General features: G+C 41.8%; 2 protein-coding genes across 10 annotated transcripts; one reads left to right on the top strand and one right to left on the bottom strand.

The window, feature by feature from the left end:
- Nucleotides 1–53,844: 53,844 nt before the first annotated feature.
- On the top strand, nt 53,845–55,104 carry GPR151 (G protein-coupled receptor 151). Its single transcript, XM_066344585.1, has one exon. The coding sequence runs from the start codon at nt 53,845–53,847 to the stop codon at nt 55,102–55,104; it is 1,260 nt and encodes a 419-aa protein (XP_066200682.1).
- A 3,291-nt stretch (nt 55,105–58,395) lies between these two features.
- TCERG1 (transcription elongation regulator 1) lies at nt 58,396–118,946 on the bottom strand. Of its 9 annotated transcripts, XR_010752010.1 has the most exons (24): nt 118,848–118,946; nt 112,959–113,184; nt 109,463–109,615; nt 107,635–108,130; nt 102,899–103,141; nt 98,396–98,458; nt 97,064–97,264; nt 96,226–96,338; nt 95,182–95,270; nt 90,774–90,934; nt 90,013–90,084; nt 88,718–88,774; nt 88,498–88,564; nt 85,926–86,061; nt 85,023–85,112; nt 76,513–76,631; nt 71,640–71,790; nt 66,901–67,065; nt 66,077–66,259; nt 63,217–63,396; nt 62,125–62,208; nt 60,577–60,677; nt 59,701–59,794; nt 59,301–59,434 (listed from the first exon to the last, which is right to left on the bottom strand). XR_010752010.1 is itself a non-coding variant. In XM_066388171.1 (23 exons), exons 1-23 carry the CDS (start codon nt 118,904–118,906, stop codon nt 59,233–59,235), a joined length of 3,411 nt encoding a protein of 1,136 aa, XP_066244268.1. In that variant the 5' UTR covers nt 118,907–118,946; the 3' UTR covers nt 58,396–59,232. The 9 variants fall into 9 exon arrangements, 8 of the variants coding, with proteins under 8 accessions (XP_066244268.1, XP_066244276.1, XP_066244272.1 ...); XM_066388171.1 differs by lacking the exon at nt 59,701–59,794 and having other exon boundaries at nt 58,396–59,434; XM_066388179.1 differs by lacking the exons at nt 59,701–59,794; nt 90,013–90,084 and adding an exon at nt 87,061–87,162 and having other exon boundaries at nt 58,396–59,434.
- Between the last annotated feature and the right edge of the window lie 17,195 nt (nt 118,947–136,141).

Below are 136,141 nucleotides of genomic sequence, written 5' to 3'. Positions count from 1 at the left end.
CAACAGCCCAGGACAGTGTGTTTGTCATGACGATGATGAATCATCAGAAAAATATCAGGTTAATTCTGTATTCACTGCTGCACAAGGCAAGGAAGCCAGAAATGCATCACAGAATAGAGAAAATGACAGAGGTCACCACAGCTATAGCAGAGAGAGAGCCAGTGCCCCACCTAAGAGTTGGGTGTCAGGGACATTCTCTTCTTTCAGAATTTTTCCTCATTCTCCCAACCTCAATAATCTTTTTTTCCAATCATCCCCCGAGAGAAGAGCCACTAACTAGTGTCCAGCTTCAAGTGGGAAATAAGCCTTACATCAGGAAACTTCGGGGATGGGGAAATCACCTTCCCGGATATTCTGGTATATTACTGAAATATTTCCATCGAATATTTCCATTTATCTTATCAAACAGGAAAATGCACTCAACAGGGCATTCTTCATGCAGCCAACACCTGTTTCCACTACTCAGAATCCCACCCTCTTTGTTACAATAAAATCTCTACACATTGGTAGCCCACTCTCTCCCAACACCTGACCACATGCCCTGAGTGAAACTGACCTCAAGCTTAGCTCCATCCGTGGGACCTGGGCCAAGCTAGGGAGCCCTGGACACGATTGATAGATGATCTAACTCAGGCAAATCAGGGTGTAAAGCCAGTAGCCGCAGCCACCATCACAGCAGTCTGGCCCATGCAAGTTCGCATTAGATTTGGACAGACGGTAATGAAACAACGGAGTCAAAAACTGGTGGGCCATTACCTTTAATCCTAGCTTGCACCTGGCGGGCAAGTAAAAACACACACTTGGCTCCAAAACCCACTCATTCAGTGCTCACAAAGCTACTGACTTATCCGAGTTTCCTAGAATCAAAGGTTTCTAACCTCACCAGTCTCATTCACCTCTGTTTCCCATCTCCTTCTCTCTGCACAAACTGGCTTCTCCCTCAGCACTCCACCATCTTGGCTGCCTCTCTCCTCTCCTCCATGTGGCCTTTCTCTGCTCTCTGCTCTAATGCTAATCTCAGGAACAGAGAGAGAGCAAGCTCCCAGTTTGCCTCACTTTATAGTGTAGAAACCAAAAACCTTTAATCCAATATACAAACAAGGAAGTCTCTGATACAAAGTCACTTATTTGAGGCATAATGGGATTCCTCATGACAGTGCACCACCCCACATCAAAAAGGGTGAAAAAGGCTTAGTCCCAAAACCAAGCCCCAGGATCCTGCCTGCCCACAGCCCACTCCCAACACACATTAATATAATCACGCCCATCCCAAGCAAGAAGGGCAACCAATACCATCACCTGGGCGATGGGCTTCCACGTGGGCAGCACCATCTTTAACAAAGTGAACATAAAATATTATATCTGCCCAACACAGGGCCAGGAAGACTCTGTTTTAGGGCTTTGTTTGGATAGGAGGGAATTGGATATGCTCCCTCTTGATGAATATGAACAAAAAGAATTAGATGGAGGAGCAGAGAGAGCCATCTTGCCACCCTCTGAAGCCTGAGAATGATAGACTCCAATAGAGCAGAGTCGTTCAGAGCCCAAGTTAGTCAACACTTTCTATCAAGAGCCAGATGGTGAATATTTCAGACTTTGGAGACAATACAGTCTGTTATAACAGCTCGCCTCTGTCGCTGTAGTGCAAAAACATCTATGGATGCTGCACAGATAAATGAAATTGTGTTCCAATAAAACCATATTTAGGAAACTTCTGTATTTGCCCATGTATAAGACGCACCTTAAGGTCCTGGCCGGTTGGCTCAGCGGTAGAGCGTCGGCTTGGCGTGCGGGGGACCTGGGTTCGATTCCCGGCCAGGGCACATGGGAGAGGCGCCCATTTGCTTCTCCACACCCCCCTCCTTCCTCTCTGTCTCTCTCTTCCCCTTCCGCAGCCAAGGCTCCATTGGAGCAAAGATGGCCTGGGCGCTGGGGATGGCTCCTTGGCCTCTGCCCCAGGCGCTAGAGTGGCTCTGGTCGCGGCAGAGCGACGCCCCAGAGGGGCAGAGCGTCGCCCCTGGAGGGCGTGCCGGGTGGATCCTGGTTGGGCGCATGCGGGAGTCTGTCTGACTGTCTCTCCCCGTTTCCAGCTTCAGAAAAAAGAAAAAAAAAAAGACACACCTTAATTTTGGGGCCCAAAATTTTGGGGGAAAATGTATTACATAGAGTTATTGAACTCAAGTTATATTCATCATAAAATTCATACAACTCCTCATCCGCATGAAAAAGCGGGAAATGCGAGTAAAAAAAATCTACTACCACTATATAAGACACACCCAGTTTTTAGGCCCCAAACTTTTCTTTAAAAGATGCATCGTATACATGGGGAAATAGGGTAGGTGGGGGCAGAAACTGGCCCCTAGGCCACAGTGTGCCAGCCCCACGTTTAGAGCTTGGACTCTAGAAAGATCACATAGGCTCTATTATTTGTACAGTCCTGAACATGTTACTTAACCTCTATGCCTCACTGTCCTCATCTACAAATGAAAATAATAACACCACCTACCTCATAGACTCCTTATGTGGATTAGCAAATGTTAAGTGCTTAAAACAGTGCCTGGCACACTGAAGTGCTGAGTGTGTTAATTGCTTTATCATCACCACCACCACCAACAGTGCCGAGAAAAAAACTTGGTCTTGATAGCCTTTGAGCCCAAGATCAAAATAGGCCAAAAGCCCTTACCCCAGGCTGTTCAGTTACATAAACTACTAACTTTCCCATTTTGCTTAAAACAGTTTGAGCTGGTTTTCTTTTACAAATTGAAGTTATTTCATCTGACAAAATAAATGAAATCCAGATAGGAATGACACTTACCCACCACACCATTTCTGCACCCGTCACAGACATCATCTATAGAGCACAGGCATTTCTCGCACTGAGCCCAGACATTGCTATGGATTATGTCCCCTGCCCCAAATTGATATATTGAAGCCCTACGCCCCTCAGCGTGATGGCATTTGGAGGTGGAGCCTTTGCAAGGTAATTAGGGTTACTGAGATCATTAGTGAGGCGGGGGGGGCCTCATGATGAGGTTAGAGTCTTTCTAAGAAAAGGCACTGAAGAGCTCCTTCCTCTCTCTCTCCACCTGCACACACCAGAAGAGGCCGTGTAAGGACACAGTGCGAAGGTGGCCATCTGCAAACCAAGGAGAGAGCTCTCACCAGACACTACTCTGCTGTCACCTTGATCTTGGACTTTCAGTCTCCATAACCGTGAGAGATGAATTCTTGTTATTTAAATCATCTTAGTCCATCGTATTCCGATACTGCAATCCAGGCTGATTCAGACAGACACGTTTCTCCACCACACACACACACAAAACAGGACCCAAGCAGTCTCTATCAATCCATCCTAGTCGCCACGTGAAATAAAACCTCTTTATCCCTACTTTAGGTCATAAACTCCAGGAGCTGACCCCTAGTACTATTGACAAGCTCTGTAGACGTTCTCTTAAGTGTATGCTCATGACAGAGAAAGAAATTTGCCAAAGGACCTGCACATTTTTAAATGGGTGGCCTCCATTGCTGACTTCTCACGGATGAGTCTTCATTCGTTTCAAACCCACAGACTTTAAACTGCTGGAAAAAAAAAATTGAAAGCCTCCCACATTGCTTTTATTCTGTACCCAGTACCTTTTCTCTGAGAAGGGTCCAATAAACACGGTTTGCATGATTGAAGTCAGCCAAGGCTGCTAAAGAGCAAGGTCCTCCTCTAACCCAGAAAGTGATAAAATTAATAGACTTTAAAATGTACAGTGTCACTGATGGATGTAAGGTCCTTAATCTACACTGGAGTAAACAATGGCATAATTAACTTGATTTGTTTTACATTCATAGAAAGAGAGCCTTTTGAATCCAGAATGCAAATGAGCCAAGAACATGGATACTTTCTTTTTTTTTTTTTTTTTTTTATTTAATTACCCTATTGCTAGCAATGGTTCATACTTTCTAAATTCTTAACCCGTGGTGGGGATATTATTACTACCTCCTTGGAAAGTTACTCTGATGTATTCCTTCTTCTCAAATAAATGGAGTAACCGTCTGTTTGTTAAGAAAGAATTCCCTCGTAATTCTGCAGCTGTCTGTGAACTGAATAGAGCAGCGGTTTTTCAAATTCAATGGCGCCTCAGAATCACCTGGAGAGCTCATTAAAGCAGAAAGCTGGGCCCATCCCCAGAGGTTCTGATTCAGTTGGTCTGGGTGCCATGCTTTCACTCTCTGCTGCCCCCTAGTGGCCATAGCTGCACAGACCAGCGTCTAGTGCAGTGATGGGCAATCTTTTGAGCCTGGTGTGTCAAAATTCGCCAAAAAACCAAGCATAACTCGGGTGGTGTGTCACTTCAAGAAAAAAACCCCATAATTTTGCAATATTTATATTTAGTTTAAAAAACAAAAATGTATAATTGTAATAAACCAAAAACTAATTATTTAACTTACCTGCTTAGTGACTTCTTTGTTCACCTGTCAGTCGGTTCTTTTTGTTGGTCTTGATATTATTTAACCTGTGTGGGGTGCCGTGAACTAAGATAAGTGAGGGGGAGGAGGAATTCTTTAACTAACCTGCCTATTAGTGACTTTTATTTATTTATTTTTTTTGTATTTTTCTGAAGCTGGAAATGGGGAGAGACAGTCAGACACTCCTGCATGCGCCTGACCAGGATCCACCCGGCTCGCCCACCAGGGGCGACGCTCTGCCCACCATGGGGCGATGCTCTGCCCCTCCGGGGCGTCGCTCTGCCGCAACCAGAGCCACTCTAGTGCCTGGGGCAGAGGCCAAGGAGCCATCCCCAGCGCCCGGGCCATCTTTGCTCCAATGGAGCCTTGGCTGCGGGAGGGGAAGAGAGAGACAGAGAGGAAGGAGGGGGAGAGGTGGAGAAGCAAATGGGCGCTTCTCCTATGTGCCCTAGCCGGGAATCGAACCCGGGTCCCCCACACGCCAGGCTGACGCTCTACCGCTGAGCCAACCGGCCAGGGCCTAGTGACTTTTTTTGTTGCTGAATTTCATTGGCTAAATCTTCAATTGAAGGTAGGTATTTTGTACACTTCAAGCCCAAGTAAGCGCTACTAACTTCATCTGTCAATCTGTTTCTTTTGGTGGTTTTGATATTATTTAATGCTGAGAATAAGGTCTCACAAAAGTATGTAGAGGGAAAAATTGTGAGTAAAGCCATTGCTATATTTTTCAGGGTGCTAAAAGTGTCTGGTAATCGGTTCCAGGCACTCCAAACTTCCTGTTCATAGTGGCACTCCTCTTGATTCTCCAAGTGGCACCTTTCCAGATTCTCAAGCTTTGACCTCAAGCTGACAAACACCTGAGCCCAGATGCTGTCTTGAAATTCTGCAAGTTGCATCTTATGTAAATTAAGATGGCTACCACTATTTCTAATGGCGGGACACGGCACCCATAGCACAGGCCCTCGCCTCTCGCAGCCTCCTCCTCACTTTTCTCAGTAATGCTGGTCAATTAGAAATCCATGACACCCCAGCACAGTAGATTGGATGATGGTTGCTGTGGTTATGTGGTTGCTGGTAATGGTGATCACAGGGTCCCCAGAAATGCATCCCCCACAGCATTCTGCTGCTCCCTGCTCTGCCGGCCGGAAGTGAGGTGAGATCCTCTAATGGCCTAACTGGAAGTCCCAGAACTAGATGCTCTGTGCCAGAGTTCTGTTGTTTTGGCCTTTAGACACAGAGTGTCTACACTGCAGCAAATGTTTTATCCTCAGCTATTGCACCTGGCCGTGCAGGAGCCGAGGATGAAACGTCCTTCTCAGCATGCGGCCCCATACTTCTCTGGTATGCGGCTGTATGCAGCCGCGTGTCTTTGAAAATGGCTACACGTGTCAGAGCCGACACGCATGTCATAGGTTCACCATCATGGGTCTAGTGCGAGGCCCTCAAGCAAAGCCCACACTTGGAGGCTTCAGTGATCACAGGTGAATTTTGGTCTCGTTTCTTGCAGACGGTGGCAAACATAAGAGCTGAGGGGCAGTCCTCCACTGGTGCTATGTGGACTCCAGCCTCACCCACTTACAAGCTATGCTACCAGCCCATGAGGAATTAAGCACAAAAACTGAAAGCACTTAGGAACCCTTACAGCAGTGGTTCCCAAACCCCGGGCCGCAACCGGTACCGGTCCGTGGGCCATTTGATACCAGTCTGCAGAGAAAGAATAAATAACTTACATTATTTCCGTTTTATTTATATTTAAGTCTGAGCGATGTTTTATTATTTAAAAATGACCAGATTCCCTCTGTTACATCCGTCTAAGACTCACTCTTAACACTTGTCTCGGTCACATGATACATTTATCCATCCCACCCTAAAGGCTGGTCCGTGAAAATATTTTCTGACATTAAACCGGTCCATGGCCCAAAAAAGGTTGGGGACCACTGCCTTACAGCACTTTGATAGAGGAATTCTGTGACTATGGAGCCTAATGCTAAAAACTGGGGTTTATTTCATTTTGGTGTAAATGTGGTTGCTGTGTTTCAGCACAGACTGTCTGAGAGAGAAACGCTGGATTTCAGAGATGCAAAGTTGATCTGCGGAGAGAAAATGCAGAGGCCAATGTCTGCAAAGGAGTCCCCGCTTCCAATCCACTTCTGACACCCGACAACATCCATGCCCTTAAATTCCAAAAAGCAATCCTGGGTCCTTATAGGTGTTGCTTTTTGCTGAAGCTTGCTTGGGTGATTTTATGAGCCTTGAAACTAGAATCCTAATGAATATACTCATATCCGTCTCTGAAGGAAAAAAGCCCTACTAGTCTTCATCTTCATTTTCTAACCTGTTCTAACCCAAGACTCCATCAGCCGATCCACAGGCACAATCCTTTTCCTTCTCATTCTCAACTGGACCCTTAATTATAAAATAAAAAGGTTCTTTAGGTAGGAGTCACAGAGAAGGCAGAGAAGGGAAATGGCTGAAACAGATGCAAGTTAGTCGATAAATACTACGTACGGAGAGCCCGAGAGCGTGCACTGAGTGCATGCTGTGTGAGCCGGTACACATGGCACATGGGCTGGCCGTCTGGGGCTCACGTCATCGCGGGAGGTAAACAACCAACAACTGAACAAATCAATCAATAAACCAAGTCATTTCAGAGAGTGATCCATGCAGGGAAGGAAATTATAGATGACAAGGAAAACAGACCAGACACTCAAAGCTGCCACCTAAGGCAAGGAGGAAGGGGAGGCAGAGACGACACACTGAGAATTAGAATAAATGCCACTTATGAAAGGCTAACCCTGTGCCAGGCCTGCTAACCATTTTAAGTACCTTCACGACAACCCTAGGAGAGCTGTTGTTATCTACATTTTCTAGATGGGTAGGGAGGCGAGTTCAGGGAGGTTCCATAACTTGTCCAAGATCCAGTTGGGAGGACACAGAGGCAGGCATGACTGTAAATATATGTTACTGCAAACCCATCCATACCTTACCCACCCAAGGAAAGGAGCCAGACGCAAAGGTGGACCTCAGCAAGTGAGCAGCTTTTTGGTCACCCACAACACTCACTTTCAAGACATTCGTGCTTCTTAGCAAAAGGGCTGTGAAATCGCTTCAAATGCACATTTCCTTCTGTAAGTCCCATGCTAAGGGCTCCTGTGCAGTGAGGCCGGCCTGGGTCGGCTAGTAGAAACCAACAGTAGCTAAGTGCTTTGGACCGCGTAAGAGCTGTTTGCACAGGAAGCATCTCACAAAACAGACCAAGAAAGAAGGTTGGGGATTATGACATTACTTCCCCAAGCAGTGGCAGGGGATGGCTGTAAAATGTCTCATAACATCCTGTCGAGTGTACAAATGACATGGACTTCAGTTGAGCAGCAATTGAGTGAGTTGTTGTACATCGGGGCGGGATTTCCAACAGCCCAGAGAGCCGGGAGCTCAGGTCTTTCTTTATAGGTGCGAACCAATCCATCACAACCCCCCAGCAGAGCTGTGTCCTCCCTCTCTTTCTCCGAGGAGTTTAGTGCATGTGTGTTCTAATAACACTGGCAGGTGAATGAATCATCCATTTTTCTGAGCTGTTGATAGGCAGATTCTACATTTCAGCCTCCATGACTAGGTGCAGGCAGATCACCTGATATCCAAGCCATGAACAAGGACAAATGCAAGGCCTGGCCTGTGGTGGCGCAGTGGATAAAGCATGGACCTGGAACACTGAGGTCACTGGTTCAAACCCTGAGCTTGCCTGGTCAAGGCACATATGGGAATTGATGCTTCCTGCTCCTCCTCCCCTTCTCTCTCTCTCTCTCTCTATCTCTCTGTAAAAATGAATAAATAAAATTAAAAAGAGTTTATATCTTTAAAAAAAAACAAGGACAAATGCAAGAGCTCACATGCCTTGCGGTGAGGAATACATTTACCAAAGGATGACTCTAGTGCAATAAGCAATAAAATAAAACAAAATATCCACTCCCACCCCACTGGTCTAGAACTCACAGCCATCTAAGATCATTTCTATTGGCCCTACCTGTATGCTGCCTATGAAACAAAAGTACCCCAGAGAAATCAATACTTTCAATTCTTGGAGTAGAAGCAGCTCTCCGCAAAACACCATGTGCTGTTCATCAATGAGTTCTAGTTGACCAGATATCACTAATAGCAATATTAAGTGCTCAGGAAACATCACTTATGTGTCAGATCCCATCAGAATAAGTATCACCACAACCTTATGGTGTCGATAGTAGTGTCCTCATTTAAAAAAAAAATTAAGTCTGACGAACCTGACCAGTGGTGGCACAGTGACTAGAGCATCAACCTGTGATGCTGAGGTCCCCAGTTAAAACCCAAGGTCACCAGCTTGAGCACAGGATCATTGACAAGATCCCAAGGTCGCTGGCTTGAGCAAGGAGGGGTTACTGGCTCAGCTTGAGCCACCTTCCCCCCAGCCAAGGCAAGTATGGGAAGCAATCAATGAACAAATAAAGTGAAGCATCAACTACCACTTGATGCTTCTCATCTCTATCCCTTCCCCTCCCTCTCTCTCTCTCTCTCTCTCTCTCTCTCATTCTCTCTCTCTCTCAAAAAAAGAAGGGCCCTGGCCAGTTGGCTCAGTGGTAGATCGTCAGCCTGGCGTGCAGGAGTCCTGGGTTTGATTCCCGGCCAGGGCACACAGGAGAAGCGCCCATCTGCTTCTCCACCCCTTCCCTTCCCCTCCCATAGCCAAGGTTCCATTGGAGCAAAGTTGGCCCAGGCGCTGTGGATGGCTCTGTGGCCTCTGCCCCAGGTGCTAGAATGGCTCTGGTTGCAACAGAGCAACGCCCCAGATGGGCAGAGCATCGCCCCCTGGTGGGCATGCCGGGTGGATCCTGGTCGGGTGCATGCAGGAGTCTGTCTGACTGCCTCCACATTTCCAACTTCAGAAAAATACAAAAAAAAAAAAAAAAAAAAGGAATAAGAAAAAATTAAGCCTGGCCTGTGGTGGCACAGTGGATAGAGCTTCGATGTGGAATTGCTGAGCCCACAGGTTCAAAACCCCGGGCTACCTGGTCAAGGCACATACGACAATCAATGGACAACTAAATGAAGCAACCATGAGTTGATACTTCTCACCTTCCATCCCTCTCTCTGTAAAATCAATAAATAAAAAAATCTTTTAAAAAAATGTTTAAAAAAAAAAAGAAAAAATTAAGTGTGATTGCTGACGAGAGCTCAGTGACAGTGTAGAGAATGACAAAAAGGAGGTGTCTTTGACTGCCATTTGCAATTTTTGTGCCAAACAAGCTACACCATGGATCTATAATAACCACTATTAAAATGTCTAGATTTCTACAGCGCTTTAAATTGTTCACAGTACTTTCAAATACGTTTTCTTTATCAGAGCCACACGATAACCCTGTGAAACAGACAGCTCTGTAACTAAGGCAACGGAGGCTCAGAGAAGTCAGTTTGGTTGATAAGGTCACCTGACAGTAAGTGGAAGGCTCTTATTTGTCCACTACGCTTGTTACTTATTATTAAACCCACCCAGGGCCATTCAGACAGTTCTATTTAGAAAGAAAGTGATTTGGAATTCTACCATTATTGAAATATTTGGATTCTCGATATCCACTAATTTGAAAGAGTGGAACTGTAGAATTGAAATGGTGAAAGAAAAAAAAAACTGATTGCAAATAAATTCAGTCGCCAGCTGCAAAAATTAAGAACAATAATTAAGGATGTGTTCCAAAGGCACCATGCAGAGCTTTGCCCTCAGCCACACTGCGAGATGGTCCAGACATCCAGTTCGTGAAACTATTAGTGACCACTGCTTGGAAGAAATAAAATACTTTTCAGGACCACTCTGAAATCCACAGCAGCTGGGTTTCAGGTAGGCAGGAATGGAAGCAAGGTTTCCCCGTGACCGAGGCTTTGCCAGCCGTGTTCCCATCCACGTCCCAGCATTCCCTTGCAGAGCCGTGAAGCTCCTCTCAGCAGGGACCCCTTCGCTGGCCTATCGTTCCTTCCCCCAAGCTGACTGGCACCTTCGTGGAGAGGGGGGGATATTGAAAGTTCATGACAGAATAGGCCTAAGGCCCACCGCAGCCACCACCCAAGGGAGCAGCTACTGGTGACGCCCCCTCAAGGGTTCATTCTGTCCTCAAGGGCCCCGGCCCAGGTGAGGCCCACTTTCCCCACCACCTTGGCACCAGACTGCTTGCAGCCTCTGGGGCTGTAACTTCATCGACGCCTCATCCTTTGAGCCTTCCTGCTCTCTCTGCAAGTGTCCCTGTCCCTGGGATGCAAGGGCCCTGCCTGAGCCCACATTTCTAAGGGAAATCTGAAAGTAAGGCGTTGCAGGTCCTGCAGGAAACAGTTCCGGGTGTTCTCTCACAGGAGACATGGGGTCTCCGGTCAAGGTGAAGTCAAACCTTGGGCCTGCCCTGGCCGGATAGCTCAGTTGATAGAGTGCCAGCCTGAGAACAAAGGTTGCCAGTTCGATTCCCAGTCAGGGAACATACAGGAACAGATCATTGTTCTTGTCTCTCTCTTTTCCCTTCCTCTCTCTCTAAAAATCAATAAATTAAAAAAATATACAATGATAATAAATAAATAAAGTCAAACCTTGAGACGTCGGGAAGAACAGCACAGATGAAAGGCTCTGGTCATACCAAGAACCCACACATCCACTCAAACCCGGAAGCTGAACGAACCACCGAAACCAAAACCTACACAAACCCCCTACTTCCACACTGATTACAGTCTACCTGCCTTCTCCTTCCCAGAGAGAGAGCATTCAAGTAACAATCCTTATTCTAGCCTGACCAGTGGTGGCGCAGTGGTTAAACCATTAACCTGTAACGCTGAGGTCGCCAGTTCAAAACCCCAGGCTTGCCTGGTCAAGGCACATATGGGAGTTGATGCTTCCTGTTCCTCCCCCTTTCTCTTTCTCTCTCTCTCTCAAAATGAATAAATAAAAATCTAAAAGAAAAACAAACAAATTCTTATTCTGTAAGACCCCAAGAGCCAGAATATTAAATTAGTGAAAGTCGAATAAAGGCAGATTTCGACTCAGTATGTAAAAGGATTCCCTCATTGGTCATGGTATCAATCTGAGGCCAGAATCAATGCCAAATCACAAGAAGTATCAAGTGACCCAGATGACTGAAACACCAGGCAGGGGTGGGGCAGAGGAGGGTCCTGGGTAGGGGGAGACAGCAAGGGAGATGACTTCCAAGTTCCCGTGCATTACTTAAGATCTCAGTATTGGGTAGAACTCTAGAAACAGTTTGATACACTCTTTAAATCCCCCATACATATATACATATGTGCGTGTCCACACATACACACACAGGCAGTATCACCTAATGTCTCAGAGCCAGGGCTTTGGGGTCGGCCAGTCCCGGTTCCTGCCACTTTACAAAGTATATGACTTTGAGCCAATTACTTAACCTCTCTAAGACTCACTGCCCTCCTTGATCAAATGGCAATAACAATGGCATCTGACTCCGGAGCCATTCGAGTGACTGGGTGAGACAAGACAGTGCACATAGAGAACATAGTATATGGTAGGCATTCAATAAATCGTAGCTTGATCTACGATTGGTCTACGTAGCTTGGTCAATCGTATGGTTGGTCTCTTCATAGTCCTCCAACATGTTAAATTCATTCCTAAGTCTGACTCTTTACTCAAATTATTCTCTTCTGAAAACTATGTTCGTGCCACTCATTATCTTATCCGTTTGGCAAAGCCCAGCACAAACAGGGATTCTGACTGTAGACCCAGGAAAAGAAATGTAATGCTAGCATATTATTTGCTTCAGTCAAAACCTGAAATCCACATTCTCTTTGACCCACAAATTTTACTTTCATTAACATACTTTATACAGATATATTTGTATGGGTACCTAAAGATATGGGCTCCAAAGTATTTATAGCAGCACGATTTTTAGTGGTGAAGGACTAGAATCCACCTCACTGTCCATCAAGAGGCAACTGGAAGATCATTTATGATATAGTCCTTGTATATAATGAATACAAGGGTGAGTGTTAAATAGAATGAAGCAACTCGATACATCTATGGAAATATAATCAGTGACTTGACTGGTGGTGGTGCAGTGGATAAAGCATCAATCTGGGACACTTAAGGTCCCAGGTTCAAAACCCTGAAGTCACTTGTTTGAGCATGTGCTCATCCGGCTTGAGCATAGGGTCACCAGCTTGAACACAGAGTCATTGGCTTAAGCGTGGGATCATAGGCAGGGCCCCATGGTTGCTGGCTTGAGCCCCACCCCCTACACACTGCCCCGGTCAAGGCACATATGAGAAGCAATCAATGAACAACCAAAATGAAGCAACTATGAAGCTTCTCATCTCTCTTCCTTCCTGTCTGTCTCCCTCCCTCTCTCTATCTTGCTAAAGATATATAGATCTCCAGCTATCAAACATTAAATGGGGGGGAAAGATAAAGAATAGTAAATGTACTATATTTGTGTTTCTAAAAGAAGGGAAAGAAAAAAATACTACACATACATGTTTATATAAGCATAGAATACCTCTGGAAGGGCATAAAAACCACTAGCTACATCTAAGAAAGAGAGATAGGGTAGCAGGGTCCAAGAAGGGAAAGGCATTTTTTTTTTTTTTTTTTACAGAGGAGAGGGAGAGACAGAGAGAGAGAGAAGGGGGGAGGAGCTGGAAGCACCAACTCCCATATGTGCCTTGACCAGGCAAGCCCAGGTTTTCGAACCGGCGACCTCAGCATTTCCAGGTCGACGCTTTATCCACTGCGCCACCACAGGTCAGGCCAAGGCATTTATTTTTTACTAAATAACTCTTTGTCATATTTAAATTGTTACCTTGAGTATTAAATTTTTTAAATTATTTAAGGTAATTAAAAATTGTTCGGCTTTTGCTTCTCCTCCTCAATAAAACTGTCCCAGTCTACACCAGCCCGATGGCCTGTCCTCCAATCTTCCAGACCCGTGTAAGTTCTTGCTCCCCAATCCTGATGCTGCACCAGCTACCTGTAAATCAAGTCACCTTCACTAGAATAGAGCTCATAAAAGCAGAACACAAAATTACAAAGCCATATGGAAAATACTACAGTAAAGATCCATGAATTTGGAAGTGTGGTTTCTGGCAAGCCAGAAAGCCTTTGGGTTTAAGTGGTTGGGTCCTCAAGCTCAAACATTGCACAGTCGAACACTTTATGAAGCATAAAGTCAATGGTGGCTCTAGAGATGTCAGGTTGCTCTACCTCCCGTTATGGACCACTAGCTACAAAGGCACTGGGGTGACCTTCTCCCCTGCTCTACCTGTTGACTTGAAACATACCCCTGGAATGAGAAAAGAGTTAGTGAGATCCAGATCAGTAAGATGCTTAAGAACTGAAGCTTGAAATCAGTAAAAGAAAAATCTTCCCCCACATGGCAAGACCTCTCTTGGAGGTAAAGTAATGAGAATGAACAAGAATCCTTTTCCGGGATTATTTAACTCTTTCCTGCTGTCACCGGGTGACAGAACAGACTTCCAAAAGAAGTTCTCCTGGACCATGAGGAAGTGACACCCAGCCAGGTCATTTGTATCTAAAAGAGCTTGTCTGTTGACCTCTCAAAAGATTCTGAGTTTTCACCATTTTTAGAGGAGGAAGATTTCATCATTTAACCCATTGCTATAGTTTTTTTGTCTTCGTTTTCAACTCCATCCCAACTTTCCCAACCTCCCAAGCATACACTCTCCAGCGGGGTCAGGTGGCCCGGTTCTCTGGGCCCAGACTGGCGAGCATACAGGAAGCTGTGGGAGGGAGCCCAGTTCATGCAGGTCCCCTTGACTGGCATTCCACAATCCACCTACATGGACAGATAGATGCCTCTTCATTTGTAAACATCCCTGGGGTCCCATGGAGTTTTTGTTCCCTAAAAAGCCCCTGCTGTTCAGAACTTGCTAAAAATCTTTGTGTCCCAGGTAGGTAGAGGTCTGTCATTCTGGCTAGGATGTAGGCACCATGAGATTAGGGCCTTTCTTCTTGTTCCCAACTACTCTTCCACAGCACACAGAGCAAACACAAAGAGTACTTACTGAGTGAAAGATGGATAGATGGTCCCTGTGGTGGTGTTTCTTTGTGGGGATAAAATAAGGGCACCCCTCTTAATGATGGGAAGGAGTCTGGAGGTGACTGGTCTCAAAACAAGCCATCCACAGCACAGAACCCTCCAGGGACAGATAAGCTTCCCCCCCGGGAATCTTCAGAAACTCGGAAGAATGGCATGGTGGCCCTCCCACAAAGTGTGGCATGAAGAAATGGCATCTCCATGAGGTTGGGGGACCCAGAATTCTGTGAGTTGGGTTATTGGATTTAATCTCCACTACCACCGCTGAAATGGACATGGCCCCTAAACTCACAAAATGAGAAGAGGCAGGTTTGGAGAGATTGAGTTGCTGCCTGGTGGCAGAGTCCTTGCACTCATGCCCACATTCTCTCCGTCAACCACTCCGCACACTGGCTTGAGTTATATTTGCCTTGTGGCATTTGCTGTCTTCTCAGATGCCCGTTTTTGCTATCATCAGAGGCTGGGGAAAAGGCTTCAATGAGGAGTCAACTGACAAAAGTGCATTTTCAGACAGCAAACTTGAGGTGATGTCAGAACTCGGAGGAAACTTAGGAGTATTGTGTTTACAGATGTCTGGACTCCTCTTCACCTCTGGGAAGTTAGCTCTCTGCCTGGGGCAGGGGCGGGGGCGGGGCAGAAGTGGGGCTGGAAAGAAGACATCTCTAGAGGCTCTGAGACTCCCGATTCCAACAAGACCACAGAGGAGCAGGCACCGAACACCGAGATGTCAGTGATTCTCTGGGGATGGAATCTATAACCTTTACTTTTCATGGATCCTCTTTTCTTTCTTTTTCTTTCTTTTACATGAGAGGAGGGGGGATAGCAGGAGGCAGACTCCTGCATGTGCCCCAACCAAGATCCACCCAGCAACTGCCATCTGGAGCCAATGCTCAAATCAACTGAGCTATTTTTAGCACCTGAGACTGACTCGCTAGGACCAGTCAAGCCACTGGCTGCGAGAAGGGAAGAGGAAGGAATGGGGGAGAGGAAAGGGAGAGAAGCAGATGGTTGCTTCTCCTGTGTGCTCTGACTGGGAGTTGAACTCAGGACATCAATATGCCAGGCCAGTGCTCTATCCATTATGCCACCAGCCAGGGCCTCCTGTCTCTCTCTTTTTTTTTTTTTTTTTTTTTTTTTACAGAGACAGAGAGAGAGTCAGAGAGAGGGACAGACAGACAGGAATGAAGAGAGATGAGATGCATCAATCATTAGTTTTTCATTGCGACACCTTAGTTGTTCATTGATTGCTTTCTCATATGTGCCTTGACCGTGGGCCTTCAGCAGACCGAGTAACTCCTTGCTGAAGCCAACGACCTTAGGCTCAAGCTGGTGAGCTTTGCTCAAACCAGATGAGCCCATGCTCAAGTGGCTCGAACCTGGGTCCTCCACATCCCAGTCCTATGCTCTATCCACTGCGCCACTGCCTGGTCAGGCCCTCCTGTCTCCTCTTTTTTTTTTTTCTTTTTTTTTTTTTTGTATTTTTCTGAAGCTGGAAACGGGGAGGCAGTCAGACAGACTCCCGCATACGCTTGACTGGGATCCACCCGGCATGCCCACCAGGGGGCGATGCTCTGCCCATCTGGGGCGTCACTCTGTTGCAACCAGAGCCATTCTCACGCCTGATGCAGAGGCCATGGAGCCATCCTCAGCGCCCGGGTCAACTTTGCTCCAATGGAGCCTCGGTTGCAGGAGGGGAAGAGAGAGACAGAGAGGAAGGAGGGGGGAGGGGTGGAGAAGCAGATGGGTGCCCTGGCCAGGAATCAAACCTGGAACTCCTGCACACCAGGCCGACGCTCTACCACTGAGCCAACCGGCCAGGGCCCTCCTGTCTCCTCTTAATGTGATTTTTCCCCTGCAATGATCTCCCTGACTGATGAATAATTGACATAATATTCAACACATGAAGACCTATGTGATCTCAAGGCTATCAATTTATTTATTTAATGCCCCCTTTACACACATCCCTGATGGGCCCAGAGAAAAATGAAGGAGGGGAGGTCCTGCAGAGTCTGTAGGTGAAGGTGACACAACAGCCTCAAATTATAATGTTCCCAGGATAGTTGGGGACTGAGGGGGTGGGGAGAAGAACCTGGTCTTGGCAGCACCTTGTTAGGACTCCCTGGGGACCCACTAGTCAGGCAGAGAGGCAGATCCCAGTGATGAATGGACTTCTGTGTCTTTATTTCTTAGTGTCTTTTCTCAGTCATAAGATGATGGGAAAAGAATACAGACACAAGAACACAAAGAGAAACAGACAGACAGAGATAGATACACAGAGATCCATACACACATGGGTTCATATACACAGAGACACATATACACACAGATAAATATACACATGGCTATAAATGCACATAGATACATATATACACAGAGGAGATACATACACACATGGATACATATACACAGAGATACAGAATACACAAATACAGACATGGTTAATATACAGGGAGATAGATACACACACACACACACACACACACACACACACACACACACACACCACTTGGCAAAAGCCTGCTTAGTTTTCAGAGGGCCTGCTAGGCTGCTCCCTGTTTAGGTTTAAAAATAAGTAAATAAATGACTGAAGGGTGAGTTTTGTCTTTGGAATTAAAAAAATAGAAGGAATCTTCCAAATTTAAGAAACATGGTATTTTCAATAAGTCTTATGTGAGTATGAATAAAGGCTCCTTTCAATTCTCAAGGACCACCAGACCAGCTCAAGGACAAGCGCACATTATAATTTTAGGAAGTTTGTCAGCTTGCTTTTGTGAACACTTAAGCAATTTCTTTAATAGTAGTGACAATAAAAGATTCCTTAGCAGTGAGAAGATGACTGTGTATGAATACAAGATACTGAGGTTACTGTTACAATATTCTGATCCATCACCTTTATTTAACCTGTCGGGTATCCCTATAAAACCCATTTCCCCAAGTGGCCAAGAGCACACCAACCACGTGCTTCTGACTGCAGTTTTGCCATTTGACCATTCCTAGACTTGAACTTCTTTCTCAATTACTTTCGAGGTGATGAGATCACTTATAATAAGGAGACTATGATAGAGAACTTAGTCATTAGGGCAGACTAGACAGGTAATATTATCTGGACTCTTATTCATGCCAGACACTATGTGGATAGCTTTTCATTCATTATCTCTGTAATCCTAACACCAGGCCATGAGAAACACCGTTAACCCTATTGTACAGATGAAAAAAGTGAGGCTAAGAAATAGTCAACTTTCCTGTACCAGGAAAATAGCAGAACAGAGTTCAGATCTTGCTCCCCTGCACCCTGGCATTCTGACATGAAGCCATGCTTTTAACAACTACATTACTGTATGGCATTTCTAACCAGCTAACCAAATTCAAACACAGTATTTGTGTGTGGGGGGGGGGGTGGAGTAGGGACAGTAGAAGAAAATCATTTGTAAGCTTATGAATTATAACATGTACCCCTCCCCCCAAAAAGCTTGCAATCAACTTCTTTATTTACTACAGCTCCTAAAGTCATTAAAATGATAGGTTCAGTGCTTATCATCCCAAGGGGCCATCGAACAACAGAATACAAACTTCCTTTACTCCCCAGCCAGATCAGAGACGACTTTGTTTTAGGAAATTGCCACCAATGAGCTTTGAGTATTCTATGAATCCCCTAAAGCTGAACTGTCTGTACCTACATGGATTTCTCTGGGATGGAAGTCCACAGCACGGACAAGTTTCTCCAAGGGGACCAGGACCAGGACACTAGAGACCCGACAGTACTGAGATACCGCACCAAGAAAAGTCTCCTAGAATTCTATCTTCCCCCAACAGATGGAGGCGCCCACCAACAAAGGAACACATTTCAAAGAATTGTAAAATAATTGTAGGTGCCTGATTTCCAACTTACTAATAGCTGCATACCTTTTCTCATATAACAATAGCCCTCTTTCTTCCTGAGTCCCCTCAAGCATGTTTGAAACTCAGCACATTTCTGAGAGTAGAAGTTCTCCTGCTGAATCATTCTTGGCCTTGAGCTGCCTTGTTGGCGTTGTAGCAATACCGGGCTTTCCCTATCTCTTCTCTGTGATCTTGGCCACTTGGACACTACTTTAGGAAGAGTAAAATTTCAAAGTAAATCAAAGTAGATTAAGTGGGCAAAACAGAGTATTGAATAGAAGCCTCATGTATTTTTTGTTTGTTTTTTTACAAAAAAGAAAAGAGGAAGAGGATGGGGGGACAAGGTGAGAAGAGAAACAGATTTGCTTGTTTTTGTACAGAACGCCTCCTACAGCTCACACAAGAAACTGCTCACACCGGCTGCTTCCACAGAGCAGCACAGGGTACGAGGGAGATAACTTCACTCTTCACTTAATATCTCTCTCGAGTTTGAAACCACGTAAATGTAAAAAAAATTTTTTCAACTTTCAAGGCAAATCAAAGAACAAGGTTTCATCTTCATTTTGGTTAAACTCACGATTTCTATTTTCCTTAGCTGAAGTAAATGTCACTGCTAGTTAAATAGCTTTCTCTTTTTGTACAGACTTATAGAATTTTTATTTTGTGATGAGATATTTTAAGACATTCTCTGTTAGCCACTTTCAAATATACAATACAGTATTATTAGCTATAGTTGCCATACTGTACATGACATCTCCTGTAAACAGTTTTCTAAAGTCAGTCAGAGGAAATTCAAGCACATTTTCATACAGCCTCTTAGAGCTTAGAAAACGCTTTCGGCTATTCAAAGACATTTAGAAAATTCTACTGCCTTTAATTGCAATGTGTGGCAATCTCTATATACAATAACTTTTGTTTCAATGTTGCATGATACTATGATTTTTCACAAAGACATATAAAATAACAATAAGATCTCCACATGTAATTTAAAAATACCTTAAATGATGCTACCAAACATTTCTCAGGCAAGCTGGCAATCAATGAGCAGATTCTTCCTCTGAACTTGACGTTTGAATTTAAAAAAGTCAACAACAACCTCTGATCTGTCACTGCCCATTCCTCTCTCAATGAAACATCTCAAGCCCAGGAGTATTAAAATGGAAAGATGGAAGGAGAAGACCACACCACACCCACTAGAATGGCTAAATTTTCAAAGATAATATAATATGCCAAGTGTGGACAAGGATTCAGAGCATTCAAAACACTCACATTCTTGTAGTAGGAATGTGAAATGGCACAGTCACTTGGAAAACAGTTTGGCAACTTCCTACCTTATGACCCAGAAATGTCACTCCCGAATATATTCCTAAGAGAAATGAGTGCATATGTCCACAAAAAGACATGTCCATGAATGGCGATAGCATCATTAGTCATAATAGCCAAAGATGAAAATGATTCAAATATCCATTAGCAAGAGAATGGATGAGCTGCAGCATATCCATAAACTAGACTACCCCTCCACAAAAGGGACTACTATACGTTAATAACTAGGATAAATATCAAAAACATTATATTGAATGAAAACAAATCAGCCACCAAAAAAAGGAGTACATACCATATTATTCCACTTATATGACATTCAAAAGTAGAAAAAATAATCTCCAGTGATGGAAATCATAATGCTGATCGCCTCCAGTGAGAAGGAAGGGTTGCTGAATTGGTGGGAATGTCCAGTAGCTTAATCAGAGCGATGAGCCTGACCAGGCAGTGGCGCAGTGAATAGAGCATCAGATTGGGATATGGGGACCCAGGATCGAAACCCTGAGGTTGCCAGCTTGAGCACAGGCTCACCAGCTTGAGCGCGGGGTCGCTGGCTTGAATGTGGGATCATAGACATGACCCCGTGGTCTCTGGCTTGAGCAAGGTGTCACTCACTCTGCTGTAGCCCAACCCCTGGTCAAGGCACATATGAGAAAGCAATCTATGAACTAAGGAGACTAAGAAGCTGCAATGAAGAATTATTGATGCTTCTCATCACTCTCCCTTCCTGTCTGCCTGTTCCTATCTGTCCCTCTCTCTATCTCTGTCATACAAAAAAAGAATCAGGGTGATGATTACATAGCTGTGCAGTTGTCAAAATTCATCAATTCATCAAGCTTTACTCTGTGTAAACGTTTTTTCCATAAGTATTGTTAGTATTTAAAAAGTGAAAAAGCGGTCCTGGCTGGTTGGCTCAGTGGATAGAGTATCAGCCCGGCATGCAGACATCCCAGTTTTGATCCCTGGTCAGGGCACACAAAAAAAGCAAACATCTACTTCTCTCCCTCTCCCTCTCCCTCTTCTCTCTCTCTTCCCCTCCTGCAGCCAGTGGCTCCGCTGGTTAGAGCATTAGCCACAGACTGGGGTTGCCAGGTGGATCTTGGTCAGGGCATATGTGGGAATCTATCTCCCTTCCTCTCACTTAAAAATAAATAAATATATAAATATATGTAAATATATAAATAAACAAACAAACAAGTAGTGAAAGAACCACCTTTATAATTGACAGGCTTAGTTATGTAGTTTTGTTTGTGAATACCCAACACCCAAAGGATGAGACTGACACAGTAACCTTTACGATCCTAAAAGCAATGAGAAGGGAACTCAGGAAATACAATTCCATCCCAGTTCCAAAAATGCTGCCTTGACCTGGCAGTCAGCTCCCTGTTTTGTCTAATGGGGCCGCTGGATTAGGTTAGTAGGTTTGTTCGCAGATCTTAATCTTTGAGAATCTGGTTCCAAGATGAACCCAAACTTCAGAAATAATGACTGTACAGACATCATTTTGCATAAAGTGCCACAGGATCATAAATGGTCTGAGGACCACCCACAGACACCAGGGTAGGGAACCAAGGAGAGATGTTTTCTCAGGCTCTTTGTTCAAAGTTCAGAGAATCCTTGTTAAATTATAAACTCTTTTCTTCTGAACTAAACCAGTGGACTCTTGAATATGCAAAGTCATCCACTGAAGTATTGAAATTTATTTTAATTAAAAAGTAAGCATTTAGGCCCTGGCCGGTTGGCTCAGTGGTAGAGCATCGGCCTGGCGTGCAGAAGTCCCAGGTTCAATTCCCGGCCAGGGCACACAGTAGAAGCGCCCATCTGCTTCTCCACCCCTCCCCCTCTCCTTCCTCTCTGTCTCTCTCTTCCCCTCCCACAGCGAGGCTCCATTGGAGCAAAGATGGCCCGGCACTGGGGATGGCTCCTTGGCCTCTGCTCCAGGCGCTAGAGTGGCTCTGGTTGCAACAGAGCGACGCCCCAGAGGGGCAGAGCATCGCCCCCTGGTGGGCAGAGCGTCGCCCCCTGGTGGGCGTGCTGGGTGGATCCCGGTCGGGCGCATGCGGGAGTCTGTCTGACTCTCTCTCCCCGTTTCCAGCTTCAGAAAAATACAAAAAAAAAAAAAAAGTAAGCATTTATGCTTTACTTATATCAGCGGTTCTCAACCTGTGGGTCGCGGGGTCGAACGACCAAAACACATCCGATGGCTTTAGGCGACCCCTGTGTTTTGGTCCTTCGACCCCCGCCGGGGTCGCGACCCACAGGTTGAGAACCGCTGACTTATATGGAATCTATATGGAATTAGTAAGATTTTAAATTAATATACACAAGCTAGGGTTTCCTGCTCTAGATTCTCATGCAGAAAGAGATAAATTACCTAAAGAATGTGGAGCACCTCTATTTTACACCTTTGACTTTTTGAGACCTTTGAACTTCATGAAATTTATCCACCAAACACAATAATGGAGACCTCGATGTTTTTGTTGGGTTTTTTTTGTTCTTGGTTTGGATGTTGTTGTTTGTTTGTTTGACCGTTTTGCAATAAAGAAAAGGGTGATCTCTACTTTTATTATCATTTGTAAAATAAAGATAACAAAGATAAAAAGGACAGTCTAAGGATAATAAATATCCTTTAAAATAGAATAAATTCAGTCTGACAGGTGGTATAGCTCAGTGAATACAATGTCAACCTGAGACACTGAGATCCCACGATTAAAACCCCAAGGTCGCTGGATTGAGCACAGGGCCACTGGCTTGTAGCCCAAGGTCACTGGCTTGAAGCCCAACAAGGTCATTGGCTTGAGTAAGGGATCACTAGCTTGGCTGGAGCCTCCCGGTCAAGGCACATATGAGAAAGCAATCAAGGAACAACTAAAGTGACACAAGTACGAGTTGATGCTTCTCATCTCTCTCTCTTCCCCCTCCTCTCACTAAAAATAAAATAGAATAAATTCAGCTTCATAAATAAATCAAGATATCATCTTGATTTCTCAAACTTGACTCAAGAAGGAAGAACGTGGCAAAGCAGTCCTAGTGCGTAGTCTTGAATGCTGGGCTCCCTGACGTCTCACTCCTACCTTATTTTGCCTCCATCCGGCTCACATACATGGACGAGAAAGAGCTCAGAATTCTTTTCATGTAAAATATTGATGTCCCTTTGCTTAAGAAGAGGACTTCTACTTTGACTACAGTTGAAAGCTCGAGTCGAGTTGGACAAAGGGTCCTGGCCTGCTTTCTGCCTCCTGTACTGCTCAGAAGACGCACTGTAAAGCAAGGAAGTGACTGGTGATGGACTAGAGTCCTGCAGGACATACAAAGCAAAGGTGATTTGCTGGGGTGGCCACAAAAACCAGAGAAATACAGCAATTGCTCTCAGTCACTTGGAACTGAGTATCTCTACTCACCGAGCGTGAGCAATCACTCCTCACCAATGCCCCCAGACTGCCCTACTGTCCCCTTCCACAGGTGGCATATGATACCTATAAGTGTGACCACAAGAGAACATCAAAGAGCTGGAAGTACAATTTTTTTGTCTTTATTTTTAATTTATATTTTATTTTTTTAGCGAGAGAGAGAGAGAGAGAGAGAAAGGGAAAGAAACAAACAGCCAGGAAAGAAGAGAGATGGAAACATCAACTCATAGTTGTGGCACCTTAGGTGTTCATTGATTGCTTCTCATATGTGCCTTGACTGGGGGGGTTCCAGCCGAGCCAGTGACCCCTTGCTGAAGCCAGCAACCTTGGGATCACGTCAATGATCCCACACTGAAGCTGACACCCCACGCTCAAGCTGATGAGCCTGCCCTCAAGCTGGTGACCTCGGGGGCTTTGAACCTGGGTCCTTAGCATCCCAGTCCAATGGTCTATCCACTGAACCACTGCCTGGTCAGGCTCAATTTTTATCTTTCACCTAGAGACCTGGGGTTGGCCAAATCACCCTGATGCCTATGTTTGTATGGCCTGCAGGTAAGAATGTTTTTTATACTTTTCATTAGCTGAAGAAAATCAAAAGACAAAATTTCATCACCCATGAAAAAATACAAAATGCAAATCAGTGTCCATCGATGACATTTTATTGGGATTCAGCCATGATCGCTTGCTGTTCCCCATGGCAGCGGTGGAGTTGAGTCAGGCCACGTGGCCGGCACAAACTAAATTATTCGTTATCTGGCCCTTTCCAGAAAAAGCCTGCTGACCCCTGCCTAGACTGTAAGCATCTGAAGGGCCGAGACTGTGGCCGTGTTGCCAACATGTTATTTTTACTGCCAAGCATCTGTCCCCTTCCTTTCAATGGCCCAACCTGGTTCTTTCCAGACAGAGCTGCTCCCCACTCTCAGAGCAGGCCTTTGGGTGGAGCCCACCTCTGTAAGGCCAACCTATAGACCAGGCCCCTTGGCTGGGCAGTGGGCTCTGGGCTCTGATGTGCAGAGCAAATCCTGAGACTTTCAAGGGGGTCTCTCACTGTTCCCCAGGACATGAACCTGAGGAGACTAGAATTCGAATCGCTGCCATCTTACCTCCTTGAGAAAAAGCTCATCTACTAATGGACAATACACAGCAAAGAAAAGTGTATGTGTGACAGAGGAAGACAGAGAAATCACACACACACACACACACACACACACACACAGGCTGGCAATATCATTTGAGCCTGGATCCTGCAGAGCCTGAAGCCCACCCACTCTTGCACTCAGGCATTTTGCTCAAGTTTGTTTGAGTTATATTTTCTCTCACATGCAATAAAAGAAAAGTGATACAGTCCCATAACTGGGACAGTCCCTTCCCATTTGCACGCCTGGCAGAACCCAGCCTCCCTGTGTTTACACAGGAGGGCTCTTTAAGTGTCCATGAGGGGGAACAGCAGTTTGGAGCATTCGGAGCTTGGAAATGGGAGTCCTGCAGAACTTCAGGTGTACAGAGAGAAGTAAATACAAAGACTGAATAGCCCTCAAAGGCAAAACCAGTTAAAAATAGTAATAGCGATATCAACGGCAGCTGACCGTCAACATGTGCCCTGTGTCATCACGGATTGGTACAACTGTGTTATGTTGTATGACAATTTATTTAAGACTCCATGTAACAAACAGAGAAATGGGTGCTCAGAGAGGTCACGTGTCAGATGTCCCAGAGAAAGTAGAGAGAGAGAGAGAGAGAGATTTAAAACTAGATTTGCTCAATTCCAAAGCTCTGGAGTAAAACCTGGGTCCAAGTCCTCCTTAGTTCTCCCTCTGTGATGGACCTTCAGCAACTGACCCTTCTGAACTCCGTTTCCTCCCCTATAAAATGGAGTTAATGCTGCCTATATTAGAACATTGCTTTGAGGATTGAAGGACAAAAAATAAAAAAAAAACACATTAAGTTTCTAATATAGTTATCGACATGTGCCAGGAGCCTGAGACATGCTGGTCTTAGGTTCTCCGCTAGGCTGGGTCAGCGCGGTCCTGTTTCCTGCTCATCTCCATTCAGTTCTGCACAGTTCATTCCCAAGGTGAAATGCACACATCCCGCTGCCCCTGTGGGACCCTCCGCAGGCACCGGGCGCTGTGAGTCTGTCCTGCGGTGGCTCCGGGTAATGAACTGTGCTTTTACAGGGCCTGCTGCCCGGGCGCCTCCCCCAACCCCGTTCCCAAGCCGAAGCCCATTAGTAAACGTAGCGCCATTTACTGCTAAGTGCTCATAATTTGTTTTCAGCATGTCACCGCTTTATGGCTGCTTCCTGTCTTGGGACTCGTGTGATGAAGTTTTAGGCAGTTGTGGTTTTGTTCTCTTAATTGGAACTTTAGATTTTAAGAAAGAAAAAAAATTTAGTGTTTAATGTTTAAATCACTCATGGCTTTTCAATCCTTTAGCGCAGTGGTCCCCAACCCCCGGGCCTTGGACCAGTACCGGTCCACAGGCCATTTGGTACCGGTCCTCAGAGAAAGAATAAATAACTTACATTATTTCCGTTTTATTTATATTTAAGTCTGAACGATGTTTTATTGTTTTAAATGACCAGATTCCCTCTGTTACATCCGTCCAAGACTCACTCTTGACGCTTGTCTCGGTCACGTGATACATTTATCCGTCCCACCTTAAAGGCCGGTCCATGAAAATATTTTCTGACATTAAACTGGTCCATGGCCCAAAAAAGGTTGGGGACCACTGCTTTAGCGTATTAAAAGGAGGAAAGAGGGGAGAAAGAAAGAGGGCGGAATCTAATAGATAAACCCGGGTAAAGACCATCGAGGCAGCTCTATCTTGTCGTATGTAGGAAACACCTAGTTATGTGCCTTGTCTGAAGAAGAGGCTATTCCGTTGTCTTTCTCAGGTGCTGTGACCACGCCTACTGGACCAGACAAGTGGAGGTCGAAGTCCCTTCACTTGGCCAGGAGAGGGTCAATGGAAGGATTAGATGCTGGTATCTGACAGTCGCCACCTTGCAATGTACTCCTACATGACCTTGATCAAGTTACTTAATTTATACGAGTTTGAGTCTCCTCTCGTGAGAAACAGGGAAGACAACAGCGCTCAGTTCGTAGATGTGACAGGGTGCTTGGCTGCAAGCAGGAAGGCTTCGTTCGATTCTACAGGACAGACGTGCGCACCTGGAGGGTCAGCAGGAGCCCCGGAGCTCTGCAGATGGGTAGTCAGTCTGTCTGCAGGACTGCTGGCAGGAACACGCAACCCACCGCCCCTGTCTCTGCCCTCTTGTCGCGCTCACATCCAAATAATCCAAGGCGAGTGTCCCCTTGGCTGACCGGTCTGTGCAGGCAGGGGGAGGGAAGGGCTGGACACTGTCTTCAGTCCCCCCACATGAGGGGGAGTCACGTGAAGATATGCACAAGGGCAACTCCCCCCAATGAGAAATGTCTGTGACAATCGGATGGTCATGAAGAAGAATGCACAGGCGGCCCTTAGCAACCTGCTAGAACAAAGCAGATGGCCAATGCATGGCAGCTATAATTATTACTATGATTGGTAGTATTTTTAGCAACTACCTCTCTGGCCACCAGAGGTGATACAGGCAGATGATAAAAATAGACTCATTTAGATGAATTCATGATGAGGGATCATGGGGAGAGGGCAGAATAACAGACATTGAACATATAAACCAACGCCTCTGACGAAGGACCCCTAAGAATACCCAGGCCACTGGAGAACTACGCTTGGCATCACCGTCAGCCGGGCACTGGGGGACCATCTCCTGCTCGGCCATGACACGGGTGTCACTGTGCCAGGGCCTCCCTTCCAGGTTCCCCATTTCCCCGAACCACGAATAGGCTGTTACACAGGAGCGTTCTTCCATTTTAAAAGCTGACCTCAAGTCCCAGGTGTAGGAAAGCTAGGTCCGAAGTCCTGCAGTTAACACACAGGCTCCAACCTTGTAACTTAAAAGGGGCCCGGGTATGCTTGCACATCACTGGGATCAACAGCACAGCGGGAGTCTATTAGCCCCGTGTCACTCAGCAGAAAACGAAGCCCAAGATGGCCCATGAATTCTTTGCCTCTCTCTGCTGTGTACAGTGGGGACGTTTTTGTGAAAGGGCAGAATTCTCACTGTGGGTTCTAGTCCTATTAGTCAGTGGCTGAGAGCTAAAACTCAAAAGGAAATGGTACCTTGGAAACCGTGGACCTGAGTCATTCCGATATTGCAGAGGGAGAGAACTGTGCTCTTAAACATGTGTGGTGTGAGTGCCTCCGGCAGTCCTGAGCTGACTGTGTATTGCTGGGCCCTTCCTCACAGACAAAGGGAAGGATGGTGTGCAGGTAATGAACCTGAGGCCTAGGGAGGCTCAGAGGAGGCCACACCGTAAAATAAATAAATAAATTAATTAATTAATTAATAATTAATCATATTCTGAACTGGGTAAAATTTAGTTAATAGAAAATTTAGCATTGGGCTTAAGGTTTCTGTAATCTAGAATATGTAATTATTTAGAAATATCTACTCCACCTTCCCACTGTGCCAAGCCTTTCACCCATCTTAAAAGAGTCAAGTTGTAATCCAAGGTGTGACAGTGATAATACTTGTAAGGTCGGTGGATAATGGGGAAAGGTCAGACCCACAAACTTTGGCTAGGACCTCCCACAACCAAGCACGCCAAAAGAAACTTCCCAGGAACCCTTTGAAAAAAAGTGACCGTCTGCCAGCCAGTGAGATTTCACCACGTCATATTAGCTCAACCACCCTAGGGACCCTTTAAATATCTCCCACGGGGGTCACCACTTGCGACTTCCCTGGCCTCCATCTTTTCTCGGGGCCAGGGAACCTCGTCAGGCGGGATGCGCACTCTGTACTCAATAAAGCCTTTTATTATTCCACACTTCGTGGCTCCAGCCCCCTTCCTTCCTTCTCAGCGGGGAAAAATACCTTACAATACTAAATGATGGGAAGTAACTAATCAAAACTTCATTACAAGTTAATGTGCTGGATAGTCATTCCTTCATCCGAATAATACCTGTTCAATGCCTGCTCTATGTCAGAAACCATGTTGAGTTCCGGGGATGCATTGCAGAGCAAAGACAGTCAGGGACCTCAGGAAGTTTCCAGGCCAGAGGAAGAAAAAGACAGTGATTATATAAAGAAAGGCAAAGTGTTCCAAGTCATCGGTGCTATCAGAAGGGCAGGCCACCCAGGTAAGGACGTAAATAGGAAGAGGAGCCTCGGTGCAGAGTGGATGGCGTAGGCGGGAAGGAGGATGTCTGTCAGGAAGTCATCTGGCTTGCCCTATCCCCAGGCCTTCCTACGAAACCCAAAGGTCTCTGAACATCATCGTTAACAACTGGCCAGGAAGCAGACCCAGACCCTGCCCTAGACCCACCCCTGGCATGCCCACAAGCTGAAGGACAAACGCTCTCAAGTCAGACACTATGGTTCAAGCTTCTACAGATGAGACAATGAAGATTGTACAAACGAGAATAGATCTGGTTTATCCCTGCCCTTTTTGAAGACAAGATAAAGTCAGAAATAGTTTCTTCTAAATATCCAGGCTGTTCAGTGCAAGGATAGGAGTCATCCTCTGTCATCCGTTCAGCATTTACTTAGCACTTATTATGGACTCAACGTTCTATGGAAAACAAAAATGAGTAAGACTCGATATTTGGGTCAAGAAAGACAGGGTTGACTATACAGCTGTGAGACTGGCCAAAACCCAGACCACAGACAGCAGCAGATGCTGCCGCGTGTGCAGCAGGGGGAACTCTCGTATGTGGCTGTGAGGAATACAAAACAGCACGGCCGCGTCAAAAGACAGTTTCCAAAGTTTTAAAGACAGTTTATTATAAAATTAAACGTTTTTTATCATATGATCCAGCAGTCATGCACCTCAATATTCACCCAAAGGAGGTGAAAGCTTATATCCATACAAAAACCTGCACACGGCTGTTTATAGCAGCTTTCGTCATAATTGCCAACACCTGGGAACAACCAAGATGTCCTTCAGTAGGTGAATGGACAACTGAACTGAGCTAGCCAGACAATAGATATTATTTGGCACTAAAGGAAATGAGCTATAAAGCCACAAAATGACATGAAGAAATCTTAAATACATGTTACTAAGTGAAAGAAACTGATCCAAAAAGGCTACATTTTTTTGAAAATCACACTATATAATTTCAAGGATATAACATTCTAGAAAAGGCAAAACTATGGGTATAATAAAAATATCAACCTGGCCTGACCTGTGGTGGCGCAGTGGATAAAGCGTCAACCTGGAATGCTGAGGTCGCCGGTTCGAAACCCTGGGCTTGCCTGGTCAAGGCACATATGGGAGTTGATGCTTCCAGCTTCTCCCCCCCTTCTCTCTCTCTGTCTCTCTCTCTTTCTTCTCTCTCTCTCTCTCTCTCTCCCTCTCTCTCTCCCCTTTCTAATATGAATAAATAAAATAAAATTTAAAAAAAAATAAAAAATAAAAAAATCAACCTGACCAGGCGGTGGCGCAGTGGATAGAGCGTCAGACTGGGATGCAGAAGACCCAGATTCGAAACCTTGTGGTCACTGGTCTGAGCGTGGGCTCGTCTGGTTTGAGCACAGCTCATCAGCTTGAGCCCAAGGTTGCTGGCTTGAGCAAGGAGTCACTCACTCTGCTATAGTCCCTCAGACAAGGCACATATAAGAAAGCAATCAATGAACAACTAAGGTGCTGCAATGAAGAATTGATGCTTCTCATCTCTCTCCCTTCCTGTCTGTCTGTCCCTACCTGTTCCTCTCTCTCTCTCTCTGTGTCACAAAAATAAATACATACATACATAAATACATACATACATAAAATTTAAAAAAAATCAGTGGTTGTGGAGGAGGCAGGTGTGTGAATAGGCAGCACAGAAGATGTTTAAGGCAGTGAGACTGTATGATATAATGATGGCTACATAGACCATACCTTTGTTCAACCACAGAATGTGCAACACCTACGGTAAACTACAGACATTGAGTGATGTGTCCGCGGTGAAAAACGTACCTGGTGATTGATATTAATAATGGGGGAGATAACAAAATGAACCAACAAGCAAAATAGAGACAGACTCATACATAGAGAGCAGGCTGACAGCTGTTGGGGTGGGGTGAGGGGTGCTGGAAAATATTGGGGAGGGATTGAGCAAGAAAGAACCAAGAAACACCTGACCAGGCAGTGGCACAGTGGATAGAGTGTTGGCCTAGGATGCTGAGGACCCTGGTTCGAAACCCCGAGGTCACCAGCTTGAGAACAGGCTTACCAGCTTGAGTGCAGGGTTGCTGGCTTGAGTATGGGATCACAGACATGACCCCATGGTCACTGGCTTTAAGCTCAAGGTCATTGGCTTGAGGCCAAGGTAGCTGGCTTGAGCAAAGGGTCACTGGCTTGGCTGGAGCTCCCCAGTCAAGGCTCATATGAGAAAGCAATCAATGAACAACTAAGGTACTGCAACTATGAGTTGATGCTTCTCATCTCTCTGCCTTGCTGTCTCTCTGTCCTTGTCTGTCTGCCTCCACCCTAAAAAAAAGAACCAAAATAGAGAAAAACAAACATGGACAAGTGTGTTGATTGTGGGGGTGTAGAGGAAGGTGGGGGTATAAATGGTGATGGACAAAAACTGGACTTGGATGGTGAACACACAACATGGAGTACAGAAGATGTGTTATAGAATTGGGCGCCTGAGAATTGCATAATTTTAACCAGCATCACCCCAATAAATTCAATTTAAAACTTAAATAATGGGAGAGGCTATGCCTGTGTTAGGGCAGAGGATACGTGGAAAATCTCTGCACTTTCTTCTCAATATTGTTGTAAACCTAAAACCGCTATTAAATTGTCTTTTTTTAAAGAAAAAAAAAGGAAGAAAGGGTTTTCTTTTTTTTTTTTTTTTTTTTTTTTTCTTGTATTTTTTTGAAGCTGGAAACGGGGAGGCAGTCAGACAGACTCCCACATGCGCCCGACCCGGCACGCCCACCAGGGGGCGATGCTCTGCCCATCTGGGACGTTGCTCTGTTGCCACCAGAGCCATTCTAGCACCTGAGGCAGAGGCCACAGAGCCATCCCCAGTGCCCAGGCCAACTTTGCTCCAATGGAGCCTCGGCTGCGGGAGGGGAAGAGAGAGACAGAGAGGAAGGAGAGGAGGAGGGGTGGAGAAGCAGATGGGCACTTCTCCTGTGTGCCCTGGCCGGGAATCGAACCTGGGACTCCTGCATGCCAGGCCGATGCTCTACCACTGAGCCAACCGGCCAGGGCCAAGAAAGGGTTTTCAGCGGGTATTCAGGGGAAGTGTGAAAGCGAAGAAACACAGCTCAGGGAGATGTAAGGGAGGAAAAATGTTGGAGGAAAAATATCAGAGAAAAGAGGCAGAGCTTCCAGGGTGGTTGGAGCTGAGGGGTTGATCAAGTTGGCCCACTCCTGCTCCCTCTGCACCCAGGGCTGACAGGAACAACCGGCCTCCGTTCTTCTCAGAGGGCAGGGTCTTTCTTGCCAGGCAGCCATCGCCAGTAAGTCATAATATAAAACGTGTTTGTCAGAATGGTGGCTCCATTCCCAGAAAGGGGAGAGAGAAGAGAGCTGAGCTTTGAGGGAAATGGGAAAGGTTCATCTAATTTGTTGGTAAGGGGGGCGTCTAGGGGGCAAGCTAGTAAAATTCAGCAAGGCCTACTGGTCTAGAAATCAGCCTCAGATTGGTGCTTCTAGACCAGCATTCACTCTGTGCTACTTTGGTGGGCATGAATAACTCTTCACTGAAGATGCTACATAATTTTAGAGACCGGGTTGCAAATTGATTACAGAAGTCTGCTAATGGACTGGAACAGAGTTTTCTAAACTTCAGTTGTTCATGTAATCCCTGGTAGTCAGTCTAAAAGAGCTGGTAATAGACATACTAGCAACTAACCAAGATATTGTCCTTGAAAAATAAAAAGGAATGGAAAAAGGATATACCTGTTTGAATTAAAGGCTACATATCTTAGGTCTGTGTGCCATCAAAAAACATTAATTGCACCATATATGTTCTCACATTTTTAAAACATTGGATGCTGTGTAAATGGCTACAATTTATTGAGCATATACGAGCCACCATTCTAAACGCTGTATGCTCAAAAGTCTATTAGATAGAAAGTATTATCTCCAGTATATGTATGAATGAAAATGAGACAGGGAGAGGTTAAGAAACTTGCCTGGGTCCTCGTACAAGGAAATAGTAGAGCTGGAATTCAAATACAATCACCTGAACTCCAGAGGGCATCCTCTAAGTATTATAAGATGCTGGCTGGACAGAGAGAGTGGACCATCTCTAAAGGTAATGTCATGGGAAGGTGTCATGACAGAGAAGAAAGTGTCTGGAAATGCAGTTTTGAAGGGTGGTATATACCCCATCACTATAGAAACATAGAGAATAACATTTAACTAATGGACAAGGTTAAGGTGGGATCTCCATGTATGAGGATGCTATGGGATTAAACATTTTCAAGAGAGAGAGAGAGAAGAAAGAGAAATTGAGTAAGTCTAAGGTAATGTTTATTTATTGGTCAGAGTTTAGTGCAGGAAACAAAATTCACTCTAGATGTATTGAAAAGAACAGGGTTCTATTCAGAGAATAGAGGCTTGCAAAACCACAGGAAAAGTTAGCTGAATGGAATCAAAAAGTCTGCATCCAGGCTTCTGTGGCCGTTGTGAATGCTGTTCACCAAGTATGCCCAGAGCTCCATCTTCTAGAAACACTTCCGGACCCCTCTGTGGTTATGCGGGACTTGTGACTGGTTCTGACCATTGAATTTTGAGAGTAAATAACATGTATCACTTCCAGGTTAGAGCATCTAAGCGCCAGTATGATGGCCCTCCACACCTCCACCCTCTGCCATGATCCTCAGCGAAGACTGGGCTGGTGGCCATATCATCAGTCCTGACCTGACAGCGAGGAGCCACAAAGCTCAACCTCTCAGCAACCCATAGTGTGCACACAGCACAAACAGGAAAGGAACCTCTTTTTATAAACCACTTAGGGTTTTCAAGTTGTTTGTTAACCCAGCAGAACCTCACCTATACTGACTGAAGCAGGTTCTGAGTTTGCGATTTAAAACTCCCACTGCCTCCACATGGAGGGCAGGAACTGCTATTGCCAGTGAGATGCCAGGCTACTGCTGTTTCCATGGCTACCACCACAGTTTCCTCAGCCCACGAAGCTAAGAATAAACAGTGAATGTGAGTTCGGCTGCTGCCAACATTCACGTATACTGGCAGCACAAAAATCTCAAGAATTTAAAAGAAAAAAGAATAGTCTTTGCCTCCCTTCTATTTTTTTCTCTTTTACATTTTATTTATTGATTTGGGGGGGGGGGGCAATGAGGGGGGAGAAGGAGAGAAGCAGGAAGCATCAGTTCCTGTTAGTTACTTCCTGTATGTGCCTTGACTGGGCAAGCCCACGGTTTCAAACCGGCAACCTCAGCATTCCAGGTCCCTTCTATCTTAAAAATATCAAGGGTATCACCTAGCCAGAGCCTCAGTGGCATTCCAAATCTGAATAATCAAAGAGCCAGGAGAATGTGGTCTTCAGCCTGCTGGTCTCTGTGATGGAAGACATCAATGGGAACACAGCAGGTGACGGAAACAGAAACTAAGTCCAAAACACAAGATCTAGCACAAATTCTCAAAGTGTGCTCCAGAGACCCTCCACATCAGAGCCACTGAGGGTGCCTACAGACCACCAGCTATCAAACATACCCAGTCAGAAGCTCAGGGGCCTGGGCATCTGCATTCTGACAAGGGCCCAGGTAATACACACACACACACATTTGACTCTGAACTCTGGCAAAGGGGAGATGTCTATATAGGAGAGAAAAAATTATCTGAAGCAAAATGGCTCCTATGTGAAAATTGCTTTAATATTTTAACATTTCTATATGATCTGTGCTTCTTGCAGAGTGTGAAGTCCTATTAAAGTCATGGGTCTTAAGCAGCAGATTTAGACCTCACAGAAACTGAAACCCACAGAGAAGACAGATCTGGGAAAACCCTTAATCCGGAAGCCACCAGTGGGTAGCCCACAAGCCACAGATGCCCGCCATTATGATATATACAATGGATTCTTTTAACTTTTGAGCTAATGTTTAAGATTTGGGAGATTTGACATACAAATCCATATATCTGGTTTTCTCTTGAAAAATGAGAAGAGCTGACAGTGGGGACCCACATTCCCAATGGCATTGGCTCCTCCGGGGGCAGCTGCCCGCTCCCACCCCACCTCCAACACACACTCTTTAAGTATGCTGCTGTTTCCTGGAACTTCAGGCTGAGGGTCAATGTCCATTTATCACCATGCTTGAAATAGTCCTTTCTACTGTAAAGAAAGATTCTCATCACTATATTTGATCAAAAGTGCAGAAACAAACACAGGCCAATATGGCTGTGTGAATTCTTAGACCTTCCCATTTCATTCATTTTTATTGCCTGCCTGGCCTGTGGGGACAAATTGCCACCATGGCCTTGGAGTATTTGGTATCATTTTTGGTCCTGAAGACAGGTTTGCAACCTAAGTCCGAACTCCAATTTAGGAGCGCCCCCACCTGGTCACCTGCGGGATAGCACCCTGGCGAGCTTGCTATTTCTATATACTGGCGTGCAGGGCTGCGAGAGCGCTTCCCGTACAGGACGCCACAGTGCCATGTGCTGAAGGTGATTAGTTTGGCTCTAAAATTCGCGGTTAAATGTTAATGAACAGCTGTTCCCAATCAACAAGATAAACTAAAATTAATAATAGCTATATTCATTTAACAACTGAATTGCCCACTTTTTAAATACACCGACACAACACGTGTGATCTCCTGCCAAGATGGACCAGCCTGAGAAAAAGCCTTTAGTGGTGAATTAGGGGCTACCTGGGTGCTGAGCAGGGCAGACACCGTGCCACCTGCTCTGAAGAAACCAAGAAAATGGATAGCAGCTTTGCTTGGTTTTTGGTTGTTGTTGGTTGTTTTTAAAGATTTTATTCATTTTAGAGGGGGATGGGGGAGGGAGAAAGAGAAGGAGAGAAAGAGGGAGAGAGAAGGGAGTGGGGGGAGCAGGAAGCATCAACTCCCATATGTGCCTTGACCAGGTAAGCTCAGGGTTTGGAACCAGCGACCTCAGCGTTCCAGGTAGACGCTTTATCCACTGCGCCACCACAGGTCAGGCTTGTTTGTTTGTTTGTTTGTTTGTTTGTTTAAAGGCAAAACTAGCTGATGGTGAGCCAAACACCGGAGAGAGGAGAATAATTTCATTTTGCCAAAAGCAAGATACAGTTGTGCTAGTGTTTCCCAAGGGGATCTCTCCGGTGAAACACTCTGCCTCCCCCGTCCCCATACGTTTCATTTCAGGTACTATTTGCACGTGGGTCTTTAAAGAACTCTGCTGTGTGGTGTCTCTAGACTAGAAAACTTAAAGAACTGCCAAGTTCTCAGGCAGTGGGATGTGTGTGAGCTTTGATGGCACAGATCAAGGCTCAAGCCCTGACTATGTCAGTTACCTCAGTTTCCCCATCTGCCCAATGGGAATAACAGCTTTCTTGTGAGACGTGGTGAGTCTCACATGAGGTCCCAGAGGTCAAGTAGCTGCTTATTACATATTCATTTCCTTCCACGTTTTAAAGGAAAAAGCAGACGCCAAGTAACTGACTTACAAGTAAACTAAATCTCGATGGGCCAGAGCCCACACGTTCATCGTTCACACAACCATTTATGGCACCAGACCCTGTTCCAGACAGGGATGCCACCGTGCACAAGGGCTCTGCCTGGTAAGGGAGACACACCGTAAACACATTCACACTGACGGGACTAGCGCAGGTCAGTGGGGGAGGGGCTGGGTGACTGTAACTGAGAGAACAGGAATATGGGAGGGAATGGCTGGGAGGGAGAGAAAATAAGAGCTCCTGCATTCTGTGTCTGCCCTGGGATGTGGAGAGAATGGCTGCTGCTTCTGCCGCCATGTTGGACCAGGAGGCATCCTTCAAGATGGAGACAGAGGACAGAGGATGGCATGCTGGTGACTGGATCCCCAACAACAGCAGGGGCTGTGCCTCCCAGGACTGTTTCCTTCAGTGGGAAAGAAATATCTAACTTATCTAAGCTGTTTTTATTGAGGTTTTCCTATCCTGTGCAGCCAGATCTCATCCTCAGTCAGACTGTACGAAAACCCCACTGCCTGCAAAGACCGTGCTAAACTGATTTCAGTCAACATCGCTGGGGAAGGGGGAAGAACGCAATTGCACAGAGAAGTTCAAGGAAAACACGGTTCTTTTCATACTTGAGTTTTTAAAGAATTCACTCATGTATCTGTACATCTAAAAACTGATTCTAAAATAAAGGGAAAGCATCCACATTCCATTAAAACGAGTGAGAGAGGGTGTGATGAGGCCACTGCTCTTGGCCACGCCCCCTGCAGGCGTGTGGGGGCGGAGCCGTGTTAGCCACCACCGCCCACCTACCCAGGGGACTTACCCAGACTGTCAGCAGGGAGTCCCCTTCAGAAACCCTCACTGTGGGCTGACACCAGAAGCCAGCCGTGGGCAGTAAGCCGGGGTCCCCCCGAATAAAGGCAATCCTGGCGGAGGTATTTGCGGGGCTTCATGGTCATGGAATCATCAAGCCTCAGAAAATGAGAGCTTGGTTCAATCACTGTCCCTGCCAGAGACTCGTTTCCTCTCCTGGGACCACTATTTCTAAGTCGGAGGGCGCCGCAGAGACAATAGTGTGTGGTGTGTGACCCGCACGGTTCCATCCTGCGCCAGGCAAGGGCCCAGGAAGGAAGCCCAGCTGGCATATTCTCTGGGCTCATGGCCTCCCTTCAAACAGCAGCCATAGGAAGTGAATTAGCCAGACGCAGGAGGATGTGGGGCATGTCGCTAAGATTCTCAGTCCTCATTCAACTCACATTCATCGACTTCAGATTATTTGCAAGATCAGCAAGAAACCCCGGATGAGTCAACAATGGGGCAAAAATGGAGAGCGATGTCTCCTGACTTGAACATGTCTGTCACCATTTGTTACGGATTTTGGCAAAACCGCAACTTTCAACAGCCCATCATCAACGTCCTCTACGCCCACACCTGTGAAGTCTGGGTGGGCAGGTGTCAGTATCCACCAACATCCGTGACTTCGGACAGACTTTCCACCAGACCCACAATTCTGCTGCTTCAGAGTCACAGGATTTATCCCAGTTCTCCACCCTCCCACCCGCTGTCTCCTGCCGCATACAGGCCCCCGTCACTGAAACAAGAGCTGCCACCTCCGAATGGAAAACTGTCCCCGTGTCTGTGCCCCTCTGTCACCTCTGCCCCTTACCACAGCAGAGGGCTGCCTTCCGCCTATTGAAAGCCCGCCCCCCCCCCACACACACACACAGGATCTGATCCCCTTTTCCCAAAGCAACTGCCACTCCACAGGCTGTTGTCACCTCTCTAGCGCGATCAACCTTCCTTTTGCCTCCACACCACTCCCTACAACACACATCTGCTTGAGGGAAGGCGAGGGACCAGTGATCTTAGTACAGGACTTGATCTCGTAAGCAACACCAGGGAAGGCTTCCTGGAGGAAGCCATGCTTGAAGAGCTAAAGGATGAGGAAGCGTGAGCCTGCGAAAGACTAATATGCCAGACGGTGCGAGCTGGCGTGCTCATAGACCCTAGAAGAAAAAACAGAGTGCACATGGCACTTACATCTGTTAGAACCACCCATGTATTTTTCATTTGCAAAAATAAGTCCTGAAGAAGGATAGTCTTTCAAATACATACTCTCTTAATTACTCAGTCATCTGTATCTGTTGGCCGTCTTCATCTGAGTGGGCTGCTGGAACAAAATACAGGCAAGCCTCACTTTATGGTGCTTTTTGTTTTACTGCACGTCCCAGATGTGGCATTGTTTACAAATTGAAAGTAAGAAATCCTCCACCAGCAAAAAAAGATCACAATTCCCTTTATTGCGGTGGTCTGGAGCCGAACCCACAACATGGCTGAGGAATGTCTGTATCACAACAGAGTGTTATTTATTTTGGCAAGAGAGAGACAGACAAACAGGAAGGAAGAGAGCTGAGAAGCATCAACTCATAGTTGTGGCACTTGGTTTGTTTATTGCTTTCTCATGTGCCCTGACCAGGGGGCTCCAGCTGAGCCAGGGAACCCTTGCTCAAGCCAGTGGGTGACCTTGGGCTTCTTCAAGTCAGTGACCTCTGGCTCCAGCCAGTGACCATGGGGTCATATCTGTGATCCCACACTCAGTTCAGTGACCCTGCACTCAAGCTGGATGAGCCTGCACTCAAGCCAGCAACCTTGGGGTTTTGACCCTGGGTCCTCAGCATCCCAGGCTGATGCTCTGTTCACTACACCACTGCCTGTCGGGCAGCAGTGTTATTTCTTACAGTTCGGGAGGCTGGAAAGTCCAAGATCAAGGTGCCACCACAGGCAGGCAAGGGCCCTCGTCCTGTGCCCAGACTTCTCATTCTATCCTCACATGTCAGAAGGGGCTACAGAACTCTGTGGAGTGTCTTTGATAAGGGCACCAATTCCACTCCTGAGGGCTCTGCCCGCATCGCCTGATGGCCTCCCATAGCCCCACCTCCTAACACTGTCACCTTGGGTTCAGATTTCAACATGTGAATGGGAGGGGGGTGGGCATAAACATTCTGACTATAGCAGTAGCCAATAATCACATGTGGCTATTTTCATTAAAATTAACTATTTTGTACCTCAGCTGCATAGCCACATTCTTTATTAGACAACACAAAAATAGACCATTTCATTCAACCTGGAAAGTACTATTGGGCCCTGGCCAGTGGTTCAGTACATAGAAAATCCACCTAGAGTATGGACATCCCAGGTTTAATTCCCAGTCAGGGTACACAGGAAAAGTGACCATCTGCTTCTCCCCACATCCCTCTCCCCCTTCTCTCCCTCTTCCCCTCCCACCAGTGGCTTGATTGATTCGAGCATGGCCCCGGGCACTAAGGATAGCTCCTTCTGAGTGCATTAGCCTCAAGTGCTAAAAATAGATCAGTACTAGAACATTAGCACCAGATAGGTTGCCAGGTGGATCCCAGTCAGAGCAAGTGCAGGAGTCTGTCTCTGTATCTCCCCTCCTCTCATTAGAAAAGAAAGGGAGGGGAGGGAGGAGGGGAGGGTGGAGAGGAGAAGAGAATAATGAAAAGAATGTGCTATTGGACACAGCGGAGCTAAACCACTAGAAGCAGACGGGTGGATACAAGAGTCGTGGTAAACTGGAGTTTTGTTTGATGTTATTTTTAAATATATTGCTTGGGTTAATTACAGGAAGATCAATAAACAAATGATCTGTGATCATTTGATGATCAATATTCTGCAACAAACATCTTAACAAATGCTGTTTTACAAGTACAAGCAGCCTTAAAGTTACAGTCTCCAGTCCTTGGAAGAGAACTATTAGAGCCAACCACTAATTATCATCACCCAAAAGCTCTGGGACCTTTTTAAGTGAATGCTTAGAAACCCAACTTTATATTGTTAAGACATTCAGTACAGATGTAACTTAAATGTTATGGTTCCCTGTCTGTCAATATTCTCGATCCTTGTCCTAAGTTTTTAAATAAAAAGTAAAGAATAACCCTAACTCAGAACACTGGGGTCAACAGCGCCTTAACTCCATGTTTCTTATCACTGAACATGTTGCCTGTGGTTTTAACTGTAACTTTAACCCAAGCTCTAGACAGGGTTTTAAATACAGTGTGTCTATAAAGACATGATGCACGTTTGACTGGTCACAGGAAAGCAACAAAAGACAATAGAAATGTGAAATCTGCACCAAATAAAAGGAAAACCCTCCCAGTTTCTGTAGGATGATGTGGCAGCATGTGCGCATGCGCAGATGATGACGTAACACCGTGTATACAGCGAAGCAGCCCACCGCCATGCCAGTCAAGATGTGGATGGTACAGAGGAAAGTTCAGTGTGTTCTGTGGCTCGCTAAATTCGAATCTGTGACCAAAGTGCAACGTGAATAACGTTTATAACAAAGCGCCACCACATAGGAATAACGTTACTCAGTGGGATAAGCAGTTGAAGGAAACCGGCAGTTTGGTGGAGAAACCCCGTTCTGGTAGGCCATCAGTCAGTGACAAGTCTGTAGAGGCTATACGGGATAGCTACCTAAGGAGCCCTAAAAATCTGTGTGTGAGCCCACATCGAACTGCACTAGGTATGAAACTGAGAGTTTTCCTTTTATTTGATGCAGATTTCACATATCTATAGTCTTTTGTTGCTTTCCTGTGACCAGTCAAAAGTGCACCATGACTTTACGGACACACTGTAGTTTTGAACAAACCATGGTCATTACAAGACCCGGGAGCCTGGAGCAAAAGGAGGAGGTGGTGCAGATAAATCAGGACGAACAGGCACCAGCCGGGCTATGGAGAGAGAGGTCTATTATTAACCTAAACAGCAGAAAGGCCCCTGAAGGATTTTAAGAGTAAAAGGCAGGCACATGGATGCAGGAAAAACTTGATCAAGTTCAAGTGTTCAAAAGATGACTCTGCTATGCAGAGAATAAAACAAGAACATTCTGGAGTGGCCAGAGTAAATGCAGACAGAGTACTGCAGTATTCAAGGACAGCAGCAGCACCTGAAGGCAGGCTCTGGGTCACCCGCCGGAGGTCACTGCATCTCCCAAGTCAAAAGACAAGGCACCACACTGCCACGTGTGGTCCTCACAGGGAAACGAGGCGGGAGAGTTAAAAGGCAAACCATCCCACAGAACCTGCACTGTGTGGTCACCCCTCCAGCAGTAGGCTTACTATGAATAGTTATTACAAATACTTATTATAAATGCTCAGAGTGTAATCTTCCAGGTCAACTCCAACCTTAGGGTCTCAAAACAAAAATGCATTATAACCTTGAAATTTTAATCTCAACGGAGATGGCATGACCTTCCCTTGAAATTTTAAAGCCACTCTACCTTTTAAATATATATATATGTGTGTGTATATATATATATATATCCTTTATATATATATATCCTACTCTCCTCCCTTTTAAAGAAAATGCTATAGAAATTTCCTTTTATAGAAAGAAACAAATAAGTCTTGGCCATGTATAATCCTGGGATTCTATAGGACTTGGCAGAATACAAGCCAAAGTCAAATAATGTGGCTTTGGGGTGGGGTTGGGGTGCTGAATGATGCCTTAAAAAGAATTAGGCAGTATTTCAAATCAGAACATTTCACAGAAAATCTGAAATGCTTTCTTCTCTTGAAAAAACAAAACAAAACAGAAATTGGCAATATTGGGCCTTTTTTCCACAAAGCAGCCATCGTCTAGAACCGAGTGGAAGCCGGTCCTTTTGGACCTGGAACCCTTCTCCAGTTCACCACGGTCTCCACTACCCACACACTCGCCCTGTTTGACTTCACACAGGTTACACCCCATTTGTGTTATTATCTGCAAGGTACTTTATTCTGTTGCCCTCTGCTGGCAATCCTATGCAACTGCATAAAGCTACCAAATTAATCCAGCCTGTTAACACCTGCACAGAGGTCAGCCAGTCAACATCAAAATTTGCTTTACCCAGGTTCCCGACCCTCTCCCAGCATTGGATGATATGTATTCGAGAACGGCAAACTGAACTTGACTTGAACAGACCACCACTTAAAAAGTGAACAGGAATGCCACACATCAAGTACAGATTTCTCTTATTACGGTTTTGATTTCATTGTGAAGAGAATTCAGAGTGGCTTCATTTACATAACAAAGCTTTAATTTTTTTCCCAAAGAATAGCTTATCAAACCACTTTTGCCATCTTTCTGCATATGATTTAAGCATTTTAATTTGGCCCTGAAGTCTCCATGCACATAGTCTCTGCACGTCCCAGAGACTATGGTGCTGGACTCCTTGTCATCACGTATGTGGCATTCACAGGAGCCATCCTGGAAGCCCAAAATAAAACAAGAGGCTCTTTGTCACTGAGCTACCACCAAGTGCCACCTCCCAGCGGAGAGAAACCACCACTTCCCAGGCGTTCCCAATCTGCATGCGAAGAGTTTAAAGCCCACTCCAACTTCACACACGTGGACAGCTCTATCTCAAAAGACATACATTCAATTAGAGAGATGGCTGCTTTAGGTTTTATCATCATTCTCTTCTCTCTAGCAGACAAAATAAGGACAAGAAAGCCAAGCCCTGCTTTGAGCGCACCTACAACTTAATCACCACATTCCCAACGAGCAGCAGCAGCCCAAGAATGCCAAATGCCACATTTTTTTTCCAGCCGATCTGGAAATCCAAAGACCCTTGCCCAGTGCACCTAATCAAGGACTCCTGTGGCCACCCAATAAAATCCACAGGTGGGTAAGACCGATCCAAATCAGCAAACACTGAGAATTAGAACTCTGACAGAAATTTCATTTCATGCATTTCAAGTACATCTTGGTATCCCCCAGAGCTTGGCCCCTTGAAGCACCTAATTAATGTAGAAGGATAAATAGTTTGTCTTCTACTACAGGTATTTGCTTACAATAAATGTCCTTAAACCTTTAAGCCACCAGTTTCCTGAGAGTGGGGGCCCACAAGATCAAAACAATTTTCTAATGGTACTAAAATGTTATTTGCCTCTTTTGCTCTCATTCTTTCCTGAGTATAGAGCGGAGTTTCCTGGTGGCTAGCTGACTAGTAATACCTCAGCCAATTAAATGCAGAAGCAGATAGGTAGGGGACCCCAGCTTTATTCCATTGAGGCAGGCATCAGAGATATTTGCAAACATGAAACCATACCACTCTTCTCACTAAAGATTTTTGTTTTAAAAAGCACAGTTCTTTCTTATTTTTAAAAAATATATTTATGGTAACATGTAATGGGTTACTATTGTTCTTTTTAAATAAATTAATATTTTAAACTTTTCTCGGGGTTAGTTTCCAATAAGGTACATATTGATAGGTATAACCAACATAAACAAAGCTTTGTGGGCTCTGCAATAATTTTTTAAGAGTATAAAGAGGTCCTGAGACCAAAAAGTTTGAGAACCGCTGTTTTAAACAGGTTTCCTGTTGGAAGATTAAGCAAGCTCTCTGAAAACTGGTTTCATCTTAAAGAATTCATTTTTGCGTCTGACCAGGAAGTGGCGCAGTGGATAGAGCGTTGGACTGGGATGCAGAGGACCCAGGTTTGAGACCCCGAGGTCGCCAGCTTGAGTGAGGGGTTACTCCGTCTGCTGAAGGCCCGCGGTCAAGGCACATATGAGAAAGCAATCAATGAACAACTAAGGTCTTGCAACAAAAAACTGATGATTGATGCTTCTCATCTCTCTTCGTTCCTGTCTGTCTGTCCCTGTCTATCCCTCTCTCTGACTCTCTCTCTGTCCCTGTAAAAAAAAAGAAAAAAAGAATTCATTTTGCATCAGTAACCAAGAGAGTGGGTCAAGGGTTCCGAATTCAGCCCTCAAAGCTCCCAGCAGGCTTCATCGGCTCTGCGCCACTGGCCAAACCCACAGTCCTCACCCGTTCACCGCCCGCATCCCATTCCACCCAGCTTGCTCAAAGACCACGTTTTACGCTGATGGCAATAACCACAATCCATCGTAGTTTAAATTTGACAAGCGTTTTTAGCATTTGCTAAATGCTAAAAACGGCACGGCACGTAGCTTTCATTCTCTCATTAATGAATTAGTCAAAAGGGCTTAAAACAGGGGTCCCCAAACTTTTTACACAGGGGGCCAGTTCACTGTCCTTCAGACCATTGGAGGGCCATACTATAAAAAAAACTATGAACAAATCCCTATGCACACTGCACATATCTTTTTTTTTTTAACTTATTATTCCTTCTTTTTCCTTGCTTTCTTTTTTTTTAATTTTTATTTATTCATTTTAGCGAGGAGAGGGAGAGACAGAGACAGAGAGAGAGAGAGAAAGAGAGAGAGAGAGAGGAGAGACAGAGAGAGAGAAGGGGGGAGGAGCTGGAAGCATCAACTCCCATATGTGCCTTGACCAGGCAAGCCCAGGGTTTCGAACCGGCAACCTCAGCATTTCCAGGTCGATGCTTTATCCACTGCGCCACCACAGGTCAGGCATATCTTATTTTAAAGTAAAAAAAAAAAAAAACGGGAACAAATACAATATTTAAAATATAAAGAACAAGTAAATTTAAATCAACAAACTGACCAGTATTTCAATGGGAACTATGCTCCTCTCACTGACCACCAATGAAAGAGGTACCCCTTCCGGAAGTGCGGTGAGGGCCGGATAAATGGCCTCAGGGGCCCGTAGTTTGGAGACCCCTGGCTTAAAACAGCGTCCAGAATGCGGCGAGCCCTCGTGAAATGTTAGTGAATGTTAGTGACGGTGGTGCGGCATGTTGTTGGTTTCCCTGCAGCAGCCACCTTCTGAGGGTTAATCTACTGATACTATCTATTCCTCAGTCATAGATGAGAAAACAGAGGCACAGAAATGTTCCTCAGTCAAGTTCACACTGCTAGGAACTGACACAGCCGCGATTCTAACCCAGTGCTAAGTTTTAAGTCTACGAGGCCAACGCTTCTGCTATTCTGAACACCAGCTCTCTCGCTTGACTGTGCAAATGAATCATTTGAGGTTCTCGTTAAATGCAGGTCTGATTCAGGAGGCGGTCTGGGGTGGGACCTGGGACTCTGCGTTGCTAGCAAGCTCCTCCTCGCAATGCCCAGGCTGGTCCTTGACCCGCAGTTTAGAAGATTCACCCCCTCACAGGCACTGTAAACCATTTTTTAAAAAATCCCTGTGCTCATTTTCCTCTCTACTCAAATATCTTTTTTCCAAATAAAAGTATTTTTATCTACATACCATTCAACAAAATCCCTTAGTCTTTATTCAACCGATACTTTTGCTTGTGAGTCACTGACACCCACAACTGCCTTTGGAACCCCACTCTCTCTCCATCAGCTGAACGGGTATTTTGAGCTGTCACAAGAGGGCGCTGTCTGCTAAGCAATTGCTCAGGGTCCGCGGTGGACTCAGAGCTGTGCATATTATTATAAATGGGATTATTATAAATGGGAACATGTGCATGGATGGGAACTAGAAAAATAAAATTGTCAGTGGCGACCAGAAGTATAGGTCTCAAATGAAGCACCACAGAAATAGCAATAGACATTATTAAGCGTGTCAAAATGAAATACAAACTCTTTGGCCTTAGTGGAGGCTTTCTGGCAGACAAAACCATTTATGAAAGACCAGAATAAAATTTAGGACTTGTCTGATTCCAGGAATCAGATCAAATATTAATGCTAAAGGCAAGTTATTAGTGGGTATTTCCTAATATGTATTCGTTGCGCTTTGAGCAGAGCTCTGCCTCCACTTCCCCCATAGGTCACCTGCTCACACACCCCAGGCACAGAAGTCCACCCGACACTGCATCACACATGTCACGCAGCAAGAAAGAAAATGGACTCATCTGTGATGGGACCTAGTAGAATTCCACTCAAAATTACATCGTGTACATAACCTTTGTAAATGCATGAAGAGATACAGGGAAGGGCGTTCACCAAACTACTGATTATTTTTAGAGTAAGCAGAGCTTACTATGAGACCCCAATGAGGGGATATCTGGGTTCTCGTCAAGGTCACAGGAGAAATAACCGCATCAGGAACACAGTGTCCATGCACACACTTCCACCACTCACCGGGGCTGGCCCCACACTCCCTGTGATAACGCATCGCTTAGTGTTTCAGTCATTGGAAAGGAGTCTACTTAACGCCTTGGAACTCAAGTGCCAATGCCAGACAGCCTGGGTTCAGATTCCAGGCCTACCACCTATTTATTAGTCATGCGACCTCGAACCAGTGGCTTTGTGCAAGGGAATGTGGCAAAACTGATCAGGGGGAAAAGAACCTTGACACATTCATGTGAAGGACTTAATACGATTCAATTATCCATGTAATCCCTGTGCCCACATAACACAGAAACATAAAATACTGCAGCAGGATTTAATGCCAATTAACCCCAGTGCCATGGCATATATAGGCAAGGATGGCTTTTCTTTTCTAAAAAACAATTGCTAAAGCTGATTCTGAGTCAAGATTATACCCACGGTTGATGGGAACAGCCTGGCTTAGAACAGGGACAGGCCATCCTGAGGGCACCCCCTCCTCCCCAGTCTCCATCCACCCTGTCCCATGCAAATATAAAAGAGAACACGCAACAGCCATTTTCAAGATGCAGATCTATTGATAACACACACATATTATGACATCATAAAAAAAGGCAATGCAAATTTGCAACACCATTGAGCAGGATCTTTTCAAGAGTGTAGACATGTATAAAGAGCATTTGAAAACACACACACAGAGATAGCTGGGAGGTATCACAGCTCAGCGTTCCCAGGCCACCTTCCCTGAGAAGCCCAGGAACTCCCCTGCCTCTGGACCTGGACGCCTTTTTCTGGATTCCATCTGTGATTTACATACCCTCCAGTTTCAGGGAGGGGCCTCGAGGGCCTCAGCAGTAAGTGATAGGGCAGGGGTCCCCAAACTTTTTACACAGGGGCCAGTTCACTGTCCCTCAGACCGTTGGAGGGCTGGACTATAAAAAAAAAACTATGAACAAATCCCTATGCACACTGCACATATCTTATTTTAAAGTAAAAAAACAAAACGGGAACAAATACAATATTTAAAATAAAGGACAAGTAAATTTAAATCAATAAAATGACCAGTATTGCAATGGGAACTATGCTCCTCTCACTGACCACCAATGAAAGAGGTGCCCCTTCCGGAAGTACGGGGGTGTGTGGATAAATGGCCTTAGGGGGCCGCAAGCAGCCCATAGGCCGTAGTTTGGGGACCTCTGTGATAGGGGATGGGGTCTCAGAAAATAGGACCATGATTCCATCCAACCCTGCTTCATACACACAGGCACCCCTTCTACCTGCTGAAGGTCCGTATTGAGCTTCTGCCTAAGGTTTCAGAGACGTGTAAGCGCCACTGACTGTAACGTGAACTTGCTACTCGCTTTCACATTTCCTGCAGTGGGACAGTCTGACGTACCATTACGGATGATCTTTTCAGCAAAGCACACGCTCTTTCCCCAAACAGTGTCTTCAAAGACTTAACAGGTCCTTGTTCCTCCCTTCCTTGATTTTCCCACAATTTCTGGAACGGCTTCAGGGATTCTTGCTAAAAGATTGAGGAGTTCTTCAACTAGGACATCTCTCCTTAGCGGCGTTTATCAGACTCTAACCAACACCCCGGGTGTTGCTCCATCAAAGTCTAGGACTTAACGCTTTACCAATTCCCTCTGGCAACTCCCATGACCCCTGAAATCCTGTTCTACACCATCTCCCACCACAAAGGCACATACTTCCCAGAAGCATTTTCTAAAGCTTCCTGTAACCGTTCTTCAAATGGCGTTTGCTAGCCGTTAACTGCCAAATGCAGTACCATGCTCAGAGGGCCCGGGCTAGACTTGAACATGAGATAGCGAAACAGAAAGAGCTATGCCATCCCGTCTGGGAGCCAAGAGCCACCATACATGACGATTTCAAGTTCAATCATTAAAATTAAGTAAAATTTAAAATCTGGTCCCTCAGTCGTCCGAACCCCATTTGAAGTGCTCGGTGGCCCCTGTGGACAGTTGCTACATTGGACAGTGCAGCTCTGTGACGTCTCCATCATCATCATCATCATCATCATCATCATCATCATCATCCCAGGAAGTTCTAGGGGGCAATGGTGATGTAAAGGCCACAAGTCCTTCGCTTCATAGAGTTCTCTGAAGTACACTAGCCCGGCAGGATGGCAGCATCCTGGCTAAAGCGATCTGGAAAACTCTGCATCCCAAACCCTGCCTTACATAATAGAATATTAACGCGGTGAATCTCCAAGATGCAGGCTCTCGCATCAAATCAATCCGAGGTTGAATCCCAGCTCCACCACTTACTAGCCGTGTGAGCTTGAGCGAGTTACTTAACTTCGAATCTCATTTTCTGCATTGGATAAATGGAGGCAGAACTCCTTGGTGGTGTCATGTGAACAGAATGGAATAACATGTGAAATAGCAAAGCACCTTGCAAATACTAAAGTCTCAACAAATGTAAGCCTATGGTAATTATTATTTTTTTTTGGTAATTATTTTTTTAAGGTGCAGAAAAGTCCTAGTTTCCTTTGTTTAATCCAGCATTTCCCAAATTTATGACCACCAAGTATTTTTAGAATATGTGGAAGACAGTAATATAGTCACCCCTCCCCCAACCAAAGAAGTCTATGCCCTAATCCCGGGACCTCGTGAATATTTGCCTTATATGGCAAAAGGAACTGGGCAGGTGTGATTAAAGATAAGGATCTCGAGATGGGGAGATTATCCTGAATTATCCGGTGGGCCCAATGTCATCACAGTCTCCATTATAGAGGGAGGCAGTAGGCTCAGGGAAGGAGAAGTACGAGGGAAGCACGGGTGGGGGCAGGGGGAGATGCTGTGCTGCTGGTTTGCAGATGGAGGAAGGGGCCACAAGCCAAGGAAAATGGGCAGCCTCTAGAAGCTAGACAAGGCAGAGAAATGGGTTCTCCTCTAAAGCCTCCAGAAGGGATACAGGCGGGCAGACGCCCCAATTTTAGGACTTCTGCTCTCCAGGACTGTGAGATGATTTGTATCGTTTTCAGCTGCTAAATTCGTGCCATTTAACTACAGCAGCAAAAGAAAGTAACCCAGGACACCTGAAAGCAACTCTCAGTGAGAGGCTGGTGTGGTGGGAAGAGCCAGACACACGGCAGAAACCCTGGGTCTGCATGAGGTCGGCACCCAATCAGTTTTGTCACTACCAGCAAGGCTGCACAGTGTGATGACATTGTCACCCCCCCTACCTAATGTTTAATTCTTTATGAGGGTAAGAATTACAGATGTGCCTTGTGAGGAAAAGTCAAAGTTGCATATTTCAACTTCTCAGTTACAACCACGGAGCGAAGGGGTAAAAACAATGCATGAGGTTGGTGTTAGAAGAAAAATTTTAGTTTCCTGAACTTTCAACAAGGATTTGTCATGAGAGACTGAAAAGTGTTTAAAAGTTCGGTTTCGATGCACTCAGCAGAAAAGCTGATTGCCAAGCATTCTGTACACGGGTTGAAATGTCTGTGGCTGTCCTTCCTTCCCATCCAAACACTTCTTTCAGAGTCAGTACGACGTTTTGTTATTGGGGAATTATTTAAAACAATTTTTAAAACTTTTTCCTCCCACCCAAGAATAAACATGAAGGGGAAAACGTGTGTAGATCACAAGGGCTGCCTCTCCCTTTTTTTTTAAGATTTTATTTATTTATTTACTAGAGAGTGAAGAGAGAAAAAGGGGGGACAGGAAGTATCAACTCATAGTAGTTGCTTCCCACCATGTGCCTTGACCAGGCAGGCCCCGAGTTTCAAACCGGCGACCTCAGCGTTCCAGGTGGACACTCTATCCACTGCGCCACCACAGGTCAAGCTGCCTCTCCCATTTTGAAAAGGAGGACAAAGTCTGGGACTCAGGGAAAGCAGTGTACTCTCCTTTAAAAAAAATTATTGATTTTCAAGAAAGAAAGGGAGAGAGGGAGAAAGAGAGCGTGAGAGAAAAAAAAAAAAAGAGGAAGGAAGGGGGTGGGAGAGAGAGAGAGAGAGAGATTAATCTGTTTCTGTATGTGCCCTGACCAAGGAACAAACCCACAACCTCTGCTATCAGAACGCTGTCCTAATCAACCAAGATTATCCGGCCACAGCTTCTCTCTCTCTCTCTCTCTCTCTTTCTCTCTCTCTCTCTCTCTCTCTCTCGTTTTTTCTTCTTTTTCACTGAATTTATTGGATGACAAATGTCAGGTGTGCAACTCAATAAAGCATGATCTGCACACTGCATCGTACGCCCGTCGCCCCAAGCAAAGTCTCGTTCTGTCCCCACCCACCTCCCCACCCCCACCCCCACCTTTGCCCACCTCGCCCTACGCCCCATTCCTCCTTCCCTCTGGCTAACACCACACTGCTGTCTGTTACTTAATCCCTTCACCTTCTGAAATCCAGTCCCCAACTCCCCTCCCCTCTGACAGCTGTCAGTCTGTCCCATGTATCCATGTCTCCTTGTTTCGTGCGCTCCTTCTTCACGTGCCACCGAGAAGTCAGGTTCAGGACGGATCTCTGAACACTGAGACGTCCTTCCCCGGAGCCCCCGGGGCAGGGATGTTTGAAACATAGGTGCGGATGCCGCGCCACCTGCTGGACCCGGCAGGCATAGAACCAGCGAAGAGAGAGTATTGTATCACTAGCCACTCAGGATGGGCAAGAATGTGAAAAGATTAAATATCCAAAACCACGTGAATGGAACACTTTAAACGGGCAAATTGTATGGTATGTGAATTGTATCTCAATAAAGATAATTTTCTTAATGTGAAAAAAGTATTCTACAAGATGATCATGACAATGGAATATTAATTTTAACACCTAGATTTTCCTCTATCTAATGGGACATGTTATTTAGAAAACAACAGTCTACAATAACAAAAGAGCTGTAGCCAGGGATGAGCTTATGTCCAAAGCATGATTTTGACCCTTTGGGGCCCCTGTAGATATTTTAATCCTTTCTTTGCTAAAAACGCTGTTCTCTTAGGAAAATATGCTCCTAAAATATAGCAACCTATCATCTTCAGGATAGTGAAATCCATCGCCTGGGAGTTCTTTTGAGTTGTCTTTTTGGTTGACCCAGGCCTCTCATCACATTTTAACAAAATCCATAGCTACCATATAATTTGTATTGTAACAACGTAAACAACAAACAAACTTGCAAAAGAAAAGAAAAAAAGAGGTTAAAACATCACAGTATCAACCACAGCTGTGGTTTGCTAGGACCATGAGTAATTTATTTCCCCAAGAAAGCTGAAAGCTCATAAGCTGCAATGATTTCACAATCTCATGTTCTTATCGTCCTCCAACTTTCCAAAGAGTCTTCACACCCACGTCCAGATTGTATCCTCCACAAAGTCAAAATGTCAGAAACTATAAAGGCCAAAAGACCCCGCAGGAAAAGTTGTGAGAGCCCATGAAAAACAAAAGGCTTCAATCACGCCGGCAGCTGAGACTCCTGAAGCCAGCTGGCGCCCTGCCACCCAGGACCCAGTGACCAAGGACAAGGCACGAACACTTTCTGAGCCCCTGTCACCACACCTGGACAACCCCAAAAGTCCCCTTTCAGAACTAACAGTCTCATCTTTTAGGAACAGGGTGCAGATCTCCCGAGTCCCAGTCTGTGGCCTTTGAAATAACAGGATGGCCATCAAGTCTGGAAACTGACACAAACACAGAGTAAACGGTTGTTGTTATTAAGTAACAGGACAGAACAATCATCTATGTTTCCGGACTTGAGGATCACTTTGAAACAAACAGCACAATCCACCCCTTCCCATCATCTTCCCCACAGAAGTCTTAAGAGCTGAGGAACCAACAACAGAAAGGATGGGGAAGGGAAGAGGAGGGTGTGTTATCTAGTAGCAGTGACATTCAGACCCAGCCAGGCCTGCTTAGCACTTACCTTAAGAGATGTGCTGTCACTCAGCTTGCACCTGCCACCTGGAACGACACTCCAAGACACCAGACGCCAAATAACAGGGACTCCCCCCCCCCCCCCCAGGAAGGCGCTGCAGCAAAAGATACTCCACCAAAAACAAGACAACGGTCGTCCAAACAAGAGCACAGCTACAGGACTGGAGAAAAGAAGCCCCAAGAGGCAAGGCCATCAGCAAAGGAAACGCAGCCCTTCATCAACTTGGGTGGTGGGCGTGAAGGGTGGCAAGCATGCAGACAGAGCTGAGCAGGCACAGCCCGCTAATAAACCGCAGCTGACCAGCCAAGCCCCACCTGACCCACTCTGCCCCTTCGCCAACTTCACCAGCAACGTTCAGAGCCAGAAAGCCTGGAGGTAGGGGAGGTAACTCTCCGAGAACTCATAAACCATGCTAACGTCCCTGATGCGAAGCAGCTGTTTTCTGGGGCGTTTAATACAGGGACACTGAATACAGTGATGAGCTCCGGTGGAGATGAGCAGGCAGGTAGGTGCATGGCGGAGGTCTCAGCTGGGATGTCATCCTCCAAAGCCTTTGCCTGCCTCTCCCCCAGCCAACACTCAGTGTGCTCCAGGTGCCCACGAGCAGACGTCATCAGCCAGGACTTGTGCAGCATTGCCATGGGACTTTCTTGGTTGGTCATCTCTCCAATTAGATTGTAGCTCCCCAAGGAAATGGCCTCTCTACCACACTGGGTCCCTAGGGCTGGTGGCATCGTGCTTGGCACAGAAGGAGATGCTCGGAGCTTTGTATTCGTGCTTGAGGGCCCAACATGTGCCTGTTAAACTGAAATTACCAATTTCACAGTCGGCAGCATTTAAAGAGCTCTCAGTGGCCCACAACTTCCTTAGCGGGGCAGAAGAGCAGGCTGCTTATGGACATCAACTCGGATCAGACCCACGGGGTCCCTCTTCCAACTCTGTCACGTATTTCCTATGGGATCCTCAGACTCATGGGCAAGAAAATTCACCTCTCTATGCCTCAATGTGATCATCTTTAGAAGGGGTGGTCACAGTCCCCCCTCCAGTGGTCGTGAGGGTTCAGCACAAGGGACACGTAGCACGGAGGCTGGCACTTAGAACTCAGTATGATTATTACAGGCACCCCTTTTTATTGTACTCCACAGATGCTGTGTTTTTACAAATAGAAATCAAGACACTCCGTCAACAAAAAGATGACTCACTTTATTGCGATACTTGATTCCTGGAACCCCACCCATGTATCTCTTGTTTTAAGATTAAACAGCCTGAGTTTTCTTGCAACTTAAACATCTATGATTTTCCATTGTTTCATTAGTACGTCTGAGTTTCCAGGAGCTACCTCTTGGCATTATCACTAGGGGTGGCGTCCGTGTCGGGAAAAAGCTGAGGCACAATGTGGGGTGGCAGCTGCACTGTGGCTGGGGTCTTAGGTGAGTGTGCGAGCCCATTTTCAAGCCAGGGAAACCAGGCATCCGAGGCAGCAGATTCCGAGACCCAGCGTTCTGCGTCTCCCTTCTACCTGTTGCTCTCACCTGTCCCCCCTTCCTACCTAGTCCTGTCCTTAGGCTTGCTCCTTCTCAGCCACAATCTCTTCCCCTGGTTCCGTCATTGCCTTGTTCAATCACAGTTTAAGGATGGAATAGTCCCACTACTGAAGGCTGCTTGGCCTTCTAAGAGCAAAGAAATCAGCTCTAACCTACACCAGGTCCGCTGGATCAAGCTCTCCAGGTGATGCCGGTAAGTGCTCATTTCCAGGGCTCCAATAGTCCAGGTGTAGCGTTTACTGAATGAACGGCAGCCCGCAGTCAGGATTTCAGAAACAGCTGGTTAACAATAATTGCCTTGACTGGCTCTCGTGATCCTCCAGGAACCCACCGCACTTACATGTATGTCCTCCTCATTTATCATTTATCTTTGATATTAGACTTGCTAATGAGCAGCAAGCAGGCGCCCTGCTGCCTGCCGCACAGTGCAGTCAGGGTACACCCGGTGCCGAGCCTCCCCGCAGAGGAGAGCTCAGCAGTCGACCTTCTCTGAAAATAAGCAAGGGGAGGGTCCAGAGGTGTCATTTGACAGTGACGCAGCGTATTTATTTCCCATGCCAGACAGCCAAGGCAAAAAGACCCAGAGAAGCTAACTTCTGTACGGAGGCCCTGCCCGGAGAAGGCGATGCTGGCAGGGGCCTCCGCAGACGGCAACGCCAGCATCATGAACGAGTCCTTTGCTTACCTCCACTTTGCCGGAGGGTACCTGCCCTCCGACTCCAAGGACTGGAGGACCATCGTGCCCGCTCTCTTGGTGGCCGTCTGCCTGGTGGGCTTCGTGGGGAACCTGTGCGTGATTGGCCTCCTCCTCCACGGTGCCTGGAAAGGAAAGCCGTCCCTGATCCACTCTCTGATTCTGAACCTGAGCCTGGCTGACCTCTCGCTCCTGCTGTTTGCGGCCCCCGTCCGCGCTGCAGCGTACTCCCGGGGCATCTGGGATCTGGGCTGGTTTGTCTGCAAATCCTCTGACTGGTTCATCCACACATGCATGGCAGCCAAGAGCCTGACCATGGTTGCAGTGGCCAAAGTTTGCTTCATGTACGCGAGCAACCCAGCCAAGCAAGTAAGCATCCACAGCTGCACCATCTGGTCAGTGCTGGTGGCTATCTGGGCTGTGGCGAGCCTGTTGCCCCTGCCGGAATGCTTCTTTAGCACCACCAGGCTTCACGGAGGTGTGGAAATGTGCCTCGTGGATGTCCCCGCTGTGGCCGAAGACTTCATGTCCATGTTCGGTAAGCTCTACCCTCTCCTGGTGTTTTGTCTGCCGTTACTCTTTGCCAGCTTTTATTTCTGGAGAGCGTATGGCCAAAGTCAAAAGCGAGGAACTAAGACTCAACACCTTAGAAACCAGATGCGCTCTAAGCAGCTCACAGTGATGTTGCTGAGCATGGCCGTCACCTCGGCTGTTCTGTGGCTCCCTGAATGGATAGCGTGGCTGTGGACATGGCACCTGCAGGCTGGAGGCCCAGCCCCACCGCAAGGTTTCATAGCCCTGTCTCAAGTCCTGATGTTTTCCATCTCTTCAGCAAATCCTCTCATCTTTCTAGTGATGTCCGGGGAGTTCAAAGAGGGCGTGAAAGGCTTATGGAAATGGATGATAACCAAAAAGCAGCCAGCCGGCTCCGAGTCTCAGCAACCACCGGCTGGCAACTCCCAGGTCCCTCCGGACAGTGCTCCCTCTCCCGAGTCCACGACGTCCATTCCCGAGAAGGCGAAAGCAGGCTCCTCCTCCTCCAGGAGGGAGAAAGCTGACAAGGCAGAGATCCCCGTCCTCCCCGATGTAGAGCAGTTTTGGCACGAGAGGGACACAGTCCCTTATGTACAAAACAGTGACCCCATCCCCTGGGAACACGAAGAGCAAGAGGCAGGAGACTGTGATAAATGACTAAGTTTCAAAGCAAAACAAACTGTGACTGTACTCAGCTGGCATAGCTGAGTTTACCATGTAACACAGGGGTCCCCAAACTACGGCCCGCGGGCCGCATGCGGCCCCCTGAGGCCATTTATCCGGCCCCCACCGCACTTTGGAAGGGGCACCTCTTTCATTGGTGGTCAGTGAGAGGAGCACATTGACCATCTCATTAGCCAAAAGCAGGCCCATAGTTCCCATTGAAATACTGGTCAGTTTGTTGATTTTAATTTACTTGTTCTTTATTTTAAATATTGTATTTGTTTCTGTTTTGTTTTTTTACTTTATAATAAGATATGTGCAGTGTGCATAGGGATTTGTTCACAGTTTTTTTTATAGTCCAGCCCTCCAATGGTCTAAGGGACAGTGAACTGGCCCCCTGTGTAAAAAGTTTGGGGACCCCTGATGTAACACATGGCAACATATCCTACCTTTAGGAATTACAAAACAACTGCTTCACAGTCTGCTTTATTTGGAACTTCTAAAATTTGTTGGGGTGACACTGGTCTGTAGGGTCACATAGGTGTCAAGTGTACATTTCTGATACATGATCTGTGTGCCCACCACCCAGTCAAATCAGCTGCATTTTCAAACTCTGCAATTTGGTAAGTGGAATCCCAGGTTAGCAGTAATTATGTTGCAGACTTAACACCCGGCTGCCCAAAGAGTTGTGCTGCATGCTTAGAAAGCCCAGCTATTTTGTCATTTTTCATTGGGTACTCTTTAGACCAGCCCTGTACCGGCTGGAGTAGAGCTTAGCTTATCTGTCAAAACCCGCATCCCCTTCCCTTAGCTTTTTCTTCCTGAACCTGCCAGCCCTAGCTTCACCTATCAAACATTATGAGTTATCTTCATTTGCTTAATGTAAGTAAATTTACTTGATAAAAACCTGTATAGAATTTCTAAGCCTGAAGGTTGCAGAATAGGGAACACCCCGTTCCAATCCCGAGCTCATTTCACATCAGTTTATTTTGGCCAAGTGTAAGTAAGTTCAAACTTTGCCTTATACTAAGATCTGCTCTGTTGATCTTTTTAATGCCACCTGAGTGGATCTTCAGCTTCTAAGTGTAAGGGTTTTAGCAGCTTACTATATTCTGATATGGAGAAAGAACTTCGACAACTACCCTCCCCTCCCCCCTTCCCAATGATCTATTCTTCCCAAATAACAGAAGACACTTCCTCTTCTGCAAGCTGAAATCAAGCTGTTCCTCCCAATTATTTCCTTTCTCTCACCATAAACTATAAGCCATGGCTAATATATAGGTATTAATGACTGAAGGCAATCATCAAATGTCATGGTGAAAGGGGGATAGAGATGAAATGTCTTGTTAAATGGCATTAATGTGCCTGTATCAGTGAACTTGAATCCTGCCCAACTTTTAAAACGCCTAAGCTTGTGTGTGATACAGATGATCAAGAGTAACAAGGAAAAAAACACAAGGGCAATGCAGGAAGAAAAGCAGTAAAATTAAATTGTGTGCTCCCAAACATATTACCAGTAAAACCTGAACAGGTAATAACTGTTCATTTTACAGCAAGTTACAGCACACCCCCAAAACATGATGATGCTACATTTCTTCCCCTATTAAATAAATAAAGGCATTTATCCATGTTTCTTGGTTATCTATAATGAAACTCTGGGGTATTTTCATTGAAGGATTCCCTCAAGAGAAAACAAACTGTCTTTAAAGCAAGCAACGAAGAATGTGAAATATAAAAAATACTGTGAATGGAATTTTTATTTTTAAATAAATGTTCAGTCTGGATTTTTTGGGTCTTGTTTCAACAAATGGTCATGGTTTGTTTTAACACAGAAGATAGGGCTGTTTTCTTTTACTTGGTTCATCACAAATTTTATTCTAAGGCTCATGTGATCACATAAAGTACAACTTAAGTATCCAAAATATTGTTTCTGTGATAATTATACAAAGGGATTACCTTTAAAATCATCTGTGATGAACTATTTGGATTAAAGATTTTAATGTACATTATATATAGTAAATGTAGGATGTAAGGTTCCAGTGTTTGATATTTTAACTTATAAACAAATAAAAACAATTATTTCACTTCAGACAGTTTTGGAGATTTAAAGTCTTTGTCTTGAATGCTTCTTTCAAAACCATCACTTGGCACCATGGGGCTTTGCGGGAGGTCAGACCTCACCACAGGTCTCAGGGGAAATGGAATCATTTATTTTTAAAGACTGGGCTGATAAGCAGCTCATCAAGATGCAGATACTGAAACACAGTATAACTGCAAGAACCAAATCTGCACAGAAGAGTCTGATTTGCAAATTACACAAGCAATCAATCCCCAATACTTTACAACAAAAGTAGGAAATTATAGAGATCGCAAAACCATTTCCTTCACACTTCTCTACTGTGAGGAACAGAAGTGCAAATGAGTAAAACAACACTATGCAGAATTTTCCATAACAAATCATCCTAGAAGGCTCACCTTTGTAGACAGTCAAAACACTTCAGTTTCACTCCTCATAGAACTTAAAAATCACTCAAATTTATAAACATGAACTTCAAAGTAAGAGGAAGGAAAAAGAAGAAAGTCCTGCTAATTAGCAACTTTACATGTTAAGACCTTAGGTGAAATAATCCCTTCCAGTTTATTAAACACAGTTCGCGTCAGTTCGGTGGCATCTAAAATATTTAAGCTAAGTACTAACACAGATGGGAATGTGTGTATGTGTGTACACATCACATACAAATGCAAATCTGTAGGTATTCCTTTTCAGGTTTTGTTACAATCATAGCATGTGTTTTAACACAGCGACTAGATTATCCTACTGACATAGGTTTTCCTAAACACTGATGTGCTATACGGAAAGCAGAAACCTACAAAGGAATGACTAAGAAGGGTCTTTGTAAACCCCAGGGGTGGGGGTGGGGGGGGTAAAGCTAGAGAGCACAGGAAATCGAGGTGAGGCTTCCCGCTATGGTGCGCATAAGGCGTGGGAAGGATGCCAGGAAAACACTGTCAATGTTAATACAAAAGGCAAAAGCAAAAAAACTAAGCTCAGCTTCCTGTGATAAAGCAATGAGATAGTGCTAAGAGACTAAGCACCAAAGTGGTCCTTTACAAATCCTGTCCCTTTTATACTGCAAATAATTTATTATTCTATTCAAGCCTTTCAAAACCATGTGACTTAAGGCCAACTTTTTTTGTACCAAATTACATTTGCTGCTGCTTTTAAGAACAGGTTTAAAAAAAGGTTTTATAAATTATGTAACATAATCATATACAATCCACATATATAAAAAGGGTTTGTTTATTGTAGTTCAAATACATAAACTGAACATTCAAAACATCTTCAAATTAAACTTTAGAAACAAAAGTTTAACATTCAAACAAGAGTATAGTTTACAGGAAACACCAGAAAGGTAAACTGTTGTCTAATCCAGAATAATGATAAAGATCATTTAAAGGTGAATGTGTTCAACCAGCAGTTCTATTCTGGCCAACATGTTAGTTATGACCGTGGCTCCATACCTGAGAAGAAATGACTAAATGAATCTTCTCTTAGGCTAAACAAGACGTGGCCTATATTTGAGAGGGGAGAAGTGAACAAATAAAACTAAAGTGTTTTTTGAGACAAAGGTAAAAGTATGTCCATTAAAATAACCTTAACCTCTGGGAGATAAGAATTTAATTTTCAGTGTTTTCTCTTTTACCCGCTTTAAAAAACAAAATCAAAACAAAACCAACTTGGGTTTTTCTTGGAGTCCGTGGTACCTGCACCTTGCAAGTTGACTACAAATGCCCTTAGGCCTTGCTGTGTAACACTGCTAGAAAGAACGCCACCAAAGTCACTGGCTTCCACACCTCGGAAAGGGATGATTTTAGCTTCAAGGTTTTAGATTTACTAGAGACAGCCTATATTTGAGTATGTATGTCAGTCATGCCACACAAAGAAAAGCATAAATATTCCCAAAGTGTTCTCTGTTCAGCAACTGTTCACGAATGCTTCTCCTTCTGTTCGTCAGATGGTTTTGCAATAGTCTGACTAATGCACATACATGTAAAAACCTGAAAATTGGCTCATGCAAGCATTTTGAATGAATAGATACCCCTGTGGAAGAGTACGCAGAACTACTTCGTTGACCGCCGGGTGGGCTCGGACGCGGTGGGCGGCGGCGGTGGGCCGCGGCGGTCCAGGTCATCCACGTACGCCACAATCAGCTTCCGCCTCTCCTCGGGCACACAGTCTAGTACTAGATACCGCTTGTCGTTCTGCAAAATCTTCTCCACGTCTTTCAGGTGCTGATCAGATTCCTGGATTAGCTTTTTGGATCTGCAATAAGAAAAGAAGTACAAGAATGACTGACTGCTGTCCACTGGTCTTTCAGATATGAGCTGGAAATGTCCATCTAGTTCCTAATTGTGTTTCCACTTTTTTTTTTAAGAAAAATTTCACTGCAGTGGTCACCTTTGTGGTCGCCTCAGCAAAGACTCCAAGGAGTGAAAGGGCCTCAGAAGCTGCATTACCCTCCCACCCCTACTGGCGGTCCCTCCAGACCAGGGCTGAGGGCGGGTGGGTAGGTCTTGCCCGTGCTGTACCTGTTCTGTGGATGAACAGAGGACTTCAGTCTGCGGGGCTGCCAATCCCAGCATCTTTCACAAGCTTTCACTTTCACATCTTTCACTAAATTAACTATAAAAATGTAGAAAGAAGTCTTACTTCACATCTAATTGAAAAGCCCAAGCTGATGCAAAACATTAAGGACCCTGACCAAAAAAATCCAGTGACAAAATACCTCGAGACCACACCCTCAGCGCTAGCTGTCCTCCCGTGCACGCACCCTTCGTTAGATGTGTCAGAGCTTTCTCTGAGAGCAAGAAAAACTGGAGGAGTGACAGCAACGCCTTCCTGCACGGGCCCTAGGCAAGGTCCGCTCGTCCTCCCGGTGACCAACGGCTGGGGCTGGGAACCGACTGGCTATGTTACAGAGAAGTCTGGTTTTAAAGCTCTGCTTTTACCATTTCAAGTTTTTACTGAAAAGTAGCCAGCAAACTGCTTTCCTGAAAACGCTTTGCTGAGCTTCAGTGAGACGGTTTAGAGGACTGCGAGCGGCAGCCGGCTCAGCAGCACTGATCGGGCTTCAGGAGGCAAAGGGAACTGACAGTGACAGACTATTTAAAAAGTCTCTTCACAAAATACAACTCTTAAAGAGGGGGCACTCCTAAAAAAGCAGTGAAGTAAAAATAAGTGTTTAAAAAATTGGATGGGTGGGTAACACAAAATAAGAATTGACATCTGGGCCCTTTCTTTAAAAAAAAAGTAAAGTAGAGATGGACTCGCTGTCTTTGACAGCGTTGGCTTCTTCTCCTTCTTAAAAGTTAATGTCAGCATGTGTGTGAACTGTATGCTTCGGCTGTCAGAGTAAGGACTAGTGAAGACAGTGACTCGGACGTGAACCACCACATTGCACATACCTATATGTTATAAATTTGGTCTCTTTCAAAAGCGTCCTGAAGTCAGCTTTGGCCGTGATGTATTTGTCTCTGATGTACTCTTCAAACTCTCTTTGTTTTTTCTGTAAGAAGGTGGTAAGATTAGAAAAACAGCCCAATAATTCTACAACTAATATTAATTATTTATAAGACTAGTAATTTGTAAGTCACATCATAAACTAAAAAATTCAAAAGAAAAAAGCAGTAAGGTACATTTGTGTTCACATAACAGTCAGTCATTAAAATGCAGGATCGGCAATGTATATTTTTAAGACAAAAGGAAAGCAAGAACTTGGAACCATGTAAAACATTTATGAGGCTATTCCCTTTCATCTTCATAACACTCTTAAAAAATAAATTAAGGGTTAAATATAGACTATATTTATATCCTCAAGCACACAGATACTAACGTGGTATAATTTATGGGTACACCAACCATAACATTCAGAACTTTAAGTTATACTGAGCATTTAGCTTTCCTAGTAAAAAAGACTTTATTATCAATTCTAAGCAATCAGAAAAGTCAGAGCTGAGACTGGATCTCTCGGGTACAAGTCTCCCCCTCAAACGCAGCTCCGTCTGTCTGCTGCTCCACACATCTATTGCAAGGACCTAACAGGGCCTAGAAGGAAGAGTACGGGGGTCCTCGGGTTACTGCACAGTTCCGTTCCTACGACACTGACGTAACCCGAATCTCGGTGTAAGTCGAAACACACCCTAGCCTAAGTCACTTACCTATCCTAACACAGTTGTAAAATCATAATCTAGAACACAAAAATACAAATACACCGTTACTGCGTATTCTTCAGCCACGCGCAACCCAACCAGTTCGCCCACAGTCCGTAAGTACGATGCTAACGGTGTAGGCAAAACACTCACATCTCAATTTTTTAAAGTTTTTACGGGAGTGAGTGTCATAAACTCAAAATGTCGTATGTCAAGACTGGGAACCCGAGGACCCGCTGTATTGGATCTATGGGTTTCTGACTCTACTAGAGAAAACAAGCCAGAAAGGAAAACAATGGGAAGAGAACACATGCCAGGCCAAGGGTCACAGAGACCGCAGCCAGCTCCACTCCCCTGAACCACTCCCGGTCTCAGCCCGACCGCGAGAGCAGACCAGGGCTCCGCTCAGCTTCCCGCACCCAAGGTTCCTCCACTGCAGAGGCTTGGGGGCTCCGAACACTGGAGACCGCACTCCGCGGCTCTGCGGGCAGGACCACATGCCGGCCTGAACGCGCCTGCCTAGGCAACCCTGACTACACAGTAAATTAAAACAATGGCTTCTCTAAAATCCCAAAACACAGGTTTAACCCCAAAGGTTAATCTTTTTTGTTTCTATTACATTGTCTTGTTAAAATATCATGCAAGAAAGAAAATATGAAATTAAAATTCAGATTCATTTCTCATACACTTCAAAATGATTTGCTTAAAATCATCAGCTTATTTGGTCAAGATACTAGTGCTGCTAATTAAGCACCCAATTAATATTTATAAAGTGATAATAAATCTCACACAAAATCCTCTTACCCTGTCACTGGAGGAGAATTTAATGCACCGAGGATCTTCCTTAATGATTTTTTTTACTTCTTTCCATGTGGATGTTAAGGTAATCTTTAAAAAGACGAGGAAATAAAACATATAAATACAACTCACTTTTACTGAGGGCATCCCAGCACAGCACACGTGGCACGCAATGCACTCCGGCCTGCGCACCCCTGTACGCCCGGCGTAATGAACCGTCCGGAACGGGAGAGCAGCGTTAAGTCTCTTTGGGATGGCTGGCCACAAGAGTTATGTTCGTGGCCAAATGCTCACGGTGGCCTAAGACAATCCCTGCACACCCTGTATCTCCAGGGCAACATCAGACCTTCTGAAGAAACATCTGCGAGAGAGCGGGGAAACAGGAGAAAACCTGGACACCCGGGTGTACAAGCTGCCAGACGGAAACGGAGCGGAGAGGGACCCAACTAACCCTCCTGTCGGGACGGGTCAATGGTCACACACAGCTAAGGACACTGTGAGCAGCCAGGGAAGAGATAAGGACTTAAGAATTGCAAATGCAAGTAATTTTTTTATAATTCTTGTTTTTTTGGTGGTGTTTTAAAATCTTATTTACTGATTTTTAGAAAGAGGAGAGAGCAAGGTGATGTGGAGGAGTGGGAAGCATAAACTCCTAGTAGTTGCTTCTTGTATGTCACTTGACTGGGCGAGCCCAGGGCTTCAACCTCAGCATTCCAGGTCAATGCTTTTAATTTTTTTTTTAATTATTCATTTTTAGAGAGGAGAGAGAGAGGGAGAGAGAGAAACAGAGAGAGAGAAGGGGGGAGGAGCTGGAAGCATCAACTCCCATATATGCCTTGACCAGGCAAGCCCAGGGTTTTGAACTGGCGACCTCAGCATTTCCAGGTCAACGCTTTATCCACTGTGCCACCACAGGTCAGGCCCAATGCTTTTAATTTTTAAAGAGCAAGAATACCATTAACATTTTACATGAGCATCATAACCCATGAATACCAGTAATGAATCTAGACACCATGACAAATCTTATCAATGTTTTACTTTTTGGTATTATTAACAAAGATTCATGTAGATTAAAATAGGAAAAAAAGAGACTCTTACTGCAGAAGTTTCATCCAGAAGTTGCCTAAAGTGCTCCCTCTTCTTTTTGGTAAGTGCTTCAATGTGTTCATTGAACAGCTTCTCCTTCTCCTCTCTCTCCAACAAGGACCCAGACTCCCAGCGGTGGTCCTTCCGCAGAGTCCTCCGCGTGTCGGACCATGACACATCTGAAGAGCGTACCTAAAACAGAGAGCCGTGTCTGCCACCAGACCGACCTTTTCATACTTCAACAACAAAGGGCATAATTCTTTACAAATGACAATTTTAACAAAGGAGCTTCTGGCGACTTCACCTTAGTTAAGCAGTCACTAAAAATCTGCTCCTTTAAGCCAGAAATCTTACCTCCTAGAGCTCACCTAAGCTATCAAGTGTGGGTTTCAAGGTGGGAAAGGATGAAGAGAAGGTATCTCCCATCAACCATAGTCCCTAATCACTTTAATAGTATTCAGTACTCTCTTTTGTTTTGTTTTTAATTCAGTGAGAGAAGGGGAAGCAGACAGACTCCTGCATGCACCCTGACCAGGATCCACCCAGCAAGCCCACTAGGGCAGCGATTCTCAACCTGTGGGTCGCGACCCCGGCGGGGGTCGAACACCAAAACACAGGGGTCGCCTAAAGCCATCGGAAAATACATATTTTATTTATATATATTTTATTTCGGAAAATACATATTTTATTTATATATATTTTATTTCGGAAAATACATATTTTATTTATATATATATTTTATTTTGGAAAACACATATTTTATTTATATATAATATATGTATATATAATAAATATATATATATAATAAATATGTATTTTCCGATGGCTTTAGGCGACCCCTGTGTTGTGGTCGTTTGACCACCGCCGGGGTTGCGACCCACAGGTTGAGAACCGCTACACTAGGGGATGATGCTCTGCCCATTTGGGGTGTTGCTCCGTTGCTCAGCAACCAAGCTCTTCTTAGTGCCTGAGGCAGAGGCCATGGAGCCATCCTCAACATCTGGGGCCAACTTGCTCCAATCAAGACATAGCTTCAGGAGGGGAAGAGAGAAAGAGAAAAGCGAGCAAGGAGAGGGAGAGGGGTGGAGAAGCAGAAGGGTGCGTCTCCTGTGGGTCCTGACCAGGAAACAAACACAGGACATCCACACACCAGGCCAATGCTCTACCACTGAACCAACCAGCCAGCACCCTCAGTACTCTATTTAACATCTTACAAACTTCTAATAGAAAAGATGGATACAAATGAACTAGGAAATACATTCTTATTGTAGCACCAAGCAGCTCACAGGGAAAAACAAAACAAAACAAAAACCTCTCAACAAATCTTGAGCTCAAATTTGGACTTATCAACTACATACTGGAAGTGACATCTCCAAGCATAAGGAAGAATTAGCATGGTTAAGAAGACCAAATAACAGACCACCAGAGAGGTCTAGCTGGCTCACCAACCAGTAGAAAGGTATGCTTCACTGCTGGTAATGGCCTTAGCAGTAAGTCACACTGCTGCCATGCTAAGAAATATAGGAGGTGAGAAGACAGGTAAGAAAAACACAAAAACATTTATTTACCCAACATTTATCAAGCATCTAAATACATGTCAGGCAAATACTATGCTCGGCCTGGGAATACAAATTAAGATGCTGATCCCTTCCTCCAAAGGGCTCACTTTAGGGAAGACAAGCATGTATGCCCACAACCAAAGTGACACAGCACGTGTGCACTGGCACACACAGAGCACAGGGTGGTAACAGCCACAGTGAGTTTGGATTTGCCCAATGGGCAGGATCAGCCTCCCAGAAGACAGGATACTGTGTGTGCTCTTGGAGAACAAGGAAGTCTGCCACCATGGTGGGAAGTTTAAAAGCATTCTAGGTGGAGGGCTGGCAGGAGCAATGGCAGGATTCAGATTAAGTTCAGCAAGCCTGAAGCCTTGTTCAGGACGAGAGGGAGCCAGAGCAGGCAAGGCAACATGAAGGTGGGCGAGTCAGGAATGAACATCTTCCATCAAGCTAAAGAGTCTGAATTTGAAATGTGGGCAACTGCTAAGAGTATGGAGGACTGCCACCTTCTGCCAGCCTGGGAATTGTCACAAAATCGAATGTGCCTTTTATACAGATTTCTGTGGTTGTAATAAAAATAAATTTGGGGGACACAAGGCAGGGAAAAAAATAAGAAAACAACTCCAACTGTCCAGCGAAGAGACAGGAAACTGAAAACTCATCAGCAGAAACAAGGGGGAAAATCTGAAGCCCGACAGGTGCAACTTAAAGAGTGGCTCCAATGGAAACAGAAGAAAGAGCAGGAAAGATGGCGACAAAGAAGGGGAAGAAACAAGCAGAGGAGCGGAGCAGCCCGGGCACTCACCGCCGGACAGTGTGCCTGCGGATCTCAGCAACCCTGGCAAACAGAAGTGCCTCCCAGAGAGCTGCGCAGTCCCTCCTGGGTCAGGACACCTCCAGCCCTACTTTTCACACCATCTGCACGAACAGTAACGGGCCCTCACAATGACGACCCTCCATCAACAAGGGTCAATTATGTTCAGCACACTTGCTCCTTACTATGGACTGTAAGCGTGTAATAATTCAGCATGACTTCCAGCAAGACCAATTAAAATAAAGCTTTGACACTACTAAAGGAGTATGAGTTTTCATGTACACAAAACATCTAACTTCTGAAAATATTAAGTAACTAGATTTTGCCTATTCCAACAGAGCTAATACCAAACACTCAATTTTAGACCACTTCATAAATAACAGGAAAGTATATCCCTCAGAGTTCTTTAGTTTACAGATAACAGTAAAACGTTCACTAGGAGGTACTGTGGTGGATTTCTCCCGTCCAGCACAGCACAGAGAGCGAGAGGAGCGTGTACCATGTCAGACAGAAGCGCTTTGAAGTTCTGGATTGCTTCCTCCCGCTTGTGCTGCTCCCGCTCACGGTCGATCTCCTTCGTTTGCTCCGACCGAGCCTTCTGCACCTCCCGCTCCCGCTCCCGGAGGCTAGCCTCGATGCGGGCTTGCCTTTCCAGCTCCTTTTCTTTCTCCGAGTCTAAATTCTGAAAAAGTGAAAGGACATTATCCTTTTTTCCAACTGCGTCAAAACATTTCCATAAAATAAAATTTGTCAATTACAAATTTCAAAGCCTACTTTTTTACCAAGAATACTGTATATCTAAACACACCTCATTTCTGTATCAACTACTGGAGATTCTTTATTCATTTATTTTTTTGTGACAGAAACAGAAAGACAGAGAGAAGGAGAGATAGAGACAGACGGACGGGAGAGAGATGAGAAGCATCAATTCTTCATTGTGGCACTTTAGTTCTTCATTGATTGCTTTCTCATATGTGCCTTGACCAGCAGGCTACAGCCGAGCGAGTGACCCCTTGCTCAAGCCAGCGACCTTAGGCTCAAGTCAGCAACCATGGGGTCATGTCTATGATACCACGCTCAAGCCAGCGACCCTGCGCTCAAACCGGTGAGCCCGCGCTCAAGTCGGAGACCTCAGGGTTTCAAACCTGGGTCCTCCGCATCCCAGTCAACGATCTATCTCCTGCCCCACCACTTGGTCAGGCTGGAGATTCTTATATTAAGAAGATAAAAAACTCCAAACCCCTAAACAGCAGCAAGTGCCTTTATAACGCAATTTTGAATGCCACTATTCCACAGTTACAGTCCCGTGAACACAACGGTTACCTTGGCTATTTTTTCAATGTACTGCTTGAACAGGTCTTCCCGCATTGACGAGCTGTCCACCGCTTTGTAGCGAGGGTCACTCTCTACTTTGTCTTTCACTTTGCTCCATCGGGACTGACTGTCCAGGTGATGATTAGATAACAGTTCAAAGAAATCTGACTTAATCTGCATTTCAAAACAAGATAAAGGAAGAACAATGAGAAGATCCTCATATCTAAATGCTTACAACTAAAAAAATGTTCACTTGCCTTAAAAATAACTTTTTAAATGCACTTATTTAGAGTAGATTAAATTTCAGTAAAAGATAGTATCAAAATTTCTTTCATGAGAAATTTTAAAATATACATATCGACTGTCATTTAAAACATCAAAGTCAAGATCAATCATTCTCCAGTGAAATTATTTAAATATAGAAAAATTTTTATGTTGTTTATAACATTTGATCTCAGAATTGCCATGTTTTCATAAGGAATATGAACTTGCCTTTATTTTTTAGCTAAGAACCAGCTTATAAACTGAACGTAAAATAACATAAAGCTGGTAAGAATGATTTACTTTAGCCTGACCAGGCGGTGGCGCAGTGGATAGAGCGTCGGACTGGGATGCGGAAGGACCCAGGTTCGAGACCCCAGGATAGCCAACTTGAGCATGGGCTTATCTGGCTTGAGCAAAAAAAAAAAAAAAAAAAAAAAAAGCTCACTAGCATGGACCCAAGGTCACTGGCTCGAGGGGGGGGGGGGGGTTACTCAGTCTGCTGAAGGCCCGCGGTCATGGCACATATGAGAAAGCAATCAATGAACAACTACGGTGTCGCAACAAAAAACTGATGATTGATGCTTCTCCTCTCTCTCCGTTCCTGTCTGTCCCTATCTATCCCTCTATCTGATTCTCTCTCTGTCCCTGTAAAAATAAAATAAAATAAAGAATGATTTACTTTAAAAAGTAGATAAATTTAAAAAAATAAATTTATTTGTTAAAATAGAATTTATAAACAGTTAAGCACAAATAGCAAATCTTATTCATTACAAACCTGAAACTACTGTTAAATATCTAAAAAGAGTTAAGTTTAATTTTTATATTTCAGTTTAAAAAAGAGCAATGTTTTTATACCTTCATCTACAAGAAAAGTATAGATTTTTCTGTTGGTCATAATCATTACTAAAAAAAAACTGCATTCAGATTTTCTGTACTTTTTAGTCATTAAATAAGTACTTTTATCATTATACAACTCAGAGTATGTACTCAGAGTATATATTAACATACTCAACTGAAGGACCAAATTAGTAACATTATACCAAAGGCATTAAATAATATGAATCCTTCAATATTAATATATATAATACTTAGAAACCCTTTCCCAAACTGAATTTATAAATTTTTTTAATAGGGAAAGGTATAAATGAGGTATTCATTTTAATGCACCTTTACGGACCTGTTTTAAAACTCAAGTCTCATCTAAATTGTTTTGTACTCCTCCTCAGGAATTCACTCAATGTGGCAAAAGCCATTTGGGCAGAGTATTCTGACCATGTCAAGAACCTCTCTCTTCTCCCGATAGAGATTAAACATGATGCCTTCCCTCCTGACCAAGGAAAGGAGGAATTAGCAATGGAATCAGAATTTAAAATGTGTGGGCACAAAATAAAGGAGGCATTCCTTCTGCATATTCCAACCCTCACATTTCCTCCTATAACCTCACCTCTCCAATTAGATTAAAATGGGGGTTGATATCCTCTTTGGAAAACACTTGTAAGGTTATAAGAGAAAGACAAGAGCTACTCAGCTGTGGACTTCCCCACTTCATAACTTGGCTCTTGACTTTGGAATATGAGAAATACTCATACACCCAGTATTTGCAGACAGTGACAATAAACTACTTGAGGTAAGTGATGTAACAAATTCACTGTTCACTTTGTCTACTTTGTATTTTGACAGGATGAACACCAAATTCCTAAATGCATGATAACTAGAAGGCAACGTTTATAAAATTCATGTTGAATAAAAACATGTAAGCTGAATCAAAACAGGAATCTTTCTAAGCCATAGGAATTTATATTATTATAATAATTTTCAAATATTGAACACAAAGCCTATAAAGTGAAAACTATCAAAGTTTTTAAAATGTGTGATGTATATAGACAAAGTAAACTTTAAATAAAACTTTCCAAATATGAAAAAACCTTAACATCTAACCTATTTAATTTAATAGAGAGAAATAGTCTCCTTAGCCTTATTTATGTAGTGTAACAGAAAAAACTGTTCGCCCTAGCCAGTTGGCTCAGTAGTAGAGCATCAGCCCAGCATGTGGATGTCCCGGGTTTGATTCCCGGTCAGGATACACAGAAAAAACGACCATCTGCTTCTCCACCCTGGCCCCCACCCCTCCAGCAGCCATGGCTCAACTGGTTCAAGGGCATGGGCGCTGGGTGCTGAGGATGGCTCCATGCAGGCACTAGAAATGGCTCGATTGTGAGCAAGGTCCCAGATGGGCAGAGCATTGGCCCCCGACTGGGGTTACTGAGTGGATCCCAGTTGGGGTGCATGCAGGAGTCTATCTCCCCTCCTCTCATTTGGGGGGGGGGGGGAAATATCAGCAGGAAATTTGAAAGAGAGGAGAGAAAAATGCCAATCTTATAAAAGGATTAACTCCATTGTGTGTAACTTCAAATATGTTGTTCCAATAGGTAAATTATTTGAACCACAATTGTATAAAAATTGGTTATCATGATACATAAAGTATACTCAACAAAAACTTTTGCAAAAAAGAAGGTAGCTACTTTTGCAAACAAAACAGTCTAGTAAAAGTAAACAAAGTTTGTGGGGGTGGGACTTTTTTTATAAAATGGAGAATTACTGGTGAAGGCTACATGAAAATGATGCACCTTTTAGCTTGAAAATGCCTACAGAGCAGAAAAAAGATTTTGCCAAAAGTCAATGTCCTTCCCGGGCTTTGTCTCAGCAAGTAATTACCTCACGCTTTTATTCTAAAGCGACTGACTCGGTTAGAGAATCACAAGGACTGTGGCACTGATCTTACTCTTCAACCACACAGTTAAAAAAAAACAGCAAAAACAGTATAGTCGATATATTTCATAAGAATGTGCACTGAAAGTCATAAAGAATGTGATAAAATTTCATTAACCAAACACTTCTCAGAATAGAAATATACTATAAATGTACTACATTTACCTTACTTTAAAGATTTCTGCTTTCATGGTCTAATTAGTAATTGATTTTGCATTCTTTAAATTGGCTGAAAAAGTTTTACCTTTTTAAAAAACTTAGCAATTGAACAAAGCCAAACCCATAATTTAAAGAATTAAAATTTTATAATGAAGAGAAACTAAATATAGTAGGTTATTTAGATGTAATGTCTTATCTCTATTAACACCTTCTGGGCACAACTCTCATCACTTCATAAGGAAAAAGACTAAAAACCTGTCAAGTACCAGAACTACAGAAGGCTAAAGTCACCACACAGAGATACCATTTCTTTCCTCACTAGGGAATCCCATAATACTCTGCGTATCAGTGATTGACAGCTGTTAGACTGAACTGATTGACAGGCCACACAGCACAAAACCGTAAAGTCTATCCACTTGTTATAAAACAGAATACATAAAATAGTTACATAAAAAAAGTGTTTAGAAAAAAAACCAGTTACAAACGCAAAGAGAAAAACATTCAATTTGTATAAAAGCAATCATACAATATCTAAATCATTCATTTACTTGGTTTTCTTTAATCAAATAAGTTATTACTAAAAGTCAAAAGTAGCAAACAATTCATTAACATGTTTCTAATACAAAACATAAAATGTTTAAGTAGAATTTAATATTTTACACATTTTCTCTGAAAAGCATAATCATTTTACAAAAAAATGTTAATACTGAAATAATTCTGGAAAAGATCTACTTTTGAGGCCCAGTAAATCAGGAAATTTCAGATATTTCTGACAAAAGTTATTTATTTCAATGTTATTTTCAATGAAAGAGGCTTGCTTCTTCCCAATGCGAACTGTTTTATTCCCTAACAACACCTACTAGAATTTGTCATGTTTTAACTTCCTAGAAGGAGGCAATTTTAAATGTCAATAATGATGAGGTTCCGAGGTCCGCCCCCAAAGCGGCCGGGACAGTGGGAGAGCGTTGCATGTTTTCATGGTTCGCGCACCACTGGTGCCATCTCCCTGCCTGCCTGCCTCCCAGTAGTGAGCTCCTCTCCACTCTTGACACTGCCGTCAAATGACATTTGGAATTCATTAATCTTTGATAGCTGACCTTTAATTCTGATAAGCAATAATTTATATGTAAGGTATGTTTACTAAAAGATTAGAAAGTCACTAAAATGCTTTTAGAGGGCAAAAAAAAAAAAGATAAAGAAGCTTTTGAAACTTAAATGTTACCACCTATAAAGAATCTTGACATCTTAGCAGGCATTTAGCTGGCCCGTGAACAGACAGGCCTAACAACCCGTTCTGGGCTTACCAGGCCTCTCAGCATTAATAACATTTAAAGCAAACCTGTGTAGTTTATTTAGTACAGCTATGAAAATAGGCACTGTAGAAGTAAAGTGATAGAATATACACCTATAAACAATTATAAAAGTTAACTTAAAAGGCTGAACAGTAAATGTGAGTCCTGTTATTTATGCTTGTGAATGAGACAGAAACAGCCCCAGCACGGCCCTCCCCACTACCACCACCATCCATCAGACCACTGGAGCTACAGCCACCTTACCTTCTCGCCTCTAGTCTTCGAATCTTCTTTCTCCTTCTTCCTCGCAGCCGCCACAAATTCATTGAACAAGGCTTCTCGATCTTTCATCTTTTCAATTGCTTTGAATCTTGAATCTTTAGCATGCTTGGCTGCAAATTCACTAAAAGTAGCTCTGTAACAAAATGGCAAGTGTGCTAACTTTGTTAGAGCTATTTCTTCTGCTTGTCAAAAGGCATAGCAGAAGATACCATTTTTCCAGCAAGAGTATATGCCAAAAAAGACACTGAATCCTACCATCTGCTTAAACAGTGAACGATCTACGTACAGAAAGTAAAAAGGTCTAAAGGATGAAGATGTCGTAAGAGGTCTGTTTTACTATCAGATTGGTGGCAGGAAGATCCACACACAGCAGAGAGCAAAGAACGTGTGTGCTTAAGAGACTTAAGGGCTCCTCTAGCTGCATCCTGAGATGAGGCTGAGTCCTGCATCTGCCCATGGTGGAGTACCTCTTACTGAACTGATTCCAAGCAGTGGACAACAAAGAGGTAGAGTAAAACTGAGCAAGCCCCACTGCCCTCTGCCATGGCACCATTTCCCAAGATGTAAAGCTAGGGTACAAGCAGAGTACAATGGTCCCAATGAGCTAGAAGTAGCAAGAGTCTGGGTGCTAAAATACCAGAAAAAGAAGCTGGAGAGAGAGAGGGAGCCCCAGAAGACTACCCCATAGGATTCCCTGAGTCTATAGCCAAGGCCGAGCTGTGTAAGAGCAGAAAAAGACCACTCCCTGTAACAAGCTGTTACATGAGACAGAGAGACATTAGAGACTGAGGAGAGCTGCAGGAGAAAATAAACACAGTATTGCCTGACCAGGTGGTGGCACAGTGGATAAAGCGTCGGACTGGGATGCAGAGGACCCAGGTTCGAGACCCTGAGGTCGCCAGCTTGAGCGCGGGCTCATCTGGTTTGAGCAAAGCTCACCAGCTTAGACCCAAGGTCGCTGGCTCAAGCATGGGGTCACTCGGTCTGCTGAAGGCCCACGGTCAAGACACATATGAGAAAGCAATCAATGAACAACTAAGGTGTCACAATGAAAAACTGATGATTGATGCATCTCATCTCTCTCCATTCCTGTCTGTCCCTATCTATCCCTCTCTCTGACTCTCCCTGTCCCTGTAAAACATAAATAAATAAATAAATAAATAAATAATAAACACAGTATCAGGAAAACAAGCTTCAAAGACCCATAAGGGAAACAAAGCAGGAAGGTTAGGAGAGATACCTTCCAGTTTCTGAGGTCCACACTAACAAAGCATAAAATTAAAGGTAAAATTACTGTGATGAGCCAGTAATTGAACTGCCTGCTAAATCAAGAATTTGCACTCTTCACATGAAGATAACAGACTTGAGTCTCTACCCATTATTCACAATTTCCAAAACTCAATTAAAAATTACTAAATATACAAAGAAACATGTGGTCCATAGGGAAACCTTAAAAGCCAATAGAAACTGAACCAAACATACCCAGATATTGTTCTAGGTACATAAATACTTTAAAACTATTTAATTATAATGGAAGAATTAAAGAGTAGAGATATGAGAAATATAAAAAAAAGAAAGGGGCAGGAAAAATTCTCTTGATACGCTTAACATGAGAGTAGAGATAGCAGATAGAGTCACTAACTAAAAGCTAGAGCAGTAGCAATGATCTAATCAAAAGAACACAAAAAATATTGGCGGGAAGGGGAGAACAGTCCCAGGAACATGTGAATAATACCAAACACTGATATATGTGTAATTAGAATCCTAAAAGAGAAAAGAGTGAATCAGGGCATAAAATATACTGACCAAAAACCTTCCAAATTTAATGAAAAACATCAATATATAAATCCAAAAAGCTCAGCAAACACCCAGAGGCTAAATATCAAGATGAGCTAAATGAGAGCTAATGAGGGTATGTATAAAAAAAGTTTCTCCATAAATAAAAGGCATTTACAAAGAATTCGTATGTTTGAACATATTTTAGTATTTGAAGCTTTTACCTTATATAATAAGAATTTTCTCTCATAATAAATCTCCCATATTTAGCATGTTTTTAGAGGTGAAAAAATGAGGCAAATTAAACAAAGATTACAGGCCTGAATTATAAAGAAAAAAACCTTCAGAATTTAAAACAACTACTAAAGATCAGGAGTACCACTCTCAGCTAATATGTGCTCTTTTTACGTTTTGCTAACCAAAGTCAGATTCTAATCATCTTTTATATGCAACTTGTTATTACTCACAGTATCTAATTTAATTAATTCATTTTTGACAGGATATAATGAAAACCTGGTTTGTGCAATGTATACATAACCATAACAAAACTCTAAGTTGAAATAATGTGTACCCCAGAAAAAACATCACATGTAGCCCATTAAATCTGTTTCCACGATAAATCAAGCACCTTGCCTTTTAATCTTAGGGCAGAAAAAGCAATACCATGATGAAAGAAGAAAGCTTCTTAAAAATTTAAAATTAACGCCTGACCAGGCGGTGGTTCAGTGCATAGAGCATCGGACTGGGATGCAGAGGACCCAGGTTCGAGACCCTGAGGTCGCCAGCTTAAGCGCGGGCTCTTCTGGTTTGAGCAAAGCTCACCAGCGTGGACCCAAGGTCACTGGCTCGAGCAAGGGGTTACTCGGTCTGCTGAAGGCCCACAGTCAAGGAACATATGATAAAGCAATCAATGAACTAAGGTGTCACAATGAAAAACTGTGATTGATGCTTCTCATCTCTCTCCACTCCTATTTGCCCCTATCTATCCCTCTCTCTGACTCTGTCTCTGTTAAAAAAAAAAAAAAAAGTAAAATTAACGTGTAAAAAATGAGAATTCAATTATTTTACACTTATTTATATTTTTTATAATAGGTAAAATAATATTTTCTACCAGGACAGACTAAAATGAAATTTTAGCATTAAGTTCCCAGAGATGTTTCTATCTGACTCATCTCTAAACTCCAAAAAGCACTATTTTATAACAGACATGGTGTAAGAGTCCTTTTTGTTGGGGGAAGGATGGAGTGGATATTGGTTGGTGGTAAGGGCTGGGGAAGATTACAATGATCAGGAGTTGACCTGGAATGTCCATTACAAAAGAAAAGACATAGTGGACACAGGCACTGAAGTTAAGTAATTTTCCCAGGTCACTCTTTCCCTTGGCATAAACCCCACTGCCTTTACCTACAAACGCTACTAAAGAGTTTCTGTGAAGGCAGTCTTCCCCTATTCAGAGAGAAAGGCCAGTGGACAGTAATTTCTCAACTTTATGTTATTCCTCCTTACTTTCTGCTACTTACCAAACTTGATCCTAATGTATGCTAGCATTAAATGCATCAATACAGCAATACAGCACAATGACCCACGTAATAGGACATCTACTTATGTACCAGATAGCTTTACTGTCTGAAGTAAACAGCATGTACAGATCACTCTGACAACTGTCTGCTCCAAAAGAGCACCAGGGGGGTCCTGAAATACAGCACGACCTCATTCATCCAACCTCAGAAGGAAAATACAGTACCTCTGGAGTTTCAATTATTCCCCGATACATAAAGGGTTTTAATAAATGGATATGTTTTGCTGACTCATTTGCAAAAAAGCTGTAGATATCATGAGACTTTACCTTTAAGTATTTCAGCATGGCATCTCCAAACCTGCCTCTAGAAATGTGCTTTACAACCCAGTTTCAACTACTGTGACCCATGAATTCACCTCACACTTTGGATTAAGAAAAAGCTCGAGCCCCACTGGAGTTTGAAACTCCATACCCCCTGAAGAATATTACATTCTTCACGGCCACAAGTTCTCTAGTTTTAATTTCTGAAATCTATATTAATGCCACAATTTCTCTTCTAATTTCAAATATACTTTCTCAAACAACACATATCCACTAACAAAATAACTTTATACAAAATGAACTTTTACAAAAAGTGCCACTTAATGCAGACACTCCATGATTCCACTCTAGTTTTAGAACTTCTCCATGTTCTGAACCCACAACCACCGACTCCCACAGCTAATGCGTAAAGAAGGGAGTCGCCCTCCCTGCCCAGACGATGCTGTGTAATACTGCGATCAGGATGAAATCCTACATTCCTTTGGGCAAGTTACCTAATCTGTTTATGTTTTACTTTCCTTATCTATAAAATAGATATGATATGGGTACCTAATGATATCGGCTGTTTTAAAGACTGAATGAGATAGTAGGCATGTGCATATTTACACATACACACAAACATTTTAGGTGCATATATGTATATATATATCTTTAAGCGCACAAAAAATACCCAAACATTGATGCTATTATTTCTACTACATATGATGCTAGCACGTTTAAAATGTCTCATTTTTTTCAGTCCATTACATATATTCAGTACACATTAGCAAGCAACTGAAAATATCAAAGAAAATCATAATCTAGATACTTAGAAAACTGAAAGGTCCTTCACTATTTTAATCAAAATAATGTCCCTGCTTTGCAATTTAGTATGTGTAAAACTGTAAGTCAGGGACAGACTTTCTACAATTTACCAGTTTCTAAAGAAAACTCTTCCCGCAGGGAAACACTGAAAACCAGGGCCTGCAGAGCCCCAGGGATTGCTCCGAGGACACGCAGGGTGGGGCAGAGCAGGTCTACAGTGTCAGTACCCGAAACACTTTACTCTCGCATTATTTATTAAGTATTGCTTTATTTTCTATACGAAGAACTGTAGACCTATCTTTTGCCCCCCCGTATGTAAAAAGAAAGTTTTTCATATCCAAATCTTCAAAAGATCACGTGTGTGTATATAATTTTTTAAAACTGATCTTTTGAGAAAACACGTATTTTGATGGTTGCCAGTAACGAACCACATACCTTGGATTAAATTTTGCTTCTTCCATCATTTTTTTGAAATCTTCCTTGGCTTGCATTATTTTGTTTTTCTTTTCCCTGCGTTCTTCCTCCGCCCTGGTCTTAACATACTGATCAAATACCTATCACAAAAGTAAACCAATTTGACAAATTAGTCTTTCATACAGGTAATTTAACTCCCAAATTATGGAACATAAAAAGAATACTAAGTCACTAGCTCTGCCCAATCTATAATCAGAAGAATATGGGTAACTCAATTACATGCAGATTACCTACAGCAAGGCTCGCCTTAAAGCGCCAGTGACAGTATCACAGAGGCATACAACCCTATGCCTGGGCTTTCAGAATAGGGAAAATGTTAAAAAGCCCCTTTAATTTTTATTTTCCCCAATTACAAATTGAATATGTTTATTTAAAAAACTTCAGGTGCCTGACCAGTGGTGGCGCAGTGGATAGTGTAGACCTGGGACACTAAAGCCCCAGGTTTGAAACCTCGAGGTCGCCAGCTTGAGTGTGGGATCAACAACATGATTCCACTGTCACTGGCTTGAGCCCAAAAGTTGCTGGCTTGAAGCCCAAGGTCACTGGCTTGAGTAAGGTGTCACTGGCTCAGCTGGAGCCCCTGGGGCAAGGTATGTATGAGAAGCAATCAATGAACAACTAAAGTAACACAAGTATAGGTTGATGCTTCTCATCTCTCCTATCCTCTCAAAAAAATTCCAAGCAATTTAGAAATGTTTAAAAGAAATCACAATCCTCCCAAACCCATTCTAGAACAAACATTAATGGTACTAAATCTAATTTTATTTATTTCTTTACTTGTGTTTAAGACATAATTTTCACCAAAATAACTATGCTTTACATCTATTCCATAATATTTTTACCCACTTAATAAAGTACAGTGAAGAAAAAACTGAATATGCACATCCATTTCCTGCCTTCTACAAACACTAATTAAACGACAGGAGAGGAATTTCTGTTTTAAAGTCACAAGAACAGGGAACAGGAAAAAGAGAAACAGTAACTCTGGAAATTGAAAAGCAGAGGGACAAGTAGTAAAGAATCTGGCAGACATGAGAAAGCTGACCCTAAACCAGCAGTCAAGAAAACAAAGGAATTAATGAAAAACAAACTTTTTTCTCTTAAAGACCAAGAATTCATACTCTACCTACTATGACTAAAGTCACTGGATAAGTGTTTAAAAAAAAGAAAACGAACCATTTTTTTTGAAGTAGAGAATCCTCAACGGACACCGTGCAAGTAAGGGGGGCACCGCTACGACAGGCTGCGTAAGCAGTACCATCGCTAAACCCCCCCCCCCCACTGCTAAGTGTATGTATCTGGGGCCTGCTCCCCCTGCACAAGGGGGGCATCGCTACGACAGGCTGCGTAAGCAGTACCATCGCTAACCCCCCCCCACCGCCAAGTGTATGTATCTGGGGCCTGCTCCCCCTGCACAAGGGGGGGCACCGCTACGACAGGCTGCGTAAGCAGTACCATCGCTAACCCCCCCCCCCCGCCCCCACCGCCAAGTGTATGTATCTGGGGCCTGCTCCTCCTGCACTCCAGGAAACGGCAAGCGCTTGTTCTCCAGAGCAGGAAAATCATGACCTGCTGGCCAGATCGGGCCTGCTGCCTATTTTTATGCAGCCCAAGAATACTTCTGACATTTTTAAGTGGTTGAATAGAGAAATAGAAAATTGCAAGATATGTGAACACTACATGAAATTTAAATGTCAGTGTCCATAAAGATTTATTTGAAGTCATGTTCATTCCTTTACGTACACCTATGGATGCTTCTATACAACAGCAGTTACACAACTGTGATGGAGACCAATATGGCCACAAAGCCCAAAATATTTTCTGACCTCTATGGGAATTCTTTGCTGATCCCTGTTCTAGAAGATAAAACAAGTATCTGGATTTAGGGAAACAAGAATTAGGAATGAGGCATACCAGAATGAAAACACAGAGAATTAAGAAAACATTTATACACCAAATATTACAACAGTCCTCTCAGAACCAAAGCAGCAAGAACTGTGCCCTCCAGCCAGATGACTAGAAGTTCTTATCCAGAACCTGAGCAGCCGAAAACTTACCTGCTCCAGAAGATACTTAACAAACCAGCCTAAGTCACCCTGCAGCAGTGATTTTCACCCTGGGTGGGTAGTGTTTAGCAGCGCCCCTGGTGGAGAACTACTGCTCTACAATAAAGCCCCAATCCTAAAAGCCCAAATAAATGCTAAAATGGGTCAGTGTTTTAGTGCCTCAATCCTAATCTTGAGTGGTTGGCGTCAACAAGACTTCTAAGACAACTCTCGAACATGAAAAACAGACCAAAACAAAATCCTTAGTGGGAACAAAGACTATGCAGGAAAATGAACATTTAAATAAAGAAGAAATCCTAAATGATTTCCTAAAACTAAGATAGTGAACCATAAAACATGAAAAACTCAAAGAACAAAAGAGTCAGAAACTATAAAAGATGACAAAAGAAATAAAAATTCTAACTGAGGGGTTAGGGAATAAAAGTGAAAAAATCATACAGAAAGTTCAAACAAAAGACAAGGGAAAAAAAAAATAGACACGTTGAGGACTAGCCCAGAAGGACAAAATCTCAGAATAGACAGACACTGTGTTTCCACACTGCAAGAGGAAGCAAGACCAGCAACGAGCCTTTCCACCAGCACGCATAATCATAAAATTTCAAAACACTGAAGACTAAGGTAATACCCTACATGTTCCCACAGAAGGAATAAGAAACAAGTCAAAAACAACACTAAAACTAGAAGCAGAGCAATGCCTTCAAAATCCCGAAGGAAAAAAATTTCCCACCTCAAATTCCTTAGCCAGCCAAGCAACTTCAAATAAGGCTACAATAAACACGTTTTTAAATATGTAAAGCCTCAAACATTTATTGCCTATGCATGTTCTCTCAAGAAGCCACTAAAGGAATGGAAAGCATCAAAAGGGAGCAAATCAAGAAAACATGATGCAGGGAACAGGTAAGCTCCTCCAACTCATTCTCCAAAAACCCCAGAGAGGTAGAGAAAATTCCTCACGATAACTGTGAAGAGCTGTCATCCCCCCAAATGGCAGCTATGTGTCAGATGCAGATGGTAAACCGCCAGACTGAAGCAAGTCAGAAGGCTCTATAGCAGTGGTCCCCAACCTTTTTTGGGCCACGGAACGGTTTAATGTCAGAAAATATTTTCACGGACCAACCTTTAGGGTGGGACGGATAAATGCACAAAGTAAAATTATGCGACCGGTGTAAAAACTGTGGTATTTTTAAATATTATATAATTGTCGAACTTACGAGACAAGTGTCAAGAGTGAGTCTTAGACAGATGTAACAGAGGGAATCTGGTCATTTTTAAAAAATAATACATTGTTCAGACTTAAATATAAATAAAACAGAAATAATGTAAGTTATTTATTCTTTCTCTGCGGACCGGTACCGGTCTGCGGCCCAGGAGTTGGGGACCAGGGCTCTATGGATTATCTTCAGAATAAAACTGGAGCAACACTCTGATAATTTTTCCTAACATATCTTAGAGAATTATTTGGCTCTTTATGTACATACAATTATCTTTGGAAAACTCAAAAAATGTTTTCTTTACAATACCTTCAGACATCTTTCCAGGTCAGTCCACATGTACCCACCAATCTCTCACAGCTATACAGAAATATCTGTAATACCTCACCAGTTCCCTGCCAGGCATGTAGGTCATTTTCCAAACCTTCTAAACACAGCACCACAGTAAATCATGGAGCATCTGCACGCTGATGGGAGAGGGAGACTTGATTCTAACCCCTCTCCTTTCTCAGTATATATTTTCCTAATTGTAAAAAAAGTATTAAAACATTTCTTTTGAGAAGCTAGAGAACACTTCACAACTCACGCCAAGGTTGGGAATCATTCTGAGAACATCTCATAGAAAACCAGGAGTTCTATTACGCTTCCAAATCTCTCCTAATTATCTGTGTCATACTTTCCAATACACTTGGCTTTATAGTCTCTATTCAAAGCATATTTTCTTATAACATTAACTCTTGAACAAAATGTTAAAAAAGTAAGTTTCAAAAACAATTCCTAGTCTAAGTTCACTTTTGTAGGCATAATCAAAAAAATATGTACAGCCTGAAGAACTATACTGTCTTACTACTTCAAGGCAGCTTCTAGGGTGCTATAATATTCCATTTTTTTTCTTTTTTACTGAAATATAATTGACCTACAAAAAGCTGCACATATTTAACCTCATGAGTTTGGAAATAAACATCTGTGAAACCATCACCACAAACTATGCCATAAACATACCTATCACCTCCAAACCGTCCCTCCTGCCTTTTATTACTATTTTGTGTGATAAGAACACTTAACATTAAGATCTCATCACTAAGCAAAATTTTTAGTATACAATACAGCACTATTTTCATTTCCTGAGCTAGGAAATTACATGGTATACTCACTTAGTGGAATTTCACTTGATTTTTCAACTTTTCTGTATGAATTTTATTCTTCAAAATGTAAGTTTACAAAAATATGGGAATGATATTTTGATATGAGAAAATACATATATTTGGTCTTTGTCTGAGCTCCTGACCAGTGCTCCTAAAAAACCCCTGTAACCACCCAAGCAATTGCTTATCCCATTCCTGAAATACATAAAGGTGAAAATAGTTTTGTTATTCATAACAAGCCCCTTTCACCATACTTAAATTTATGGCAATGAAGTGACTTTTGGAAACCAGAATGGGGCTCGTTGTCAGGAAGAGACCCTGTGATCAGAGGGGTGGAACTTACAGACCACCTCAACTTCGGGGGAGGGAAAGGACGCTAGAGTGGAGCTCAAACAATGGTCAATGATGTAATAAACTGAGCCTGCACATGGATGCCTCCAGAGAAATCCTCACCAAAGGGGTTCCAAGAGCTCCTGGGTTGGTGAAGACATCTCTGTGCTAAGGGGGCATGCCCCCACTCACAGGGACAGACCTCTTCCTTTACCATACAACTCAGTAAACAGAAGCAAGCACTTCCCTGAGTTCTATGAGTTCTTACAGCAAATTAATAAACCTGAAGAGAGGGTCATGGGAACCCCTGAAATGCTGCCAAGTCAAACAGAAGTGTGGTTAAGCTGGGGACTTACTAGCTGTGATTGGTATCTGAAGTAGGGTCACTCCTGTGGGACTGAGACCTTAATCTGTGACAGCTAATGCTAACTGCTGGTAGACAGTGTCAGAATTCAATTTAATCGCGGGACACCCAGCTGGTGTGGGAGAACTGATTGGTACAGGGAAAAAATGTACATATTTGATATCCAAGTATTCACTGTACAGAGGAATTGTGTTTTCTTTTCAATAGGTCTCTATTTTTATTTTTTATATTTTTCTGAAGTTGGAAACGGGGAGGCAGTCAGACAGACTCCAGCTTGCCCACCAGGGGGCGATGCTCCGCCCATCTGGGGCGTTGCTCTGCCGCAATGAGAGCCATTCTAGCGCCTGAGGCAGAGGCCACAGAGCATCCTCAGCGCCCGGGCCAACTTTGCTCCAATGGAGCCTTGGCTGCGGGAGGGGAAGACAGAGACAGAGAGGAAGGAGAGGAGGGGGAGGATGGAGAAGCAGATGGGCACTTTTCCTGTGTGCCCTGGCCGGGAATCGAAGCCGGGACTCCCGCACGACAGGCCGACGCTCGACCACTAAGCCAACCGGCCAGGGCCTCAATAGGTCTCTATTATTTGATTCTCACATCTCTGTACTTCAATGTATAATGTGATACTGATTCAGAAAACACTGGCCTCAATGGACAGCGGCCATTCATGAGTACTGTAATTATATTAGTAATATAGTACCATACTGGCGCACTGTCAATCTTATACAGCTCTGAATAATGTACACTCTATGAAAATATTTCTACTGTACTTCAATTTTTGAAATGTTAGCATAACTTCTCCCTACACCAGAGCTTAACATCCAGCATGGAAATGGTCTGGTTATTTTGAAAAATGTCACACATTTTAATTTGTCAAAACAAATAAAAACATTTCTGATCCAAGGGTGGGAAAATGGGGATGAAGAGACTCTGCTCGGGGCGATGGGCACACGATGCCATGTGCAAAGGATGTTCTGTTGAGCTGTACACCTGACACCTGTGCAGTTTTGCAGACCAATGTCACTGCAATAAATAAATTTTTAAAAAATATTGAATAAGGAAAATCAATATATGTAAGTCTACAGATAACTAAAAAAAAAAAAAGGCAAAACTGCAAGATATGAAAATTACATTTAGGCATTAAATTGTTAGTTTTTTACAATCAAAGCGCAGAATTCCGATACGAAGTTATCAGGTGTAAATACGTGATCCAGCACTGAACTGGCTCCTGCTTCCTAACTCCCCCAAGAACACTCCACACAAAGGACTGAAAAATAAATGCTAAACCCAATGTCAGCTTCTCCTTTCTCTCACTTCTTACACTTCAATTATAAGAAAAGAATCCTACTTAAAAGGCATGAGAACCTTTAAGCAGAGTTTCTCTTTAAAATAGAATAATGCTTAATACCTTTTCTCTTTTTAAGTGTAACTTTAATAAGGAGATAACACTATCAGCTTACAAAATATTCTCAAATTTGAGAAAGATTTTAGTTCTCAATATATACCTGTAGTGTCACTCAGTCAGAAACTCATTAACACTCAGCGCCAGAAATATTCTGAGTCATCAAAATTTTAAAGTCTTCAATGATATTTACATTAAGCATTGTTCTAGGAACTACACAAGAGCAATACACAAGACAAAGTTCCTCGCCTCACAAAATTTACATTCTGCAGATGGAAGAGACAGATGACTTTAGACAACAAGAGCTAAGAACGCCCTGAAGACAGTAAAGAAGGCAGAGACAAGCTGGTCGGCAGCCATCTGGACCAGTACCTGAATGAAATGACACATCAGCTATGCAAACTACCGGGGAAACACTCCAGGCAGAGGAAACAGAAAGTACCAGAATGTGCCGGACTGACCTGTTCCTGGCATATCAAGACCAGTGTGGCTAGAATAAATAAATTTAAGACAACAGCTTCAAGACGAGTGCAGCCATGGGTATACATAGAATCTTACAGGCCATCATAAAGTTTCATTTTACCCTAAACAAAATGGAAGCGCTGCACATATTTTAAGCGTGGGAACACAGCCTTAATTTGTCCCTGAAACCTCAGAATTAGAGTGGCTACTGTGTGGGAAAAAAAAAAACTTGATGACAGAGGAGAGGAAGGCCACAGATCAATTAGGGGCTACACAGAGAAGAGTTGATCGCGGTGGACTGAATTTAGGTGTTAGCATGGAAAACAGTGAAGAGGCTGGGTTTAGAAAAGTTTTTGAATGTAGATTTGATGATGAAATGTATAGTCAGGATTAGTGAAGAATTAGGTTGACTCACAGGTTTTGATAGGACCATCAACTCAGGTGAGAATGAGACCAACACACAAATTGTGTGTTTTAAAGACTACTGTGCTTAAAATGAAGATGATGTAAATATATTTGGGAAGTCATGTCTTCCTATTACAAGCTCAAAAATATATGTCTGGCACACTGTAAATTTCGTCGTCATAAAAAACTTACAATTAGACCTACATGCAGAATGACACAAACTGTGTACAGAATTATCCAACCATTATACCAGAAATGCGGGAGATGGACGCTACTGCTACCAAGTGAAATGCTGTAGCTCCACAGTACCATAGGCAAATGGTCCAACACACCGCCTTACGCCAGAGCAATGCCGGTACTTCAGACATGCCAGTTGGAAGTGTGCGATGTTTTAGAAGCCAGCACTGCAAGATGGTATGTGTTACCAAGTCACCACAGGAATAAATGTCAACAAAGCAACTCCAGCTCAGCAGAGACCCTGAAGCATCCTAAGTTTATGGTGAAAAGACATTTTTAAGAGATTCACTCAGTTGTGGATTTCGTGTGTATAAAACATATAAACAAGGCTTTGAGTATTTTCTATCCCATACACACACACACACACACACACACACACACACACACACACACACACAAATGGTACATCATGGTCAGGAAGGCTACAAACCAAAGTGTTCAATGCTGGTCCTATCTGTTGGGTAGAATTTTAAGTGGTCTTTTTTTCCTTTTTACTCATTTACATTTTGGGTTTTTCTACCCTAAATTTGCATCATTTCCTAATAAAAAAAAATCAATAAATGTCTTGAAATGAATTTTGAAACCTTCTTAGCTATAACCTCAGTGTATCTGAGGCACAAGGATAAAAAGTTCATGAAGCAACAGCTATGTCCATAAGGGCAAAAGTATCGAAGTAGTTCACAGGCAGGGAGGTACACACACAGGAAGACGACTGCTCTCAGACAGGGGCCTGTTGTTTTTATAAGCACTGTGTTAGGAAAAGGGAAAAAGAAGAATGGAACTTTATTTCTTACAATTTAAAGTCTATACTGGCAAGCAATGTGCATTTCTTAAATTGTGTTATCCTCCTTTTACCTGTTTTCTCTCTTTAGGGTTGAGAAGTAAGTACCGAGGGTCAAAAACTATCTTGTGCAACTCCTTCTCCCACGTTGAGAAAGCAGACACCTTTAACATAAAAAATACATTGCACTTCATAATTACGTTGGCTTTAAAAACATAAAGGTCATATAATTTTGCTTGAAATCTACGGGACACCTGCTTAAAAAGGAGACATAACAAACACCATTCTGAAGCTTCCATCACTAATAAATGATGAGCAGTGGGGGGTGAGCAATAGCAAATTTCCACACTAATTGGCTCTCAACATTTCTATATTGTACAGAAATAACACACATCTAATTACTCATTAAAATAACCACTACTGTGTGACATTTTAAAAATCAGTACATCAGAAAAAGCCTTGAAGATCTGTATTTTGACTTCCCATATTTGTTCCAATCTTGTGAACAATGTTGTGATTTAAAATTGAACAATTTTACTTATTCAAATGGTCTTTGAATAGAATCAAAAGAAATCCCTTCTTAATTAAGCTTCATTAATAATAATATCATAAAGTACCAGTCCTCCTTTAACCAAAAGCCATTCTGAAGATATTAAAGAAGAATCGTATACACCTTACCTATCCCGAGCAGTCCGCCATTCTGCAATGTTAATACTCGTCTTACATTACTCACCAAAATTTAATGACCCAATAAATGTTAAATGTTATTTGTACTTAAAAGGATAGTAAATGGCATTAAGTTAAACATGATATAATTAGCCAGGAAAAAGGCTGTTGGAAAAGATGTAATAATTTGACAGGCTCCCCTTACCCCCCCCCATAACATGAGCACTAACCTTAGATTTGACCTTTTAGCAAGACATATTTATATTACTTATACAAAACAGAAATATCTCCCCCAAAGATTGTTTTCTGACCCCTCTCTCTAGCAGCATGTCCTTGAACTGCTTCATTCGGGCCTCCAGAGGGACAATGGCCCTTTCTCGGGCAGCTTTAATTTCAGCTTCCATTGCAGCTTCTTTGTCTGAATCAATGTCTTTATTATCGTCTCTCCTATAAAAAATAAAATATAAAGCATCAACTGACAAAATAGTAGTAAGAAATCTTACTAAAATTTTAAATAAATGGAATATTCAAGACTCACTACTGAGCAGCATATTTTTGGCAAAAACAAATTATTCTGAGGGTATCAAATGAATTCCAAGGGATAAGCAACTTTCATTTTAATAATGTTACAATAAGCTTCTAATGATGTTAACAGTGGCTACAAAAAGAAAAAATAAATAAACTTTTATACTCTCCTTGACACTAGTTGATCTACAAAATGAACTACCTTACTTTAAAAAAAATAAAAATTTATTTCACATTGCAGTAAAATTCTACATGTTAGAATTAAACAGCACAGAATATAATTTTTAGTTCTTGAAATGATACAGGAAAAACAGGATTTTCCAAAATGTTTTATATTATAAATGCATAAACTATATTTAAAGTCTAATAAAAATTTGTGTTTTAGTAATCTCAAATATTTATTTTAAAAATAAAATTAAAATATCTGCAAACTTGGCCAAGTGGCTACGTGAGATATATACCTTACCTACCTGCCATTTTTTTTACTCACTTTCTGGGTGATAAGTTGAGATTTAAGCTGAAGAACAGGTTCCAGAGAGCAACATAGGCCCAGGAGTAGTTAGGTGGAATTAGAACTGTTCATCAATGACTAAACTACTTCTTGTTCCTCAAAAAAGCAAGCACCTCAGGGCTCAGGGCAACCCTGCTGCTGTACGGTACTCAAGTGAGACTGAGAACAAGAAATCAAGTCACCTCTCAAACATCTGCACTATGAAGGCCCATTCACGTGGGAAAAAAAAGTAATTCAATAATAGCTGGGCATGTTTAAGCAGATCTGCCTTCTTATACATGATCTGCTAAGTAGAAAAATTAAAGTGGTTCCGATTCGCTACATAAACTTAAGGGAATTAGGAAAACAGAGCATCAGAAAATTCAAAAGTGAAGGTAGCCTAGGGAAGTTTAAACGAAACTAAGGCTAACCCACAAATATGGTGAGAGGTAATCAACAACTTAGGGAATGATTCAAAAGAAATAGAAGACATAATCCATGACCTGCAGGAACTTAGCGACATAGTCTGTGACCTAAGATATGCACAAAACAAACAGGTAAAAGCAATTTGCCAAACAATATACCCTCTTATAATTATTTAAGAACTATTTAAATAGTTAAAAGACATCCAAGAAATTTAACTATTCAAAACAACCTTTATAGAATTATATACTAAATGAAAATGTCACAATACAAACTATCACTATCTATCTCAATGAAAGAAATAAAGAAAAACTAAGCCAGGAAAAATAGGCTTTTAGCTTTGTACCTAAATAGAGAAGCTCGGGCAATCCACATAAAGGACTTCTTTGACATTCTCCTGATAAAAGCAGTTAAAAACCTTACAGAGTTGTCTATAAGAACAAACAATTAAAAACAACTAAAAGTTTAACATTGTAGGAACATCCAAAATTATGGTACATAAACAGAATGAATACAGTCATTTATAATAATTAACAAAACAAATGTCTTATTCTAGATTTTTTAAAAAGGAACACAAAACCAGTTGATTGCAACTAATAAAAATACTTATACATTTGGTCAAGAACTAAAAAGTAAACTGCAAAAACGAAAATAGCTGTGTTACTATGGTTGATTATGTGACTTTTTTTTAATACTTTATTTAAGATTGTTGCCAATAAAGACTTCTCCCCTCCCCCAAATAAACCACCCTTGACACGGGTTGTCTTACTGGGGAGTTTTCTGGCCACAATTTGGCTGCATTCAATCTGTCCTTTTCAGATAAGGACTATGATCAAGCAGACCTGAATGTCTTCAAACTTTCCTTTCTGCTGCTGAAGAATGGTCCTATCCTCCCCATCCGCACACACAACCCTAACCCATCCACCCCCATAATCAGTAATGTTCATGTTCTACTCGGCCGGAACGCTAATGCTCCCACTTCATAGTCTGTGTCTCAGAGCACTCTCTAAGCTCGTGGGTCCCTCTTCACCAGGTAAAATGACCAGAATCAAGGACTAGGCAAGTGACAAGTAGGTAAGGAGAGAGAGAAGTCTGTATTTATGAGATTTTTGGAATAGTGTTGGTTGGGGTCTATTTTAAGAATTTATTTCTTATAAAATTTAGGCCCAATGAATGTCTAAAAATAATTTATCAACTAATTCCTAAAATGTCTTTGGCATCATAATACATATTTGAATAACCAAATCTTCTGCAAATCTAGCAACAGAAGGAACACCATTTCTACATTCTAAAGCAAAGCTTTCACTATCAGGCCTAAGAGAGCAATCATCACTTCTGTCTCCTAACAGCACACACATTACCTGTCCCCAATCACAAACTGACTGTGACCTCATCAACTTCTAAAAGCTAAACTCTACCTGAACTACATAAACTGTATTACTTACTTCCGTTTTTTGGCTTTAACAGGCTCATCTTCATTTATTTCTTCCATTAATTCATGTTCTTCTTTAACTGCGAGATAAAATTTAATTAATCTCTACCAAAATAAAAATAAGCAAGCAACAACTAAAATACTTAGGTGTGACTCCTTCTGCCAACCACTACCAGACTACTTACTTTAACTGTTATTACAAAGAAGCTACAATTCACATTTAGTTCACTTACTTGCACTCATAGAGAATTGCCACTTTTGGATGGACAGCATTGTCGGGGTTGGGTGCCCTGGCAAAAGTATTTCAAACATTATAATAACTAGTTATACGCATATATTACACAATCTTCTTTCGAAAATAAATTAGTTGATATAAATGCCTACCCCATAACCTGCACTTTAAAGAACACTGAACAAAGCATGGTAATTCTATACCTCCTCTATTTAGCCTCCCTTTACATGAGATATTCACTTCATTTTGAAACGATTCTTTGATGCACATATTTATCATATAAATGGGTTGACTATTTACAGATTCATAAGAACTTTCTTAGCATGATTCAATACTATGGTTATAAAAGTATGACCAATATCATAGCTATACAACAGATACTGCTGGAAGGGAAAAGCTGGAGCCTGGTCTTTTCAGCACCAGGTAGGCAAAGTTTGACTGATTTAGAAATCACTTCTAACTGGAAAATATTAGTACACGTATACACAATCAATTATTATAAATTACATATACTGGGGTTTGCTTCATTTGAAGTATGTATTAAATGATTCCTTTATTATAAGTCTATTCTACATGGGGGGATTCTATACCAACACAATCATATCAACACAAGAGCAAACTACTGGTAAAAAAAATATGCAATAAAAGTTATTTACAAATATTTGTCTTCATTGTATATATTAGAATGCTGTCTGTACATGAGGTAGATTAAAGTCAACCTCTTAATAAACTTTATGTCTCTGTATCAGTGGTTCTCAAACTTTTTGAAGTTGAGGTGCATTTAAAATCCTACAAATAATTGTAGGTGCACTATATACAAGTTTGAGAAATGTGTTATAATAATTAAGTCAAATATTAAAGAAAAATATATAAAGTCCAAGCGTGTTTTATGGTAATTAAAGGAAATAAATACAACAAAATTTATTCTGACATTAAAAAACAATTTGTTACTTTTTTTTGTTATGCTTTTTAGAATTTGTAAAAAAGAAAAGTTAAAAAATTTTAAAAAATGACAAAAAAGTTATCTTTTTATATATAGATACATTCTTAGTAATATTTAGTAAATTTGGCAGGTCCCGACATGAATGTGTTTTTTCATTCTGTTTATGAGAAACATGAGCCTGATGTGTCCTAACAATTTCATCAATGTTTGGGCATATATTTGAAAGGCAAACTCTCATTTCCTCATCAATACATTGAAGATTTCCTCTCTTTTTACTCTTAATTGTGTTTAGTGCAGAAAACCCCCACCAAACATATCATCTTTATACCAAACAAAGGATAGAAGAAACTTGCCTCCAGTCTTTCCAGGGAACATGGGGGGTAGTGTAAACAATCCAGCACCACAGCTTAACAGCCTTTTGCAACCTAATCAGGCAAGTGAGGTGGGGGGGGGGTTGGGCAGACTGTCAGCTTACAGCCAATTCCCCACACCTCTGTTCCCAAAATATCTAAACTTCAAAACCCTGTTAGTTTTTTGGTCCCCAACAAGCACATATTTCTCTGGAATATCATAGGGCGCACCTGGAAATCTTCTAGGGCGCATCAGTGCGCCCTGGCACACACTTCGAGAACCACTGCTCTGTATTATCAGGCACAAAGCATAATTACCCTCCCTGAATTTCATCTATATAGTTTAAAAGACATAATAAATAAGCTTGTGTATCTTCACAAAAGTATGTTTTTATAAAGTTTACCAAATTTTAGAGTATCACCAATTTTAGTAAACAAAATATTTTTAAATATATACTTTTGATTATTTTAGTAAATATATCACTCATCACAAAAGGTGCTAAAAGGCTCACTGAGGATCATTTTAGGATTACTAAAAAGTATGGGTTAACACCAGTGCTACCAACATATCCTGAACTTTATCCATATTGTTTCTTATATCTATCTGTATTACTGAACTCAAACTAGCATAGCAACCTAATTTCTATTTCTCAAGTTTCTTATATTCCTTGAAAACAAAGTTTTCTAAATGACCTCACAAATTTTCTGTCAAAATATCAAAAGAATGTTAACATGAGAGAATAAATCCCTAATTTAAAACTTACTTAGTTTCCTCATTTCTTCCAATCCTTTTTTATGAGGGGGCTCCTGGATAATTTTGTCAACATCTGCCCTTCCAATGAGATCATCAGGTCGGTCCCACATAGAAAGGCGGGTGGTTGGGTTATAAAAGAAGACCCGCTCATCACCAGTCCACACAACGCACCTAGGAAGCGATTCAAGTATCAGCACCTTAGGTTACGAAACACATGGCATAGCCAGGTCTTTTACTGTCATCCTGTCAAAAGGGATGTGGAGGGTAAGGACACGTTTTTATTACTTATATTTATAGAGAATCAAACATGGCCTTTAAAGCAGAAGAGAGCTGACTGGCTGGGGTTAAAACAGCCATTTAATGTATTGAGAAAACTGGGAAAAGCAAAGCAATTTGTGATCAGAGTTTTAAATGCTCAGAAACTTGGTCTGGCACACTCAAAATTGAGAATGCTGCATTTTAATTATCACAAAGGATGTGTTTCATGACAAATATGTGTTTCATGAGTGCACTTAAGCAGTTCTAAAGCTAAAAAACAGCCTGACCACACGGTGGTGCAGTGGAGACAGCGTCAGACTGGGACGCGGAGGACTTAGGTTAATAACCCCGAGGTCGCCGGCTTGAGCATGGGCTCATCTGGCTTAAGCACAGACATGATCCCATGGTCACTGGCTTGAGCCCAAAAGTTGCTGGCTTGAAGCCCAAGGTCGCTGGCTTGAGCAAGGGGTCACTTTCTCTGCTGTAGCCCCCCTAACCCCCCCATCAAGGCTCATATGAGAAAGCAGTCAGTGAACAACTAAGGAGCTGCAACGAAGAACTGATGCTTCTCATCTCTCTCCCTTCCTGTCTATCCTTATCTGTCCCTCTCTCTGTCTCTGTCAAAAAAAAAAAAAAAAAAAAAAAAAGCTAAATAACATACCTTAGCACCCTGTTAGATAATACTTCTTTATATTTCTTACCAAACCAAAATTACTCAAATGCAACCTTCCAGGAAGCCCTTATATGTGATATAAAAAATAAAAAATACTGATTGAGTTATGGCACAGTAGCCCACTATAGCTCACTGTTCCTGTTCATTACAACCAGAAACTCAGACAAAATAGAAAAAACAATTATGTGAAGAATAAAGTTAAAAAAAGTTAAAATAATCAAGTTTAAAAAGTTAAAATAATAAAGTTAAAAAAAAAGTATGGAGGAGAGTCAAAATTTAGAGAAGAACTGCAGGGGAATAAACTTCTCATTTCTTATTCCTCAACCCTCTGCCTTGAGGGTGGCCCCTAGTCACACAGTGACATAATGGCAATAGCACAGGCAGCTGAAACTCCAAGAAAAAACAGGTCATTTTAGCCAGATATTCAAGTTAATCACCTGCTGCCAAGCCCAAGGTGGCCTAGGTATTGAAATTATCAAACAAAGCCTCTACTGTTTAAATAAGACAAAGACTTTAAAACAACAAGCAAAGCCTGACCAGGCGGTGGCACAGTGGACAGAGCATCAGATTGGGATACAGAGGACCAAGGTTCGAAACCCTGAGGCTGCCGGCTTGAAACCTAAGGTTGCTGGCTTGAGCAAGGGGCCACTCAGTCTACTGTATCCCCCAAAGTCAAGGCACATATGAGAAAGCAATCAATGAACAACTAAGGAGCCACAACAAAGAATTGATGCTTCTCTCATCTCTCTCCCTTCCTGTCTGTCCCTGTGCATCCCTCTGTTTCTCTGTCACACACACATAAAAACCTATTTTAAATGCCTTTAACTATACATCCCTAGAGTAATATGCCCTAAACATAAAAATAACTAGGAAAAAAAGCTTAAACTATCTTCAGTAATGACATTTGTGAGTGATATTGTAGGTATTGTTACCTATGACTTATGTGTGTTAAAAGCAAATTAATAATAAGAATTAAAATAGATGTTAAGTTTCAGTAAAAATCACACAGTAGACCTGAATCAAAGTAATGGCTCGAACTCACGATGTATCTTTAAATGAATCCATCTGTGTCTACCAGAGGTCAAAAAACGACGACTGATTAAATACAAACAACTACCTCTAGATCCCATACTGAGGCCTAAAAATGTCACTTCCCCCCAAAATACACCAGGGCTCCTTGGAAAATCTAGGTCCAAGAGAGGAAATATATGAGATAAGCTAGGAATATCTTTTACGAGCAGAAAGGAATGTATCAAAGACAATTGTAATAAAACAAAAAAAAATCCCTCAGAACTCAACCTTAACAGGCTTCGCCTAGGCCAGAGGTCCCCAAACTTTTTACACAGGGGGCCACTGTCCCTTAGACTGTTGAAGGGCCGGACTATAAAAAAAACTATGAACAAATCCCTATGCACACTGCATATATCTTATTTTAAAGTAAAAAAACAAAACGGGAACAAGTACATTTAAATCAACTGACCAATATTTCAATGGGAACTATGCTCCTCTCACTGACCAATGAAAGAGGTGCCCCTTCCGGAAGTGCGGCGGGGGCGGATAAATGGCCTCAGGGGGCCGTAGTTTGGGGACCCCTGGCCTAGGCAAAAATGAAACAACTGAACATCAATAAAAATAATAACTGCAATGGACAGAAACATAAATATATTTAAATCTATGAATTTGTAATACTTAAACCAATTCATCATTCTGAAAACTGCTATATCCTTTCTTCCCTATGCAATTTGTACCTCTAAATAACAATGTTGGTAAGAAAAGCATCTCTAAGTATTCTAGTTAATAAATGGAAAAGGAAAGATAGGATATATTGTTACCACTTTCAACCCTTAATGATTTAATGGGTCTAGGCCAGATTTTGCAAGTTCAGCACTACTGACATTTTGAGCCAAATAATTCATTCTTATAGGGAGTTGTCCCATGCATGGTAGGATGTTTAGAGGTATTCCTGGCCTCTATCCATTAAATATAAAATGCTATTAATACCTTCCCATGTTATGACAAGCAAAAGTATCTCTAGACATTACCAAATATCCACTGATAAGGAATTTGGGGGGTAGAGAGTGAAGCAGCCAAGTTACTCCTCATTGAAAACCACTGATCTAGGAAACAGTTATTACAGCAATGGCTGCTAACATCACAAAAACAAAAAACACCTTGATGCATCCTGAGGGCAAGGCACATCACCACTTATGAACTAGTCTTGATCAAAGACTCAAACCTGAATCTGATCACCTCTCTCTATCTGCTTGCTAGTTTAGAGGAAATTCAAAAATGGAGGACTGAACAATGTCATGGGATGCAAATATAAAATCCAGACTGTGGGACTCTAGAAAACAAACATGTTTATTCTTTCTATAACAAAAATGAGGAAAAAGCAAGAGAAGCAAGTTGGAGGTGAAGCTGTAGACCAGCAATTTTCAACTAGGGTGCCACAAAAAATTTTTAAAACATGTAATCTCTGACTATTTAGTCAGAGGTACTGATCTCTTTTCCTTTAGATTTTTAAATAAAAAAATTACAACAGACTGACTAGTGGTGGCACAGTGGATAGTGTCAACTTGGGACGCTTAGGACCCAGGTTTGAAATGCCAAGGTTGCCGGCTTGAGCGTGGGCTCATTCGGCTTGAGTGCTGGCTAACAAGCTTGAGCATGGGGTCACCAGCTCAGCCTGAGTACCTCCTCCGTCGTCAAAGCACATATGAGAAGCTATCTATGCACAACAAACATGATACGACTACGAGCTGATGTTTCTCATTTCTCTCCCTTCCTGTCTCTCTTCTCATACTAAAAAAAAAAAAAAAAATATATATATATATATATATATATGTATTAGCTGCCCATTGTGAATGAATAAAAATTAAACCTATTTTTTTTTTCAGATTGACAAAAAATATATTTTTTGGTGTGCTGCAGAATTTTGGTAATTAGTTTATGTGTGCCATGAGATGAAAAAGAGTGGAAATCACTGTTCTGGATTATAAGTGCAAAGTGTGGACTATATGTGGGTTAAATGAGTTACAGAAGACACAGGAGAAAAAGCACTGATGCGGGGAGAGAAAAGGGCAAACAAAAAAAAAGTAGACCATTCAACAATTAGATAAAAAGACAGTTTTACATAGTTTTAGAAACATAACCACGTGGGTATATATACAAAAGCAAATTTTTAAAAATTTAAACAATAAACAGTAGATTCAGGATCTCACAGAGTTCAATTCTCGAATTATGAACAATAAACATTAATAGAGGGCACCATGAACGGAGGAAGACACTGCAACTGTGTGTTCACACTGTGTTTGAAAACACAGAATACAACAAAAACCAAAATATTCAGTAGATAAAAATATCTTTTTGACATACACTTTTTAAAGTATGTACTTCTCATTTCTATAGGACAAACTATGTAACAAAGTATGGCAAGTAAACAAATAAGCAAACAAACAAATCCTTCCAAATTGCACCAGGCACATACCATGGAGTCCCGGGAATAGGGGTAGTGGCTACTGGCTTTGCCTTCTGGGCAGCCTTTTCTTCTTCGGTCATCTCCTCTTCTTTGGGTTCCTGTGAGAAATTATATTACTCCCATTTAATTAGTATCATAAAAGTATAAGAAAAAGTTTCACAAATACAAATATCACTGCAAATACCTCAAAGTGCAATCAACACAAGGTCTGTGTGAGCACAGGGAGGGGAGACTGAGTAGGAGTTTCTAATAAAAGTTCTAAATCCTTGCCCTCTAGACAGAGCCAATTCCCACAAGAGCAGACTCTGGCCACAGCAGATGGTCCTAGCTAACAGATGCACTAACGCTGCTTCAGAGCCGGAATGGAGCACACAGTATACAAAATTAAAGAAGACCTCTTCATTTAAGGTCATTTTTTTTATTTTGCTGATTTTCCTACTAATAAAACATGACTACCACTGTTCCCTCACTGAATACAGGAAACTTCCTAAAACAGAGCTCTTTTAGTGCTGTATGGAGATCATCATCCCATGACAGATGAAATACAAAAAATATTCCCCTAGTATGAAATTGTACTTATGATTTTAAAGGAATAGTCTGTAAGTCAGGAGGCTGAAAATCAGACAAGCTCTTGTCTAAAGCCGTTCTTTCTAGGGATCTTGATTTACTATAAGTAGTAATTTAATGAAACTTTCAAAGGAAAAACTGAATCAGAAATTTCAAAGAACCCCAAAATTTCAGAAATCAGATTTATAACAATTATCTAAAACTATTTCTTTTTTTAATTTTTTAAAATGTATTGATTTCAGTGACACAGAAAGGGAGAGAGAGAGAGAGAGAGAGAGAGAGAGAGAGACAGGAACATCAAGCTGCTCCTGTATGTGCCGACTGGGGGTAACACTGGTGACCTCTGCACTTCGGGATGATGCTCTAACCAACTGAGTTGCCCAGCCAGCGCTCTAAAACTACAGATTTCAAATGGGCCTTCAGTTACAGGTAACTTGTACCCAAGGACCAATGCTGGCTCCCATGGTAACAGGCTGGGCTCTTTACCTCCTTTATCTCCTTTATTGGCTCTTCCTTAGGATCCTCCTCCTCCGTCTCCATTGGCAAAGGTTCTTCAGAAGGTTCTTTAATTGGCTCTTTTATCTTCTCTTCTAATTTTTCTATTTAAAATGTTAAGATAATGTCAGTCCATTGTTTTAATGTTTCTAAAAACTTCCAGAGACTAAGCAGTTAAAATACTCCATACCTAGAAGTTGCTACGCACAAAGATAAAATGTTCTTCCTTGTAATACCATTAATTTGAATCTAATGTAATGCTCCACTTCAAGTACCTTGCTATACCAATCAGGAAACAGCCACTAAAAAGAACTACTGATCTCAGAGGGACATAAAGCCTTTCAGTTCATTCATGCATCATTTGTAGCAATCATTCATTTTGCTAAAAGGGGTAACATATTAAAACACTTAGGAACAGAAACAAAGACTTAAGGGATAAAAATTATGAGTCTTCATCCAAGACTCCAAGGGCCTAAATTTTTTACTTTAGAAGACATATACACATTCCTTCCTGATCAGCACTATCAATCTTGATAAGGATACCAATAATTATACAACAGAATTATGCAATTCCTGACAACAGTAAAAATAGTATTGTATGTACATATAATTTCATTTCTCCAGATGGAAAAATGATGAGACAAACAGGTCAGTAGATAAGTTGGCTTTTTAAGTAATTACGTTTTTATCAATTCAGTAGGAATAAATAACCCAACTATGTAATTAGAAAATCTCTCAAATGTGTAAAAAGGAATTAACTCAGGATTTCAAATAGCCTTCTATTTATATCATAGTTTATACTATGTCCCACCAATCCATCAAACTATACCTTTTTCTTTTAGCTCTTGGGGTTTCTCCCAGGTTGATTCTAATGTTCTATTATTATAGTAATATGTCTTCCCATCTGCGGTTTTATATTCGGTCCATTCAGAAACTGCTGTTGCTCCAGCTAAGGTAGCAGGCGAGGCTGCAATGGCAACCTGGGGATGTATCATGGGCACAATAGGAGGGGCCATTCCTGGCAATACACCTAAAAGAAGAAGAAGAAAAAGTCAGACCCAAGTATCAAATTGCAATTCAAAATAAAACTTTAAAATATAAGCTAAATCTTTCTATTAAATATTAACAAATGAAAGAGCCAGTTGGAACAAAAATAAAAGTCATATAAAATGTGCTTTAATTACTCAACTCTATTATCCTGGTTCATTCAGTTTTAATGCCTAAATTCAATTAGATGCAAGATTCAATCCAAGAAGTACCTTAAGAACAGTCAGAGATTTGTGTCACACCTATGCTGAACTCTTAACATAATAAATTATACATATATTCTCTACTTATTAATAGAAATATACTTTATAAGGATTTCTCAAATTGTAATGAAATCAAGGCAATGATCATATTTACTGAATATATTTCCTGAGGCAAAATTATTTTCTAGTTCTAAGGTACCTAAAAGGGTATGAATAAAAGTCTCAGTTTTAAAGTTAATAACTGAGTTTATCAAATCTACTTTAAATACTAAGTGATTTAGTCAGATATCCCTGTAAACTGTAAGTTTAGTCTCTTTGTAAAAGAAAAAATGTTTCTATTTTTTAAAAGGTAAGCCAAGATTCATATTTACAAGATAGCTAAAAAAGCTGATATTACATAAATAAGAATATGTGTATTATAACTTTAAAAACCCTCAAATCCTATACTAGACTCTTAAGTTTTAGGAAGTTATAGTCAATAATTTTAACATTTAAGTTTATTCTATACACACAAATATTCACACACATATATACTCACTAGCATGCAAGCAAAATCACATCACTTTACACATGGAAATGATTTTTTTATATTTAACTTAAAAACACACATCAAAAAAGAATTAAATGTTATGAATATGAGAATGAAGTTGTTTACACTTATTATAAAAATTAAGATATAAAGTGATCTGACCTTATTTGCTTTTGTGAACCAAAGAAGCTAATGCTACAGGCAATTGGGAAAATTAAGTGTTGGCCAAATATAACAACTGCATTTATACTGCTCATTAAAAAGAAAAATATTTAAAAATCCACTCATTTGGGCAAAAATAAATAAATAAAAGGATAAACAACAACATTCACTACCATGCCAACTTACAGACAAAACAAACTAAGATGGTTTTAAAAATTACCGGTCTTGGTGGTAGCGACTGTCTTTACATACGGGCAGCTGACTATTTGCATCATTGCTACACCTGTAAAATGGACAAGCAAGCATATGTTGGAAAGCTGCCATTGTATGTCGGCTACCACTGGGATTCAGGATAATAATTTACCACTACAATTTAGAATGTTATTTCCAATGAAAAAGACCAAGAATGGAATAAAATTCCTTTTTGTTTGACATTTTGTGGGAAGTGGCGCCAAATCCAATGATAACTAATCATAAATTAAAACATCAATTTTACCTCTTTATCAAACCAGCTCTGGTAATATTTGAAGGAGTCTCAAGAGTTTGAATTCAAAAGGAAAGCCCCTTCATTACATACAACAAGCTCGGATGTGGGACGTTTCCTCCCAGGACATCAAACCCATGCTGCTGTTGCTTCGATACCAGGGAAAAGGCAGACGCAGCATGACACTGACCAGACTGTGCTGCTTCTATGTGGGGACTACGTGCAGAAGCTGAGGCCTGGAGCATAACCATGCAGAAGTAGAAAAAGACTAGATAGGACAAAAGGAGAGGGAGGGAAAGGAAGAAAAAAAGCTATGAAATGAACCAAAATACTCCATGGTAAATAAAAGGGCAAAGATGAAGAAGAGGGTAGCATTCAACTAACGACAAAATATCAGTGCCCAGTGCCTGCCCTGTTCAATGCCATGGGCTTGGAACACTGAAGGCCGGCTAACACGCCCAGAAAAACATAGCCCTCTAACCTCATTAATGACTACACCAGCTGTCTGCTTCAGAAACCTCCATCACTTAACCTGGCTAAAAAGGCAGCACTTGTATTAAAGAACAAATTACATCAAGTTCTTAGAACAATGAAGACTCTTCACAATGCATTACAATGGTGATATTAAAAGGGAACGAAAGAAAAAGCTGGAAAACTAAGACTGTCATTAAGGAAATTCAAAATTAAGAGTGAATTTTCAAAAAATCTAAAGGATAAAGCTGAAAGATGAAGGAAAAGGGTGGGGAATTAAATTTATGTTCTATTTGTTTCAGCTTAAAAAACTAAACCTAGTTTGGTACCGATAAAATTAAAAATAATAAACTGTTTTCCCCACTATAGTACAGGAAAACAAATTTCTCCTAATTCAGAGACAAAAAGTAAAATTAAACCCGAGTCTGTATATAATGTACCTATGTCCACACACACACACACAAAAATACTGCCATTTTTTAAAAACTGTCTTTTTTCTCACTATTTTAAATAAAGAACATTAAAGCTAAACTTTCTATTAACTCTGAAACTACTAAAACAAAAGCACTAGATCTGTGGTCGGCAAACTCATTAGTCAACAGAGCCAAATATCAACAGTACAATGATTGAAATTTCTTTTGAGAGCCAAATTTTTTAAACTTAAACTAGATAGGTCAGTACATTCCTTATCGAGGTAGCACCCGCACGTGGTCTTTTGTGGAAGAGCCACACTCAAGGGGCCAAAGAGCCACAGTTTGCCGACCACTGCCCTAGATCATAAAAGCATGCTGAGTAAAATTACATATATAGTTGCAATGGGAAAATCCATTTGGTTAAGGAAGTTACAACATGTATTAAGTTTAAATTAGTATAAATACTGTCATCTGCAGGACCACTGAACTTACTAAGTTAGCACTAGTCAACTAACTCCTAGAATACAGGGTGAGGCAAAAGTACATTTACAGCTTTATACAGATAAATAATACAATAATTAATAAATAATACAAGAATAAATTATCTCACAATTGTAAACCTAATTTTTGTCCCACTCTGTATATAAACTTTATCCTCAAAGACTTCTCCAAAACCAACCTCTTTTTAACTATATGACTTAAAGAGATGAAAATCGAATCTCTCTGTATCTAAGCATAACTAACATTTTTCAATATCAATTGGGGCAACGTAAAACTCTTTTATTTGACATGCAGAACACACTGAAAGGTCCTGTGTTTCTTCCCATGCTAAAAGATAACCTTCAGGTTTTCTCTTTGGGTGATTACTATGTGCATATCATGAAGAGTCACAAAATAACCACAAATCTAAGTTTTAAACCTTTTTTTGAAAGGGTGCATTTGTTCAATTTGGCTACAACTCTATCCTCAAATTATGCTGTATTAGGAAATTAGAAAATTCCATTTAGCATTTTGGAAATTTTTCATGTCACTGACAGTAAGTTTCTTAAAATTCCAAGTAAGATTTTATAGTCTTAGAAGTAGAAATCCTACAATTCTAATCCAATTTACTATGCCCATTTGCCCCTCTTCTGCCAATATTTTACCTAATTCTTCCACTCCTTTTCTTCTTCTTGTTTGACTATCCCTTCCTTAATCATTCCCAATAGAACCATATACATTGCTTTTTAAACAGAACTTAAGGCTCCAAGATAAATTACATCCTAAGCCCTCCTGTTCACTTTAATGCAAAATCAATATAATACTATATACAATGAGAGACAGCTTCACTGTACATAAAACCAAAGATTTGGAAGAGAAAGAAGCGTTTTTCTTTTTCACTCAAGTACTTTGGAGGACTGAATTAAAGAAAAAATGGATGAAGAGTAATATAAAAGATGCCTTACTATGTAAATATTAGTATTACTTTCCATAAAACACTAGCTCCCTCTCTGACGAATCTTGTTACCTTAGAAAAAGATGTTAAGTATCTAACTTAAATTCTCTTCCAACTGGCCTAAAATGTCGTTAGTGGCTGCCATTTATTAAATGCCTTTTACTACAGAATTTCATAGGTACCACCTCATATAGTCAAATGGTCACTACTATCTATTCTAACATTTAATGGGTGGGTTCACAGAATAAAGACCATGACATAAAAATGGAGCTATAACTGAAGGAATTTTATAGTAACAAAATTCTACTTTCTATAGAAATGCAATTTTGCCCTTCCGTACCTTTCACCCATTGGTCTTATTTAAACCTCTGAAACAAAATAAAAGTCCTTTCATAAATAGCCTTCCAAATACTCAATAATGTTATGAGGCTACCTCTCAATCTTCTCTCAACAGAATTAACAACCCCAGCTCCTCCACATCACTCAGAATCCAGGTTCTGGTCTTAAATATTGTCCTTGACCCTAAAGCAGAACAAGATTGCAAGATGTTATCAAGAATATCAAGCTATTCTCCATCACTTAGTTTTCTACAAAAAGTTATGTCCAAAAAGGAAAGGATCTAGCTACTTGTTTAGAAAAAGGGTAATCTGTACTATTAGAGAAAACATGTTTGATTTTCTAAAGGTTATACTAGGCACTTAATTATCTAACATTACATCAAGAACATGTAGAAGGTTTTTCTACAAATCAACCACTAATTCTTGAAATTTTTTGGTTCCCTTTTTACAAAGTGCAATATCTGAAAGTATTCTTTTTCAAAGGATCACAGAAAAAAGATAACTGAAGAAACAGTGATAATTAAAATGTGTTTAAATCTAGGAAAGAGCTGTATCACAATCCTATTCTTACACAGAAACTAGCACAACCAAGTGGCAATAATACTATAGACGGTGGGAAGATATAAAATTGGGAGACAAAAGGCCTAGATTCTATTCATCTTTGATACAAATTAGCCCTGTGAACTTGATTTAAGGTATCAATATTTTCAACTGTGCTAGGAAAATAGACCATGGATCAAGGATTAAATGTGTCTGACAACAGCAAATGTACTCAATAGGATGCCCGACAATATCACTGCTTAATCCCTACATGAACAATAGACTTATATTCCATCTTTTAATTCCTTCTCTAGATGTAATGATTTCCCCTAAGACAAAAATAAAAAATAAATAAATAACCCACCATTAATTCAGCATAATTATCTAAATGTTTAAATGGTACATGGTATAATTTACTTCACAATTGCTACAAGGAAAACTTCTGATTTCTGTTTTAGGTAAATATTTTCCAGTTAAGTGACTCACGTTTCATTCCAGTATAACAGAGCTATCAGAGTATGGTATTTGGATCTGGAATGCCCAGGCTCAAACCCCAACACCATCACTTATGAGCTATGTGACCACGGGCAGTAATTTAACCTGTCTGTGTACCTACCTCATAAGACTGTTGACTATTAAATAAATTACATGTAAAGTGGGTAGAGCCATGCACTACATATAACAATCACTCAACTTGTGTTAGCTATCAGTGACTTGTGATCTCTCAACTTCATAGACTCAATCCCTTTAAAATACTGCATTTAGAACATAGTTACACAAGATAACCGTTTTTATTTCATTGAGGCCATTATCCAAAATGAGTGTAGCTTTAAATGTGGCTCTAATTTTTAGACATGTAAACAACAACAAAAAGGACAGTTACCAAAACTGAAGAGAAAATATCGCAGTTAGCCATGAATCGTTCAAAAACGTTTCAAACAGGTGAGATTCAAGGCAAATTTCAAATGCAACAGACACATGAGAACAAACCAACTGACAGTATGGAAACAGCTGGAAAGACTATTGTCATCCACTGATTTACCTGGAAGTGGAATTGGCATGCCAGGAAGGGGAACACGAAACGGAGGTACCATTACTGGTGGAAAAGCAGGAATCGCTGCTGCCGGCTGAGGTACTGAATGAGGGACAGCAGGAGGCAGCGTCTGGGGGTGCGGCTGGGGGACGGTTTGCACAGGTGTGGCTGTAGGAGCAGGAGTTGAAACACTAACTGTAGGCGTGGCAACTGAAACAGCAGAACTTGGGGTCTGATCTTGTGTTGTGGGTGCTGATAAAAGATAAAACACAAATATGTATCACTCCTTCATAAACCATTTTACTATCTGCATTCATCACTCACTCACTCAGTACGTACTTAAGGGCCCATTCCATGCACTGCAAGAAATTTGTAACAAGGTCTCTGTCTTCAAGAAGTGGAGAATAATTAAATGAAATATAAAAAAAATAACTAAAATACATAGCGAAATGGGATAAATGGACAGGCGTGTAAATCAAGACCCAAAGACCATTCCTAACCATGAGAGGGTATAGAAATTTTATGCTGTGATGGCAGCCTGGAAAGAGTAGGGTTTCACCAAGGAAATGACAAAGTGGAAAGAGAAAATAAGCAAGCAGTGGAGAAAGTAAGTAAAACCAAAGAGCAGGGGACAACCAGGAACTGCTTAGAAAACAAGGCAAGTAGTCAACTACTAAAATCTAGATATATCAACAGAACTAGTGAGTTATGGCTGGAAATGCAGGCCAGAGGCACAGAGGAGAAGGTTTTGAACAGGAGGCTAAGAGTATGTACTTTACTAGGTAGGGAAAGAGAAGAACTGATGTAAATGTAGAAAAATGACCTAGAACAATGCATACCAGAATAGTCACTCATTACCTCTGTGTGTACCTTTCACTTTTAACTACATATGCTTCATTAAGAGTCTGTTTTTAATAAGAATGCATTCACATGTTCACATGTTATCTGTATGACTTCGTGAATGTATGGGGAGGCTGAATTAAGGTTTCTGTATTGAAGAGTAAGTAATAATGAGTGCTCGTTTGATGAATGAACTCGGCAGATGCACAGAAAAAAGATAGGAAGTAGAGGTGGGAAAACCGATTTCAACACATCTGGAATTATCCAAGCAAAAAAGAAAAGAGAGAAAAAGATATGCGATAACTAATAACTGACTGTACAGGAACAAATGAAAAAACTTGGGCTTCTTTATAATTATTTCTAAATAAAAAGAAAAAAAATACTTGGGTTTCCAGTATGAGAGACCAAGAGAGTGAGAAAATCGGGATAATTTGGTTCTGCTAATACATTATTATAAAAAATAAAACAATTTATCCCTAGTTATCACATTTAAAATCAAACTATGACCTAAAAATAAAATTTGTATTTCATACTTTTTAAAGTTTCAGTTATCAAATATTACATTTGTTATTTATTCATAACCCATATAATTCCAAAACAACATTTTGGTGATTCATTTATAAGAAATACTTCTTTTCTTGTTGTAAAGAAAAATGTCAAACTCTACCTATATTGAACTAAGAATAAGTTTATCGAATAATAAAATAAAGGTGCTTTCTCAATATTTATGCTAATTTTATTCTAAGGAAAAGCACACTGTTTCATACAAACCACCCAGAACTCCAACTGACAACATAATCGGTCAGTATCTCTTTTCGGCACCTAATAATGAAAAACTCACTTAGGCTGGGAAGATGTGAGCAATTTCGTACTTGTTAATGAGGGACTCACCTTGGCTAAATAGACAGCAGGGCCAAACAAGTATCTTCAGGGGCCCAGGAATGAATTGTTGGTCTAGCATAGACCTAGCCTTAGGGTACAGTATCATATTAATATAATTTTATAACAATGTGAAAAATACAAATTACATGCAACATTTGCCCAGTCCCATACACATACCATTTAGCATTTGTAATCTATTGTAATGGCTGAAATATATCTAGTTATTCTTCCCAACTTCCCTGAGAAGTAGGATTTATCAGCATTTTTCACAAACTTGCACAGGATTATAAGTTTATTCTCAACTGGAGCTAAAAATATAAATTTCTTAATTTTTAGTCCCATCTGCCCAAGTCTATACTGCAGTTCATAGAATTACATCTTTAAAAATATCATGGTAATAGTATTTAGATATAATTAACAATATTTTGATACAAAGTACTGTAGTTAGGAAAATGAGTTATAAAGGCATCCAATTTCAAGTGGAAAGGAATACCAATGGAGATGGCAAAAAGTATTCACTCAATCCATTTCTCTTGCTGACATAGGATTTTCCAATTTGATTAGTGGTGATAAGTCATGAGAGGAAAAGGATAAAGGCAATAAAAGAATTGAATGGAAACTGGGAAAATGGCAACTAGGACTTCATAGTGGATAAATTCCTACTAATTCCACTTGCTAAAACAATTAGTGAAACGCTAGGCTTCAAAATATACTACTAATCCAGCTTCAGATCTCAGCTAAAAAGGATAAGTGATTAAAACATCTGGAGAAATATTAAGACTGTAGCATGACAATACTTCATGACACTAAATCAAGTGAAATAAAAACAGATGTCAGGAATACATACTCAGAAAGACATCAAAATTGATGTTTAAAGGCAGTAAAAGAACAGTTTTGCTATTCTGTTCTTAGAATAAAGGCCTCCCAATCACTGATAGGCAGTGTGAAAAAAGGCAAATGGGAGTTCTGAAGGGAACAGTAGATAGTCACAAGATAGCTCCTGGCCTGAAGACCACCCTGATATGAAAATGAAATACACACAGGACAGTTAAAAATATTTGGTTACCCACCTTCCCTAACACTAAGTATTTCTCCTTCCTAAAAAGGCAAGTAACAAAACATAACAGAGCCTCCACACCGAACCACGTTGCTTTTATTGCCATATTTCCCCATGTATAAGACGCACTCTTTTTCGAAAAATATGGGGTCTAAAAACTGGGTGTGTCTTATACATTGGTTGTAGATTTTTTAACTTTCATTTCCCACTTTTTCGCGCAGATGAGAAGTTGTATGAATTTTATGATGAATGAAACTTGAGTTCAGTAACTTCATGTAATACATTTATTTTCAAATTTCGGGCCCCAAAGTCAAGGTGCATTTTATACATGGAAGAGTCTTATACATGGGGAAATACAGTAATCCTTCTTTTCCATTACCACTACAGGTACCCGATAAAAACCAGCAGTTTTCTGCCTTGCAACACAGGTTTTAGAAGCCCTACCCTATTTAAAAAAAAAAAAAAAAAAAAGGCAAATACCCTCTACCAGCTGTTGACTTCCACACCAGAATTACCAGAATTCACTATTTCCTATCAGAATTTACCTTAGCTACAAAAAGAAAATAAACTTGTATATTTACATACTCCTATTAAGTTCATTTTTGTCTAGAAAATAGTAACAAGTAGGGCCTTTAAAAAATCGTCTCCATATTACAAATGCCTTACTTCTTAGGTTAGTTCTTCTATCAATGAAATAAAATCAAGTTTAGATCTATTACGGTTAAATTCCTCTCATATACAGGGTTTTTTATGATATAATATACATTAATAATTCCCAAGTCCCCAAAGCTACTGGGGCAAGGGGCACTTTTTTTGTTATTCTCATCACTATTATCTATGTAGCAAAATAGTCCAAATCATAATCATCTTGTAGGAATATGTATTTTCATAAGAGTATCATAAATAATCAAATCAATATAATAAAATCCACTATTTAAATACTGAGGCTCAATCTCAACCCAGAGAGTAAGCAGCAACAAATAAAAATAATATAAATATTAATGACAATCTTTTAAACATGTTGACAGATTCTCTTTCTTTGTCCCTAAAATCTGCTATTAATCACCTCTCATCTTTTTAGAAAAGATCTAACCTTTGGGCCTCTGTGATTTTACACCTGAAAATTCTCTTACCTTTGTGACTGCTACTTTTTCAGCTCATTTCATCTGCCTACATCTCATTCTAGGACCAATTAACCTCTAAACGAGATTATCAAAGAGTTCCTAGTTAAGTTTCCAATTTCAAGACTACCCCCAAATGAGCACCAGAAAAATCTTTCAGAGTACTGCATTTCTACAGGGTCCCCAGGGCCTGCCTGAATTTGCCTGGCTCTCAACTTCATAAACCGATCTCGTTCTTATTCAATTTATTAGCCAATATAAACCTTCCCACCTCAAAAGAGTTCCTTAATCCCACACACACATTTATCTTCATTTCTAGAACTTTGATGCTCTTCCCCTCTACTTGAAAGACCTCTCCTTACTTGTGAATTTACTCAAATTCTACCACAAATCTTTCATGATCAACCTCAACACTGTGTAGTCGACCCACTCATCTCTATGTTTTCTCCAATTGTTACATCTTCTATTTTCACTGTATAATTTTGCACACTATACTGTTTGACATGTATTATGCTGGTCTCTTCAATTAGAAAAGCTGGAAGCTCTGTAAGAAAGGGACGAAGACTTCCACTTATTTTGCAAAGCCCACAGCTCCCAGCATTACTGTTAGCCAAGGTGAATGGCTAGCTACCTCTGTACTTCCCCAGTTTAGCACCATGAATTACAACTAGGCAAATAGTTCCTTCTACTAATGTAAATGTCTCTTCTTTATTCCAAAGTCTTATGTCATAATGGCTTTTAAGTAACGTCAAGGATAATACCTGAAACACTAGGATCATTTTGAAATGCAGTCCCTGCTCATCCACTTCCCTAGCTCCCAAATGAAAACACACGCTATTACTCACTTGATACTGTCTGCGAAACCGAAGAGGCAGTCGTCGTGGTAGATGTGGTAGAGGATGGCGTGGATGATGATGTTGAAGTGGACACTGAAGGTGCTGGGCTACTGGTCGTAGGGGTGGAAGCTCCTACTGCTTGTGCTTGCGCCTGGGCCTGAGCCTGCGCCTGGGCCTGGGCCTGGGCCTGGGCCTGAGCCTGGGCCTGGGCCTGGGCCTGGGCCTGGGCCTGGGCCTGGGCCTGGGCCTGAGCCTGAGCCTGGGCCTGGGCCTGGGCCTGAGCCTGGGCCTGAGCCTGGGCCTGGGCCTGGGCCTGCGCCTGCGCCTGGGCCTGGGCCTGGGCCTGTGCTTGGGCCTGCGCTTGGGCCTGGGCTTGGGCTTGGGCCTGGGCCTGAACCTGCGCCTGGGCTGCAAGCATAGGTGTCAGCTCTGACTGCTGAATGACCTTAACTCCATCTGGCTTGCTCCATGCAGATTCACGTGTCCGAGCATTATAATAATAAACCTGCAAGGAAGAAAAATCACTGGTATCACAGAATCTGTCAACTATCATTAAGTTATTGGAAAAATAAAAACAACTTAGAGAAAACACATCAAAATTGGCTGTTCATATATTATGAGCCTACAGTTAATTTTTCCATCCTTTCTACCCTTCTAATTTTCTATAAAGGGCACACTGAATTTTTAACACACACACAAACAGAAACTAACATTATTTTTTGCACAGAAAGTTAACATAGTAGGACTTACTGCTATCTTTAGAGAGCCCTGCTTGCAAAACTGACCCTTGGCTGGCATCTGGAAACTTGGATTTTCAGAGGGTTACCACCATTCTCTAACTGGTAACTGATATGAAAGGCTCACTGTGCCTAAACTATTTACGCAAACAAGGAAGTAAATGCTAAATTACCTGCTTTCCCTCCGGGAGTCTGGAATTTTGGTATGTGCTAGGACAATGATGTCAGTCCCTAATGAAAACCCAGCTCCCCAGCTCAGGCGAGCTCCTCTGACAGACAACCACTCGCACACGTTGTCACAATTCCTCGCTAGAGACATTACACACGTTCTCTGTGTTTCCAGAGTAGACTCTTGGAAGCTTATGCGTTTCCTACAGACTTTGCCCCATGCACCTTTTTCTCTTTGCTAGTTTTCTTTGTATCCTTCCACCATAATTAGTCTTAGCTGTGGATACAACTACATGCTGAGTTCCATAAAACCATGAGTCCTCTTAGGAAATACTACCACTGAGAGTTGTTTTGGGGACCTGTGACACATATTTATTGTAAAATACAAGCTTTCATGCCTGACCAGTGGTGGCGCAGTGAATAGAGCATCAACCTGGGACACTGAGGTCCCAGGTTCGAAACCCAAGCTCACTGGCTTGAGCATGGGATCATCAACCTGATCCCATGGTCACTGGCTTGAGCAAGGGGTCACTGGCTCAGCTTGAGCCCCCTGCACGTATGAGAAGCAATCAATGACCACTAAAGTGCCACAACTACAAGTTGATGCTTCTCATCTCTCTCCCTTCCTGCCTATCTGCCTCATTCTCTCTCTCTCTCTCTCTAAAACAAATAAATAGAACAAAATACAAGCTTCCAGAATCATAGGTAAACACTGTAGAAGTTCAGGCCGGTGAGCCTTTCCTAGATTCCTACCCCACGCCCTGCTCATCCCAGACTCACTCCTTCTTTTTTTTTCTTGGCCAACACACCATTGCTACAGGCTCATTCTTAACTGGCAGTTACTGTCACTGATCTCAACCTGTCAGAACTCTTTTAGGTTTTACTCTTCTGTCACCAAGGAGTTAATAATCTAAACATATTTTCTAATTTACCTTCCCATCTGGAGTTTTATTTTCAACCCATATCTCCTCAGTAGGAGGCAGTGCTGGAGTACCAGGAGCAGTCACAGGAGGCATTCCTGGTGGAAACATCATCCCCGGAGGAGGCGGCATGGTGCCCATGGGTGGAGGCATGAAAGGTGGTCTCTGTTAATTCACAACAACAGTAATGGTCACTTGTATTTTTTTTCCCTTCAAGTTATTACTAAATTCTACCCAAATGTAAAACACTACATAAGAAACCAAACTAGTTTTACAGTCCATCCAAATACATTCATCTAGGATGCATAAGCCAAGTTTCTCTGAGATAAAAATGATTACACAAACTGGAAAAAAATATATCAACATACAGGAGTTATCTCTGGATTATAGCATTATGGATGAATTCTGCTTTGTTTTTAATACTTTAAATGCATATTTCATACACTAGGCCAGTGATTTTCAACCTTTTTTTTCATGGCACAAGCACACACTAATTACTAAGGTCAGTGCCCCTGACTAAATACAACCATTTTCATCTCATGGCACAAATAAATTAGTTACTAAAGAAGAAGAGGTCAGGGCCCGTTTTTCTTTAGTAATTAGTTTATGAGTGCGTGAGAAACAAAGGTTGAAAATCACTGCACTAGGCAATGGATTACTTGTAAAAAAGTGATTTTTTTTGTATCTCTTTGAACACCAGGCACACCAATGCCTTCGCACCTCAAAATAGGAACCAATCAGAGGAGAACCATTATTTACAAATAACAGAGCAATATCTAAAAAGAAAAATTTTACGGATATACAGTGTGTCTGTAAAGTCATGGTGCACTTTGACCGGTCACAGGAAAGCAACAAAAGACGATAGAAATGTGAAATCTGCACCAAATAAAAGGAAAACCCTCCCAGTTTCTGTAGGATGATGTGGCAGCATGTGCGCATGCGCAGATGATGACATAACACCGTGTATACAGCGGAGCAGCACACGGCCATGCCAGTCAAGATGTGGATGGTACAGAGGAAAGTTCAGTGTGTTCTGTGGCTCGCTAAATTCGAATCCGTGACCAAAGTGCAACATGAATATCGGCACGTTTATAACAAAGCGCCACCACATAGGAATAACGTTACTAGGTGGGATAAGCAGTTGAAGGAAACCGGCAGTTTGGTGGAGAAACCCCGTTCTAGTAGGACATCAGTCAGTGACAAGTCTATAGAGCAGGGGTCCCCAAACTACGGCCAGCGGGCCGCATGCATCCCCCTGAGGCCATTAATCTGGTCCCCGCCACACTTCCGGATGGGGCACCTCTTTCATTGGTGGTCAGGGAGAGGAGCACATTGACGATCTCATTAGCCAAAAGCAGGCCCATAGTTCCAATTGAAATACTGGTCAGTTTGTTGATTTAAATTTACTTGTTCTTTATTTTAAATATTGTATCTGTTCCCGTTTTGTTTTTTTACTTTAAAATAAGGTATGTGCAGTGTGTATAGAAATTTGTTCATAGTTTTTTTTTTTATAGTCCAGCCCTCCAACAGTCTGAGGGACAGTGAACTGGTCCCCTGTGTAAAAAGTTTGGGGACCCCTGCTATAGAGGCTATACGGGATAGCTACCTAAGGAGCCCTAAAAAATCTGTGCATGAGCCCACATAGGGCTCTGCACTGAATAGGTATGAAACTGGGAGTTTTCCTTTTACTTGGTGCAGATTTCACATTTCTATCGTCTCTTGTTGCTTTCCTGTGACCGGTCAAAAGTGTGCCATGACTTTATGGACACACTGTAGTTAATTATTCCTTTTTCCTACAAGAAAAAAAATATTAGCTAGGAAAATATTCATCACTTTGTTTTTTCAAATAATAATAATGTAACTCACCAATGACACGAACATCAGTTAAGTTTAAAAGATAGAGTAAAATAATCATTCTAAATTTTACTTTTAGTGGAAAATAAGAATTTAAATGGCATATATTACAATTTTAAAAACTTTTTCCTGGAGCCATTATTAATTCGACCCTCTCTCTGATCATTCCTTCACTGTCATTCTTCTAACACAACCTAAGATCCTGAGCCACACAATTCAACGGTAATTGCTATACCTCCCTTACAAAGCACACAAGTGGCCTAACATTTTAACAACAGATTTTGAACTGGGATTAAAAGATGTCCTCTATAACATACAAGTAACACTAAGATTCAATTATCCAAAGCATCTTAATCTGGAGAACAGAATTGACATTGTGCTGATAATGTGAAACTGTACTTCATTTTTTCTTAAAAATACTTTAGTCCCCATTCTTTTTTCTTTTGGATTCAGTTTAGTGTGTTTCAAGCATCAGCACACAGACTTATGTTCTATTAAATATCCACTCCAAATACATCTCATGCACATTAGCTGAAAATCACCTGGATTTAAGACAAAACTACACAATTATCTATCAGGACCAAGAAAAGCATCACAACATTACAAATTATCCCATTACAACGTTTGATATATTTCCAATCGAGGGTTATATTAGTTAAACCTAATAACTCTTATTTTAATCTTTTGCTAGTACATTTAACTCTTAAAGGCAAAAATTAGAATTCATATGTACCAAGTTATACAGAGTCAATAGGTCAAAATTACTTATTTTAATCTTGGAGAAAAATAAAGCTTTTTGTTTAAGGATTAGGGCCTATTCATTACTAGGAAGGCAATAAAATTTTTAAACAATGTATTAAAATCTGTGTCTCTTCCATAAATATTCCCTATCTAAATAGAGTTAGTATCACTTAAATGGTACTTTACTGTCTTTTGCTACTTTTAGTAAGCTCCTTCTCAATCATCTATGCTATTAGAAGAGAGATGATACTACTATATTTACTTGGTTTTATAACTGTACAGGCTAGATGAACTAAGAAAACAGAAAACAAAAAAATAAAACCTCAAAAGTAAACATTTGACATATGACACCTTCATGACCTCATTTCAGACAATAACTGAGACTACATATACTAGAGGAATATGTGCTCAGGCTAAAATACCAGAAAAGTTTTTATTTAACAAAATCCTATAATACTATTTCTAAAATTACAAAATAACCCTATGGTTTTTAGGGGGAAAAATACAAACAATGTGCTTACAAAATGTGTTTGTTGTTCTAGATTCTATCCTACGTTCCAACTGCTCAGTACATACATATATGTTTATACATAAAGGCAAAGTGTGTCAATGAAAATAAACAGCAATAACTAAAAAAGTTATACATTTAAATTTCAAACTTCATTACCCATAAAGAAGATGGTTTACTAAAAGCAACTGTCAGAGATAAAGGCAGGTAACTCTATCTAATCTTAGTTTCCTATGCAGCATATTTTTCTATTCAAATTACTGTTATCACTGCTTGTGGAGCAATGTGTTAATATAAGGGTTATACCTTCCTAAAAAGTGAAACTAAGAACACAGTTCTTAAGGAAAAACTGATATAGCACTGGCACTAATCCAATGAAGAAATGGCAACTGCTCCATTCTTTACCTGAAGGTGTGGAGGGCCCATAGGTGGAGGAATCCCTCCTGGAGGAGGCATCGGCGGCATATTAGGATCAAAAGGAGGACGTCCGAAGGGGGGCCGTGGTGGTGGAGGAGGGCCTCGCATCATCCCAAAGGGCGGAGGAGGCCGCATGAGCGGTGGTGGGCCTCGCATCACTGCATTTGGTGGGGGGGCTGGGCCTCGAAACCTCAAGGCCTGCTGTTGAGCCATCCTATGTGGAAAACAATGTATTAGTATTTCTTTGTCAAAATTATGAAAATGTAGCTACTGGTCTCTAATTGCATTGAATTTAATGGGCCCTGAAGAGCAAGTGGAGTTGGAAAGTCATCATTTGCAACCATCACGGCAAAAAGTGCCCCAGTGAGAATGATCGACGGACACCAAACCTAGAAGGAAGTCTGCATGAAGAGGCTATCTGGATGGGCTTAAAACATTCCGCACATGCTGCTTATAATTGCAAAGGAAGATGAAATAAACACTACGTAAGATGGAAATCACACAACACCTTGACGAGGGGAATCTAAATTAATGTCATCTAAAAAGGACAGATGGACACCATGTGACTGACAGGGACAGAGCATCACCTCCTACAGGCAAGAATGTGTAATCTCAAATTAATAATGGGGAAATACTAGATACACAAAATAAGGAATATTCTACTTAAAAGGGGGGAGCAGAGGCTACATTCCTCAGAAGTGTGGATGTTATACATAAAAGACAAAGGCAGGCTGTGGAAATGTTCTATATTAAAGGAGCTAAAGAGACATGACAACACAACATTAATTCTAGACCAAATCCTGTACTAGAGAGAAGAAATGCTATAAAACTATATTGGATTAATGGACAACACAGGAACAGGAACAACAGATTTAAAGTACTGTATCACTGTAAAAGGTATTAAGTTTGTAACTGTGGTGTAGTTAAGCAAAGGACTATATTCTTAGAAGATACACACTTAAGTATTTAAAAGTAAAGAGTCATGGTATATATGTATCTTACCCTCAAATGGTTCAGAGTAACACAGAGCTGCATGCGTGCAAATAACAAAGCAGAAGAGGCAAAATATTAACACTAAGTGTACTATCTTTACTTTTGTAACTTTGGTAAGTTTGAAATGACTTCCAAAGATAATTTTTTTTTACAAGGGCAGAGGGTAGCAGCCTAGGAGATAAGCTCTCGCTACACTGCACCTATCCCGTCCTGCAGTCTTCTCCATGCTATTTAAGCAGGTATCATACATAATATCACATTATTATCTATCTCCTCTCACAAGTGCTCTCTAAAAAAAAAAAATTTTTTTAATTATTCACTCTTAAAAGTATTTACTATGTTTCACACAGTACTCTAAGCTCTTCTTAAGTCATTTAATCATCATAACACCATATAAGATAGATGTTAATATCAGCCTCATTTTACAGATGAGGACACTAAAGGCACAGAGAAGTCAAATAACTTGCCTAAGGCCACACAGCTGATTCAATGGAAATGCCAGGATTCAAATGCAGGCAAACAGCTCTTAAATACTACACCATGCTGTCTACATAAGCCCCTCCAGAGTAAAACTTCTCCACGTCCTGTTCACCCTACTTCCCCAGCACATATTTAGGTCTGCACATAGTAGGCCTCAATAAATATTTGTTGAATGAACCAATGAATACCTGTACATCACAAGCAAAGTATGTAGAATTTTATTAAAATTATTTTTACTATAATGTACCATAGTCAATTTACTAAGCACATATCAGTAGCTACTATATATTTCTCTATTATACATGAAATTTACAGTTCTGTCCTCAAGAAAAGATTAACAATTATATTCCTTAATATACTTGAAGATGATCATTCTTAATTTCTCTTCTTACCAGGCTCTTCCGACTTAACTACATTTTCAACCTTTTGCCTAAGATTACCCTTTGAATTTTTTCTAAATTTTCCACATCACTGTTCAAATGACACCAAAAATATATAAATCCTGATAAAGAATCAACTTTCCTTCTAGAGTACTAGGGTTGTAAATACACACAGAATTGTATATGCCACCTGTATTAACCAAATTTGCAAATTATCCTACACTCGAACTTAGAAAGTATGAGTTAAAAACAGTGACTACAAAGAGGAACATGTGTTATATCAGAATAATCAGTCTTTTTCAAATGATATGTACTGTACTCCCAAAAGACACATGGCTACTGTTACTGAAGAAATGACTAAACTTTTAGTGCAGAAACAAAGTTAACTACCAAGGAAAGACAAGTGTTTCAGCCCTGAGTTAATAATGCACCTTAATCCTGGATTTCCTTTGAGTCTGCCTCTCTCCTGTCAAAAAACTCTACAGTACTATATTTCTTTCTTTAAAAGTTCACACTTCCTAGTTAATAGCTTCAAGCTAAGCATTTAGTCTCTAGAATCATGGCTCTGTCAAATCAGGGCTCTGTTTTTTGCTGTCAGACTAGTTATGTAATTTTTGAGCCTGAGTATTCTCAGATGTAAATGAGCTGGGTAACCTACTTCATATCTCTGTTCAGAGATTACCCTGTGAAACATTTAGGATAGTACCTGACACACAGTCAACCACTCTAACCACACTACTTTCAATCCCCCAGACACCCAGCACTGTGCTCTACCTATAAAAGGCACTTCACTGTCAATCTGACTAGATGTCCTTCAAGTCTACCACTAACATAGCGACAAAATGCACATAATTCCCTCTATCAGCAGCTTAAAGTTGCCATTTTCTGATGCCAGATATGTATAACACTGCTTCATCACAACCAATTTAGCAGAACTTGCAGTAAGGATTAAATGAGTTAATAAAGTACTTGGAACAGCACCTAGCCCATTAGTGCTCTCTAAGTATAGCTTTTATTACTGTTGCTATAACATTAGTACAGTAATAGTACTAATGGTATTAATGTTAGTAACAGTGTTAGCTATTTTATTACTATAATTATTACAATCAAGCTCTACATAACCTGTCCCTTGTTGACCCATTTATAGACTCCAGTCTTTTTGATCAATACTTTGAATTCATTACATTCAAATCTCTGTATTTGTTGTTCCCTCTGCCCAAATGCTTTTCCCTAGATCTTTATATAACTGGCTCCTTTTCATTATCAGTTTCAGTTCAAATGTCACCTCAAACTCCTTTCCCACCCCTAGCCTCTCCCAGACCCTCTTAGGCTCATTACCCAATTCAGGATTTTAGTTATGAGAAATGCCAAGAAGTCTCTCACTTGTTTACTTCTGTACTATACCCACTTGTATATATAGTAATTTTCCCTTAAGTATACTCAACCTAATGCCCATGGCGGTAAGTGTTCGAATGTTGTTTCAATTATGACAGTGAGCAATGGGTACTTTTCCTATATATGTACCTTGCAAGCATGGTTATATGGACGTTATTTGTACTAACTCTTTTAATCCTCCCAACAGCACAGTAAGGTTAAGTCTGGCACCATTTTTACAGAGGAAACTATGGCACAGAAAAATAACTTGTTTAAGTATCTAATCAGTGGTAACACTAGTATATTCTTATTCTTATTTTACAGTTGAGAAAATTTAGATTCCAAGTACCTTGTCATAAGGTATTAATAGGTAAACTAAGGCCCTGGGTAAAGCATCTATACAAATATGACTAAAAGTTACCTTAATGGCCCTCAACTCTAAAGGGATAAATGGCATCTGGATGTCCAAATAAAGTCTGTCTATTGCAGGTTATTTGCATTCCTACCACTTTCAACCTTTTCACAAAACTAGTTGCAAAAATAGAAACAAAAAAAACTTTTTTTACAAGAACAAATGCATTTCTCTAGAGGTACGCTATCCAGATATGCAAGCCCCTCAATGGTGACGAGAAGGGGGGAGCGCAGAGGGGACGGAGTGGAGAGGGGACAAAGCAGAAAGATGCTACTGATATATGGGAGACAAATCCAGTCTGTCAATTACTCAGTGATCTTTATAAATCACTTCATACTTGGAGGCTGATCTCCTCACTTGATGTGGTTAATTTAGTCCAGCATTTAGATCAATCTTCATCAGCATGGATGCTCCTTGAGGACAAATGATTTTGGTCTGGTTCAAGACTCCAGTGCCAGCACCTATGTCAATGACTGTCACAGAGCACACACTCAGTAAATGTGGGTCTAATTAGTGAATCATCTCTAATTCGTCTATATTCACTTATGACTATACTGACTGAACCCCTTGTCTGCCAGACATACTATGAAATACCTTCAGAATATATTTACAAAAACAAAGCTCCAATTTCTGCCACCAGAGACCACATAAACAGCCAATTTCTCATAAACCATGGAAAGTGTTAAACTAAAGATCTGTACAATATGCTCCGGAAGCAACTTCCAACCCAAGAGGCAAGATATAAAATATTTGCAACATCCATGTCTTGATTACTGTTAATAAAATCTAAAAGGCTACTGACAGACACTTTCTTAAGTGCAGAGTAATGTTCCCAAATAAACCCATCTCAAACTAAGTAGCACTCTCTTGTCAACAGAATCAGGAATAATCCTTTCATCACTAATACTGACCCACCCTGGTAATGCATTTTGATCACTCATTACCAAAGTGAACACACAGAAGAGGTTGACAGGATTTGAGGTTCATCTCTGATATAAGACAAGATTTTATTCCTGTCAAAGTAAGGATTTCCTGTGTGTGACAATTCAGAATCTAAAATACATTATTATTATTTATTATTATTATTTTCCCTAAAACCCTGAAAAGCAATACCCACTTCTTTATACGATTTCATCTTGGGCTCTAGACAATACTAGACTGCTCAAAAAGCTACATTGCTCCTTTTCATTTTCAAACGTTGACAGTGGCACAACTCAGAATGGGAGCAGAACATCGGAAATGACGTTTTCCCCAGCCAGAAAAAGAAATGGATCGAATACACATAAACCTTCGTATCTAGTCTTCCCCCAAAACCACTGACTTGAGGTTTTTCCAAGCCCACTCTTACTTTATTACCAAATCTTAACTTCCACAGGCAAGGAGACACCAGAAGAAAGGTCACTGTTACTCCTTCGGGCGTGATCAAGACCGCAGGCTCGGGAGCCCGACTGTCCGGGTTCAAGCCGCTTAACTTCCTGCAGCTACGAGCCCGTCGGTGCGACCTTGTTCTACCTCCTCAACCTCTCCCTGGGGCTCAGTTTCTCACCTGGAACGCGGGCAAGTCACTTACCTAAGGGAGGCTCTGGTCTGTTGCCTGCAAAATGAAGCAAGCCACTACTCCAAAGAGTGGACGTGAGGATTAAAGGAGACAACTCTAAGTAAAAAGCTAACTGGCACCTAGAAGTTCGGAACAAACGGCCGCTGCTATTGTTATTATTCACAAATACTGGGCGGGGGGTAACAAGAGAAAGAAAGGCCACAAGAAGTTGAGGAAAGCAAGCGAGGTGGGGCAGAAGAAGCGGGGCAAACGTGGCGATCCCGCGGGGAGGCTGAGCCAGAAGCGGTGCGAGGTCCCGGGAGTTGGCGGCGCGGCGGAGGGGCGCCCTGGAGGACCGGGCCCGCGGCGCCGCGCCGCCGGGAGCAAAGGCTGGGGCCGGCCGAGGTGGGGCCCCGAGGCGGTGGCGTCCGGTCCGGCCCGGCCCGGGGCCGCAGGCGCGGGGGCGCGGGGTCCCGCGTAAATGTCTGGGAGCGCCCCGAAAACGCACAGGAGGCCGCGGCCCAGCCCCAGCCCGGCTCTCTCATTCAAGCCACCTTCCCCTTCCCCCTTCTCCAGCCCCACGCGGTCCCGGACCCGAGCCGCCGCGGCTCCTCGGCCCGCCCTCCACCCCGCATCTCCGCGGCAGGCCTACCCCCAGGGCTCCAACATGCCGAGAAGTAATAAAGAGCAGCGCCCTTTACCTGAGCTCCCCCGGGTTGAATCTCTCACCGTCCCCCCCTTCCCCGCCACGCTCCGCCATTACAGAGGACCGCGTTCATCCACCCGCCGACCGGCCGTCCTCTATTGGCCCGACAGATCATCAATCTCCTGCGAGAGAGGCGGAGACAGCGGAGACCTACGAGGTGAATGGTGAAACTTCCCATCAATTCTCGAGCTGAGGGCGGTAGCTGCCTTACTATTGGTGAAAGGGCCCGCCGACTTTGAAAGCGGTTGGAGACAGCCAGTTGATTGGCCGCCCGGAGGCTTTATGGGAAATGAGACTTCAGCAACGAGGAACCTCCAGCGCCCTCGCGTGGTAAGCAAAACTAGGTCCTCCCACGCATTGCACGGGCTTGCGGTAGCCACGTGTCTGCCGGCTTCCAGGAAGGCCAATTGTGGAGCCATATTGGCCACATGCTGGCGATATTGGCTCAGTCAGAGACTATTTCCATTGCGTGAGCCAATCAAAAATTGACCTGACTTGAGCTATAACCAATCATAGAGTTTCCGTGGAAATGAGCTATTTCCCAGCTTTTCAGAATCAAGAGTCCTAAACTAAGGTGGCCATGATCCTCCTTTAGGGAGGATAGTCCTTCTTTTCTAAGTTCTGTCCTCCCTCAAAAAGTGTCCTCCTACATGTCCTCCTTTTTGATATTGGAAGACTAATCTTTAAATGTTCGTATTCGATTGATGCAGAGTTGATCCATTGTGTGTGATGTAACGTATTTGTATCTAAATGAGTACTTTTTCTTACAATTATTATTAAAAATTAATAGGCATGTAAGCATTATTATAATATAAAATATTACAAATGTTTTTATTATGCATTTATATTATAGTGTATTATTGTTGTAATGAATAAAGTGTTTCTTTTATTTATGATATTGTTTTCTTCCATTTATTTTTGTCCTCCTTTTCATTGTAAAAATGTTGGTCACCTATTTAAACACATCACCTTACTTAAACAAATCAGAGAGGATTATTGCCATGCTTTTAAGTAATATTAACTACGAAAATGTCTTCTAAATTGTATTAAATAATTAGTTGCAATCTGATGAGTGTTTTTAAGTTATATTAAGTTAGTTGGAAAAGGCTTTAAAGCAGGGGTCCCCAAACTACAGCCCGCGGGCCACATGCGGCCCCCTGAGGCTATTTATCCGGCCCCTGCCTCACTTCTAGAAGGGGCACCTCTTTCATTGGTGGTCAGTGAGAGGAGCATAGTTCCCATTTAAATACTGGTCAGTTTGTTGATTTAAATTTACTTGTTCTTTATTTTAAATATTGTATTTGTTCCCGGTTTTGTTTTTTTTACTTTAAAATAAGATATGTGCAGTGTGCATAGGGATTTGTTCATAGTTTTTTTTATAGTCCGGCCCTCCAATGGTCTGAGGGACAGTGAACTGGCCCCCTGTGTAAAAAGTTTGGGGACCCCTGCTTTAAAGCATCTGCTTTTCAATTTTAAAATACACTAGTCTAAAATGAGCACACTCTGGTACCCAGAAGGAATTCTGAATATTTATTTCTCTTTTAATTAAAGGGGGGGGGGGGAGAAACCTTTAGGTTCTGGGGTTTCAAAGGTATAATGAAGATGAACCTTATCATTAAGTTGCTTAAAATATTAAAATAGTAGATAAATTTTACTCAGACTTAACTATACATACCAGGCACTACACTAAGTAGTTTTCATATATTATGTCTTTTAGGGCTCACCAACACTGAGAGGTGGGCACTAAGGGGAGCGGTACTATGGAGAGCCAGTTTATAGAGCAGACTAAGGCACAGAGAAGTTAAGTAACTTGTCCAAGTTCACACAGCTTGTGAATGGCAGAGCCTGGCCTTAAACCCAAGGCAGTGTGGCAGCACAGCCACATTTCTGAACACCATGATCCAAGAAAACTGGAAACACAGCCACATAAAAACTCATACATAGATGTTCATAGCAGCATTATTCATGATAGCCAAAAAGTAGACTCAACCCAAACTGGCCACACGACTAATGAATGGATTAAAAATGTGGTATATCGATACAAAAAAATTAGTCTGCCATAAAAAATAAGGAAGTACTGATACATGCTATAATAGGGAACCTTAAAAATAGTATGCTAAGTGACAGAAGCCAGACACAAAAGGGTACATAGTGTATGATTCCATTCTTATGAAATGTCCAGAATAGGCAAATCCTGAGAGACAGGAAGTAGATCAGTGGTTTTCAGGAGACGGAGAGAGTGATTGCTAATGGGTATGGGATTTCTTTTTGGATGATGATAGTGTTCTAAAATTAGATAGCTCAGTTGGTTGCAGGGGGTCCCCAAACTTTTTACACAGGGGGCCAGTTCACTGTCCCTCAGACCATTGGAGGGCTGCCAAATACAGTGGTCCTCTCACTGACCTACAATGAAAGAGGTGCCCCTTCCAGAAGTGCAGTGGGGGCCAGATAAATGGCCTCAGGGGGCCGCATTGCAGCCCGCGGGCCGTAGTTTGGGGACGCCTGGGTTAGAGTATCCTCCTGAAGCACAGAGGTTGCCAGTTCGATTCTTGGTCAGGGCACAAACAGTAACAGATTTAAAAAATGTTTAAATAAAATAAAATTAGACAGTGGTAATAATTACACAAGTTGGTGAATATACTAAAACCCATTGACTTATACATGTTAAAGCAGGCGTCCCCAAACTACAGCTCGCAGGCCGCATGCGGCCCCCTCAGGCCATTTATCCGGCCCCCCACCACACTTCCGGAAGGGGCACCTCTTTCATTGGTGGTCAGTGAGAGGAGCACTGTATGTGGCGGTCTGAGGGACAGTGAACTGGCCCCTTGTGTAAAAAGTTTGGGGACCCCTGTGTTAAAGGATGAATTTTATTGTAATGTGAATTATATTTCAATAAACATCATGCTATACTGAATCCCAGTTCAATAGTCAAAATTAATTATAATAATATGTGATAAAGACTGAACATAATTCTGAGCATGATCAATTGGAAAAGGAAAGGATGGTTGAAATTTCACTAAATATGTGACGTTCAAACAAACTGGAGTCTCACTAAGAGTGGAAGGTTAGACTTCTTTTTCAACATCAGCATGCATCCCCAAGTTCTGACAAGCTAATATGAAAATAATACTAGCATCGATGACTCATTACAAACTAATCCCCAGTGCTGAAAAATAATTTCAAAATGGATACTTTAGAGACATGGAGTCACTGGCATATATTGATACAAAAGATGAAAACAAAATGCCATTTTGAATGAATGGAAAAAACTCCTTGCAGATGTAATATAAGTTTTGTTATTTGATAGTTTTATTGTATTGTTTATATCTATATATATATTAAGATACTTATATGTTATTGTATTATTTTTAAAGATATAGAGCAGGTTTATATACGTACATATGTATCATATGTATATGATTATATTGTATATAACCATTTTATTGTTTCATTTCACATAAACTTATATTTATGTGAGTAAACTGTAGAACTAAACTTGAAAGTCAGGCATTTTGTACTCAAAATCCATATAAAAATACTGCAAATATATGATCTGAGCTCTGTCTACAGTGAACCATTTTATGGAATCAATGTAAAAACTCAGTTAAAGAAATTCAGTGTATCTTTTAAGAAACCAAATGGATTTTCCTATAGTCAATGCTGATGACTCTTAGGATACCAAAAAAAGTACATAGCTGAACAAAACAAATACCATCCTTGCCCAATTGGCAGTGATTGAATTATAGACTCTAAAACTGGGTATATCAAAATGAGGTGAAGAAACAGTGTTGGCTTAAGGGTACTAATTAAATAGCATCAGGGCTCGAAGTCCTGGCCATGAAGTCACTCTTCAGAAGTGACTCTTGAGAAGTGTTTCCAATGAAGAATCAGGCTTTTCATCTGAATAACTACCATTTTTTAACACCTATCTTAAACCCATGGTAGTAGATATCTTACATACACTATTTTTATTACCCTTAACGGCCCTGCAAAGCAGATGTCTTGTCCCCGTTTTATGGGAAACGGAATCTCACATATGACTGGTGCCTGGTGACAGTCACACAGCTGGTAAGAGGCGAAGCCAGGATTCCAGTCTAGATGTATCTCAGTGAAGCCAGTTGGGAACCGCTAAAATCCCAAATCTTCCCCAAGTCAGCAAGATAGTATAGCTAATGTATCTTTTTTCCTCTCTTTTCTCTAGACACTGAGTACTTTAAAAAGACCATTTTCCTCACTGAATCCCCAGTCCCTAGTGCAGTGTCCACTACAAGGCCAGCACTGTCTATTGTGGTGTGCAGCTACAGTGTATTATTGTGTACTAGATATGTGGTCTTTGAGACATTGAAGGAGATCTCAGAAGTGGAGAACACCAGGCCGGATGGGCTTGCTGGCTCCCCCACAGGCAGTATGGATAGCCGTTGTCAACAGTTTTTGGAGTCAATGAGATCAGGAATCTGTATAGTCCTGGCTCTACTAACTATTGCCTGTGTAATCCTGGGCAAGTTACTTGATTTCTCATAGCTTCAGCTCCTTTATTGGTTAAAAAAAAAAGAAGAGTTGCTGTGAGGTTTTAAAATAGGTAACTATTTATCATAGCCTAGATAGCAACTAATAAGCCTCAAAAAATAATATTTGTTCATTGACTTGATTTGGAACATTTTGCTAGCTAGAGCTTTACCTAAAAGGTCAAAGTCATGATAGTTCCAACTTTTTGCACATGTATATGTGAACACAATGAGGTTTTAGCCCAGAACCTAGAACTACATAAATATTAATTATGCATAGTAAACATAATACTAAGTCAACATGTAGGATCAGATCAGGAAATAATAATAGTAGCTTATGTTTGTTGAGTCCCTTGTATGCCAAACGCACTATGTGTGCATCTCATTTATTAAGTAACATTTATCAACCATTTCCTATGTGCTAGGTACTGTTCTAAGCACTTTAAATGTCTTAAAACACTTGAGCCTTTATAAAAAAAAACCTGTGATGTAAGCATTGTTGTTATTTCTATTTTACAGATAATAAAAGCACAGAGATTAAGTAATGCACCCCTAGTCACACAGTTAGTAAGGGGGAAAGCTGGAATTCAAACCCAGGCTGTCAGCTACAAAATCCATGTTTGTAAAAGCTATGCTCTACTTGAAATCATCATCCTCATTATGGAATTTGAACAAGAAGTTCTCATCTCCATTGGAACTCAGGAATTATTGTTGTATCTTCAACTATTACATAGTGTCAGCATTTGGGCTGCCCAGACAGGGCTGAGAACACCTGAAAAGAAGTAAGTTCATCTTTATATATTAAGTCCAAAGATGTGTCGTCAGTAATGTGCAAGTGTGAAGAACACCATCAGACAGAGTATTTGTATTCTATACCCACACACATACACAGACTTTTTAAAAAAAACATATAGCTATCAAATTACCTGTTCAATCTTGGTGCAGAAATCTGGTCTAGTCAAGACGTTTCTGGGCTACAAGAAAAATAATTCTACCGATGATGAACAGGAAGTCTAGTTGCCCTGACCTTCCCAGGGACTGAAAAGCTTCCAGGACTTGAAGAGCTGCCCTCCCTATCCCATTTTTTCTTGGGAGCCACATGCCTTTTTCTTTCCAATCATCTTTGCCCATTTGTTCCAGTCTCTTCTTTCTGCAAACCCACTTTCTTCTCTCGCTTCGTCGAGATATATAAAGGCAACACCCTAGCTCACCTCCCTACCTCAAGTGTCCCAACATCACTGTCAAATCTCTGGTTGCCTGCAGGTTCAAATTCTTCAGAGAGAAAATCTGATTGGCCACGGGCTGGCCAGCATATTAGCTGGTGTTGATTCATGTGCCCATCCCTGCATCAGCTTTGTGGAACCAGAGTAAGAGCACAGAGCAGTGCTGACCTTTTCAGAATCTGTGTTGAGAAAGGCAATAACCTCTGTTTTCTCTAACCACCCATGGACGAGTCAGCTCTCCCCACAGATTACTTCAACCCTTACCCCATTTGATCCATTATCTGCAAAGCAACCAAATGAAGCTTCTAAAATGTCCTTAACTTAAACTCTTTCAATGTTTTCTCACTGCCCTTCGGATAAAGAACAGATTTGTTAACAGAAACTTCATGTTTTGGCCTTATGTGGGAATGCTGACAGTGATGGTAATGTGTGATTTTTTTTCATTGCCAAAACTTATAGAAAATCTGATGACTACCAAAGGAAAGGGGAAAGAAATCTGTGAATCTATATTCTAGAAGAAAAGATACTCTTTTTTATTTTCATTTATTGATCTGGGAGAGAGAGGGTGAGGGGGAACATCAAGCTGTTTCTGTATGTGCCCTGACCAGGGATCGAACTGGCAATCTCTGTGCTTTGGGACAGTGCTCTAACCAACCAAGCTTTCTGGCCAGGGCTAAAGATGCTCTTAAATGAAGGACTTATCCAACTTGATCATGTTGAGAACTAGATCGCAAAACACACGGGGGTATAAGTAGATATCCACTAAAAGTATTGTTTCAAATAAATGTAGACAGAATGAAGAAAATCACCGTTAGAACACCACAATCATCATTGCTATAGCAAACCCCACTGTTGCGCACTCAATTTAAATTTAGTGGGTGAATCTCTAAGGAGAAACAGGATATTGCATAGGCTCAAGATATCCCCTCCCACAATCTATAAAATATGGTGGTGGTTTGAACATATGTTCAGAAATTCTTTGATACTCTATCCTTCAAAAAGTATCCTGAGATCCAATTCCCATGTCAGGGGAGGGTCCCCCACACCAACAAACACTTCTCCAGCACAAACAGGGTGTCCAAGAATTCAACTCAGATCTGAAATACCTACACTGAGGTCACACACTAAACCTCACAAGCTCAGGGGAGGCCTGCATGGCAGGCCTTACAATCTGAGACCTAAAGCAACCACATGGGATGGTCTCAGTGAAAATGTTTTAACCAACCCTAGCCAGATAGCTCAGTAGGTTAGTTAGCACATCATCCTGAGATGCAAAAGTAATGGGTTTGATTCCCAGTCAAAGCACATGCAGAAACAGATGGATATTTCTGTGTTTCTGTCTTGTTCTCTCTTCCTTCCTCTCTCTAAAATCAATAAATAAACAAGCAACCAAAAAAACCCCCACTTCTTAACTAAAAGCAAGTCATGGTAGGTAGTCTTGTCCTGGCAGATATCTTCCTTGACAAATGTCAATATTTACCTTACATGAGCCCATCTATTGTCTTTTTGCCTCTACAATAGCCTACCTTTGGAATGTCATAGTATTTCCCTTTTCTCCAGACCCGTGGACTGGTACCGGTCCGTGGGCCATTTGGTACCGGTCCGCAGAGAAAGAATAAATAACTTACATTATTTCTATTTTATTTATATTTAAGTCTGAACGATGTTTTATTTTTTTTAAATGACCAGATTCCCTCTGTTACATCTATCTAAGACTCATTCTTGACGCTTGTCTCAGTCACGTGATACATTTATCCATCCCACCCTAAAGGCCAGTCTGTGAAAATATTTTCTGAGATTAAACTGGTCCGTGGCCCAAAAAAGGTTGGGGACCACTGCCTTAGAGCACAGCCACCCAACCAGAGCACAGAAACCAGAACCCAACCCTGTTACTTTACTCCCCAGATCCCATCTCTGTGTGCTGGAAGTGTTTGTTGTTACCTGGGTGTACCCACCGATGTAAAAGAAGTATGTGCCTCTCTGTTTTACTTTTTATCCAATCCCGGAGATGTCCCCTCTTTGCCTTCTCCAACCCCTTACTCTACCACCGATGGATTCCATGGAATCCTTCTGACATCTCCTGCTTTGATTGTAACATATGAGATAAGCTGTAAAACTGCCATTCTCTGAAGCATTTTTCTCAATCTGTTGAGATTTTGCTTCTCAGCAATTATCATCAGTTTGGCTCAAATAAAGTCATAAAAATTCCCAACAGGTTGGGACGGTTCTCATGTCAACACTGGGTAATAGCACGAAATTCCGCAGGTTAAGGAATCATTCCTTTGAGATAGCTCTCCCCTCCCCCACATACCCCAAACTCACATACATATTGTAGACACCGGCTGCAAGCCCCAGGTTCTGGGTGCTGCTGAGCAACTGACTAGATTGGCAGTTCCAACAACTCCCTCCAACTCAGAGTGTTTCACTCTTAGGAAATACCAAGAGTTCTGACCTGTGAGTCAGTTATAAATGAGAAATATGTTTTGGTCATCTTGTAAAACAAACTCAAAGAGCCCAGAGGCTTTGCTAGAAAAAAAAATTAATAGAGATTTATTTAAGGGTCTTAGGGTTAGCAAACTGGGAATACAACTAGGCAAGAGGCCAGGAGTGCTCCAGAGAAAAAAAGACAAGTTAAAAATTCTTAAAGTAAAAAGTACACTTTTGAGAATTATCAGTCCTGGATTCTTAGTCCTAAGATTAGTCCATCACAGTTATCAATCAGATATCAGGCAGTCAGGATGAGAGATGCCAGGTGGTCCAGAGATGGGAACCAGGAAGTCTTAAAATGTCTCGGTTGTCTGAATAATGCAGTGCTGGTCAACCTGGTCCCTACCGCCCACTAGTGGGCATTCCAGCGTTCATGGTGGGTGGTAGCAGAGCAACCAAAGTATAAATAAAAAGATAGATTTAACTACAGTAAGTTGTTTTATAAAGATTTATTCTGCCAAACTTAGTGAAAATCCGACATAAAGTACTTGGTAAGTCATTATTATTATATGCTTTAACTTGCTGTAACTCTGCTTTATAAATTTTATAAAGTAAAGTTACTTCCCTACTTTATAAATCACCATTGCTGTGGAACCAGTGGGCGGTTGGAAAATTTTACCACTAACAGAGATACAAAAGTGGGCGGTAGGTATAAAGAGGTTGACTACCCCTGGAATAATGGATGTTGGGTGGATGTATATGTGAGTCCTCCCGGGGTTGCCTGGAGGTCCAGCTGTATATTTAGGTGTAGTCAGCAGTCAGACAGACATGAGCAGAAAGCAAGAACAACAGACCGGGTACAGAAGGTCACCAGGGTGGAAAGTCCTGGACTCCTTGCAACAGGCAAAACTGTAAAAACAAAGCTTTACCCCCAGAGTAACCCTTGCTCTCCTAGCATAGCACTGGTCAAATGGTTTAGCCAGGGGTCCCCAAACTTTTTACACAGGGGGCCAGTTCACTGTCCCTTAGACCATTGGAGGGCTGCCACATACAGTGCTCCTCTCACTGACCACCAATGAAAGAGGTGCCCCTTCCGGAAGTGTGGCGGGGGGGGGGCCGGATAAATGGCCTCAGGGGGCTGCATGCGGCCCGCGGACCGTAGTTTGGGGTTGCCTGGTTTAGACCCACTGATTTCATATCATAGGTCATGTGGTTTGGACCCTCCTCTGTCCTTTCCTCCCCTGGCATGTTGCTAGTCATACAGGTTAGACCCCCTTAGAGGAGGACTGAACAAGGGGGCTAGAGAATAGCCCTTAAGCATTAAGCCTTCAGGACAATGAGGTTCTGACCCACATCAAATACATTTAGGCCTCAGTTATATTTCATCTCCAGGCCCAAAAAAGCAGCAAAACTGGACAAGCAATGCCAAGGCTGATATAAAGACCATCTGCATTGACTAATGACCCCTTGGTGCCAACCAATCAGTAGAGACCACACCCTGAAAGGACACACCTAGAAAGCTGATGAGTATTCTATTGGGATCCTCCCCCTGAGACCTCCTGTAATATCCCCACCCTTAAAAGCCCTTAGGAAGGAGGACACAGCCACCCTTCCTTATGCCTCCCCCTCCCCCCCAGGTGCATTACCTTCACCCTTCTCTCTCTAAGCTCCAAGGGCCTTAGTTTAAGTTCTCAGGCTAGTTAGAACAAGAATGGACTCATTCCTCATGCCTTAACCTTCATAACATTAATACTTTTAGTTGCTCGGTTAAAATGGCTCCCTTTTATATACATACCAAGTATGTATTCTCTATAAATCACGATAGCAGAGGTTGAACTCAGTGACTTTACCTAAGAGAGTTCACACTTACAGGGAGAAACCTGGCGGATGTCATCTTCGCCAAGTGATCAAGGTTAACGACTTCCACCCCTGATGTAATGTGACGAGAAGGGCTCTTCACCTCTGTGGTATCCCTTACAAAAATCCATAACCTCAGTCTAACCTGAGGAAACATTAAACAGACACAAGTTGAGGGACGTTTCACACAAAAAAACAACCTGATCAATACTCTTCAAAAGTGTCTGAGTCATGAAAGACCAGTCAAGACAGACACTGTCACAGGTTTAAGACAACAAAGGACACATGACAACTTAATGCAATGTGATGTGTGGATTGTATCCTGGAACTGAAAAAGGACACTAGTAAAAAAAAGAAAAAAAAATTGAATAAAGTATAATTTACTTGGTATTGTACTTCTTAGTTTTGATAAATGTACTATGGTTATGTAATTACGTTAACATTAAGAGAAGCTGGGTGCAGAGGGTCTCTGTACGAACTTTGAAATTCTTCTATAAATCCAAAATTATTTAAAATGAAAGGGTTTTTAAATATGTTTTAAGCTTCCAGAGAGCCAGCCCTCAATGATGCTAAGTGCAGAGGGTGGTGTCCACAGCTGTATTGTGATATACAGTCTTCCCTCACATATTGTGGTTCCTTTCTTGCGGTCTCGCTGTATCACGGATTTTTATTGATTATTGATTTTTGTAGTTGCTTCTTATATGTGCCTTGACCAGGCAAGCCCAGGGTTTCAAACCAGTGCGGATTTTTAAATTGTATATATCTAACTTTGTATCATGGATTTTTTCACTATATCACGGGATTTTGCAGTATACAGGTATTTTTATATATTTATTATTTTAATTATCTTTGTGGTAAAAAGAGCTGTAATGCTCTGCTTGGCTGTGCTGTACATTCATCTCATCATCATCACCTTTTTGTCGTCAGTACTGCACAGCTAATTCATCATTATCTTCATCATTCAAGTTGTAGTATATTCACTGGTGAGTACCCATGTAGAATTTTATATGTTGTTAAAATTACGTAGGTTTAAGAGTGTAGAAAGTGTTTAAGAGCATAGGAAGTGTTTATAAAAGTGTGGGAAAGATTAATAACAGCATGGGAAAGGTTTATAAGAGTGTGAGGAGTGTTTATAAAGCCTTAAAAATATATAAATAATAAAATAAATATAAAGTCGTTACTTTGTGGATTTTCGCCTGTTGCTGGGGTCCTGGAACCTCACCCCTGTGATAGATGAGGGACCACTGTATGCCTTATTTGTCTATCTACAAAATGAGAGGATTAGACAAGATACTCATCCATTGATAAGGGCCAACAGCACACAGAGGTGTCCCTAGAAAAGGCTCAGCTATGTGAGCACCTTGACCTTGGGAAATACATGGGGTTAAGGATTGCACTCCTAGCTTCACAGTCCCCTAAAAAGATTATGTTGGCAAATAAGACTGGACCCAATTTCAAGGACACTCACTTTAAACTGAGCACATAAAGACCCACCTCTATAAAAAGAATCCCAATTTATTAATTTACAAAAAAATAGGACAACTATCAGGTGGACCCTATGTTCCTCTCCTCTCTGTAGACAAACTTAACAAATAAAATAGAGAGTAGCTCCATGTGATTGAAAGCACAAAAAGGTACTAAATTATTTGATTTGAATTTTTAATAGCACTGGGTTATGAGAGCCTGATCATTCACTATTCCAATTAGAGACATACCTTCTACTTAGACCATCTGTGTCTGCCCTTCCTTGCCTTGGGGAACTCTGCTTTACCCAAGGTCCACTTCCATGTGTACATAGCTAAGCCTACTTCTCTAGCTAGAAGAAAATAAAGAGGCATGTTCTTTTCTATTCTGCTCATAGGAAACAAACAGAAAGTAAGTAATTTTTATTATTGAAACCATTGGTTGATTCACTCAACCATGAATGGTTGATGAGCTCATGAATCTGCAGACCCTTAAGATAATTCCATGGGCCACCTCGAATCTGTTGGCCAGAAAGGAGAATACACTATCCTAGGATGACCTTCTATATTTTTTCAATAGAACACCATGTGATTATTTAGGTTTCCATTTATTAAATGATAATCACATTCCCTAAGATTACCTTAAGGGGTTTGTCCTGCAATAATCCATTACACATTTGCAATCTCTGGTTTGTTTGTTTGTTTGTTTTTATTACTTTTTTTTTTACAGAGACAGAGAGAGGGATAGATAGGGACAGACAGACAGGAATGGAGAGAGATGAGAAGCATCAATCATTATTTTTTCGTTGTGACACCTTAGTTGTTTATTGATTGCTTTCTCATATGTGCCTTGACCGTGGGGCTACAGCAGACCTAGTAACCCCTTGCTTGAGCCAGCAACCTTGGGTCCAAGCTGGTGAGCTTTGCTCAAACCAGATGAGCCTGCGCTCAAGCTGGCAACCTCGGGGTCTCGAACCTGGGTCCTCTGCATCCCAGTCCAACGCTCTATCCACTGCACCACTGCCTGGTCAGGCAATCTCTGGTTTATTAACATAAATGACTGCATCTATGTTCTTTGTGTATACATTTTACTAGTTTAACTCTCAGAAACTTTGGATTTGTCCCCAAATACCTAATAACACATTTACAGTCTCTTACTTTATTAACATAAACAGTTCATCAAATCCATTGTATAAAGCCAACAGTTCTTTTACAGAATGGGGGGGCTCTCTTTTTCCTTATTTTATCAATAATTACATCTTTTAAGTTTATTCCAGCTCTAAAATAATACTATTAATTTTTTTCCTGTTTCTAAAAATTAAAACAACATCTCAGGAACCGTTATGTAAAGGTAATATTATTTTTTTACAAGAGAGAGAGAGGCAGAGACAGAGATAGAGTCAGAGACAGAGACAGGGAGAGAGATTGACTTCATTGACTGCTTTCTCATACGTGCCTTGACTGGGGGGCTCCAGTCCAGCCAGTGACCTCTTGTTCAAGCCAGTGGCCTTGGGCTCAAGCCAGCGACCATTGGGTCATGTCTATGAACCCGCGCTCAAGCCAGTGACCCAGTGCTCAAACTGGTGACCTCAGGATTTTGACCCTTGGTCCTTGGCATCCCAGGTCAATGCTCTATCCACTGCGCCACTTCCTGGTCAGGCTGTTTAATACTCAATTATAATGCAAGTGTTTCTTATACTACCTTTCATATAGGATCTCTCCAGATTACCACCTTGAGAAGTTACGAGAGAAGTTGGTTGGAGAACTGAAAGTAATCCTCAAGATCATCCGGTCCAACTTTTTTTCTTTTTGAACAGATGAAGAAATAGAGACCCTGAGAGTTTGGTTAACTTTCTCACAGTCTCTAGTTAGTGGCAGAGACTGGAACCTCAGTTCAATGTGCCTGAAAGCTCTGTCTCTAAAAATTTACAAAACTCCATGCCTGCAGTATAGCAGGCACCATATCAGTCTCAGGACTTGGGATGAGGTAATAATTTTTTTTTTTTTTTTTTTTGCTATAGCAATAACTCACCATTTTAGAAGTTACTCTAACTCATCTCCGTTACACAAACGCACCAGAGCAAGTGTTCTAATTTAGGGTTTAGTGATAATTCATTTGTCCATTTCTCAAATCCTTTTACTTGTTCATCCAGTAAGTAAACATTTAATGAACACCAACTTTGTGCCAAGAACTGTCATAGTTGTTAAAGGCACAAATTCACTGTCACGGTGTAGACAGTCTAGAAGAGGAAGCAGATAAACCAAATCTTAGCTGAGACCAACGATTAGTATTTACTAAGTGATTAGCATATATAAGCATTTTACATGGAAAATCTCGTTTAATTCCTCATGACAGTTATACGCAGTAGCTACTAATTATCTCCACTTCACAGATTAGGGATTAGAAGGTTTAAGCACGTTAGTTGCCCAAACTCATACCACCTAAATGGTAATCAGGCAAGTCCACACTACTGCCGTTTACTCTGAATCTTGGTGCCATATGGCTTGAAGTTCAGGCAGAAGCACAGGAATGACTATACATGGAAGGAGCCTCCGATGTGGAGGCAGACACTGAGGAAGCAAACAATGACCAGAAGAGGCTGCATTAGGGGTGACATTTGGGAATTCATTTTAAGAACGATATGACTAAAGTGCAGGGGAGTAGCAGAAGAAGGGGCTAGAAAAATGGATGGGGTTTAATCTTATTTTGTAGATGATAAGTTATATTTTTAGGATCAGCTTTGCTTTTAAAAATGATGTCTCTGAATACAGTGAGAATGATGGTAGCAGTTAGGGAGACAGAAGCTACTGTGATTGGCCATGACGAGACTTGAGCTAAGACCACAACAGTGAGACTGGAAAACGGGGTGGGGGGGACAGTTCAGGAGTGAACGGGCAAAATCAACAGAACTAGGTGATTGATTGGATTTGAGTGCGGGGTGGGTGGGAAATTTCAGGCAACATTAAAATTTGACTTGGGCAGCTTGGGTTAATACATAGTGATTACTTATCAACATTATAGATCAAGTTTGTGGTTATAACCACAGACGCATATTCTAGATAGACCTGTTCTGCTAGACTTTGGACTTTGGTTTACTTTGTATCATACGCTAATAAACTGTATCACCAGATACTGTAGGATTTTTAGAACAAAATAGAAAATGGAGGAATGTAGAAGCTGAATGATTCATCTATATCCCAGTCAATTGCATTCAAACATTGACGCTTCATGAGCTTTGACATAGGAAGTTTCTAGAACTGCCATGAAAAGTCAGAAGGCTCTTTATGCAGAAGAACTGGTTAGGCCAAAGCATATGATAAATCTAATCACTGTTAGTGGAATTCGTTATTAGTGAAATGACAGAGGCATTCATTCAAGAATTTTTATAGTCCTTTCTAATTGGTACTGGTCCTATACTAAGAAATAGAAACAATATAATGATACCCCATTCCTGCCCTGAAGGAACTTATGGTCAAATGAGGAGGACTAAGAAGCAAAAATTGAAGCACAGATGTTGAGATCTTTTTTTTTTTTCTTTTTTTTTTTTTTTTGTATTTTTCTGAAGCCGGAAACTGGGAGAGACAGTCAGACAGACTCCCACATGAGCCCGACTGGGATCCACCAGGCACGCCCACCAGGGGCAACGCTCTGCCCCTCCAGGGGGTCGCTCTGTTGCGACCAGAGCCACTCTAGCACCTGGGGCAGAGGCCAAGGAGCCATCCCCAGCGCCCAGGCCATCTTTGCTCCAATGGAGCCTCAGCTGCGGGAAGGGAAGAGAGAGACAGAGAGGAAGGAGAGGGGGAGGGATGGAGAAGCAGATGGGCGCTTCTCCTGTGTGCCCTGGCCGGGAATCGAACCCGGGACTTCTGCACACCAGGCCGACCCTCTACCACTGAGCCAACCGGCCAGGGCCGATGTTGAGATCTTGAACAGGGTTTAGTCAGATGCTTGGAACCCCGAGTGAGCCGTGGGCCCCTCCTCCGCAAGGTCAGGCCAGTTCCCTTGCAGGAGCATATGGTTGTGTTAGGCGCTGTTGACACGGGAGGGCGTCTCAGGTGCTGTCCAACTCAAAATGGATATTTCTGGGGAAAAGAAAAACAACACAAATTACAACTGGAAACGGCTGTGGTTGCCTGTGGTATAACATGGTGTTGACTAAAAACGAACTGAAGATCAAACTTTGAAGTGCACATCTGCAAAATTTGACCTGGGAAAGTTGGATTTGGTAGAAATGACAGTCATTCAAGAAAGCTCACACAATGTAAAAATCGGTAAAACTTGATGCAGACCGACCTGCTGGATGAGTCAAATCTTCACCCTGAAATTTAAGGGAAGAATTAATTACATCAGAAATAATTTTAGTAAGTAGAAAAATTAAGTGCAAGATATTTTTAGATATAAGGGAGGGTTCAGTCTCTTCCAGCCCTGCTCCAGCCACCTATGACCTAACCTTGCCCAGAATGCTGGGGTTTGCCACTGAAGGCTGAAGGTGCCCAGGGCCATAGGCCCCATCTACGACACTGTGGACAAGCCTAGGGTATTTCTTCCAAGAAGCAGGTAAACTGATCGCATTTGCACAAGGGCCACTTAACTATGTCTTGCCTGAATAGTCAGGTTTTTTATTCTTCCCTCGAAGATCTCTGTTGTGGGGGTTGATAGTCCTATTTTTGCTGCTTTGTTTAATACATAGTGTTTCCTTTATTCCTCCTACCTCAATGTCCCACTCATATTTCAGGCTGGGACCTATTCCTAATTTAGAGCTCTCTTTCCCCCTTTTGCTAACTTCTATTATGAATTTACCTTTGCCACCCAGCTTAGTGTATCCCAAGATTCTCTTTACCACGCCACAGTTGCAGAGCTCCAGGGAAAAGCACCCTGGTCTCATCTCTCCAGGCAGAGGAGAACAGAAACTCCATCTCCACACATGCTGCAGATGGCTTTTCCAGTCTACCTGAATCATTACCAGCTAGAAGCAGCGGTCATTGGGACTTGGACGTGAGCTGCAAAGTATAGAATTGTGACAATAATTCAAGTGCCATGCAAACTTTTCCTGGATGTGGACTTTTCCTGGACTCCTGCTCCTTGTGACAGCTCCTAACGGACTGAACTGGGGTTGGGTTGCATTTGCAGGGATCTGGAATGGTGTTGGTGCCAACTTGAACTTGGTGAACATGTTAAGGACACTACTCTTCTATGGACTATTGTTGTATTGGCCAAGAGTTTGCTTAAAGGCTTTAATCACTGTAAAAAAAAAATAGAAGACTGGATAAAGATGTGGCACTATACACTAGGATATGCTACTCAGCCATAAGAAATGATGACATCGGATCATTTACAACAAAATGGTGGGATCTTGATAACATTATATGGAGTGAACTAAGTAAATCAGAAAAAACCAAGAACTTCATTACTCCATACATTGGTGGGGCATAAAAACGAGACTAAGAGACATGGACAAGAGTGTGGTGGTTATGGGGGGGGGGGAAGAAGGGAAAGGGGGAGGGGGAGGGGGAGGGGGAGGGGGAGGGGCACAAAGAAAACTAGATAGAAGGTGAGAGAGGACAATCTGACTTTGGGTGGTGGGTATGCAACATAATTGAAGGACAAGATAACCTGGACATGTTTTCTTTGAATATATGTACCCTGATTTATTGATGTCACCCCATTAAAATTAATAAAAGTTTATTTATAAAAAAAGATATTTTTAGAATTATAATATGCAAAATTGACACTTGAAACCTGTATCATTTTATTCATCAATGTCATCCCAATAAATGCAATAAAATAAATAATAAAAAAGAAAATTATTGGAG

The sequence above is a fragment of the Saccopteryx leptura genome, chromosome 6 (genome assembly GCF_036850995.1).
Source record: "Saccopteryx leptura isolate mSacLep1 chromosome 6, mSacLep1_pri_phased_curated, whole genome shotgun sequence".
Classification (NCBI taxonomy): Eukaryota; Metazoa; Chordata; class Mammalia; order Chiroptera; family Emballonuridae; genus Saccopteryx; species Saccopteryx leptura.
Note: the sequence above shows the minus strand (reverse complement) of the source record. Positions and strands in the feature narration are given on the sequence as shown.

What these genes read in the sequence shown, in the direction of transcription:
- GPR151 (XM_066344585.1), top strand. Translation starts at nt 53,845, where the DNA reads ATGCTGGCAGGGGCCTCCGCAGACGGCAACGCCAGCATCATGAACGAG.
- TCERG1 (XM_066388179.1), bottom strand. Translation starts at nt 118,906, where the DNA reads ATGGCGGAGCGTGGCGGGGAAGGGGGGGACGGTGAGAGATTCAACCCG. An exon ending in GGAAGAAATGAGGAAACTAA is followed by an intron (nt 88,775 to 90,773) that starts GTAAGTTTTAAA and finishes TACTTTTGCCAG; the next exon opens with GGCACCCAACCCCGACAATG. An exon ending in AATTCTCCTCCAGTGACAGG is followed by an intron (nt 60,678 to 62,124) that starts GTAAGAGGATTT and finishes ACCTTCTTACAG; the next exon opens with AAAAAACAAAGAGAGTTTGA.